Source organism: Rutidosis leptorrhynchoides, chromosome 10 (genome assembly GCF_046630445.1).
Source record: "Rutidosis leptorrhynchoides isolate AG116_Rl617_1_P2 chromosome 10, CSIRO_AGI_Rlap_v1, whole genome shotgun sequence".
NCBI classification, from domain to species: Eukaryota; Viridiplantae; Streptophyta; class Magnoliopsida; order Asterales; family Asteraceae; genus Rutidosis; species Rutidosis leptorrhynchoides.
The window spans coordinates 293,430,895-293,575,073 of NC_092342.1; positions in this window are offsets into that span (position 1 = coordinate 293,430,895).

A 144,179-nucleotide genomic window follows, 5' to 3' on the forward strand; every position below is an offset into this window, starting at 1 on the left:
TGTATGTTGTATGATGTTATCATAAAATATGTATGCATGTGATGGTTATTTCTATAACAATCATAATTGTCATGTTATTACTCATAGTGTTAGTTGACTAATATCTTAATGGTTAGTCTTTTCGTGTTTTGATCTATTCCTTTATGACACTAGTATTATTCTTGGTACTAACGGATGTGTTATTCTATTTTGAAGATCATGCCTCCAAGAGAGTCCACTGAAGCGTGTATGCAACGCCTGATCAATGAAGGAATTGCTGCTGCTATGGCAGCAAATGCTAATGTTAACGCCAATGTGAACAACAACGTGGGATGCTCCCACAAAACTTTTATGGCTGGTCGACCTCAAGAATTCAGTGGTACGGAAGGACCAATAGGGCTTACTCGTTGGTTCGAGAAAATCGAATCTATTTTCAGGGTCAGTCGGGTCCGTGAAGAGGACAAAGTTAGTTTCGCTAGTTGCACTCTCAAGGATAGTGCCTTGACATGGTGGAACAATCTGGTTAGTAGTTTGGGAAGCGATGTAGCTTATGGTTTGGCCTGGAATGATTTTAAGGAAAGATTGATCACCCGCTATAGACCTCGGGGTGAGCTTAAGAAGCTAGTGGTTGAGCTCAAGAATTTGAAAATGCATGGCATCGAGTTAGATGTCTATGAACGAAGGTTTTTCGAGTTAACTTTGCTGTGTCCTAGGGTTTATGCGGATGAGGACCGCAAAATTGAGGCTTACATTGATGGTTTGTCCGAGAAGATTGAACACGGGGTTGAGTCCAGTGAACCCCAGACTATTGAGGCAGCTATGTCTATGGCCCACAAACTTAATGACAAGGTGTTGAGAAGAAGCAAGACTACAGTTGTTGAAAGTAGTGAGGAGGTTGTCAAGAAGGCTGATAATGGGAAACGAAAGTGGGATAACAACCGCAATCAAAACCAAAATCAGCAGAAGAAACAGGATACCTCAGGTGCTAACAACAGAAATCAGCGTGTGTGTCCTCGTTGCTATAAAGTTCATGATGGTTACTGCACAGTTACTTGTAAGAGGTGCTCTAAGCAAGGGCACATTGCTAAAGATTGTACAGTGCTTTTGCCGGGGTCTGCTACTCCCGCGACTGGTGGTAATAATAATAATGTTGGTAATAGAGGTGGTAATGGTAACGGTAATGGGAAATCAAATAATGGAGGTAATCCAAGGGTTTGTTATGAGTGTGGGAAGCCGGGGCATTTCCGAGATGCTTGTCCCAACAAGAAGACTGCAGAGACTGCACGCGGCCGAGCGTTCAACATTAATGCTAAGGATGCGGAGGAAGATCCTAAGCTTGTTACTGGTACGTTCTCAGTCAACGATTTATCAGTTTATGTTCTATTTGATTCAGGGGCTGATTTAAGTTTCGTGTCGAGTAAATTAAGTCCGAGAATCAAAACGCCGTTAACTCTCTTAGACAATACTTATGTTGTTGAAGTAGCTAATGGTAAGGAACTTACTGCTAAGACTGTACATCGTAAGTGTAACATTAATCTGGGTGGTAGGGATTTCGAGATAGATTTGATACCGATTGAACTTGGTAGTTTTGATATTGTTATTGGTATGGATTGGTTGTCTGCAAACCGTGCTGAGATCGTGTGTTATGATAAGGCTATTCGAATTACTGATGTGATTGGAGAGCCACTGATGGTCTTTGGAGATAAGAAATGCACACAGTTAAACCTTATTAGCTGTATGAAAGTTCGTAAACATCTCCGCAAAGGCTGTCATGCTATCCTTGCTCATGTTGTTGATCCTTGTAAGGAAGTAAAGAACGTTGATGACGTTCATATTGTTAGGGATTTTCCCGAGGTGTTTCCCGATGACTTACCTGGCCTTCCGCCGCAACGCGCGGTAGAATTCCAAATTGATCTTGTTCCCGGCGCTGCTCCTGTAGCACGTGCTCCTTATCGTCTTGCGCCTTCTGAACTTCAAGAATTGTCAAGTCAACTCCGTGAGTTGTTAGACAAAGGTTTTATTCGTCCTAGTTCGTCCCCTTGGGGAGCTCCTGTTCTGTTTGTTAAGAAGAAGGATGGTTCTTTTCGTTTATGCATTGATTATCGTGAACTGAATAAGCTCACTGTTAAAAATCGTTATCCTCTTCCGAGAATTGATGATCTGTTCGATCAGCTTCAGGGTTCTTCTGTTTATTCAAAAATTGATCTTCGTTCTGGCTATCATCAGTTGCGTGTTAAAGAATCTGATGTTTCAAAAACTGCTTTTCGCACCCGTTACGGTCACTTTGAATTTCTTGTTATGCCGTTCGGATTGACAAATGCACCTGCTGTGTTCATGGACCTCATGAACCGTGTGTGTAGACCCTATCTGGACAAGTTCGTTATTGTTTTCATCGACGACATCCTTATCTATTCTAAGAATGATGAAGAGCACGAAGAACACTTGAGGTTAGTGCTTGATTTGTTAAAGAAGGAAGAGTTGTACGCTAAGTTCTCTAAGTGTGCTTTTTGGTTAAGAGAAGTTCAGTTCCTTGGTCACATTGTTAGCAAACAAGGAATACAAGTTGATCCTGCTAAAATTGAGGCGATTGAAAAGTGGGAAACCCCGAAAACTCCTACTCAAGTTCGTCAGTTCTTAGGATTGGCAGGGTACTATCGAAGGTTCATCCAGGATTTCTCTCGTATAGCGAAACCTCTGACTGCTTTAACGCATAAAGGGAAAAAGTATGAGTGGAAGGATGAACAGGAGAATGCTTTTCAGATTTTGAAGAAGAAACTGACTACCGCTCCGATATTGTCTCTACCGGAGGGTAATGATGATTTTGTTGTTTATTGTGACGCTTCGCGTCAAGGCTTTGGTTGTGTTTTGATGCAGCGAAAGAAAGTTATTGCGTACGCATCACGTCAGTTGAAGATTCACGAACAGAACTATACAACTCATGATTTAGAGTTGGGGGCCGTTGTTTTTGCACTTAAGATTTGGAGACATTATTTGTATGGGGTCAAGAGTACTGTGTACACAGATCACAAAAGTCTTCAACATATCCTCGATCAGAAACAGTTGAATATGAGACATCGAAGATGGATTGAGACGTTGAATGATTACGATTGTGACCTTTTGTATCACCCGGGTAAGGCCAATGTTGTGGCTGATGCATTGAGTCGTAAAGAAAGGACTGAACCTCGCAGGGTTAGGGCCTTGAATATGACAGTTAGATCAAACCTCGCAAGGCAGATTCTTGAGGCACAACAAGAAGCCTTAAAGGAAGAGAATTTTGTGAAAGAGAACGTAAGAGGTATGGCTAAGAAATTTGAGATTCGAGCAGATGGTACTAGGTACTTTGTAGGACGTCTTTGGGTTCCGAAGTTTGGTGAACTGCGACAACTTGTTTTGGATGAGGCTCATAAGTCTAGGTACTCTATTCATCCTGGTTCAGGAAAGATGTATCATGATCTTAAGGAGCGGTATTGGTGGCCAAATTTGAAAGGTGATGTGGCTACGTATGTGGCTAAGTGTTTGACCTGTTCTAAGGTCAAAGCTGAACATCAAAAACCGTCCGGATTGTTGGTACAACCAGAAATTCCCGAGTGGAAGTGGGAAGGTATCACTATGGATTTTATCACTAAGCTACCAAGAGTTTCGGGTGGTTATGATGCGATTTGGGTGATTGTAGATCGACTCACTAAGTCGGCTCACTTTTTGCCGATTAGGGAAACCGATTCCATGGAGAAACTCACCCGTTTGTATTTGAAAGAGATTGTTTCGAGGCATGGTGTTCCCGTTTCTATAATTTCCGACAGAGATGGTCGATTTGTATCTAGATTTTGGCAATCGTTGCAAGAAGCCTTGGGCACTAGATTGGATATGAGCACCGCTTATCATCCTCAAACGGATGGTCAAAGTGAGAGGACCATTCAGACATTAGAATATATGTTGCGAGCTTGTGTGATTGATTTTGGGAATGGGTGGGATAAGTATTTGCCGTTAGCTGAGTTTTCTTATAACAACAGTTATCACGCAAGTATTAAAGCCGCACCGTTTGAAGCTTTGTACGGTAGGAAATGTAGATCTCCTATTTGTTGGAATGAGGTTGGGGATGCTCAACTTACAGGTCCAGAGATTATCCACGAGACTACTGAGAAGATTGTTCAAATTAAAGAAAGGTTGAGAACTGCTAGAAGTCGGCAAAAGAGTTATGCCGACAAAGGAAGGAAAGATGTTGAATTTCAAGTTGGTGATCGTGTTATGTTAAAAGTTTCGCCTTGGAAGGGTGTTATTCGTTTTGGTAAAAGAGGGAAGTTAAGTCCTCATTTTGTGGGACCGTTCGAGATCATTGAAAGAGTTGGACCGGTGGCTTATCGTTTGAAGTTGCCACAAGAACTCAGTGCTGTTCACGATGTTTTCCATATTTCGAACTTAAAGAAGTGTTTGGCTGAATTTGATCAGACTATTCCTTTGGAGGAACTTCAAGTTGACAAGCAATTGCATTTTATTGAGGAGCCAGTTGAGATCATGGACCGAGAGGTTAAGACTCTTAAACAGAGCAGAATTCCTATTGTTCGGGTCCGATGGAACGCTAGACGCGGTCCCGAGTTCACTTGGGAGCGTGAAGACCAAATGAAGCAGAAGTATCCGCATTTGTTCTCAGATGCCGAGTCAACCCCTGCGCCTGCTTAAATTTCGGGACGAAATTTCCGTAACGGGGAGGTACTGTCACGACCCTACTTTTTCCGTTATCTTTTTCCGTTAATTATTTAACGACCGTTAACTGTTAGTGTGCCACGTCATTTCTATGACCTATATTATTATTTTTGTAATAATATATATATAATAATTATTATGTGTTATGTGAACATATGTATTCATATTTTAATTTATACGTTTCTACGTCTCGCGGATTTCCATCCGGCAAATCTTTTCGGTTTTTAAACCAACGGTCGAGCTTTCGGGATTTTTAAATCCTAAATATTTTAAATATGATATTTTAAGGTCATATTATTATTAGGTGTATTTATATTTATTTTTCGTCGCGCGTTCGTTATCTTTCCGAATTTTTAATCGCGTAAGTGTGTTTTCGCGTTTCGGGATTCGTTCGGGCTTTCGGGCCACAAGGACTTGAGCTTTTAGCAAGACGGGCTAGTGGGGCCCACTCCCCACCTCCCATTCGGCCGAAACCAAGGGAGGGAGTATACTCCCTTGATTTTTCCTTTTCCCATTTTATTTTTACAATTCCAAATTTATCAAAAACCTAATCCTCTAAAATTTTATCTTTTTCTCTCCTTCTCCCTCTCCCTTTGCCGTCGCCATCACCAACCCTAGCATCATCATCATCAAAAATTATTGCTTGATTTAAGAATTGAAGATCATAATCGCGTTCCTTGTTTCGTTCTCTACACGATTCTACTCTTTGATTCTCGATTAGGGTATAAACCCTAACCCTAGAACTTTTTGTATTTATTTATATTTCTGTATTTTGAGTTTATATTATTAGTATGATGTATATTAGTTGTTGTAATGTTGTTTGGATGCGTAGAATTACTCGTTTGTACATGTTTTCGGTTTGTAAATTTTGGACAGCAGTTTGATTCGTATATTCTGACTTTGTAACTGATATGAATGTTAAAATAAAGTACATAAATGAGTTCCTCTCATCAAGACATTAATTTTAGACTCCGGATTCATGTCGTTTCGATTCCCGGAGCCCTAGATATGCTTAATTTGGTTTTTGTTAAAGATTGAAAGGTGTTCTTGGCATGAACAAGGTTGGGTCCGACTTTGTGACCATCCTTGGTGTCTTTAGGGTGTGTCATTTGGTTAGGACTGATGGTGAGACGAATTTTTATGTTCAGGTCACCTAAATCCGAGCCACGGTTCACCCGTTGTGCCCGAATTACCGTTTTGAGTAAATTGATTTTCCAAATGTTGTCATGGCTGATATCCACGACCTAGGGACTGTTCTTGGAGTGTTCTTGAGTTCATAATTGTGTCGGGTGGTTTGAGTAGGTGAAGTTACATATGTGGCTTGCCCGAAACCGACACCCGGGGCTCAAGATACGACCCGACGAACTTTTAAACTTAAAACTTATGGTTAATGATTAAACTTATGTTAAAATTTATGGACTTCATTATTAATTAATTACTTATGATAAAGGAAGTAATTATTATTAATTAAAACTTATGATATAAATATTTATTTTATCATTTAATTATTAATTATAATTTAATTAACATCTTAATTAGACTTATGATTAATAATACTTTTATTATTAAAGGAAAATACTTATGATAAGTATTAAATTTGTTTTTGAGAAATTATTAAGAGACTTATAATAAATATTAAATAATTATTTAATTATTATAAGACTTAATTATTATTTAATTATGATTTAATTATTAAATACTTATGATTTAATAATTTTAATTAGAAACTTATGATATGATTAATAATTCATTATTAATTAATAATACTCATGATATGATTTAAAATTCATTATAAATTAATAATATTTATATTATGATTGATATTTAATTAATTAATTAAATACTTATGTTATACTAATTATAACATTTCAACTTATATTAACTTTAATAATTTATTTTATTTAATTAAACTTATGTTAAGACATTATTATACACTTTTGACTTTAAATAACATTATAACCTATGTTATTATTATAACTTACACTTTTAAAATTAACGTTGACTATGTTTGACCAAGGTTGACTTTTGAGTTGACTTTCGGTTGACTTTGACTTTCAGTTGACTTCTGTTGACTTTCTAAATAAGGAAACTTTCCTAACTTCAAAACTTTCTAAAAATAGAACTTTCTAAATTTGGAAACTTTCCAAAAATAGAAACTTTCCAAAAACAGAAACTTTCCAAATATAGAAACTTTCCAAAAATAGAAACTTTCCTAAAATAGAAAACTTTCCAAAAATGGAAACCTGCTAAAAATAGAAACTTTCTAAAAATAGAAAGTGTGTGTCCTTATGCTGTTCCAATCAAACCGATGCTTGCTGAGTAATGTTCTATGCCTACTTGCAACATGTACAATAGCTATCATACTAAGACTTGGCCTAAGTTAGTTATTTATTTCGACCTGCTTTATTTATAGGTCGGCGTTGTGATCTTTCTTGATCACTTTACTTTACTTGCTGTTCGCTTGTTTGTGAGATTTCTTCAGTTGCTATTTAAGGTGAGTTATAGTCCCGTTTTTATATACTTTTCAAGGTATACTTTTTGGGATGTGATTACATGCAGATTTTTATTTACGTTTAGACACAAGTAACAGTTAAATTTAATTATTCATTGTGAGTTGGACAAAAATATTCCCTAGTCTGGTAACTGTAATCATTGGTTTCTACCGGTGAACGCGAATCCTACGGATAGATCTATCGGGTTTGACAACCCCATTTCGAGCTAGTCGCGCTAGCAATTTATAATCGGAATGTTTAATACTTCGTAATTTGTTGTAGATACACTGTCCAAGTGTATATTTTTATTGTGTTTGGCAAGGGTAAATAAAGGGTTAAGTGGTTACCAGGTGGCTCATTGATAATGGAATAATGTTTAATGTTTTCTAACATTTTTAAATCTTGTGGTCTAAAGTTTACTTATTTATTTAAACCTATAATTCACTCAACCTTTGTGTTGACAGTTTACTTGCATGTTTTCACAGGTACTTGAGTTATTTGATGCTTCCGCTGTCGTTAGAAGAGTCTGCATGCATTTGGGCAGATTTTATGAAACTATTTATGAAACTTAAGTTTGCATTCTATTTTGGATAATTTAAATTGTGGGTTTGTTGGCAATGTTTTGTGTCAACTTTTGGTTCATTACTATGGTTGGTTGATTTTAAACTACTTAGTTGGGTTTGTTTCCTTTTTGGGCAACATTTTGAAATAAAAGAATGCAACTTTGTTTATTTAATTCATTTAAGTCCGATCAAGCTATGGGACCAACTGACGGATCCGTTAAGTGTTTTGACGGGGTCGTCACAATACACGTCTCAGGCTAGATCACAACTCAAAGTATATATATTTTTGGAATCAACCTCAACCCTGTATAGCTAACTCAAACATTACTGCATATATAGTGTCTATGGTTGTTCCAAATAATATATATACATGGGTCGATATGATATGTCAAAACATTTGCATACGTGTCTATGGTATCCCAAGATTACATAGTATATTAGAATACATGTATAATACAATATAAGTTAGCTAGGATATGATTAATATAGATTTGTTACCAATTTTCACGTAGCTACAACAAGCAAAAATATCCAATCTTGTTTTACCCATAACTTCTTCGTTTTAAATCCGTTTTGAGTGATTCAAGTTGCTATGGTTTCATATTGAACTTAAGTTTATGAATCTAAACATAAAAATTATAAGTTTATAGTCAGAAATACATATTGCAAGTCATTTTTGTAAAGGTAGTCATTTCAGTCGAAAGAACGACGTCTAGATGACCATTTTGGAAAACATACTTCCACTTTGAGTTTAACCATGATTTTTGGATATTGTTTCATGTTCATAAGAAAAATCATTTTTCCAGAAGAACGAATTTTAAATCAAAGTTTATCATAATTTTTAATTAACTAACCCAAAACAGCCCGCGGTGTTACTACGACGGCGTATATCCGGTTTTACGGTGTTTTTCGTGTTTTCAGGTTTTAAATCATTAAGTTAGCATATCATATAGATATAGAACATGTGTTTAGTTGATTTTTAAAGTCAAGTTAGAAGGATTAACTTTTGTTTGCGAACAAGTTTAGAATTAACTAAACTATGTTCTAGTGATTACAAGTTTAAACCTTCGAATAAGGTAGTTTTATATTTATGAATCGAATGATGTTATGAACATCATTACTACCTCAGATTTTGTGGATAAACCTACTGGAAATGATAAAAATAGATCTAGCTTCAAAGGATCCTTGGATGGCTTGAAAGTTCTTGAAGTAGAATCATGACACGAAAACAAGTTCAAGTAAGATTTCCACTCGAAGTAAGATTGTTAAAGTTATAGAAATTGAATCAAAGTTTGAATATGAGTATTACCTTGTATTAGAAAGGTATCTTACTGTAAATAAGAAAGATTTCTTGAGGTTGGATGATCACTCAAAGTAGATTTGCAAGATTGGAAGTAAGCTAGTAAACTTGGAAGTGTTGTTGGTGTGTTCTTGAGTAGTTGTTTTATAACTTGGTTTATGTATGGATTTATGAACTAGATTGAGCTAGATTTTGTTGAAGATGATGAAGAACACTTAGAACAATAGAAGAACACTTGAGAGAGAGTAGTTTGATGCATGAAAATTGAAAATGAAAGTGTGTTTGTGGTTCCTCATTCACGTGAATGTAGGAGTCAATATAGGCTCCATTAGTTTGTTGTTTTGTTAGATATTTCTTGTTAGATGTTAAATGATGGTTCCCACATGTGATAGGTGACTCACAAGGGCTGCTAAGAGCTGATCATTGGAGTGTATATACCAATAGTAAATACATTTAGAAGCTGGGTATTGTACGAGTATGAATACGGGTGCATAAGAGTAGAATTGTTGATGAAAATGAACGAGGATGTAATTGTAAGCATTTTTGTTAAGTAGAAGTATTTTGATAAGTGTTTTGAAGTCTTTCAAAAGTGTAAGAATACATATTAAAATACTACATGTATATACATTTTAACTGAGTCGTTAAGTCATCGTTAGTCGTTACATGTAAGTGTTGTTTTGAAATCTTTAGGTTAACGATCTTGTTAAATGTTGTTAACCCATTGTTTATTATATCTAAAGAGATGTTAAATTATTACATTATCTTGATATTATGATATATTAGTATATCTTAGTATGATATATATATAGTTAAATATTGTTACAACGATAATCGTTACATATATGTCTCGTTTCGAAATCATTAAGTTAGTAGTCTTGTTTTTACATATGTAGTTCATTATTAATACACTTAATGACATGTTTAATTATCATTTATCATGATTAAACATAGTGTAACAATCTTAATATGATTCAAATGTATTTAGTAAGATGATGTTATAACGATAATCGTTATATATATCGTTTTCGAGTTTCTTAATTCAATAGTCTCATTTTTATGTATATAACTCATTGTTAAATACCTAATGAGATACATACTTATCATAATATCATGTTAACTATATATATAACCATATATATGTCATCATATAGTTTTTATAAGTTTTAACGTTCGTGAATCACCGGTCAACTTGGGCGGTCAATTGTCTATATAAAACCTATTTCAATTAATGAAGTCTTAACAAGTTTGATTGCTTAACATGTTGGAAACACTTAATCATGTAAATATCAAATTCATTTAATATATATAAACAAGGAAAAGTTCGGGTCACTACACTAATCAAACTTTATTTGGTCAAAATTGGTAAAAGAGAAAACTGCGGTCGCACTGCGGTTGACCGTGGTGGCGACCGTGCAACTTGTTTTCATAAAACTGCGTTGCAATTCAGTTTGAGGTTCTGCGGCTGGCTGTGTGGCCGACCGTACCTTGACCGTGTATTTAGCTGAACTTTTAATTTCATTCTTGAAGCTATGTTTGACTTGGTCGTTTGCAAGATAAAGTTTGGATTAGTGACCTTGCGTGTTTTATGTTAAGATGTCAGTCATCACTTATGCATATGTATGTGTCATCATCAAAACATATTCTTTGGTTAATCATCATACTTAAGTTTGTCGTTTAGTTCATTAACCAACATTCAACCAACAGAGTCTATTGTATTTATCTTTTAGTAAATAATTATCAAGCCAAGACACATTTTAAAATACCGTTTGAGACCCATCCACGATGCGTTTTTTAAAAGAATGAACAAGAGGTGTTTCCAAATTATTAAGATTTTTACCCACATTTAAAATAGATGACCAGGTTGACGAAAGACGGTTGGCGGACGGTATGTAGGCTACATTTAAACCACCGCCATCTCCGTAAATAATTTTTATTATTTTGACCCACAAGGAGTTATGATATTGTTTAAATCGCCACCACCACTTAGCCGGTAACGCTTGGTTTTTAATTGAAAGTGACCCGACGTCAAGCCCACCATTTTCCCAAGGTAACATACAAGCATCCCAATTGACCAACGAAATTTTTGTGACATCACTCGTCCCACCCAAAAAAATGACGTCTCAAACTTTCAAGTTTAGTAATGACACAAGAAGGGGCCTTATAAAGTGAAAAAAAATTAAGAGGTAGACAAGATAATACCGATTTGATGAGAGTGAGCCGTCCACCATATGATAGGGATTTAGCTTTCCAATTCGCGCGCCTTTTCTCGAACTTTCCAAATACCGACTCCCAATCTTTTAATTTCTTCTTGGAGAAACTGATAGGGAGGCCAAGGTAAGTAATAGGTAAGGTTCCCGACACACATGGAGCCATTCGGTCATGGCACACATTTCCGGGTTGGATACTCCTAGCCCATATACACAACCTTTATGAAAGTTTATTTTTAATCATGATGTTGCTTCAAAGCACTTGAGTATTTTCATTAGATTACGCGCGTTCCTCCTATTCCAATCCCAAAAAACTGGGTGACATCCGCATATTGCAAGTGAGTTAGATGGATGTTGTTTCGGCCAATTTCAAGTCCAGATTAAATGATTTAGGCCCTCGGCCGCCATGATGAAAAGGTAAGGAGATACAAGATCTCCTTGCCACACACCCCTTTGAATGTTGAATTCTTTCGTAGGCGAGCCGTTAATCAAAATTGAAATGGATGCCGAGGAAAGACAAGATTTAATCCATTTGATCCACCGAGAACCGAAACCCATTAACCCCATGATTTCAAACAAAAAATCCCAATTAATACTATCGAACGCCTTCTCGAAATCTACCTTTTAATAAAACCTTTACGTTTGGTAGCTTTAATATCATGTAATGCTTCATTAGCAATTTATATGCCGTCTAGGATGTAACAATCTTTTTCATATGAACTTTGTTCACACCCGATAATCGATGAGATAACCTTTTGAAGCCTTTTGGTTTGCACTTTTGATAAAAAAATTTAAAAACTCCCGATTAAACTAATTGGTCGGTAGTCACCAAAACATTGAGGATCATTCTTTTTAGAGATTAAAGTTATAAAAGACGAGTTTCACCCATTAGATATTTCTCCCGTTTCTCAAAAACGATTAAAAAAGCAAGAATGTCCTCTTTCATTATATCCCAAAATTTTGCAAAAAATTTCATATTAAAACTATTCGGACCCGGCGCCTTTTCGCCCCCACAATCGATAATGCCATAATAGATTTCTGTCAGCGTGAATGGTGGTTTGTTTCATCAGGCGTGAGGCTCTTTTCAAGCGGGCCACAGATTTTAAACCTCCTCGGGTAATTCTCTCGGAACCTCTCTTGAAAGTGTTTGACGACTTCCAACTTGATTGTATCCGAATCTTCAACCCACAATCCGTTTAAGTTAATTCTGCGTATGTTGTTTTTATTATTCCGCCTCTTTATGCACGAGTGGAAGTACTTGCCGTTTTCATCTTTATACGTTGCCCACTTAATTCTTGACTTTTGTTTTAAGATTGATGCTTTCTGTTTATCTTTCTCGAGCCAATTTTTCCTAGTTTCAAGCTAAAGCGAAATTTCGGTCTTAGTAAGATCCCGAGAACCTAGGATGTTCTCCCATTTTGCTACTTCTTTTTGTAAGTTGTCAATAAGACAATTTAAGTACTAAAGGACCCTGGATCTAGCGTTATTGGAAAGCCACTCTCATATTATATTGAAGTCATGAATTCGAATCCTGTTTAGGACATTATTCGTCTAAAATCATATAGAAAATGATTTTCAAAAAACGATAATAACATTACCACTATACCACATATTAAACATAATTGTGAGCGTATTTATCTGAAAAATAAATTTTGAAAAAGAGTATGAACGGAATTAGTTTATTACTGCTCCGTATGCAACTATCAAAGTCAACGATATATTTATGTTGTCGAGAATTCAAACTGATGTTGGGGCGGTCAACATTTGATAGAATCAAGCTGCAATTAGTATATGGGCATAGCATATTTCTTTTAACCTTAACAATCTATTATTCTTTTACATCATTTGTAACGATGATATGCGTTTCTTGTTCTCGTTTCTTATTTTTTACAATTTTATAAAAATTAGGACATGTTTTTTATTGAGTGGAATAATGGTGGTGTTGGTTTTTATGTTAGTTAGGAGTATTATGATGATGTTTTAAAATATAATTGGATTAAGTATTAAAAGAAAATAAAAGTAATAATTTTAAATTAATAAAAAAACAAGAAACACACGTTTCTTCTTCCGCTGGAATCAAACGCATACATAAGAAACGCATTACAACTTGAACTGGCGTTTCTTGTCTTCAACGTAGGCAATTGTTGGCATTTCTTTACTCCGTTACAAATGGTCTTATAGAAAAGGAATTATATGATCCTATTTTTTATAATAATAACTATTTGCAATTAATAAATATCGATGTCAAAATTATACTTCGTATAAGGAAAGTCGATATAAAAAAAACTTATACTTTGTAATTATGTAAACAAAATTTATAAATTTAATTATGATATCTTTAAACGTAACTTTAAAGACTACCTAACATTGTCCTTATATATAATTGTACCAAGCCAACAACAAAACTACAAATTAGATATATGTTTTAGAAAGTTTATATAGAAGTGGCGGAATAAGCTCACAATACCCTCGAAAAAATAAATTGTGCATGGTTCCTACAGAGTATCCGTTAAGGATCGCGAGGTGTAGCTAATAATGTGCATTGCTAGGGGGAAGTTTGTGAATGATCAATAGCATCATTTGTCATACGAAAAGGCGGACTAAATATTAGCTCTTTGTCGGTTAAAAACCGAGCGTCAAATAGTACAGCAGTTGTATCGTTTTGAAGGTGGATATTTAAAACATAAAATAACTTGTTATGGGTTTGGATTATAAAGAGTATTTATGGAACAGAAGGTGGTTTGAAGGTGAACTCTCATGTAAACTCTAAATAAATGAAAATAACTTGGACTAACATAAATAAATCGGGTAACAATTTAATCGTTTATGGTACTAGATATACTAACTTTTATAAATTTAATTGTTGATGGAAAATCCACTTTGTTTTGGGTGGATTCATGGTTGGGTTTTTCAAAATTAATGGTTAAGTATAACATATTATTTAGGCTAGAGGTAGATAAAAAAGCTTCAATTCATGATCGGGTTTGTTGGACAAATAATAGTTTCTATTCTATTAGTGTTGGTTCCGTAAAATCTCAGGTATATTGTTTGGGAACCTCATAAATCATACTAACGATTATTGAGTTTCGTGTTGAGTAACAGGAACAAAGATTAGTGGGCTTGGACTGGTGACCCTAAAGGTCTGTTCTCGGTTAAAAGAGTGACACATGTAATCGATCTGCAAATTTATCTGTTGAAGCTGGTAAAATTGCGACAGTACTTAACAAATTAGTCCCACTTATGGTCGGGCTGTTTGTATGGTGTGCTAGAAAAAAAAAAAAAAACCATCTCGGTTCGTGTAAAATTAGTCAAGTGTGGTGTGGACTTGGGTTCGATTAGATTCCCTATATGTGATGACGGTTTAAAAATTGTTGATCGTGCTTTAATATCCTGCAAGTCGGCTATTGATATATGGAATCATATTTTCAAGTGGTGGCATCTCGGTTCCCCATCGAATCTAAGTTTGGCCGAATTGTTTTTAGGTAAAGGCTACAACTTTTCCACTCCAGTTGGTAAAAACCTTTTGGAGAGCAGTCGGAAGGATAACATGGTATTTAATTAGAAAAAACCCAGAACACGAGTACTTTTTGTAAAAATAAGCTAACGAATGCAATGCTCGTCAACGAAATTCAAATAAAAAGTTTTGAGTGGATATCTAATAGATCGATAAAACACCCCTTGAATGGCATCTTTGCCTCACAAACCCTCCTTCGATTGATGCTCAATTAGCAAACAGAATGGGAGTGCACTGATGGGTCAATATGGATTTATATCCTCTCAAAATGTTAGTGCTCCCATGACTACTCATTCATTTGCAACAGAATATGGTTGATCTATTATATTATATTATATTATACCTTATATTTAAAAGGTATAGCACAAGTGAATAGTAACTTCAAAAGTATCACAAATCACCCCGCTCTTTTACTTACTTACATTTTAATAGTAACCTCAAAAGTTTCACAAACCACCCCCACTCTTTTACTTACCTTATATCTAAAAGGCACAGCACAAGTGAATAGTAACTTCAAAAGTATCACAAACCACCCCCACTCTTTTACTTACCTTATATCTAAAATGAATAGCACAAGTGAATAGTAACTTCAAAAGTATCACAAATCACCCCACTCTTTTACTTACTTACATTTTAATAGTAACCTCAAAAGTTTCACAAACCACCCCCACTCTTTTACTTACTTACATTTTAGCCCCAAAAAAAAAAAAATAGTTACCTTTACGGTTTTTTATAAACTTATCACAAACTTTTAACATTTTGTACTTTAACCATTAAACTTCTCATTCATTATAAATCGACTACATACTTTATATACTACCTAATAGACAAAAACGATTAATTGTCACCAGGGCATGGGTGCTTTCGTTCTTTCACTTTTTTCCCCCATTTTCCACCTTTTTTTTAAAAAAAAGCCCCCATAGTTTGTTCAAATATTAAAATCGACCCCCCAAACAGGGGGTAAAGTGTCAAATACTCATTTTCATAAAAAATTTAAAAAAACTACACCCAAATATTCAACGGGCCATATCTTCTCGCACGAACCGAGTAAAATTTTTCTGGCACCATCGTTAAACTCGAAACAATTTTAGGAGCACACTGTCACTAACTATACGCAAATCAGACGCTTTTTAGAAAACACTAAATATTTGAGGTACTTTTCATACACGTCGATTTTGCGTTAAATTTTTAAAAGTCGACAATTCCATAGTGAAACGCGGAGATGTACATATATTGTTAATTTAAAATAACATTTAAATCTTTCACGGATTATACCTTTTAGTTCGACTCGAGTTGCGCTTCAACGACATCATCGTTAGCCACGGAATAATTTTACAAACTAAACGCAATATAATACATTGAAAACCGAACACCGGCGCGAAGCGAGGGTTCACTAATTATTTTTAAGCTTCTAACTTTTCAGTCTTCTTTTACATGATATACTATATTGTCATATATATTGTTGCTAAAGATTCTTGTTCTCTCAATTATGTTCTATGGCTTAGGACTAAATCGGTCGGTTCCGGGCTACTTTGTCTCTGTAAATTTCAACGTTGTGGCCTCGTCCTTCCCTGTTTGTTTTTCAAGTTTTGCCCTTAAATTTGTGCGCCTGGTTGTTAGTTTAAGTTATCTTTATTTGTAATAAATTTTCTGTCCGTACAGCATTTGGTTTTACTTCACGATGTTTTAGCTTTCTTTATCGCTCAGTTTCGATTAGCTTTTTGTATAGGATACATTGCAGGTGTGTTTTGGTGTAATATGGGCATAATTTCGGCCCATTATGATGCACGAATTTTACAGTAATAACATTTTATGGCTTTTCAAAAAATAAAAAATAAAAAAAACTTTAACTAATTTAACAAGAACATATCTTTCGTTCAATTTGATTACCTTCATTTTATCTATATATAATATACAAATTATATAGCTTCATGTAAACGTATAATCATTATATACTGTATTGTTATATTATTTATCTAACAAAGTACTTGAATTTTTCATTTAAAAAATTGATTATACGTTTTGGATAATTATAATTAAATAATCAGGTGTAGAAAAACGATTAGTTTTTTAAAAGTTCGGTAAATCGTATTATTCAATAAATTAACAAGTAATTAGTAGCAAAATTGATTATCACAATTTGCTACACTAAGTGATAGACTTGTTTTATTTTTTGAGCATTATAAATATCAAATAATTGATTTTTAAATTTTAACAAATTAAATACTATTATTAAAAAAAAAATTGACAAAAACAGAACTAAAAAATATTAAGATTTTTTCACAAAAAAGTGAAAAATCAATAGGAGCAAACATCTCAAGCTGAACTTACAATTACACGTCCACCTGATCATAAATAAAAAACCTACGACTACTTTGACCATTACAGTATTAATTAATTAATTAATTAATTAATTAATTAATTAATAATAACAATATAATTAATACTAATAATAATAACAACAATTTTTTTGAAAAGCAGCACGTAATAATCTCCCGCAGTTGTATAACCCGCCCTCAACTGAAGTCCTGAAGAAAACCCGGACCAATCCAACGACATGGACCGGTAAAACCCCCATCTCGCTGCCCCGCAACGCAATGTGCCCAAAGCAACCTTGGGTGAATTTCAAGGTCAAAGAATAACTTTGTGTGCAATGTTGTAGTCTCCTAGAGTCGAATTATGATCTCTAACAGCAAGTGTCAGACCACTACCACTTGAACTATAATATAAAGTTATAATATAACAATAAATTAACAATTAATGATAATAACAATTTAATAATAATAAATAGCGGTGAAGAGTAGCATTACATTTTTTTATAACATAACGCATGCTATGTAACAAAATCTTCTCATACAATAATGAAAAAGACAAACGGAAATACAGCTATACAAGTAAAGCGCAGGAATAGTAAACAAATTGTGTTCAAGAATAAAAGCTAATTAAAATTCAGTCTTACCAACCGAGAAAGAGATAAAAACGGACACCTTAACCACGAAATAGATGATAATGTGGCATTAAATAGATGATGCTTAGGAACAAGTGTTTTGGATGTATGATCGAGATTTCTGCTCCCAAGGACTAGAAATTTATTATGTGCACGTTTGTGCCTTCCTCTTTTCTTGCGTGCACCCATATTTTATCCCAAAATCACAGATAAGTCGTATTAATTTACTCTATTAGATTTTTTTTATTTTTTTTTAAACAACGAGAAAACATATAAAATGAGATAGTGAACTGTTTTTAAATTCTCTTTGTTTTGATAACTTATATACAAGGGAAATATGTTAGATTTGATGTCTTCAACATATAATCAAGGGACGGTGACACTTGGATTTCGTCATTTAATAGTTTTGATGATATGAGTGAAATAACGATGGCGATGGCAAGTGATAAACATTGAGCTGAGGCTAAATTGATGGTGTTAACATTCCCTCTTAGTGAGGGTGCTTTTAATGCAATGCATATTTTACGATTGTTGTTTGTGTTGTGTTGTTATAGTTAGGTTTGTGTGCTTTGTAGCGATTAATGTTTGTAACTTAGTGGGATATACAGCTTTATAACAATAAGCTCCATTTTATTTATTAATTTCTTGCTTTTTGCTAAAAGAATTAAACTAATTTCTTAAGATCACGGATTTTTTTTTTATTTTTTTTAATTTTTTTTTATGGTTGAAATGGTGCAATTATTTTATCTCCCTGGTTTCGCCATTAGATGGTGCAAAATGTGTGCTTGTGGGTTGCTTTGTCGTTGGGACTCCAACAGTGTGGCCCCCTCGTACACTGCTTACATTTTGAGTTAAGTCTGCACGTCTCATGGTTGCTGGTGTGATATAATTTGTGCCCTTTCCTCGCCCATCTGATCCGTTTCTTTGTGTTCTCCACAGGGTTCTGATTTGGTTGCATTACGTCACCTGTATATTTTTATGATTTCACTAGATAGTGTATAGGTCTTTTTGTGTTCTCTCGTTTTTGTGATGAGCCCTATGATTTTTTCCTTACATTGTATATACTCGATTCGTAATTAATAATAAAACTCCTTTTCTGCTGTTAATAAAATGTAAGCTCTCGCGTTGCGGTGGGTTTGTTAGTTATTTTTAGTTTGCGTTTAGATAGATGTTTTGTGAAAGTTTTAATAATTGGGTTTATCAATGATATGTTTGCATCATAAATGTTTTATGATGTTATAATTAGTTTACCTAATAAATGTTTCTTGCAGTGATACCAAATATGAGAAGTTGTTGAGTTCTGCGGGTGTTTTTCAGTTGCTAGTCAAGAGTTGCTGATATTTTTCTTATATAAATATAGCATAATGTTTATAAGTAAATAAAGTGTATAAAAGTATAAAGTTTATAAAGAAATACAAATATAACTTAAAGTATATAAAGTATAATATTAATAATGAAGTTTATAAAGTTTACAAAATTACAAGGTACATAAGTGAAAGTAACTCATAATAATAAAAATAGTTTGGATCAAGTTGCGGCGGTTACATTTGAATATACGTTGATTGATACTCGTATGTAGTATCAAACGATATTTATGTACAAAATGTCTAAGTATGCTTACTAATTATTACGTACGTAAATAATGTTGTACATTTGAAAAGTTTAAAAACACAATATATAAAGAAAATACGAAATTTATGAAAGTAATGTTTTTTTTATCTTTATCTTCTTTAGTTCTATCAAAACCAACTACTTACATCACGATGCATTAGAGTGTTTGCTTTAAACTCTCCCCAAGAGAAATAAAACATTTTAACGTCTTTTATGAAACTAATTTTTAGCGAGAATTGAGAAAAAATGCGAACAAAAAGGAAAAAAAAGAAGGCAAGAGAACTCGAATCTAGGTCTTTTCCCTTATAAACTCATGAACTTACCACTTGCTCTAGCCATCCATTTGATAAATTATATATATATATATATATATATATATATATATATATATATATATATATATATATATATATATATATATATATATATATATATATATATATATATATATATATATATATATATATATATATATAATTTATCCAAAATGTTTCCCTTAAAAAACCCGTTTTCGAATATAATTAGTTGCGTTTTGTTTGTAAATTTATATCGAGTTGAACGGTGATAACGGAGAAACCTAACTCACGACAAAAAAAAAAGTATGTCAAAAAATTGGGTGGCTTTTATTTAGTTATTAATATAATCAATTGAAAAGTTACATTTTAATCTCTCAAGTTACAACTTTTACCTTAAAAAGTTATAACATTTACCCCTAAAGACTTACTGCTTTTAACACAATACTATTGCACATTTGACACAAGCGGGCTAAAACGCACCCTTCAATACTCAAAAAGACCATAACTGTGGTAACAATTAGTAGATATTGTCTAAATAGTTTAGGTTTGATTTCGGTTTAGGTTAGGTGAGGCTCGGTATAGATAGTTCGTTGGTAGCCGCTTTTTAGGTTCGAGCCTCGCGAGGTTCCTATTTTGTACTTCTCGTTGATTTCGTTTTCTTTTCGAAAACATTTTTATTTTATAAAAGTTCTCGTTTTTTCGCTAAAAAGATAAATAATAATAATAATAATAATAATAATAATAATATAATAATAATAATAATAATATAATAATAATAATAATAATAATAATAATAATAATAATAATAATAATAATAATAATAATAATAATAATAAGTCGCTATTAAAATTTGAAAGTTTTGTGGTTGATTTATATTAAGTTAAAAGTTTTGTGTTCATTGGTAAAAAGCGAAGAGTTTCGTGTTTATTTGTAATAAGCAAAAAGTTTTGTGTTATTTTTTGAAAAGTAAAAGTTTATGTTTTAGTAGGTCTGTTCGTTTATAAAAGGCCAATAGTTTTGTGCTCTTTAGTAAAAAATAGAAAGTGTGTGTTGGTTTGTAAAAACCAAACTGTTTTGTGGTCTTTTGTAAAAATCAAAATGTTGTGTGGTTTTTTGTAATGGATATAAAGTTTACTATTCATAAAACTTTATAGAAAGAGTAATAATAAAGTAATAGATAAATAAATTTATCTTTCAATGCTTCTCTATGATCGTGTGGTGTGAAGATGCACATTTTGTTGTTTTCTATTGTATGTTGATGCTTGTTAATGTTTGTCGCAACGTAATTAGGGTCTCTTTAATGAGTCTTTAAAATAGATCGTTTAATCTAATGTCATATGTGTTTGAATCTGTATCAGTTTATAACTCAATTACATCATTGGATCTATATAAGGTACAATTTGGTTCATCGGCGAAAAAATAGTTAGATTTACTCTTAGAGTGGATAAATTAATCAGCAAAAATATATCGGCGACTCTATCGCCCAATCCCCAGTCGAGTAGCGCCTTTTGTCACCCTCTGCTTCTCGAGCATCCTTCATTAACGCTGCGATCGATTACATTTTTTTTTACCCCATCTTTAATATATTTTTTTAGAAAATTAGAATCTTTTAAACCCAATGGCCATGAAACCTTGTTTTTCAATATGCTTTTTAACCTTAAAATTTAAACTATAAGTATTATCTAAAAATTCATATAATTCACAAAAAAGCAAATTCTTTCAATCAACTTTTTATATAGTTCTTCCATTTTTATATACTGTATTAAATAGAAGATGACAAATTATTTCATTGACGAATATGTGACGGACACAATGAAAAATAATTATCGCATATCGCAATAACATTCTAATAAGAATAGGGATGAGTAAAAATCCCGAAATACCGAAACCGTACCGGTTCCGGTACCGAAATACCGTACTGATGGTATTCAGTATCGGTTCTTGATTTGAGTCGATTTCGGTATCAGTACCATTCAGTACGGTACCATTCGGTATCGGTACCGGTAAGGTATCGGTACCATTCGATATCTGTACACATGTCAATCACTTCATACAACTTTCACACTACCTTTCTATTTCTCAAAATGTCATGAAACTCTTGTCAAAAGATATATTCTTGAATATAATTCAAATTAGTTGTGTGACAAAATTAGTTGTGTGAATTGAAAAACAAAAGTTGTGAAAATCGAAAAAAATGTAAATTAAAAAAAAACAGGTATAATATCGAAAATACCGGTACCGATATCGGTACCGAACCGGTACCGGTACCGATTTCGGTATCCGGTTCTCGATTTTTCTTATTTTTGATATCGGAATTTTCGATATCGGTACAATACGGTATAGTACTCATACCGATCTCATCCCTACCGAAGAAACTGAAAGTTCTAACATTAAAAATATGATACTTGACACGAGGGGTGTGACGTCATTTTGAGAACAACAAAAGATTTATGTGACATAGAAACATATAATTATCTTCGACATTACCTTGTAAATTGTATTTTAGGAATCGTGATTAGTTTGATTTTAAAGCTTTCTTTAATTTTATTTTTTAATCATTTAAATCTTTAAAATAATACTAAAATCTAAGGTGTTATTTGTTTTCAGTTTACAGGTTTTATTATGTCTTATGTCTGCGCGCTCGCAGACATTTTTATTTTTTCTTAAAACATAAAATAAAATAATATTTTCAACAGTCTGCAAATTCGCAGACTTTGAAATATGCTTCTAAGTGCTGCAGACATAATTAAGTTATTTTGCAAACATAAAAGCAAACACACTTTAGTATTTAGCATACATACCATTAGGTCACGTTTTCGTTACAGACATGGTCCATAGATCTTCATACAAACATATCATAAGAAAACAAACAACACCTAAATAACTAAGTCGACTCTTCTCCCTATGTAATTCATTTGAAGCTGATTGTCACATCACTCTCTAATCTAACTATGGAATGTATACTCCAAGTATGAACTTGTTCATTGATTTTTTTTAACAGCAAACAAACTTTATTATATATTGAATAATAATAAGACATTTACAAGCGCCATGTTCTATCAAAACAAGAAAATTACAACTATGAAAACGATTAGACAAGATCTAACTGCTAAAAAAACGAAAGATATAAACCCACCGGTATCGTAGGTGTAGACGTACTTGGATCTTAGATCAAACGTTATACCTAGATTAGAGGCGGAAAAAACTAAACTAAGATGAATCGAATACGTATGTCACTTTGGGATCAATCTAACCAACAATATGTTGATATAATCGACGCCTTAATGATTGTATTCGGTTGGGGTATGGTCTAGGACGATAGTAACAGCGAAAACTGACGGCAAGAGGGTGTAGGGTGTGTAACCTAACAATGTAACCCGACTTCCCTATTTATATACCATTACAGTGACCATCGGCCGGTGGTCTCTAACCTATGGCCGGTGGTGTTCGTCCCTCGACCGATGGTCTCTACCATCGGTCGATGGTCTGAGCTGCCAACCAAACAGCTCGAACCATTTTATGTCAATACATTAATCAAACCAAACACAATGTATTAATGACATAGTCCTTACACGAGAAATATCAAAGACAAAACGAATAGAACATATTACAATCATAGAACTTGGGATTATGCACCAACAAACTCCCCATAAGACCTAGTTCTATATCAAAAATCTTCAGTCGTCAACCAATTCATTCGTACGGATCGATCACCATGTTGTTCAAGTAGCACAGCTTAGCTACTTTCACATACTGTTCAGCCTGCACCTTGTTCTCGCGTCGATAAAGCATAGGATTATAATATAACGTGAAAATATCAGCCTCGGTACAGTTTCGCAGCCAAATCGGATCCAATACACGAATGCATTCAATATCATTCTCATTCACCTTATCGAGCACAATCACAGCTTCTTCTGAACGATCATCAAAAAACCACCATCTGAATCTCTGACTCCAATTTTGCGACAATTTCCTCAACGGTACCTTCTTCATAGTCTTTGCCCGCTTGTACTTTACGATTCTTCGAGATTCACCAGTTCGAGGATTAACTTTGTAACTAATCCTAGGAAACTGTGACCTAAAACCTTCCCAATTCTTTGAATTAAACGCAATTATAATCTTCTTCACTAGTAACGAAGATCGATCGTTCATTCCACAATACAACATCTTTAACCTGGCAATCTACATTAGCTCAAAGTATGGTAGTGACTTGAATTCGTGTCCATGTTTAAAATAATCAACACAAAACTCTCGTTTAACCGCAAACATGTTGAATACTTCAAAGTAAGCCCAGGCAAGAATCCTTCCTTTCGTACTCTTTCTTAAATTTATCATTTTCAAATACTTTGGCTCAAGCTTCGGTTTCTCACAATACTTCTAAACCTCAAGATATCTCTCCAATCAGCTTCCAACTTCTCAACTGATTTATCATTATATTTAACAAGCAAGAAACCTTCAGGTAAAACTTCAGATCTTTCTTTTTCTTTACACATTCTATTCAAAATCTCATCATTAGTCTTAAACAATTCTTCAAAACCCGGAAGATCTTCATTTTGATCATTTTGATACGTTGGAAAATCTTCATGTGTCACATCCTCAACTAAACCATCAACATCTCTATCACTTATATCCTCAGTAATCTCTGGACCAAAAGATTCATCCTCAGATGGAGAATCGTCAGACTGTGCGTCAGCTGCTTTAGCTTCCTCTTGCTCTAGACGTACCAGTTCGTCCAGCTCTTCTCTAGAGAGGTTGCAAGGGATCTCTCCCTCTTCTAGTTCATCATAAACAACAGAATGCTTGAGCTCATCCCGTTTAGAAAAGAAATCACTAAAACTATAATCAATTTTAAGAGAAATTACTGACAGTGCAGTAGCATGTGAAGAACCAGGAGCTTCCATCATTCTGTTATCCGGCTCATCCTCTATAATCTCAATTAAATCAAACTTTTCTTCCTAGGCAGTCACTTTTGCAATAGCTGACGCCGCCAATTCTCTAGCTTGTGCAGCCTATCTCTTAGCATCAGTCAGTAGCAATGACTGATCACCTACTTTCTTCTGCAACAGATCAACTTGCATAGTCAACCGGGTAACATCCTCAGACTTAACAAGATTCTCCTCTTTCAGCTTTTCAAATAGCTCATCCATTTCCTTTTTCATTCTCAAATTATCTGCCATAGCTTGAACATACAGATCGTTCAAATTACGGAGAGTCGAGGAACCAACACCTCCTTCTGTCCCAGCATGAAGAGGAGCATCAGGAGTAGGAGTAGAAACAGTCTCCTGAGATACTTGCCGAGTCACGGGCGGTGACTGATGAGTTGATTGCGTTTGTTGTTGTGGTTGTTGTTGTTGTCCTTGAACTTGTGAAGGTGGAGTTACCGAAGTAGCACCAGCAGCCGATCCACCGGTATTTTTATAAACGAACCTAAACCTCTTTTTCAATTTAAGCTTTGTTGAAACCTGAGAACTCTCATCTTCAACCATTCTCCTTTTTGAGCCCCTAGACACATCATCAATAACATCAATACCAACATCAGGACGAACATCTCTCGTCTCATCAACTAACGCACCCGTACCAGATCCACCAGCAGTTTGAGTATTTATCAGTTGATCCACTTCCTCATCGCTATTAGCCACCTCAAAATCAGGCTCTATATCAGAAACACTATTCTCATTTCTCCATTTCTTCCCAGGAGGACAATGATAGTTTTCTCTCGCAAGATGACACACCAGCTTGCCATCATTAGCACTCCTCTTTTGATTCAATCTATTGAAAGTAAGATCTGTCATATGCTTTAGTTCAATGAGATCCTTCTTTAATCTAGGCAAATCAACAGTTTGGCGGTTAATCCTAATTTGCAAGAATCTCGGATAAATCAGAAACGACTTGCTGTTCACATTCTCCACCAACAAATCAAAGATAGCACCTGAGAAATTGAAGTCAGCCTTCAATACCAGTGCGGCAAACATCCCTTGATATATCTCACTCAACTCATCAAATCCTCCTTGTAATGGACTCAAACACCTTAGCACAACAAGCGACAAATATCTATACGGTGGAGTGAATCAATTCTTTTAATCGTAGCTCTCATAATATCACCAGTATATTTGCACCTTAACACACATCCAGTAATCTTTGTCTTTGACAACTTCTTCGGCATGTTCTCATCATCCTCAAACAAGAATGTCTTTCGAATCGTATCTTCATAAATTTTTATCTCCTGACCATAAACAGTACTTACAATAACCTTCCTGTCATCTACAGTCTCAATCCTTGCATGTTCCCAGAACTCTCTCTGATGTGAGTAATATGCTGTACACGGCATAGAGATAGCTGCAAACACTCTTGAACGTTTTAGAAACTCGATCACTGTAACAACCCAAACCAACCCTCGACCAAACCACGCGAAAATACAAAATAAAAAAAAAAAAATTCCTGTGCAGCATACCCGCGCGGCGCGCCAGATAGGGGCGCGGCGCGCCAGATAGGGGCGCGGCGCGCCAAAGTGGACTGTCCGGAAAGTCTCTAAATGCGAAAAAGATTGACTAGTTCCCGACACTTTTAGACGAAACGCTTTTTACCATACATCTAAATATGTAAAACTAACTTGTTTTAAATATAAAATCAAAGTTTTACAGGCGGGGCCCACATCGGCCATTTTACGAGTTTAAACCACCAAAAAGTTTAAGTTCCAAACTACACAATGAGCATGGCGTTTGGGATTAAACTACCCAACTATCAGTCAAACTCCAAGAGCTACTAAAGCTAAAAGCGTCCCCTAGCATCAAGCGGGATCTCTAGTCCAAAACGATGCCCTTACCCTTGTCCAAAACCGAACCTATAAAATGGTAAACAACGAGAGGGTAAGCAAAGCTTAGTGAATGCAATAATTATACGAATACATATATAATTATACCTACTTGCCTACACTTACACAACCGCAAACGTGCTAGCAACCAACATTAGCTTATCGTCGCAATAACAAGCTATAATTCACCAATACCCCCAAGCTAGCATAACATTCGCATATAAATATAACTCGAATAATATAATATGCTTACAACACAAATAACCATGGTTAACCAATAGTACAAGGGAACGGCGCTCGCGAAAACTCCATCGGTGTTCATAACATCCGTTAGGGCACTTAACACCTCGCACCACTAACCCCTAGGGTGGCACCTTAACACCTCGGCACATCACCCCGAGTGGCATCTTAACACCTCGATGCAACACTCATTATTTTTACGGAGTGGTGTCTTAACACCTCGACACTACACTCCTAGGTGGCATCTTAACACCTCGATGCTACACCCGAGTGGCATCTTAACACCTCGATGCTACACTCTTCACGTGAAACATGGTGTCTTAGCACCTCGACACTACCCGTTTCACGCTACAACAAATAGATACATTATATACATACGCATATAATTATTCCACTCACCTCAAAGTCTTGTGAAAAGATACCCGAGCTTGCAAAACCTCAAAGTAACGTACCTATCACATTATACATATTATCAAACGCAAACTCAAGTCGGTCAACCAATTCTTTCACCATTCCTAAGTCATTTTGACCCAAAGTGCAATCCCGACCCATTTTGCACCATTAACCCTAATAATGGATCAACTTCACCAAAGACCATAACTCTAGTCAAATATGGTCTTATTACATTTTTAAATCACCAATTTAACTCATTTTCACACATGCAAGACCACTTAGGTCATTAAAGACCCATTTGGCCCATTTCAAGGTCAACACACCCATTTGGGTCATCCATGCCCAATTAACACCCATTTACATATCATTGAAGTGTTCTAGTACTTTATCTAACTAATTAGGTTCATAATCATAAATTAACACTTTGAAAACCCTAATTAGTTACCTTTGAGTCTACATGACCCAAATTCACCCAAAACCCCCAAATTACTAGCAAGTGGGTTTTGTGTGCATCACTAACCCAAACCCTAACCCTTAATGCAATTAAAGTAAGAATGTAGGTTTTAGAACTTACCAACACAATCACTACGTAGCTAGCGACTAGATGAACGACTTTAGAACTCGCACTAAGACCCGATTCAACCTCCTTTACCCTTTAATGAAGCTTTCTCACTCAAGAAATGCACTCTCTCACTAGAATTGAATTGGAGAGGATAAGGTGGTTGTGAATGGAGTTAATGAGCTCCCAAAACTGATCTAAGGCATTAATTTCGGACCCCAAGGTAATTTTACCAAAATGCCCTCAAAATATCTAATTAAAAAGAAAAGGGGAATCTGTCGCAGACAGATGGCGCGGCGCGCCACCTAGCCGCGCGGCGCGCGACCTCCCAGTTCAGCATCTTTTGCCTTTTTAATTAAGTGCAACAAAAACCCCAAACTTGAGTAACTCATATACACATATGTACACTACGAATATACGGGTCTTACAACTCTCCCCCACTTATTCGGATTGCGTCCTCGCAATCCAAGCCGCGTGACACGAGGGAAGATAAACTAACACGAACTCTTCGGGCTCCCAAGTGAACTCGGAACCTTTACTTCGTCGCCATTGAACCTTGAAAGTTCTCACCTCTTTATTTCTCAACATTTTCACCTTCTCGTCAAGGATAGCAATCGGTTCCTCGACATATTCTAACTTGTTGTTTAGCTCGATCTCGTCTAAAGGCATCCATGAGGAATCATCCGCATGACACTTACGGAGGTGGGAAACATGAAATGTATTATGGATCCCCGCAAGCTCTTCGGGTAATTCCAATCGATATGCAACTTCACCAACACGAGCTAAAACCTTGAATGGCCCAATAAACCGAGGAGCTAACTTTCCCCATTTTCGAAATCGAATAATACCCTTCCATGGCGAAACCTTAAGCATCACCATATCGCCTTCTTGGAACTCAATCAATCGCCTACGTCTATCGGCATACGACTTTTGCCTATCTTGAGCCTTCTTCAAATGTTCCCGAATCAAATCGATCTTGCTATTGGTCTCTAAAACCAAATCGGTACTCCCGATCTCTTTTGACCCACTTCTCCCCAACAAACGGGAGTTCGACACCTACGCCCATAAAGCATTTCGTAAGGTGGCATCCCGATACTAGTATGATAACTATTATTGTACGAGAATTCCACCAAAGGAAAATGCTCATCCCAACTACCACCGAAGTCAATGATGCACGCTCATAGCATATCTTCCAAAGTTTGATTCGTACGTTCGGTTTGACCGTCCGTTTGAGGATGATACGCCGTGCTCAACTTCAATTGCGTACCCATATCTTCATGAAACTTTTCCCAAAACCGAGATGTAAAACGGGTATCTCGATCTGAAATAATAGATATAGGAACCCCATGTCGCGAGACCACTTCCTTGATAAACAACTTAGCCAAGGTCTCCGACGATATCGCTTCTTTAATGGGAAGAAACAAAGCGCTTTTTTTCAATCGGTCAACTATAACCCAAATCGAATCGAATTGGGTTCTCGCCGTTTTAGGTAACTTTGTAATGAAATCCATGGTAATGTGCTCCCATTTCCATTTCGGGATTTCTAATGGTTGCAACTTACCATACGACTTTTGGTGTTCGGCTTTTACTTGTAAACACGTGACACATTGCTCAACATACTTCACAACATCACGTTTCATGCCCGGCCACCAATAATCTCTCTTCAAGTCAAGGTACATTTTCGTCGCGCCAGGATGAATGGAGTATTTTGACTTATGTGCTTCATCAAGTAGCACTCGTCGGTAATCACCCATCTTAGGCACCCACACCCTTCCTTGAAAGGACAACAACCCATGCGGACCCATAGTAATAAACTCCAATTGGCCCACGATTCGCTCCGTATGCTTTTGTGAACATAAGCCTCTATTTGAATCTCACCAAGCTTTTCAAGAAAATCGTTGGTAATAATCAAACGTAACGACCCCACTTTTATCGCCGGATGTTGACTCTTTCGACTCAACGCATCCGCGACCACGTTCGCCTTACCCGGATGATAAAGTATTTCACAATCGTAGTCTTTCACCACATCCATCCACCTACATTGGCGATAATTCAAATCTCGTTGATTAAAGAGATGTTTCAAACTCTTATGATCCGAATAAATCGTACACTTGACACCATACAAGTAATGGCGCCAAATTTTCAACGCATGCACTACCGCCGCCAACTCAAGATCATGAGTCAGATACCTTGTTTCATGTTCCTTTAATTGTCGAGAGGCATAAGCGATAACCTTACCTCTTTGCATTAGAACACACCCGAGACCATTTAAGGAAGCATCACAATAAACCACCATGTCTTCAACACCTTCCGGTAACACTAACACCGAAGCTTGACACAACTTCTCTTTTAACAATTGAAAAGCAATCTCTTGCTCGTTCTCCCAATTAAACCTAGCATTCTTTCTCGTCAACTTCGTCAATGGAGAAGCAATCTTAGAAAAGTCTTGGATAAACCGACGATAATAACCGGCCAATCCGAGAAAACTTCGGATTTCCGTAGGCGTAGTCGGTCGTCCCCAACTCTTCACCGTCTCGATCTTCCCCGGATCTACTTGAATACCATTTTCATTCACAATATGACCAAGGAATTGAACTTCCCTTAGCCATAATTCACATTTGGAGAGCTTTGCATACAACTTCTCCTTTCGTAGCGTCTTCAATACTTCACACAAATGACGTTCATGCTCGTTCATACTTTTCGAGTAGACTAGTATGTCGTCAATGAACACTATTACCGACTTGTCCAACATAGGTTGGCACACTCAGTTCATAAGATCCATGAATGCCGCCGGTGCATTCGTAAGACCAAAGGGCATAACTACAAACTCATAATGCCCGTAACGCGTTCGAAAAGCCGTTTTCTCTATGTCTTCCTCACGGACCCGCATTTGGTGATAGCCGGATCGTAGGTCGATCTTAGAGAAATACGTTGCACCTTGAAGTTGATCAAATAAATCGTCAATCCTAGGTAATGGATAACGATTCTTGATCGTCACTTTATTCAACTCACGGTAATCAATGCACATATGCATACTACCATCTTTCTTCTTCACAAATAACACCGGAGCGCCCCATGGCGAAGCACTCGGTCGAATGAAACCCTTCTCGAGCAACTCTTGGGTTTGATTTAACAACTCTTGCATTTCCGTTGGTGCTAAACGATAAGGAGTTTTAGCAATGGGAGTAGCTCCCGGAACCAACTCAATACGAAACTCAACTTGTCTTTCCGCCGGAACACCCGGTAATTCGTCCGGAAAAATGTCTTCGAATTCACTAACAACCGGAATTTCACGAATAGGTGGTGGCTCATTGCGAGTATCAACAACATGAGCAAGGAAAGCCATGCCACCGGTAACAACAAAACGACGTGCCCGTGCAAAAGTGCATATCGGCACCGGTCTCCTTCGCTTATCACCATGAATAATTAACTCTCCCCCACTTAGGGTCTTCACACGAATAAACTTATCATGGCATGCAATATCGGCTCTATAATGATCGAGCCAATCCATACCAATGACAATATCAAAGTCGCCCAAGGTCATTGGAATAAGATCAATTTTAAAGGTTTCGGCACCAAAAACAACATCACAATTTTCACACACATCAACCACTAGCACCGTCTTGCCGTCCGCTATTTAGACTTCTATCGGACGACTTAACTTAGCTAACGGTCTATTAAGTTTAGGCACAAATTTAGGAGACACAAACGACAAATTTGCACCGCTATCGAAAAGAATCCTTTCCGGATTAGAATTAACCATGTAAGTACCTGAGACAACTTCGTGCGATTGTTTGGCCTCATCATTGGTCATCAAATAGTTGCGACCCCTAGCCGTACCCGCCGCCTTCTCTAACCGCTTCACATTATCATTTCGCAAATCGGGACACTCCGGCTTCTTATGCCCCTCTTTGCCGCAATTAAAACAAGTGATTTTGTTTTCAGAACGTGGTTTCGGACACTCACGAGCCATATGACCCGGTTGCCCACAATTGTAGCACGTATAAGAAAACCCGCCGGTAGTGCCCTTCTTTGCACTATTGACACTTTCGGCCCCCCTCTTGCTCTTGCTCTTCTTGCTTGAGGCGTTAGAGTAACTAAAACCTTCAAATTTTCTTTTGGAAAACATGAAATCACTCTTTCTTGGAACCTCCGGCTCAAAACCCCGAGCCAACTCAAACAATTCATCAAAAGAGTTAGCCATACCCCGACTTATCTTCCCCTTGTACTCATCATTCAGAGTACGGTAGAAATCCTTCATGAGCTTATGATCATCACCAACATATTCTGGGCAAAAATGAGTCTTTGCCAAGAATGTAGACTTAAGAGTAACTAAGTCCATTGAGCCTTGTTGCAAATGGTGCAACTCGTCCCGGATTCTATCGAGATCGGAAGAAGTTCGGTATTCCTTGAAAAACTCCTTCTTAAACTCTTCCCACGTCAAGCCCATACATTGTTCCTCACCATACAAGTTGATTTTATCATCCCACCATAACTTAGCCTCTTCTCGTAGCATGCTAGAGCCATACCTCGCCTTCTTCTCGGGAGGACATTCTGAGGTACGGAAAGCTCCCTCGATGTCGGAGATCCAACATGTACTTTTTAAAGGATCTCGTACCCCATTAAACATCGGGGGTTGAGCGTCCTTGAAATTCTTGTAGTGGAAGTCCCGCCTTCCTTCACCTCCTTCACCACGAGGATAAATGTTTCTAGCATCAAGGGCCTCTTCGATAGTGGCCTTCATTCATTCATTTATCAAATCGGTCACTTGCCCATCGACCGAATCTTGGAAGACTTTTCGGACGTCCGTAAGAAAATCCGCTTTTAACTTTTTAAAGACGGCCTCAACCTTGGCCGAAAACTCGGCGTCCTCACTTGTACTTCCGTTATCATGATCGGGTCCGTTTCTCGTCTTCATTCTATAAAACGAAATAGGTTAAGCGGCGAAACAAAAAGACATAACACGTATGTATTTACATATACACCACACTACCCCATCTTGCTCAACAATCGTCGTACATTGCTTGTTCGACACGATTTGCGCCCGTAACAATGGTAGCTAATCATTGTTACGCGAGCACGTCGCATTAACTTGCTAGTACAACGTCCATCTCGCTCGATGCTCGCTAAACATACATAACAAATAGTGCATGATTAGTTTACATAAACCTATGCACAAACCAATCCCGATCTGACCCAAAGTCCTACAAGTCCCGCATAGCGCACACACAAAAAGTCTAAGTCTAGGCGCCTATCTCAAGTCGCCTAAATCCCTTAGACTATGCTCTGATACCACTTGTAACAACCCAAACCAACCCTCGACCAAACCACGCGAAAATACAAAATAAAATAAAAAAATTTCCTGTGCAGCATACCCGCGCGGCGCGCCAGATAGGGGCGCGGCGCGCCAAAGTGGACTGTCCGGAAAGTCTCTAAATGCGAAAAAGATTGACTAGTTCCCGACACTTTTAGACGAAACGTTTTTTACCATACATCCAAATATGTAAAACTAACTTGTTTCAAATATAAAATCAAAGTTTTACAGGCGGGGCCCACATCGGCCGTTTTACGAGTTTAATACAATTTACGAGTTTCGACCACCAAAAAGTTTAAGTTCCAAACTACACAATGAGCATGGCGTTTGGGATTAAACTACCCAACTATCGGTCAAACTCCAAGAGCTACTAAAGCCAAAAGCGTCCCCTAGCATCAAGCGGGATCTCTAGTCCAAAACGATGCCCTTACCTTTGTCCAAAATCGAACCTATAAAATGGTAAACAACGAGAGGGTAAGCAAAGCTTAGTGAATGCAATAATTATACGAATACATATATAATTATACCTACTTGCCTACACTTACACAACCGCAAACGTGCTAGCAACCAACATTAGCTTATCGTCGCAATAACAAGCTATAATTCACCAATACCCCCAAGCTAGCATAACATCCGCATATAAATATAACTCGAATAATATAATATGCTTACAACACAAATAACCATGGTTAACCAATAGTACAAGGGAACGGCGCTCGCGAAAACTCCATCGGTGTTCATAACATCCGTTAGGGCACTTAACACCTCGCACCACTAACCCCTAGGGTGGCACCTTAACACCTCGGCACATCACCCCGAGTGGCATCTTAACACCTCGATGCAACACTCATTATTTTTACGGAGTGGTGTCTTAACACCTCGACACTACACTCCTAGGTTGCATCTTAACACCTCGATGTTACACCCGAGTGGCATCTTAACACCTCGATGCTACACTCTTCACGTGAAACATGGTGTCTTAGCACCTCGACACTACCCGTTTCACGCTACAACAAATAGATACATTATATACATACGCATATAATTATTCCACTCACCTCAAAGTCTTGTGAAAAGATACCCGAGCTTGCGAAACCTCAAAGTAACGTACCTATCACATTATACATATTATCAAACGCAAACTCAAGTCGGTCAACCAATTCTTTCACCATTCCTAAGTCATTTTGACCCAAAGTGCAATCCCAACCCATTTCGCACCATTAACCCTAATAATGGGTTAACTTCACCAAAGACCCTAACTCTAGTCAAATATGGTCTTATTACATTTTTAAATCACCAATTTAACTCATTTTCACACATGCAAGACCACTTAGGTCATTAAAGACCCATTTGACCCATTTCAAGGTCAACACACCCATTTGGGTCATCCATGCCCAATTAACACCCATTTACATATCATTGAAGTGTTCTAGTACTTTATCTAACTAATTAGGTTCATAATCATAAATTAACACTTTGAAAACCCTAATTAGTTACCTTTGAGTCTACATGACCCAAATTCACCCAAAACCCCCAAATTACTAGCAAGTGGGTTTTGTGTGCATCACTAACCCAAACCCTAACCCTTAATGCAATTAAAGTAAGAATCTAGGTTTTAGAACTTACCAACACAATCACTACGTAGCTAGCGACTAGATGAACGACTTTAGAACTCGCACTAAGACCCGATTCAACCTCCTTTACCCTTTAATGAAGCTTTCTCACTCAAGAAATGCACTCTCTCACTAGAATTGAATTGGAGAGGATAAGGTGGTTGTGAATGGAGTTAATGAGCTCCCAAAACTGATCTAAGGCATTAATTTCGGACCCCAAGGTGATTTTACCAAAATACCCTCAAAATATCTAATTAAAAAGAAAAGGGGAATCTGTCGCAGACAGATGGCGCGGCGCGCCACCTAGCCGCGCGGCGCGCGACCTCCCAGTTCAGCATCTTTTGCCTTTTTAATTAAGTGCAACAAAAACCCCAAACTTGAGTAACTCATATACACATATGTACACTACGAATATACGGGTCTTACAATCACGCCCTTGTATTTACCAGCATTAGGGCCTTTCTCATTTAAACACGCGGTGAGATTGGAACCACTGTTAGCTTTCAACCCTGGAAGATCAACTGATAATGGACCCCCTGATGACTCAGTATCGGATTCATGAGCAACATTTTCTGGATCCGCTTGAACACCTGACATTATGAAAATAACTGCAAACACAATTCAAATTAGAATAGAATATTCATAACTCATTAGAAAACACAGTGATCATCAGAGAATATATGACATTATTTAGACTAGAAGATCAAGATCACAATTACACGATTACATGTCTGAAGTAAGATTATTACAGACATATAGTAGTGTATCGATGCTAACAGGCTAACATCAACAAATTACATACCAGGCTAAAGATACATAAAAATAACACAAGCAAACACATAAACATAAACTTAAAATCACTTATCCCACAATGGGATTCTCTGGCACAAGCTTCTTGACGTATTGAACCACACTAAGTTTCTCAAACAAGTTATGCAATAAAGCTGCATAAGGAAAAGGTTCTTCCATCTCAAGATAATCTTTCATCACATGAATGAGAAAGTGACCCACATTCACTTGAATACCCTCTAGTAGGCAATACAAAAGCAGAGCTTCAGTACCAGACAACAGATTATCTTCTTCTCTCCTAAAGGTCACATTACTTTTGATTATTCTCAAGTGTATCTCATGTTGTTGTGACACATCGTCATCACTAATCTCAACCCTACCAGCATTAACTACTCTCCCTGGCTTGCATATCCTTGCAATAATGTCAGACAGTTTGAATTTGTTGGGAATGTTTCTTAGATCTTTGCTAGGATACAGAATTTTAACACCAGTGTAAGGAACATTCAACAGGTTTGAAAATTCCTCCATGGTCCATTTATACTGTTGGTCAAATAAGCCTGAGTGGACAAATTTATTCTTACTATCTTCTAAGACCACATTGGCATAAAATTCCCACAATAATTCAGGACAAAAGTAATCCCCGATGTCTAAGAATGCTTAAAACCCAATTTGTTCCCAAAGACTATAGGTCTGTCGAGTCGCAATGACCTTTTGTTCCACTAGAATGGGTCGTCCACTAGCTAGAATCCTCCTACGGTCGATATTAAACATCCATTGTCTAATAAAGGAACCACCTGACATTCTAATACAAACTACAAGCACAAGAATTAGATTGGCATAAACAGAAAATACCAGAGACCTAAAATTCAATCAAATTAAACATAAAACTACACCATCGGTTCAATTGAATGACCATCGGTCGATGGAGTGGACCATCGGTCCGATGGTGATGTTCTGCGAGGTGTATATGAAATAGCTTTATTTTTACTAGGAAATACTATTAAATACGATACAATTTTACACAAGATATTTATTTATTTATAGAATGGATATACCAAAACCTTGCTACAACATTTATAGGCAGTGTACCTAATTGTACAGTAGTGTAGTTTTTAGTAAGTCCGGTTCGTTCCACAGGGAATCTTTTAAACAAAGCTTAACGCTATATTAGTTTTAATTTATAAAAATACAAATATATATAAGTAATATTATTATTATAAAGGGGGTTTTTACCGTTTAATGACCGGTTTGTCGATTTTTAAAACTTTAGTCGCAGTTAAAACCTAATGTAAAATATTAAATAAATAAAAGACTTAATTTAAAGAGTAAAGTAAATAACGATAATGAAATTGCGAATCAATAAAAGTGCGATAAAATAAAATTACGATAATTAAAGAGTATGAAAATTAAAAGTGCAATTAAATACAATAACAATAAATAAAAGTGCAATAATTAGAAGTACAATTAAATATGAAAATAAAGGAATTATGCTTATTTAAACTTCCGTAATCATGATGTTTGACGTGTTGATTTTAGTTTATTCCCATGGGTTAATTGTCCTTTGTCCTGGATTATTTAATATGTCCGTCTGGTTTTTGTCCATAACAGTCCATCAGTCATAAATATAAAGTGCGAGTGTGCTTGTCAAATTATCCTTATACCCGAAGTCAAATATTCTAACTAATTGGGGACTTAAACTGTAACAAGGTCTTAATACTTTGTTTAATAATTACACACCAGGTTATCGACTGCGTGTAACCCAAGGTTTTAATACTTTGTTATGCCAAGTGTCCTTGTACATAATTTCACCCCTGTTTTAATAATTCTAGTGACTATTAATCCATTCCCGTGTCCGGTTAAATGAAAGATTATTCGTACATATAAATATCCCGCCCATCGTATCCGATCGAGTGTATATGGTTATTTATAGGTATGTTCAATTGTAAATCTTTATATTAAAATTAACAAACTATCATTTAGTTAAACAAATATAAAGCCCATTAATAGCCCATAGTCTAATTTCTACAAGTGTCGTACTTTTGTCAAAACCCCAATTATGGTACAAAGCCCAATTACCCAAATTTAAATATTTAGCCCAACATCATGATTACTTCGGTATTAAATAAGCATAATAATAACTTAGCTACGAGACATTAAATTAAAAAGGTTGAGCATAACTTACAATGATTAAAAATAGCGTAGCGTTACACGGACAGAATTTCAACTTACACCCTTACAACATTCGCTAACATACTGTGACGATCGCTCCAAATCCATATGGACGAATACGTCATTCATTGATTTCATTGCGAGGTATTTGACCTCTATATGATACATTTTGTAAACATTGCATTCTTTTGAAAAGGCATACCATAAATGAATATTTAAATCAAAGGTTTTCGACATTTGATGATTTCTACATATAGACAATCACCATAAATAATAGTTTACAACAGTATTTCCGTTGACAATGCAGTCAAAATAAGATACATGGTGATGATTTGGTGAATGCAACGTCTCCTTGAAAAATATGTCATGTAAGACTCCATGCACATAACTTGTTTAACATCTAAGCAAACAGCGGAAGACTTCTAGGAAACCTGAGAATAAACATGCTAACAAGTGTCAACACAAAGGTTGGTGAGTTCATAGTTTTAATGTTGCGCATAATCTGTGTATAAAGGTGAATCACAAGTTTTCAGTTGTTTCATCCATAAACGTTTATCAAAATATTCTACGAAATTGAGCACCCTGGTAACTAAACTTAACGTATATATATTTTATACCCTTTGTATAATCATCTTAATAATACACGCAAACCAACGTGTACGCATCTCAAATAGCATACGTCCATTAAAAGGCTAGTGCTCTAGCTCGGACGGGGATATCAAGCCCTATGGATCCATATACTACTACTCGCGCCCACCAGTTCTTATAACTGGCAGCTACTAGTTACCAAAGCTAAGGGATTTTCGGTTCAAACTCAGTGTAGAATTTAGTATGTACTTGTATCCATTGCGTTTAAAATAAAGTGCATGTATTCTCAGCCCAAAAATATATATTGCAAAAGCAATTAAAAAGGGAGCAATGAAACTCACACATATAAATATTGTATATCGGTTAATAAAGCATTTGCATGTATTCTCAGACCAAAAATATATATTGCAAAAGCAATTAAAAAGGGAGCAATGAAACTCACGCATATGGATATTGTATATCGGTTAATAAAATATTTGCATGTATTCTCAGCCCAAAACAATGTAGAGAGTAAAAGGGATCTTATGAAACTCACCTTAGCAGCATATAAAGTCGTTCACCAAAATGTGATCGAAACACGGATTACCAAATAACCGTAGATCTCAACATATCAATATTGAGATTCAATATTGTAGAAAAGTACGTAGACGTAATGGAGATGATAACACTAGGTTTGACTTGCAAATAATACCCATGAATATTACCCATAACCTCCTTGGTAATAACCCATAATTTCCTTAGCTTTATCCGGCTCATAAAACTATTTTGAAAGTGACATGCTCATGACCTCGTCGTAGTATTTTATGTATAATACTAATAATAATACAAATACTACTAATAATAATAAGATTAATAATAATATTAATCTTAATAATAATAATAATAATAATAATAATAATAATAATAATAATAATAATAATATAATTAATAAATATAATACGGAGTAATTTTTAATTTAAAACAGAGGCAGATATCTCGAGCTTTATAGGTGTGGCCTGTCCAGGACTGCCATGCGATCGCATGGCCTCCAAGACCATTTCCCATGCGATCGCATGGGATGGATTTCCAGCTCATGATCATTTAACTTCTAGTTTGTCGACATATTTTTTAATTATTAATATAATATATTTAATTTATATAATTAATTATATATTATATTAAATTCACATGCATAGTTGACTTGTAATTTTCGTTCCGATAAGTCGTACATCGTCTCTCGACTTATGTCCCGGTTCCGGTTTTACGAACGTCCTATCGTATACTGAGAAAACTTGTACTTTACGTTTCGTGAATCGTACCTTTGTCAAAATATAGTTTTAAATCATCCATAAACTATACCACTGTAGCAAAGTTACTGTAGCAATTCACTGTAGCAAATAGTGATTTTCAAAAACACTGTAGCATTTTGGGTACTGTAGCAATTTGAAAATGTTACTATCGTTTACTAAATAACTTGAAATTTTATATATGTATATATCTTTTTAATATACATAAATCAGTTTTTAAATACACATTGGAAGTTATTTATAAATAAATTTTAATAATAAATATTTCAACTTATCATATATATTTAAATAGATATTTAAACTAATAAGTTTAATGTATGGTATCAAATAATTAATACATTGTTACCTTTTCAAGTTATAGTATATATGTATCTATTTACATATAATTGTTCGCGAATCATCGAAAAAAAACCGAAGGGTATTTAAATATATAAAAGTAGTTCAAAAATTTTGAGATTCAGTTTTACAGACTTTGCTTATCGTGTCGGAAATGTTAATCATACAAAGATTAAGTTTAAATTTGGTCAGAAATTTCCGGGTCATCACACATACCCTTATTATTAAGATTAAAATTAAAATTAAAATATAAATATATATATATAAGTTTACCTATGAGTGAAGAGAAAAAGATGTGTAAAAATCGGTCGAATGCTCGGCCTTTTATAGGCCCACGTTTACTGTTTGACCTCCGCGAGTGCAGAGGTTTTTGCCTTTATAAGCTCCGCGAGTGCGGAGCAGTGGAATCCAGCTCACACAAGCTTGGCTCCTAGCTTGCCGACGGTTTTATAATATAATATAATATATATATTAATTTTAAGAATTAATTATATATTATATTATATTCATGTGCATAGTTGACTTGTAATTTTTAGTCCGTTGCGTCGAGCGTTGAGAGTTGACTCTGGTCCCGGTTCTGGATTTTCGAACGTCCTTTCGTATAATTTAATATCTTGTACTTTGCATTTTGCGTCTTGTACTCTTGTAATTTTGAGACGTTTCTTACCAATAATTGGAACCACTTTGATTGTATTTTGTACTTTTGAGCTTTTTGGTTGTTTGCGTCTTCAATTCGTCGAATCTGTCTTTTGTCTTCACCTTTTATTATTTAAACGAATATCACTTGTAAATAGAACAATTGCAACTAAAAGCTTGTCTTTCTTGAGGGATAATGCTATGAAATATATGTTCGTTTTTAGCATTATCAAATATTCCCACACTTGAGCGTTGCTTGTCCTCAAGCAATATAGTCTTGAAATATACTAGAATCACTTCTTTATTCTTCACACTTTGTACATCAGTGATTTCTATACGACGGTATGAACAATGGTAGTAACGATGTGGTTTACAGTCCCACATGACTATGAAAATTTAGATCCTTTAAGGAAATTGGATCTTTATGAAAACATTTGATCTTTTGAAAATTAAATCTAGCTTTTACCCTAGATAAGTTTTCCGGAACAACCCTTCACCGATGTTTGCAAAATATTTTTGTGGGTTTGGTGGGTTTCAGATTTAAAAGTTTTAGCTCAAAACTTGTGGTTTTATGTCACCCACTTGCTAACCTTGTATTGGGAAAGCAACACATCCAGTATACTTGCTCCAAATATTACCTTTCGGTAAACTACCGTCCAGTTGTAAAGGAAAGCGTTGAACAAGCAACTGTTAAGGCGATGTCCCCTGACATGCTTTTAATTATGGTCTATAACGTGTCGGACGCAATTACTATCCTTTGTAGGAGCAATAGTAAAGCTCACCCTTATAATTTTCCGGTCTGGCACAAGGTCCTGTCTTTGACCATGCTATGCAACCACCGTTCTTACGGTTGACACCCGATTTGGTTCAGGTGACCTAATGAATTCCAGGTGAATTCCTAGGATTTTACGTTCAATGGTAATGAACGCATTGAAAATGGGTTTTCAGAAAACAAATCGGTTTCTAATTTTGATCAAAATATTTTCTCGTTCAAGCTCAAGTTTAGATATCATCGAATTCCATGAGTTTGTAATTCTCAATCTTTAAGGTCAATCTCTAGGATTGAGTAATATCAGGCTTAAAAGCTGATTTTTGATCTTTTAAGGAGATTATCCTTTCTGGGGGTCTGATTCATTGGTCTTATCCAGCTAATTTGCACGGCGTCCTCCCCATTTTACAAGACAGATCCTCTCATGGTTAGGATAAGTCTGACCACTTAGCGACCCTATTTGATGCTGAGGTTCGTGCATTTCCTGCTGATTTTAGAGATGACTTTTCTATATTTTTCGTCAACCTACAGCTGGTCTGGACGACAACTTCATGACCTAAATCAAGAAGCGCGTTTCTTTTTTGGAAGACTTTACTTCCTTTTAACGATGGAATTGATTCATCGTGTATATCCATCTTTCTTTCAAATATATTACAGTAAATCGGGTAAAACTGATTAAAATCGTCTAAAACAAAAGTATCTTCAATTATTTGTTACAGAAATATGTGACATATGTTTAAGATAACTTGGTAAATTTTCCCACACTTGGCTTTTATTTTCTTTTATTTGCCTTTTTATTGTCCTCTATTCCATTTTAAATGAATTCTAACATTTTGGTTTTTTCTCAATTTATGTCCTTTCCGAGGTAACAATAATTTCGGTGTTAACACCTAGTTTTATCATTCATAAATATGTATAAACATGATTTTGAGTTCATTTAATTGAAAATTTTGAAAATTTTTACTAGAAGTGGGTAGTCAGTATATAAGACTAGGGCTGTTCTTTGTTATCAGAGAGCACCCAATATTAATACAACTACTACGTTACTAGTATTTTTAATGGTAACCAAGTGTTTAAGTTAAAAATTTTAAAAATCCGAAAGAATTTAACCCCTTCCCACACTTAAGATCTTGCAATGCCCTCATTTGCAAGAAATCAGTAACAATTTAAATTATTGAGGGTGATTAGCGTAGAAAAATGATTAAATTTTACCAAAGTTTCCAAACATATTGGCGTTTGTTTGCTGAATGATAAATGGTGCACATCATTTGTTCATTCCGTCTGTTGGTACATCACATTTGTTTTTCGTTTTGTCGTCAAAATTAATAGCTTTTGCTGAACTTAATGCCAGTCTTTGAAAATGCGCTGTTTTACCCTGTTTTGTACATGAGATAAACTACAAACACATATATACATATTTTTGAAGTTGGGTTTTTACACCACATTCAAAAATTATTAAAATCTAATAAAGTTAGAAAATTATAAAAGCTATTATAATAATAAAACAAGGAATAAGAAATAAGAAAATTAAGAATTAGTAACATTACAATAAAATAAACAAAAATAGAAAATTACGGATGAGGAGGATGGTTCCAGTATGGGTCCCAAGCGTATTCATAGATGCTGTAAAATGCTTGGGCCGGGTCATATGTAGGATATGGTGGTCGGCTCTCTATAGTCCAAGGAGCAAATTCAGGCATAACGGTAGGAATGTAGTCTCTACCTACGTGTGTACAATGACTTATGATTTGGCTTTGATGATACTGCCAATCTTGAAATGCTTTTTGTCTAGCCATTTCATACTCGTGTAGAGCCATAAAAATTTTCATTTCCGTCATTGGATTACCCCCTCCCGGTTGACCTTGCTGTTGATCTCTCTCAACCTGTGGATGCCTGCCATCATAACGTGCTGCCACGTTGTTTCATTTCTTTAAGACCTTAGCACCATGATAAACACGCAAATCTATTCTATCGCGGGGTTCTAGTTCTGCCATTAATAATCCCCCCGACTTCTATCCACACCAAGATATTCAGCAATTAAAGTAATAAATATACCACCTCCTATTATGCTACCACGCCTCATACCCCTAACCATAGTCAATAAATAATAACCCACACAAAAAGGTATACTTACAGCGCTATGTGGGTCTCGAATACACATGTAGTAAAACAAATCCTGTTCATTTACCTTTTCCTTATTCTTACCTCGTTGTGTAATCGAATTGGCTAAAAACCTATGGATTACTCTTAATTCAGCTCTATCAATATCAAGATAAGAGTATAATCCCCCCTGGAATCAGCGATGGCTAGTCATCCTACTCCATACGTCATTTGTATCAAAATTCTCATCCACCCTCCTACCATAAACTATTAACCTCTGGCAATCATAAGATGCTAGCTCCTCGGACGTATATATACCTAAAGCCCGAGCCATGTCTAGTAAGGACATATGGTGCATCTCCCCTCCTAATAAAAATCTAATAAAACTACGATCGGTTAAAGTATCTACCCGATCATTTATTTCAATAGTACACAATAACTCTATACACCATTCTCTATATACAGGTCTACGCATGTTGAATAAATGTACCCAATCACTAAAAGTAGAATTACCATACCTTTGAGTAAGTAATTCCCTGATTGGCTCGGCCAATTCCACTACCTCTAATGGTGCCCAATCTATAACTCTGGGTACCTTAACATTATTAGACACAAGGTTGTGCAGGTTCTTTTGATATTTTGGATAGTCTATCCAATATCTATCAAATCTCAAATTCGGATGTAAATCTGCCTCATGAATGTTTGAATATGAAACAATTGGGTGAGGCATATCTTTTCGGTATTGGTTATTAATTTCCTGTTGATTTGCATCTTCCGGAGGAGCATTGCGAGCCTGGGATGAAGATTCACCCCTTTCAGTCTGCAAAATATATCAAACACAATTTTTGTGCATCCAAATATGCATTAGTTTTAGCAAAATCATAAACCTAAACAATTACAATGACATGTTTAATCCATATTAAACTCTATATACATTTTCAAAATATTAACAATTCTACACTTTTACAAATATACATATATGAAAATTTATACAAAGTTCCTTCGCATTTATCTTTTAAAACATGTCAAAAACAATCATTATAACATTTAAATAAGTTCCTCATGGCATTCATATCAATTAAATCAAGTTTATGCAATTTTGGTTCAAAAAGTCCACTTTAATCTTCATAAATCATGTTTAGGATCAAAGTTTTGATTATTTAGCAACCTAAACATGTTACACTACTTAATTTAGCATAAACTAACAACAAAATTCGGCCATAACCTGTTTATATCAAAAAAGCCCTAATTTTGTTCAAGAACACAAACCCTAGATTATTCAAAAATTGAAGTTCAAAGCTTCTAATCATGTTAAATAGCATCAATCTAGGTTATACAAGCATAATACACAAGCAATTGAAGCATTATTACACTAGAAAGCATCAAAATCGAATTATGTATGAAATTGTTCAAGAACACTAAAATTCGGATTAAATGGTGTTTAGGTGTAGAAATTTATCGATTTCCTTGAGTAATTCCTTGATAATAGTCTCCTCATTGTGATTTTAGCAACAAATTTGACGATTTATGGTGAAAAATTGCGAATTTAGGCGTTTTTTTCGTGGGTTTTTAGGGTGAAAATATGTGTGTGTGTGTGTTTGGAACTGGTCTGTTCGACCAGATAACCCATTTGGGTTTTGTGACCTCCGCGAGTGCGGTGGTGGGCCCGTTTAAATCACCGCGAGTCGCGGTGTTTTTTTTTTTAATAATAACTTAGCTTTATAAAACATAAAATTAATTTAAAAATTAAAATTTTGTTTCTTTTTAGGATGAGGGCGTTTCGGATCGATGTCCTAGTCCGTCCCTCGACAAAATTTTAAAATTTGTCAATTCAAAGCGCGGTTTTAAAAGCAAAGATTTTTGGATTTTTTTTAATGTTTTTGGCATACTTTAATTCAATAAGATTAAAAATAATGATAATAAAAGTTCTCGTCCCTCCCTCGGGTAAAGCAATTTCGGTTCAACGACCTAGTCTTCAACTCACGACGAATTTTAAAAATCATATTTTTAACTTAGCAAAATAAAGTAAATTTTTGTTTTTAAATTTACATCAAACTTAAATTTAAAATGTATAAAATTAAAAATTCATATTAAAAATTCACACCAAACTTAAATTATATTTTTGTTTTAAAAATATTAATTTTTCAAATATTTACAATTTTAAATATATATTAATTTTAACAAGTTTACAATATTATTTTAATATTAATTTTAAAAACAAAGTAAAAATAAAATTAAAAATCTTTTTGGTCTTTTATCCCACTTTAATCAATCAAATATTATCAAAAATATACGCCCCTCTTTTCGGTAAAGTAATTTCGGTTCAACGACCTAGTTTAACTCATGACGAATTTTTGAAATATTTTTGGTTGATTGATTAAAGATATTTATACCTTAAGAATAAACGTTAAATTTCGCGGTGATGTAATAATTTTTTGTATGATATCAATAATTTCGGTCGCAAGACCTAATTTTATCGAATACCAATTTAATACTTTATAGCGAACAAATTAGCGTTTATTATCAAAAGGTTAAAAATAAAAATAAAAATAAAAACTGTACAAACTTACCTGTGAAAGAGATTTCTTAGTGATATGCTCTAGCCCACTCATAAGATAGTCGGACTAATTGATTTTCCATAGCTACATAGGCGTAACCTCGAGCATTTATCGATTTTTCTTCTAAACATATGAACGGTCCGTCTCTGCATAAAGTAACAAATTCGGTGTTTGAATAGGTTTGATTATTTGAACATTTACCTTCGTGTGACCATTTTCCGCATTTGTGACATCTTTCAAGGTGTCGTGCTCTTCTTTTCGCTGCGGATTTTGATTTTCCTTTACCAAATTGTAACTTATTATCTTCGCATCTGGATTCTTTTCTTACTCCGTCCAATTTACCTCTTATTAATGATATCAATTCACTTGGAAGTGTGTCATTATTACGTTTAGTGATCAAAGCGTGTAGCATTAGACAATGGTTTAATTCACAGGAAGTCTTCATTTCGAAAAACCTAAAAAAAAATAAAAATTCAGAATGGGGGGAGAAGACTAGTTCTTTAGGGTCTTCTAGGGAAAGACCATTCGGGTTCCATTTTCGAGAACTACACGAAAACAGAAAATCTAACTCTAACAGAAATACATATTATCCTTTAAAGACTTGATTCTCCCCACACTTAGTTAGCTGTGGTGTCGAAATTGTGATTAACTTCGTTGTCAACTTCCATCGGACTATCTATGTAATGTTTAACTCTGTGACCATTAAACTTAAATTCAATCCCATTTGAATTTATTAATTCTACTGTTCCGTACGGGAAAACTCTTTTGACTATGAATGGTCCAGACCATCTTGATTTCAATTTTCCAGGAAATAGCTTGAATCGTGAATTGAAAAGAAGAACTCTGTCTCCTTCTTTAAATTCTTTTGAACTTCTGATTCTTTTATCATGCCATTTCTTCGTTCTTTCTTTATAGATTAACGAATTTTCGTATGCTTCTTGTCTTAATTCTTCTAATTCGTTTAGTTGACTTAATCGTAGACGTCCAGCTTCATGTAAATCAAGATTACATGTCTTCAAAGCCCAGAATGCTTTGTGTTCAATTTCTACTGGAAGATGACATGCTTTTTCGTAAACGAGTTTAAAAGGTGTGGTTCCAATTGGAGTTTTGTAGGCTGTTCTAAAAGTCCAGAGTGCATCCTCCAATTTAATGGACCATTCCTTCGGATTTGATCCTACGGTTTTCTCTAGAATACGTTTTAAAGCTCGGTTGGTATTTTCAACTTGTCCACTTGTCTGTGGATGATAAGCAGTGGAGATTTTATGAGTTACTTCATATCTTTTAAGAACTTTCTCAAGTTGGTTATTACAGAAATGAGTTCCCCGATCACTTATTAAAGCTTTCGGTGTTCCAAACCTAGCAAAAATACGTTTTAAAAAGTTGACTACAACTCGTGCATCGTTAGTTGGGAGAGCTTGTGCTTCCGCCCATTTAGATACATAATCAATGGCTACGAGAATGTAGAGATTATTATGAGATTTTGGAAATGGACCCATAAAGTCAATACCCCAAATGTCAAATACTTCACATACTTGAATGACATTTTGTGGCATTTCATCACGTTGACTTACTTTTCCGGCCCTTTGACAAGCATCACAGGATTTGCAAAGAAGGTGTGCGTCTTTGTAAATTGTAGGACAATAGAATCCAGCATCATAAACTTTTCTTGCTGTTAGTTGAGGCCCATAATGCCCTCCTGTTGGTCCTGTGTGACAATGGTTTAAGATTTTACTAGCTTCATCTCCAAATACACATCGGCGTATTATTCCATCTGGACAACTTTTAAACAAATGTGGATCTTCCCAGAAATAGTGTTTTATATCACTAAAGAATTTCTTTCATTTTTGGTACGATAATCCTTTTTCAAGGAATCCACATACAAATAGTTTGCATAGTCTACAAACCATGGAATTTCATTATAATCTATCTTCAATAGATATTCATCAGGAAAGTTGTCTTGTATGGCCGATTCATTTAGAACTTCTAATTCTGAATTTTCAAGACGAGAAAGATGATCAGCGGCGAGATTTTCTGCTCCTCTTTTATCTCGGATTTCAATATCAAACTCTTGTAAGAGTAAGATCCAACGGATTAATCGTGGTTTGGCATCTTGTTTCGAAAATAGGTATCTAAGAGCAGAATGGTCGGTATAGACTACCGTTTTAGCTAGAACGAGATATGATCGAAATTTGTCAAAAGCAAAGACAATAGCAAGCAGTTCTTTTTCAGTAGTTGTTTAATTTGTTTGTGCTCCTTGTAACGTATTACTAGCATAATATATAGGTTAAAATCGTTTTTCAATCCTTTGTCCTAAAACGGCTCCCATTGCAAAATCACTTGCATCGCACATTAGTTCAAATGGTAGATTTCAATTTGGAGTTATCATAATCAGCGCATTAGTGAGTTTTTCTTTAAGAATATTAAAAGATTTGATACATTCATCTGAAAAGATGAATGGAGCATCCTTTTCTAGGAGTTTATTCATAGGAGTGGCAATTTTAGAAAAATCTTTTATGAAACGTCAGTAAAAACCGGCATGCCCTAGAAAACTCCTAACTCCTCTAACATTGGTGGGATGTAGAAGTTTAGCAATTACATCTACTTTAGCTCTATCCACTTCAATTCCTTCCTTTGAAATTTTATGTCCAAGAACGATGCCTTCTTTAACCATGAAATGGCATTTTTCCCAATTAAGAACTAGATTTGATTGTTCACATCTAATAAGCATTCGTTCAAGATTAACTAGACATGATTCAAATGTATCACCGAAGACTGAAAAGTCATCCATGAAAACTTCCATGCATTCTTCTTTCATGTCGTGAAAAATCGCCATCATGCACCTTTGAAAGGTTGCAGGGGCGTTGCAAAGTCCAAATGGCATGCGTTTGTAAGCAAAAGTACCATAAGGGCACGTGAACGTGGTTTTTTCTTGGTCCTCGGGTGCTATTGGAATTTGAAAATATCCGGAAAAACCATCAAGAAAACAATAGTAACTATTTCCTTCTAATCTTTCCAACATTTGATCAATGAAAGGTAAGGGAAAGTGATCTTTTCTGGTGGCGTCATTTAATTTTCTATAATCAATACATACACGCCATCCTGTTACAGTCCTAGTCGGAATAAGCTCATTTTTCTCATTTGTGATGACAGTCATGCCACCCTTCTTAGGCACGCATTGAACTGGGCTGACCCATGGACTATCAGAAATTGGATAAATTAAACCTGCATCTAGCAGTTTAATAATTTCTTTCTTAACAACATCTTGCATATTAGGATTTAGTCTTCGTTGACGTTGCACATACATTTTATGACCTTCTTCCATAAGGATTTTATGTGTGCAATACGAAGGACTTATTCCTTTAATATCATGAATCTTCAATGCAATAGCTGGTTTATGAGCTTTTAGCACAGAAATGAGTTGAGATTTTTCATTCTCAGTAAGAGAAGACGATATTATTACAGGTAATTCAGATTCACCATGTAAATAAGCGTATTCCAAATGGTTTGGAAGTGGCTTTAACTCTAATTTCGGTGGTTCTTCTATCGATGATTTATATCGATATCTGTCTTCTTCTTTTAGCATTTGAATTTCTTCTATTGTTGGTTTATATCCATTAGCCATAAGTGTAGCTAACATTTCAGTTTCATCAATTGGTTCAGTTCCTTCTCCTAAAGAACATTCTCCTGTTCCTTGTAATTCTGGAAATTCTTTTAACAATTCTGCATGTGAATCTATAGTTTGAATATAATAGCATGTATCATCTGCAGATTGCGGTTGTTGCATTGCTCTATCAACAGAAAAGGTAACACTCTCGTCCTCTATACTTAGGGTTAGTTTCTTACCAAACACGTCTATCATTGCTTTAGTCGTGTTTAAAAATGGTCTTCCTAATATGAGAGGAACTTGAGAATCTTCTTCCATGTCCAGAACAACAAAATCTACTGGAAATACTAAAGTACCAACTTTAACTAGCATGTTCTCCATTATCCCTCTAGGATATTTTACTGATCTATCGGCTAATTGTATGCTTATTCGTGTTGGTTTCAATTCTCCAAGGTCTAGTTTAGTGTATAGTGAATACGACATTAAATTTATACTAGCACCTAAGTCTGCCAATGCTTCTATTGAACTAAGACTACCCAGAAAACATGGAATTGTGAAACTTCCTGGATCAGATAGTTTTTCTGGTATCTTATTCAACAGCACTGCAGAACAATTAGCATTCATAGTAACAGCCGTGAGTTCTTCCATTTTCTTTCTATTCGAGATTAGATCTTTCAGAAATTGAGCATATCTAGGCATTCCTGAAATCACATCAATGAAAAGAAGATTTACATTTATCTGTTTAAACATATCCAAGAATTTGGATTGCTCGGCTTCAAGTTTCTCTTTTCACATTTTACTCGGGTAAGGAAGTGGTGATTGGTATGGTTTAACATAAAGTTTAGCCTTAACTGTGTTATCTTCATTAACCTTTTCAACTACCGGTTCTTTTTCCTTATCTTGTTCAGGTTGTGGTTTTTGTGGAGTAGGAATAGCTTCATCAGAAAGTACAGGTATTTCAGGTAGTTTAAGTGTAATACCACTTCTTGTGGTAATGGCTTTAGCTGTTTCATTCCGGGGGTTAGCATTTGTATCACTAGGTAAACTTCCCGGTTTTTTTTCACCTATTAACCTTGCTAGGTTACTTACTTCTTGTTCCAGATTTTGAATAGAAGCTAGTTGATTTCTAAATGCTTGAGCATTTTGTTCATTCGTTTGTTTTTTGAGATGTGAAAAACTGTGTTTGAGATTCTGATGTGTCGTAAAGTGGTATATGAATTGTTGTATGGAAAATACCGGTTTTAAAGATTACACACACTAACGGGCAGTGTACCCGATCGTGTAGTAGTATAGATAATGGTAAAATCCGTGTATCGTTCCAAGGACAGTTATATGTGCCAATTAAGATTGTATAAACTAAATTGTGATTAAGCTAAAATAAATGAAATCAAACAAGTACAAGATATTGGGTTGCCCTTTAACGATGGGCAAATCAATAAAGGAATAAGTTTAAAGACAATATTTTTGGTATTTTAGGTTTATGAAGATGAAAGATAGTTTTTATATCAAATTAAACAAATATGCTCGTCTAGACTTTTTTACCCTCGATTGTTGATTGTTGTTTTAGGATTAAGACCGGATTGATTGACTATGCACGAGAACTAATTAATCGGTTTACCAAGAGTAGTCTTGCGCAAACACTCAAACGGGATTACACGAAGCAAGTGATGTTCTTGTCATCTAAGACCTCCTATTTGTAATCAATTAATTCAACTAGTCTAAAGACTTGAATGATGATCATGCCAATGATGTGTTGATCATGATCCACTCCGATGTCAACTAATGGTTTAGCTTAGTTCATTCCCTTGGTCCAGTTAAATGCTCAATTCACCCAACCCAAGTAATCAATTAAGTGTAGTATTAGGATCCCTATAAACGTCACTAGATAAGGCAAATTTCTAACACCTATTAGCTATATGGAATTGAGTAGTGAAAATATGTATAACAGATTCTAGGGAATTGATCGTTTACCTAGACAACTACACATATCAAATAAGCTATCCGAAAGTATCTACAAGAGTCGTTCTTACATTCCTATATAGATTAATCGTTTGAACGCAACTTACCCCTTTTGGTAAAAGACGGGCAAACACTTATCACTAGGTGCAAATCAATATACTAAATCAACAAGATGGTGTTTCTTAGTTGAACAAGTATACTAACTAATTGAATCGAAAAGATTAAACTTAACAAGAATGGTTCTTGTATTCAAACATCAAACTATCATACATAAGAACAATCAATCAACCAAAGTAACTATCAACATCTCAGTTATTAATCTAGACAAGCATAAAAAGAACTAGCTAACAATCATATTTAAAGACAATAACAAACTGGAAATAAAGATAGAATTCATTGTGATAACAAGAATCGACCTTTGATATGAATCTTGGATGATGATCCTGATGATTCTTGAATCCGGATTGAAATGATGGATTAGGTGATCCTGGATTACTCCAAGGATCACCTTGAATCGTAACCTCTGCCTCTAAAAATGACTGTGTAATGGTGTCTGAAGAATGAAGCTGGAAAGGGGCTTAAAAAGGAAGAATATAGCTGGAAAAACCAGCGTGCACGGCGCGCACAAAAGTAGGTGCGCGGGGCGCACTAGCCACCTACCACCTTTTACTTTACAGCTCGATTACATGTCTCAGATCTACTTTACAGACGAAAAAGGGGATCGTGCGCGGAGGATGTGCGCAGTGCGCACTGTAGTGCGCGGAGTGCACACTTTAATTTTGCGCGGTGCGCATTTATGTTTTGTTTAAGCAACTTTCTGATCAAAATTGATCGTGCGCGGTGGCGTGCGCGGTGCGTGCGCGGAGTGCACACCCAGGGTGCACGTTTTTGTTTCTTCGTTTCTTGTTCTGGTTTTGATCTTTGAGTTGTTTCATTCATTATCTTCAACATTTCTTCAAGTATACAATGATTCTATGATTAATTACAATACAATGAAATATACAAGGAAATAATACAAATAAAAATGTAAAACAATGAAAATGACTTGATATTGCGACTAATGATATGTCTATTTTGAGCAATATCAGATTCAACTAGCTTCGTCATCATATCTTCTAAATTTGGCTTTTTATCATCGGTTTGTGGTGGTTTGTTTTGAAAATTAGGTCTTTGCTGGTTGTAAGTATTGTTGGATACTTGTTGATTGTTAGGACCTTGTTGGTTGTTGTTTGGAACATTGCGATTATAATTCTGGTTTTGATTGTAAATCGGTCTTGGCGGTTGATAATTATTCTGATAATTATTTCCAGGCCTTTGGTTTAGATATGAAACATTCTCTCTTTGTTCCATTGTTAGTTCAATACTGAGACAATCTTTTGTCAAATGTGGTCCTCCACACTGCTCACAACTAATTCGTATTGAGTGTATATCCTTAGTCATCTTTTTCATTCGTCTCTCGACAACATCTATCTTTGCAGAAATGGAATCTAAGTCATGGCTAGAATCGGCTCTAGCTGCTTTAGATGATCTAACGATATCTTTTTCTTGGTGCCACTCATGTGAGTGGGAAGCAGTGTTATCAATAATCTTATAAGCGTCAGTTTCGGTTTTCTTCATAATGGAACCACCAGCTGCTATGTCTATGTCTTTCCTTATAGTGATGTCGCATCCTTGGTAGAATATTTGTACTATTTGACAGGTGTCTAAACCATGTTGCAGACATCCTCTCAATAACTTACCAAATCTTGTCCATGCCTCATATAGAGTTTCATTTGGTTTCTGTGTGAATGTAACAATTTCTCCTTGAAGTCTTATGGCTTTAGATGCAGGAAAGAATTGTTTAAGAAATTTTTCAACTAAAACGTCCCATGTATCAATCGCCCCTTCAGGTAACGATTCTAACCAATCTTTGGCTTCTCCCTTTAAAGTCCAGGGAAATAACATGAGATATATCTGTTCATCCTCCACTTCTCTTATTTTAAATAGAGTACAGATCCTATTAAAGGTACGAAGATGTTCATTTGGATCTTCCTTCGGCGCACCACTAAATTGGCATTGATTAGTTACCATGTGTAGAATTTGTCCTTTGATTTCATAATCTGGTGCATTAATGTCAGGATGAGTAATTGCGTGACCTTGGTGAAATGTCCCGTTCTTATTGATTAAAAACGTTCCATATTAATTGATTTCGTTGCGAGGTTTTGACCTCTATATGAGACGTTTTTCAAAGACTGCATTCATTTTAAAACAAACCATAACCTTTATTTCATCAATAAAGGTTTAAAAAGCTTTACGTAGATGATAATCTAAAATATCCTATTTACGCACGACCATTACATAATGGTTTACAATACAAATATGTTACAACAAAATAAGTTTCTTGAATGCAGTTTTTACACAATATCATACAAGCATGGACTCCAAATCTTGTCCTTATTTAAGTATGCGATAGCGGAAGCTCTTAATAATCACCTAAGAATAAACATGCTTAAAACGTCAACAAAAATGTTGGTGAGTTATAGGTTTAACCTATATATATCAAATCATAATAATAGACCACAAGATTTCATATTTCAATACACATCCCATACATAGAGATAAAAATCATTCATATGGTGAACACCTGGTAACCGACATTAACAAGATGCATATTTAAGAATATCCCCATCATTCCGGGACACCCTTCGGATATGATATAAATTTCGAAGTACTAAAGCATCCGGTACTTTGGATGGGGTTTGTTAGGCCCAATAGATCTATCTTTAGGATTCGCGTCAATTAGGGTGTCTGTTCCCTAATTCTTAGATTACCAGACTTAATAAAAAGGGGCATATTCGATTTCGATAATTCAACCATAGAATGTAGTTTCACGTACTTGTGTCTATTTTGTAAATCATTTATAAAACCTGCATGTATTCTCATCCCAAAAATATTAGATTTTAAAAGTGGGACTATAACTCACTTTCACAGATTTTTACTTCGTCGGGAAGTAAGACTTGGCCACTGGTTGATTCACGAACCTATAACAATATATACATATATATCAAAGTATGTTCAAAATATATTTACAACACTTTTAATATATTTTGATGTTTTAAGTTTATTAAGTCAGCTGTCCTCGTTAGTAACCTACAACTAGTTGTCCACAGTTAGATGTACAGAAATAAATCGATAAATATTATCTTGAATCAATCCACGACCCAGTGTATACGTATCTCAGTATTGATCATAACTCAAACTATATATATTTTGGAATCAACCTCAACCCTGTATAGCTAACTCCAACATTCACATATAGAGTGTCTATGGTTGTTCCGAAATATATATAGATGTGTCGACATGATAGGTCAAAACATTGTATACGTGTCTATGGTATCTCAAGATTACATAATATACAATACAAGTTGATTAAGTTATGGTTGGAATAGATTTGTTACCAATTTTCACGTAGCTAAAATGAGAAAAATTATCCAATCTTGTTTTACCCATAACTTCTTCATTTTAAATCCGTTTTGAGTGAATCAAATTGCTATGGTTTCATATTGAACTCTATTTTATGTATCTAAACATAAAAAGTATAGGTTTATAGTCGGAAAAATAAGTTACAAGTTGTTTTTGTAAAGGTAGTCATTTCAGTCGAAAGAACGACGTCTAGATGACCATTTTAGAAAACATACTTCCACTTTGAGTTTAACCATAATTTTTGGATATAGTTTTATGTTCATAATAAAAATCATTTTCTCAGAATAACAACTTTTAAATCAAAGTTTATCATAGTTTTTAATTAACTAACCCAAAACAGCCCGCGGTGTTACTACGACGGCGTAAATCCGGTTTTACGGTGTTTTTCGTGTTTCCAGGTTTTAAATCATTAAGTTAGCATATCATATAGATATATACCATGTGTTTAGTTGATTTTAAAAGTCAAGTTAGAAGGATTAACTTTTGTTTGCGAACAAGTTTAGAATTAACTAAACTATGTTCTAGTGATTACAAGTTTAAACCTTCGAATAAGATAGCTTTATATGTATGAATCGAATGATGTTATGAACATCATTACTACCTTAAGTTCCTTGGATAAACCTACTGGAAAAGAGAAAAATGGATCTAGCTTCAACGGATCCTTGGATGGCTCGAAGTTCTTGAAGCAGAATCATGACACGAAAACAAGTTCAAGTAAGATCATCACTTGAAATAAGATTGTTATAGTTATAGAAATTGAACCAAAGTTTGAATATGATTATTACCTTGTATTAGAATGATAACCTACTGTAAGAAACAAAGATTTCTTGAGGTTTGATGATCACCTTACAAGATTGGAAGTGAGCTAGCAAACTTGAAAGTATTCTTGATTTTATGTAACTAGAACTTGTAGAATATATGAAGAACACTTAGAACTTGAAGATAGAACTTTAGAGAGATCAATTAGATGAAGAAAATTGAAGAATGAAAGTGTTTGTAGGTGTTTTTGGTCGTTGGTGTATGGATTAGATATAAAGGATATGTAATTTTGTTTTCATGTAAATAAGTCATGAATGATTACTCTTATTTTTGTAATTTTATGAGATATTTCATGCTAGTTGCCAAATGATGGTTCCCACATGTGTTAGGTGACTCACATGGGCTGCTAAGAGCTGATCATTGGAGTGTATATACCAATAGTACATACATCTAAAAGCTGTGTATTGTACGAGTACGAATACGGGTGCATACGAGTAGAATTGTTGATGAAACTGAACGAGGATGTAATTGTAAGAATTTTTGTTAAGTAGAAGTATTTTGATAAGTGTATTGAAGTCTTTAAAAAGTGTATAAATACATATTAAAACACTACATGTATATACATTTTAACTGAGTCGTTAAGTCATCGTTAGTCGTTACATGTAAGTGTTGTTTTGAAACCTTTAGGTTAACGATCTTGTTAAATGTTGTTAACCCAATGTTTATAATATAAAATGAGATTTTAAATTATTATATTATCATGATATTATCATGTATGAATATATCTTAATATGATATATATATATACATTAAATGTCTTTACAACGATAATCGTTACATATATGTCTCGTTTAAAAATCATTAAGTTAGTAGTCTTGTTTTTACATATGTAGTTCATTGTTAATATACTTAATGATATGTTTACTTATCATAGTATCATGTTAACTATATATATATATATATATCCATATATATGTCATCATATAGTTTTTACAAGTTTTAACGTTCGTGAATCACCGGTCAACTTGGGTGGTCAATTTTCTATATGAAACATATTTCAATTAATCAAGTCTTAACAAGTTTGATTGCTTAACATGTTGGAAACATTTAATCATGTAAATATCAATCTCAATTAATATATATAAACATGGAAAAGTTCGGGTCACTACAGTACCTACCCGTTAAATAAATTTCGTCCCGAAATTTTAAACTGTTGAAGGTGTTGACGAATCTTCTGGAAATAGATGCGGGTATTTCTTCTTTATCTGATCTTCACACTCCCAGGTGAACTCGGGTCCTCTACGAGCATTCCATCGAACCTTGACAATTGGTATCTTGTTTTGCTTAAGTCTTTTAACCTCACGATCCATTATTTCAACGGGTTCTTCGATGAATTGAAGTTTTTCGTTGATTTGGATTTCATCTAACGGAATAGTGAGATCTTCTTTAGCAAAACATTTCTTCAAATTCGAGACCTGGAAAGTGTTATGTACAGCCACGAGTTGTTGAGGTAACTCAAGTCGGTAAGCTACTGGTCCGACACGATCAATAATCTTGAATGGTCCAATATACCTTGGATTTAATTTCCCTCGTTTACCAAATCGAACAACGCCTTTCCAAGGTGCAACTTTAAGCATGACCATCTCTCCAATTTCAAATTCTATATCTTTTCTTTTAATGTCAGCGTAGCTCTTTTGTCGACTTTGGGCGGTTTTCAACCGTTGTTGAATTTGGATGATCTTCTCGGTAGTTTCTTGTATAATCTCCGGACCCGTAATCTGTCTATCCCCCACTTCACTCCAACAAATCGGAGACCTGCACTTTCTACCATAAAGTGCTTCAAACGGCGCCATCTCAATGCTTGAATGGTAGCTGTTGTTGTAGGAAAATTCTGCTAACGGTAGATGTCGATCCCAACTGTTTCCAAAATCAATAACACATGCTCGTAGCATGTCCTCAAGCGTTTGTATCGTCCTTTCGCTCTGCCCATCAGTTTGTGGATGATAGACAGTACTCATGTCTAGACGAGTTCCTAATGCTTGCTGTAATGTCTGCCAGAATCTTGAAATAAATCTGCCATCCCTATCAGAGATAATAGAGATTGGTATTCCATATCTGGAGACGACTTCCTTCAAATACATTCGTGCTAACTTCTCCATCTTGTCATCTTCTCTTATTGGCAGGAAGTGTGCTGATTTGGTGAGACGATCAACTATTACCCAAATAGTATCAAAACTACTTGCAGTCCTTGGCAATTTAGTGATGAAATCCATGGTAATGTTTTCCCATTTCCATTCCGGGATTTCGGGTTGTTGAAGTAGACCTGATGGTTTCTGATGCTCAGCTTTGACCTTAGAACACGTCAAACATTCTCCTACGTATTTAGCAACATCGGCTTTCATACCCGGCCACCAAAAATGTTTCTTGAGATCCTTGTACATCTTCCCTGTTCCAGGATGTATTGAGTATCTGGTTTTATGAGCTTCTCTAAGTACCATTTCTCTCATATCTCTAAATTTTGGTACCCAAATCCTTTCAGCCCTATACCGGGTTCCGTCTTCCCGAATATTAAGATGCTTCTCTGATCCTTTGGGTATTTCATCCTTTAAATTTCCCTCTTTTAAAACTCCTTGTTGTGCCTCCTTTATTTGAGTAGTAAGGTTATTATGAATCATTATATTCATAGATTTTACTCGAATGGGTTCTCTGTCCTTCCTGCTCAAGGCATTGGCTACCACATTTGCCTTCCCCGGGTGGTAACGAATCTCAAAGTCGTAATCATTCAACAATTCAATCCACCTACGCTGCCTCATATTCAGTTGTTTCTGATTAAATATGTGTTGAAGACTTTTGTGGTCAGTATATATAATACTTTTGACCCCATATAAGTAGTGCCTCCAAGTCTTTAATGCAAAAACAACCGCGCCTAATTCCAAATCATGCGTCGTATAATTTTGTTCGTGAATCTTCAATTGTCTAGACGCATAAGCAATCACCTTCGTTCGTTGCATTAATACACAACCGAGACCTTGCTTTGATGCGTCACAATAAATCACAAAATCATCATTCCCTTCAGGCAATGACAATATAGGTACCGTAGTTAGCTTTTTCTTCAATAACTGAAACGCTTTCTCTTGTTCATCATTCCATTCAAATTTCTTCCCTTTATGCGTTAATGCAGTCAAGGGTTTTGCTATTCTGGAAAAGTCTTGGATGAACCTTCTGTAGTAACCAGCTAGTCCTAAAAACTGGCGTATGTGTTTCGGAGTTTTTGGGGTTTCCCACTTTTCAACAGTTTCTATCTTTGCCGGATCCACCTTAATACCTTCTTTGTTCACTATGTGACCGAGGAATTGAACTTCTTCCAACCAAAATGCACACTTTGAAAAATTAGCGTACAATTCTTCCTTCATCAATACTTCTAACACCTTTCTCAAATGTTCACCGTGTTCTTGGTCATTCTTTGAGTAAATAAGTATGTCATCAATGAAAACAATGACAAACTTGTCAAGGTATGGTCCACACACTCGGTTCATAAGGTCCATGAACACAGCTGGTGCATTAGTTAAACCAAACGGCATGACCATAAACTCATAATGACCGTAACGTGTTCTGAAAGCAGTCTTTGGAATATCATCTTCTTTCACCCGCATTCGATGATACCCGGAACGTAAGTCAATCTTTGAATAAACAGACGAGCCTTGTAGTTGATCAAATAAGTCATCGATTCTCGGTAGTGGGTAGCGGTTCTTGATGGTAAGTTTGTTCAACTCTCGGTAGTCGATACACAACCTGAATGTACCATCTTTCTTCTTGACAAACAAAACAGGAGCTCCCCACGGTGATGTGCTTGGTCGAATGAAACCATGCTCTAAAAGTTCTTGTAATTGGCTTTGCAGTTCTTTCATCTCGCTGGGTGAGAGTCTGTAAGGAGCACGAGCTATTGGTGTAGCTCCTGGTACAAGATCTATTTGAAATTCAACGGATCGATGTAGGGGTAATCCCGGTAATTCTTTCGGAAATACATCGGGAAATTCTTTTGCAATGGGAACATCATTGATGCTCTTTTCTTCAGTTTGTACTTTCTCGACGTGTGCTAGAACAGCATAGCAACCTTTTCTTATTAGTTTTTGTGCCTTCAAATTACTAATAAGATGTAGCTTCGTGTTGCCCTTTTCTCCGTACACCATTAAGGGTTTTCCTTTTTCTCGTATAATGCGAATTGCATTTTTGTAACAAACGATCTCTGCTTTCACTTCTTTCAACCAGTCCATACCGATTATCACATCAAAACTCCCTAACTCTACTGGTATCAAATCAATCTTAAATGTTTCGCTAACCAGTTTAATTTCTCGATTCCGACATATATTATCTGCTGAAATTAATTTACCATTTGCTAATTCAAGTAAAAATTTACTATCCAAAGGTGTCAATGGACAACTTAATTTAGCACAAAAATCTCTACTCATATAGCTTCTATCCGCACCCGAATCAAATAAAACGTAAGCAGATTTATTGTCAATAAGAAACGTACCCGTAACAAGCTCCGGGTCTTCCTGTGCCTCTACCGCATTAATATTAAAAACTCTTCCGCGACCTTGTCCATTCGTGTTCTCCTGGTTCGGGCAATTTCTAATAATGTGGCCTGGTTTTCCACATTTATAACAAACTACATTGGCATAACTTGCTCCGACACTACTTGCTCCGCCATTACTCGTTCCGACACCATTTGTTCCTTTTGTTCTATTAACCCCTGGTCCGTAGACCTCACACTTCGCCGCGCTATGACCATTTCTTTTACACTTGTTGCAAAATTTGGTGCAGAACCCCGAGTGATACTTTTCACACCTTTGGCATAGCTGCTTCTGATTGTTGTTGTTGTTGTGGTTATTATTGTTGTTGGGATGATTGTTGTAGTTGCTGTTGTTGTTGTTGTTGTTGTTGTTGGGCCGTTTGTTGTAGTTGCGATTGATGTTGCGATTGTTGGGATAATTGTTGCGATTATTGTTGTAATTGCTGTTGTTGTTGTATTGGTGATTCTTATCACCGTTTTCCTCCCACTTTCTTTTGACTTGCTTCACATTGGCCTCTTCAGCAGTCTGTTCTTTAATTCTTTCTTTAATCTGGTTCACTAGTTTGTGAGCCATTCTACATGCCTGTTGTATGGAGGCGGGCTCGTGTGAACTTATATCTTCTTGGATTCTTTCCGATAATCCTTTCACAAACGCGTCGATCTTCTCTTCCTCATTTTCGAATGCTCCCGGACACAATAGGCACAATTCTGTGAATCGTCTTTCGTACGTGGTAATATCAAATCCTTGGGTTCGTAACCCTCTAAGTTCTGTCTTGAGCTTATTGGCCTCGGTTCTAGGACGGTACTTCTCGTTCATCAAGTGCTTGAATGCTGACCACGGTAGTGCGTACGCATCGTCTTGTCCCACTTGCTCTAGATAGGTATTCCACCATGTTAACGCAGAACCTGTGAAGGTATGCGTAGCGTACTTCACTTTGTCCTCTTCAGCACACTTACTTATGGCAAACACCGATTCGACCTTCTCGGTCCACCGTTTCAATCCGATCGGTCCTTCGGTTCCATCAAATTCCAAAGGTTTGCAGGCAGTGAATTCTTTGTAGGTGCATCCTACACGATTTCCTGTACTGCTAGATCCAAGGTTATTGTTGGTATGTAGTGCAGCCTGTACTGCGGCTATGTTTGTAGCTAGAAAGGTACGGAATTCCTCTTCATTCATATTCACGGTGTGTCGAGTAGTCGGTGCCATTTCCTTCAAAATAGTCAAATGGAACAAGTTAATCATACAGAATATTAAGAGTAGTTAATAGTATTTCGTAGCATAATATGAACTCATTTATAAAAGCTTTTTCTTCATATTAGCGTTTTATAAGTTTAAATTCGGGTAGTACCTACCCGTTAAGTTCATACTTAGTAGCTAATATACAATTCAACTACTACAATTCTATATGAAAAACTGATTATAATAATATTTCGCGTTCAAACTTTTATACAATATTTTACAAACTTACAATACCGCTTATTTTACATAAAGCATGAAATATAGCACACAATAACTTTGATACAAGATAGTTGTGAAGATAATTCTAGCTAGTACACAAGTCGTTCAGCAAAGGCAATAAAGACACGTAATTCATACGTCCAGAAACAAGTCATGCATTCTGGTTTTACTAGGACTACTTCCCATCCTTGGTCTTGTGGAACATAACCGTTATGGCCGTTGATAAGACAGCGTGTTGTAACGTCGTCAAAGGGACGAGGGTTACGTAATGTCCAACAGTCCCGTAATAATCTAAAAACCTCATTTCTTACCCCAATTACCGACTCCGTCACTTGTGGGAACGTTTTGTTTAATAGCTGTAGCCCGATGTTCTTTTTCTCACTTTGGTGAGAAGCGAACATTACTAACCCGTAAGCATAGCATGCTTCTTTATGTTGCATGTTAGCCGCTTTTTCTAAATCATGAAGTCCTATATTCGGATACATTGAGTCAAAATAATTTCTTAACCCGTTGCGTAAAATAGCATTTGGGTTCCCCGCAATATATGCGTCAAAGTAAACACATCGTAACTTATGGGTTTCCCAATGTGATATCCCCCATCTTTCAAACGAAAGTCTCTTATAAACCAAGACATTCTTGGAACGTTCTTCGAATCTCTTACAAACTGATCTCGCCTTAAATAGTTGTGCCGAGGAATTCTGACCGACTCTAGACAAGATTTCATCAATCATGTCTCCGGGTAGGTCTCTTAAAATATTGGGTTGTCTATCCATTTTGTGTTTTTAAACTATAAAATAGACAAGAGTTAGATTCATAAAAAAATACTTATTAATACAAGCAATTTTTACATATATCATAAAGCATAAGCACACTATATTACATATATTACACCACACAAATACAACTATCTTATTCCGACTCGCTCGTTTCTTCTTCTTCGATTTTGGTTCATTTTGCCAAGTTTCTAGGGATATATGATGTTCCCCTAATACTAGCTGTCGTTTTCCACATTGGTCTAGAAAAACCTGGTGGTTTAGAGGTTCCCGGGTCATTGTTACAACTTAAGGACTTCGGGGGTTGACGATACATATAAAGTTCATCGGGGTTGGAATTAGATTTCTCTATTTTTATGCCCTTTCCCTTATTATTTTCTTTTGCCTTTTTAAATTCAGTTGGGGTAATTTCTATAACATCATCGGAATTCTCGTCGGAATCCGATTCATCGGAGAATTGGTAATCCTCCCAATATTTTGCTTCCTTGGCGGAAACACCATTGACCATAATTAACCTTGGTCGGTTGGTTGAGGATTTTCTTTTACTTAACCGTTTTATTATTTCCCCCACCGGTTCTATTTCTTCATCCGGTTCCGATTCTTCTTCCGGTTCCGATTCTTCTTCCGGTTCCGACTCTTCTTCTGGTCCCTCTTCGGGAACTTGTGAATCAGTCCACGAATCATTCCAATTTACATTTGACTCTTCATTATTATTAGGTGAGTCAATGGAACTTATTTTAGAGGTAGACATCTATCACATAATATCAAACGCGTTAATAGATTAATATATCACATAATATTCACATATTAAAAATATATAGTTTCCAACAAAATTTGTTAAGCAATCATTTTTCAAGTAAACACGGTCGAAGTCCAGACTCACTAATGCATCCTAACAAACTTGATAAGACACACTAATGCAAAATTCTGGTTCTCTAAGACCAACGCTCTGATACCAACTGAAATGTCCCGTTCTTATTGATTAAAAACGTTCCATATTAATTGATTTCGTTGCGAGGTTTTGACCTCTATATGAGACGTTTTTCAAAGACTGCATTCATTTTAAAACAAACCATAACCTTTATTTCATCAATAAAGGTTTAAAAAGCTTTACGTAGATGATAATCTAAAATATCCTATTTACGCACGACCATTACATAATGGTTTACAATACAAATATGTTACAACAAAATAAGTTTCTTGAATGCAGTTTTTACACAATATCATACAAGCATGGACTCCAAATCTTGTCCTTATTTAAGTATGCGATAGCGGAAGCTCTTAATAATCACCTGAGAATAAACATGCTTAAAACGTCAACAAAAATGTTGGTGAGTTATAGGTTTAACCTATATATATCAAATCATAATAATAGACCACAAGATTTCATATTTCAATACACATCTCATACATAGAGATAAAAATCATTCATATGGTGAACACCTGGTAACCGACATTAACAAGATGCATATTTAAGAATATCCCCATCATTCCGGGACACCCTTCGGATATGATATAAATTTCGAAGTACTAAAGCATCCGGTACTTTGGATGGGGTTTGTTAGGCCCAATAGATCTATCTTTAGGATTCGCGTCAATTAGGGTGTCTGTTCCCTAATTCTTAGATTACCAGACTTAATAAAAAGGGGCATATTCGATTTTGATAATTCAACCATAGAATGTAGTTTCACGTACTTGTGTCTATTTTGTAAATCATTTATAAAACCTGCATGTATTCTCATCCCAAAAATATTAGATTTTAAAAGTGGGACTATAACTCACTTTCACAGATTTTTACTTCGTCGGGAAGTAAGACTTTGCCACTGGTTGATTCACGAACCTATAACAATATATACATATATATCAAAGTATGTTCAAAATATATTTACAACACTTTTAATATATTTTGATGTTTTAAGTTTATTAAGTCAGCTGTCCTCGTTAGTAACCTACAACTAGTTGTCCACAGTTAGATGTACATAAATAAATCGATAAATATTATCTTGAATCAATCCACGACCCAGTGTATACATATCTCAGTATTGATCACAACTCAAACTATATATATTTTGGAATCAACCTCAACCCTGTATAGCTAACTCCAACATTCACATATAGAGTGTCTATGGTTGTTCCGAAATATATATAGATGTGTCGACATGATAGGTCGAAACATTGTATACGTGTCTATGGTATCTCAAGATTACATAATATACAATACAAGTTGATTAAGTTATGGTTGGAATAGATTTGTTACCAATTTTCACGTAGCTAAAATGAGAAAAATTATCCAATCTTGTTTTACCCATAACTTCTTCATTTTAAATCCGTTTTGAGTGAATCAAATTGCTATGGTTTCATATTGAACTCTATTTTATGTATCTAAACAGAAAAAGTATAGGTTTATAGTCGGAAAAATAAGTTACAAGTTGTTTTTGTAAAGGTAGTCATTTCAGTCGAAAGAACGACTTCTAGATGACCATTTTAGAAAACATACTTCCACTTTGAGTTTAACCATAATTTTTGGATATAGTTTTATGTTCATAATAAAAATAATTTTCTCAGAATAACAAATTTTTAAATCAAAGTTTATCATAGTTTTTAATTAACTAACCCAAAACAGCCCGCGGTGTTACTACAACGGCGTAAATCCGGTTTTACGGTGTTTTTCGTGTTTCCAGGTTTTAAATCATTAAGTTAGAATATCATATAGATATATAACATGTGTTTAGTTGATTTTAAAATTCAAGTTAGAAGGATTAACTTTTGTTTGCGAACAAGTTTAGAATTAACTAAACTATGTTCTAGTGATTACAAGTTTAAACCTTCGAATAAGATAGCTTTATATGTATGAATCGAATGATGTTATGAACATCATTACTACCTTAAGTTCCTTGGATAAACCTACTGGAAAAGAGAAAAATGGATCTAGCTTCAACGGATCCTTGGATGGCTCGAAGTTCTTGAAGCAGAATCATGACACGAAAACAAGTTCAAGTAAGATCATCACTTGAAATAAGATTGTTATAGTTATAGAAATTGAACCAAAGTTTGAATATGATTATTACCTTGTATTAGAATGATAACCTACTGTAAGAAACAAAGATTTCTTGAGGGTGGATGATCACCTTACAAGATTGGAAGTGAGCTAGTAAACTTGAAAGTATTCTTGATTTTATGTAACTAGAACTTGTAGAATATATGAAGAACACTTAGAACTTGAAGATAGAACTTGAGAGAGATCAATTAGATGAAGAAAATTGAAGAATGAAAGTTTTTGTAGGTGTTTTTAGTCGTTGGTGTATGGATTAGATATAAAGGATATGTAATTTTTTTTTCATGTAAATAAGTCATGAATGATTACTCTTATTTTTGTAATTTTATGAGATATTTCATGCTAGTTGCCAAATGATGGTTCCCACATGTGTTAGGTGACTCACATGGGCTGCTAAGAGCTGATCATTGGAGTGTATATACCAATAGTACATACATCTAAAAGCTGTGTATTGTACGAGTACGAATACGGGTGCATACGAGTAGAATTGTTGATGAAACTGAACGAGGATGTAATTGTAAGCATTTTTGTTAAGTAGAAGTATTTTGATAAGTGTATTGAAGTCTTTCAAAAGTGTATAAATACATATTAAAACACTACATGTATATACATTTTAACTGAGTCGTTAAGTCATCGTTAGTCGTTACATGTAAGTGTTGTTTTGAAACCTTTAGGTTAACGATCTTGTTAAATGTTGTTAACCCAATGTTTATAATATAAAATGAGATTTTAAATTATTATATTATCATGATATTATCATGTATGAATATCTCTTAATATGATATATATACATTAAATGTCTTTACAACGATAATCGTTACATATATGTCTCGTTTAAAAATCATTAAGTTAGTAGTCTTGTTTTTACATATGTAGTTCATTGTTAATATACTTAATGATATGTTTACTTATCATAGTATCATGTTAACTATATATATATATATCCATATATATGTCATCATATAGTTTTTACAAGTTTTAACGTTCGTGAATCACCGGTCAACTTGGGTGGTCAATTGTCTATATGAAACATATTTCAATTAATCAAGTCTTAACAAGTTTGATTGCTTAACATGTTGGAAACATTTAATCATGTAAATATCAATCTCAATTAATATATATAAACATGGAAAAGTTCGGGTCACTACACTTGGCCAGTGCGTTTAGCTCTCATTCGGTCTTCCATACTTAGAGGTTCCAGATTTTCCATGATTGAATTTGTTGAATCTGAATCACTAGAGGATTCTGATTTAATGGTTCGTTCCTCAACAATCTCTGTTTGAATGATTGGTGGTTCCGGAGGAAAAATTAATGGTTCAGGATCTATGAATTGTCCTTGAATATTCTCCGGATTCTCAATTGTGAGGTCGGGTTCAAAAAATGGATTATCGAAAATTTGAATTGGAGTACTTGGTCGACTGGATGACGATTCTAAAGAAAAATCAACGGCGACAATATTTGCTAGATGTCTTGATCGAGTTACAGGTGGTGAAAGTACAAAAGGTGGTGAACGTTTTGCTCGGTGCATTCACCGAATATCTTATTAGTTTTTAAAAAGAAAGAAAAATTATATAAGTTATCCAATTAATAGACTTTTCTGATTTTGCCTACGTTTCGAATAGCCAAAAGATGCAGCAGAGGGGCAGGATTCGTTTGGTCTCAATATAATTGAGTACTGTTTGGCTCCAATAACCTGGTCCACGTACAAATCCAACTATTACTACGAACCAGAAAATTTTGATGTCTATCAATTTAACCACTTAAAATAAATTTTCGTAATTTAAAGAAATTTAGAGAAGAAGTAGAAAATTCTATGTCCTAAAAACTAGAATGGCGAGAAATAAGAAAGAAAAAGAGCGCGCCGGTATTAAAATTGGAGAAATAAGAAAGAAAAAGAGTGACTTATAAAACTTTAAAACACTCGACTAACCCAACCTTATTATTATCACTAACTTAAAATTAAAATTGCAAATTGAGATTACTAATTGGAGTGATAATTGATACATAGGTAAAAGGCGTCGAAAAATAAAAATAAGAAAGTAGCGCGTTGAAACTTAAAAAGGAACTAAAAACTAAGAATTTGCGTCTAAAAATATTAAAGCTTAATAGAAAAACTATATCCCAAATGGCAATATCTTAAAAAGGAACTAAAAATTAAAAACGGCGTCGCAAAATTCTAAAGCACCTAAATCTTAGTCTAAAGAAAAAGTACTTAAGGGATTTTACGGCAAAGTCTAAAAATCTAGAAATAAAAAAAATATGGCAAAAACTATGATTTAAAACTAAATACGAGCAAAAAATACAAAAATTACGCCAAAACAATTAAAAAGGGACAAAATATAAAAATATACTAAAAGTTGTAAAAAGTACAATTTTTATAAAAATATTATTTTCATATTATTTATTTAATAAAACTTTTAATTTTATAAATTAATTAAACTAATTATAACTAAATAATACAAATTAAATAAATAACTAAATTAACTAATTAAATAATCTAAACCTAATTAGGGTTTAAATTAAATTATAATAATAATAATTACCTCGTAATGATTACAGAATTAGGGTTGTTTGTGTGGCCTGTCAGAAGACCTCCGCGAGTGCGGATAGTCCCAGTTCAAATGCTCCGCGAGTCGCAGAGGGTCAAATTTAAGCTGAGAAAGGGTTCATTTTATATATATATATATATATATATATATATATATATATATATATATATATATATATATATATATATATATATATATATATATATATATATATATATTTTTTATTTTCTGTTTTATCAAATATATATATAATATAAATATAACTAAATATTTTTATAAAACAATAAAATACTTATTTTTAAACTTAAAAGTAAAAATACTTTTTTTTAAACTTTATATATTTTTTAACAAACTCTTTTTGTATTTTTATATTTTTATATTTTAAAAACTTATATTTTTATACGAAGGACTTAATAAAAACTTTTACAAAATTATATTATTATTATTATTTTTTTTATATCATTAGCGTTGCGCTTTCGGCGTTAAAGTTCCCCGGCAGCGGCGCCAAAAATACTTGATGTTCTGCGAGGTGTATATGAAATAGCTTTATTTTTACTAGGAAATACTATTAAATATGATACAATTTTACACAAGATATTTATTTGTTTATAGAATGGATATACCAAAACATTGCTACAACACTTATAGGCAGTGTACCTAATCGTACAGTAGTGTAGTTTTTAGTAAGTTCGGTTCGTTCCACAGGGAATCTTTTAAACAAAGCTTAACGCTATATTAGTTTTAATTTATAAAAATACAAATATATATAAGTAATATTATTATTATTATAAAGGGGGGTTTTTACCTATAAATGACCGGTTTGTCGATTTTTAAAACTTTATTCGCAGTTAAAACTTAATGTAAAATATTAAATAAATAAAAGACTTAATTTAAAGCATAAAGTAAATAACGATAATGAAATTGCGAATCAATAAAAGTGCGATAAAATAAAATTACGATAATTAAAGAGTACGAAAATTAAAAGTGCAATTAAATACAATAACAATAAATAAAAGTGCAATAATTAGAAGTGCAATTAAATATGAAAATAAAGGAATTATGCTTATTTAAACTTCTGTAATCATGATGTTTGACGTGTTGATTTTAGTTTATTCCCATGGGTTAATTGTCCTTTGTCCTGGATTATTTAATATGTCCGTCTGGTTTTTGTCCATAACAGTCCATCAGTCATAAATATAAAGTGCGAGTGTCCTCGTCAAATTATCTTCATACCAAAAGTCAAATATTCTAACTAATTGGGGACTTAAACTGTAACAAGGTCTTAATACTTTGTTTAATAATTACACACCAGGTTATCGACTGCGTGTAACCCAAGGTTTTAATACTTTGTTATCAATTATGCCAAGTGTCCTTGTACATAATTTCACCCCTGTTTTAATAATTCTAGTGACTATTAATCCATTCCCGTGTCCGGTTAAATGAACGATTATTCGTACATATAAATATCCCGCCCATCGTGTCCAATCTAGTGTATATGGTTATTTATAGGTATGTCCAATTGTAAATCTTTATATTAAAATTAACAAACTATCATTTAGTTAAACAAATATAAAGCCCATTAATAGCCCATAGTCTAATTTCCACAAGTGTCGTTCTTTTGTCCAAACCCCAATTATGGTACAAAGCCCATTTACCCAAATTTAAATATTTAGCCCAACATCATGATTACTTCGGTATTAAATAAGCATAATAATAACTTAGCTACGAGACATTAAATTAAAAAGGTTGAACATAACTTACAATGATTAAAAATAGCGTAACGTTACACGGACAGAATTTCGACTTACACCCTTACAACATTCGCTAACATACCCTTATTATTAAGATTAAAATTAAAATTAAAATTAAAATTAAAATATAAATATATATATATATATATATATATATATATATATATATATATATATATATATATATATATATATATATATATAAGTTTACCTATGAGTGAAGAGAAAAAGATGTGTAAAAATCGGCCGAATGCTCGGCCTTTTATAGGCCCACGTTTACTGTTTGACCTCCGCGAGTGCGGAGGTTTTTGCCTTTATAAGCTCCGCGAGTGCGGAGTAGTGGAATCCAGCTCACACAAGCTTGGCTCCTAGCTTGCCGACGGTTTTATAATATAATATAATATATATATTAATTTTAAGAATTAATTATATATTATATTATATTCATGTGCATAGTTGACTTGTAATTTTTAGTCCGTTGCGTCGAGCGTTGAGAGTTGACTCTGGTCCCGGTTCCGGATTTTCGAACGTCCTTTCGTATAATTTAATATCTTGTACTTTGCGTTTTGCGTCTTGTATTCTTGTAATTTTGAGACGTTTCTTATCAATAATTGGAACCACTTTGATTGTATTTTGTACTTTTGAGCTTTTTGGTTGTTTGCATCTTCAATTCGTCGAGTCTGTCTTTTGTCTTCACCTTTTATTATTTAAACGAATATCACTTGTAAATAGAACAATTGCAACTAAAAGCTTGTCTTTCTTGAGGGATAATGCTATGAAATATATGTTCGTTTTTAGCATTATCAGATGGTATAGACCTACGGCAGTCGGTCTAACCACATCACAAAAATTTACCAACTGATCAAACTTAGGGTCCTACGGCCGAGGGTGAAGACCTACGGCCGAGAGTAAGACACCATCGGTCGAGGGTCAGAGACCTTCGGCCGAGGGTAGTTCTTCAGATCTGTCCCCAATTAATATACCCTTCATCATCAAATCTAAGTTATTTTGATTGAAAACCAGTGGATAGGTAACAGAACACGCCGATTAACATATACCAATCAATTAATCAACACAGAACAACATAAACATTAACGAATTAGACATTTAGGGTTTTAACTTTTTATACCTAAAATCAATGATAACCATTAAACGAAAACAAGTTAGATTACCTGGTATACGACGCTGAAATCACAAAGAAAAGATGCACTAAATACACGGTCAAAAACTCCTATCGTATGTCTTCGAAAATCGAATGCAAAAATTTCACCACAAGCACAAAGTGACTGACCCGATTGAGACTGGGTCTTTTTATACGCTTTCAGTGACCATCGACCGATGGTCTAGTCCTTCGGCCCGTTGGTCTAGACAATCGGTCAGTGGTCAAAGACCTTCGGCCGAGGGTATAGACTGTCAGTCGGCAGTCTTAGTTTTGAAAATTTTAAAACTTAAGACTTTTCTCACTCAGTCTTTATATCCCTTTTCACATCCACTCCCCCTTGGACTGATCTCTATAGTATAACATTGAGAACGCTTTGTTTCTTTGAATTCCAAACAACAGATTTCCAAATTTAAAGAAAAACACAGTGTTCCTTACACAGTGAAACTTTCCGAGAACTGAGTTGTTAAGCTTAAAATACAAAACATAGATGCACATGCAACTAACTTATGAATGCAAATAAGAATGCACATGCAAACACCTAAAGCAAACTACTGTGCAAGATTCAGCCTGTCTTGATCAGCAATATTATAACAGACATATTCAGTAACTTATAACCTTTTAAGTCCGCAATAATTCAACTTCTAACATCAGTTTCATTAAACAATAGCATAAACAGATATATGATGTTATCAGCATAAGAGCAAGTGATATTGCTTATCATGAAGCACACTAAGAAGAGTAAAACACATATTTTTGTGAGTTGACATAACAAATTGATTCAATCTTTTGATTCAGGGATCAGAACTGAACTATGTTGACATGTTATTCCACAATTCATTCCTTAACTTATTTAGAAAAGCATCTACAGAACAACATTCAAATATATCAATAAACATTTACCAACTTTCACCCTAGACTTCGATGATCACGTTATATTAATTACTTTAACATTTTTCAATGCCAGATTTTGATCACAAAGTCAGTCCTCATTTGAGATCACACGATGTTTCAGGTAGAACAATTGAGCACAACATGTGATGTCCTCTTATCACATCTATTTACTTTCAATTTGATTGAACAGAACCATCTCACGATGTTTCTAGCAACCCTGTCAGCCATGAGCTTCTACTTTAAATTTACACTTTTCGTTTCAGATAACATTGTGTGCCTCAAATTTATTGCATACTTTATCAAGACGCATACCGACCACTATAAACCCCATACTTAAATGAAAATCGTATGATGTATGATGTTTGATGGATGGAAGTGATATATATTTGAGTGATGGAACGCTAAGACACCTTCCAGAAGATATTCCCTGCTATCCAGGCCAATAGGTACAATCCCATACCACAGACAAAAGATGTAAAGTCCACCAAATTAGTGATGTGAACTGAATGATTTAAGTTCTCTATATCTGAAGATCTGATGAATTTCTCCCCCTCGGATGTAGATAACTAAATCGTCTAAATAATTCTCCGATTGGAATATCTGTTGTCTCAGAATTAGATAACGTAAGAATCTTCGAAGCTTCGTTCAATTCTTGATCCATGATTCTCTTGTAGTAATGTGATGCATCATGTTATTTACAACTTGGAATAAACAAACATAAACACAAACATAACAAATTTTTTTTTTTTGGATTTTCTGATGTTGCCTTTTTCGCCATGCTATTCAACAATACATAAATAAAATAACCAAAATAAATAAGTACAACTATACATGATGATGCACCACTGTCTCTGACTTTTATTGTAATTGCACGGAAAACCAAACTTCTGATATTGAAATCTATAACCCGATGACGTTGCATTGTACAAATCATTCTGTGTCTGTGATACAAGACTTCACTTCTCAACCCTTCAAGAGAAAACACCTCCCTTTGGGTACCCGACATGTGTGTTGTTGATCTTTGGTCCAAGTAATAAAGGTAAATAGAAACAAGTATGCATCTTAGACAAAGTATGCTCACCTTGGGGACTCACAAAATTATCCTTTGCTACCAAGTATAAATCATAGTAGGGGAGACCTCAACCGTCTGTTGAGTTTCTGAACAATCATTTCTCAGTACATATTCAGTGATAAGTAGGTGACTACCCTCAACCGCTGTAAACCTTTCCATGATTTCCTCATCATGATATTTACGCGTTGTTAGTGTGATCATCTCTATCTAGAATTATATCAATAAAGTCTACTAACACATTATCAATTATTCTGCATTACTTGTTTTCCACAACTTACATGTCAGTTTCAGTATTACAATCACTTCCCCACAAATAGAATAAGCAACTCATTATCAGGATTTTCACTTTTTGTTTGATTTTTCATTTTTCCAATTTTTATTTGCTTTTCTGGTTTTTCAAATTTTTATGTCTTTTTGAATTTCTCTGTACAAAAGCATAAAACTATCTAAAAACATAAGCAAACATGCAGAAATATCATAAAATACTAACTTATCATGCAAACGAAAAGAAAACATGCAAATGAACTACAAGCTACCATGCAAAACTACACATACTATACAAGCAGTGTCAAGCCATTCACAACTCAGTCTCTTGGTTAGGTTCCTCTATGTTAGGAACCTCAGTTTCAGGAACCACGTCTTTAAGCAATTTAATACCTATCTCTTTTAACAAGTAATCAAAGCGTGGTTTATCAAAAGCTTTAGTAAAAAGATCAGCCCTTTGGGTTGTAGTGTCTATCTGCACTACATCTATCAACTTTTTCTCATAGCAATCTCTAATGAAATGGTATTTAATCCCTATATGTTTCGTTTTAGAATGATTTACGGGATTTTTAGTGACTGCTATGGCAGCAGTATTATCAACATAAATAGGAGTGTTAGAAATATGCAAACCGTAGTCACGTAGTTGCTGTTAAATCCAGATAACCTGTGATGTACAGCTGGCTGCAACAATATATTCTGCTTCACAGGTGGACTGAGCCACTGATGTCTGCTTCTTACACTGCCAGGTGACTAGTTTGCTACCAAGGAACTGACAACCTCCTAATGTTGACTTGAAATCCTTCTTGCACCCTCCATAGTCATAATCACTATAAGCTGTGAGATCAAACCCATCCTAACACGGATACCATAACCCTAAACTCCGTGTATCTTTCAAATACCTCAGAATCTTCTTAACCACGAGCATATGATGAACATTAGGATTCGCCTGATAACGAGCTAACAGACAAACCGCAAACATAATATCTGGTCGAGAAGCTGTAAGATACATTAGAGAACCTATGATCGCCCTGTATAACGTAGGGTCCACTGGAGCACCCTCACAATCAGGTGAGAGCCCATGATTCACTGACAATGGTGTCTTAGCTGGTCTTTTGCTTCCATTTGAAACCTCTTCAGAATATCAGCAACATATTTGGTTTGATGCAAGAAGATGTCTTTATGCGTCTGAGCTACCTGCAGACCTAAGAAAAACTTTATAGTTCCCATGGAACTCATTTTGAACTTCTGCTGCATGACTTTCTCAAACTCATCAACCATTCCTTGATCTGTTGACCCGAAGATAATATCATCAATGTAAACCTGCACTAACATAAGATGTTGTCCCTTCTTCTTGATGAAAAGTGTCTGATCAATGACACCTCTTCTAAAACCGTTTTCAAGCATGTAATTGGACAACGTGGCATACCATGCTCTAGGAGCTTGGTGAAGACCATAAAGTGCCTTTTCAAGTCGATAAACCTTTTCTGGGAAATGCGGGTCTTCAAAACCGGGTGGTTGTTCAACAAATACTCTTTCATTGATCTCTCCGTACAAAACGGTGCTTTTCATATCCATCTGAAAAACTTTAAATCCCATGAAAGATGCAAAAGCCAAGAAAATTCTAATTGCTTCACGTCGTGCAACCGGAGCAAAAACCTCATCATAGTCAATTTTAAGGATTTGTTGATATCCCTTTACCACCAACCTAGCTTTGTTTCTGATCACGATACCCTGTTCATCTTTCTTATTCTTCAACACCCATCGAAGACCATAAGGTACACAACCATGGGGTGGATTGACTAGTTTCCAAACTTTCAAGTGTTTAAACTGTAACAGCTCTTCCTGCATAGCACTAACCCACTCATCATATTTCAATGCTTCAAAAGCATCTTTTGGTTCAATTTGACACACATAGCATGAATGAGCATGCACAAATACTCTCCCTGTCTTGTTTAACGAAGAATAAAAAGCTGTTACCACATTCGCACTTTCAGATTCAACATTTTCTGCTGTCGATTGACTCTCAGTTACTTCAGGAACATCCGGTGTAGTAGGAACTTCAGATGTCGATGCTTCATTAATCGTGGCATGAGGAATCCCAATATGAGGTATGCCTCTTGTATCAACATAGTAGTCATCTAAACATTTTGGATGCATGATCACACGATTTGATCTACGTACTCCTCTGGCTTCAGTTGGTTGTTTAGACTCTGTTACAGTTGGAGGTTGACTATAAAGAGGATTCAAGTGCTCTCCCGTCAACCTTGCTCGATTAACACCCTCATCTTCCTCTGAATCACTATCTTCATCTGTCTCATACACCATCTCCACATTAGGATCAGCATTAGAATTGTCACTCTGTGTACTTTGCCGCGGACTCTGAATCGTGCTCTGAAGAGAACTTTGAGTCCGGACTTGAGTCTGGCTAGGAATAGAGACAACATTCTCTATAGAATTCTGAGAATCATACAGCATCTGAGTTAGGATCTCATCGTCTGTAGCCTCCGGTGGAAGATTGAAAGAATCAAATAATTTATCGTATTCAAACTGCCATGCGAACCCTTTACTAACACGAGGCGGAGCATTGCGCTGAATATCAACTTCATAACGTTCTTCCACACACTTTGAATCAGTGTTATACACTCTTTTATTTGGATTCCCATATCCCAAAAAGATACCAGAGACAACCTTTGAATTAAATTTTCCTCCAGCATCTCGTACCAGAATTGTACAAGGTGCACCAAATGGTTCAAAATGTTTAATGTTAGGCTTTCTCTTGTGCAACAATTCATAACATGTCTTACCGTGTCTCTTCACCACTAGAACTCTATTTATCACATAACACGCTGTGCTCACGGCTTCTCCCCAAAAAATAATAGGTAAGCATGCATCAGCTAGCATAGTTCTTGCAGTTTCAATTTACGTCCTATTCTTTCTTTCAGCAACCCCATTTGACTGAGGTGTATAAGCAGGACTGAACTGTTGTTGTATCCCCTTTTCATTACAAAACAACAGCATGTTGTTATTCTTGAACTCCGTACCATTGTCGGTATGAATCTTTCTAACTTTCAACTTGTATAAACTTTCAAAACTTTAATGTGCTCGAAAGTATCTGATTTATGCTTCAGCATCACAACCCAAGAGAAACGTGAATACTCATCTGTAACCACCAAGCAATATAATTCTCCTGTGATAGTCTTGTAGTTAACTGGACCGAAGAGATCCATATGCAACAACTCCAAAGTAATATTAACAGAATGATGCTTATTGGATGCATGAGATTTTCTTGTCTGTTTCCCTTTCTTACACGGAAGACATCCTTCAGGAATATGAAAGCTCTTAAGATTAACACCATCAACTAGTCCATTATGAACTAGATTATTCATCTTCCTTAGACTCAAATGACCCATACGCTTGTGCCAGATAATCGACTCCTGTTTAGTAGCCTTAGAAACGAAGGCCTGATGGCCTGTAGCTACTTTAATATGAGCCTTACGCATATCAAGGATATAGAGATCCTTGCACCTAGGAGCAGTCATCAAAATCATGTCTTCTGGAATTACAAATTCTTTTCTCAAGATATAACACAATTTATCATCAAAAGCAACTGTATACATTTTGTCAGCAACCTGTGAAACTGAAAGCAAATTGTTCGACATTTGCTCCACAAAATTAACTTTATCAAAGCTGACATTCTCATTAGCAATCACCCCTTGTGCAGTAATAAAACCTCCTTCACTACCTGCAAAAGAAACTGGTCCTCCATCCACTGTTTTCACATTAGAAAGTAAGGACAAGTTCCCTGTCATGTGCCTGGACGCCCCACTATCAACAATCCATGTACTGCAACGAGGATTGTAGGCGACCTGCACACAAAAATAAGGAGATTAGTTAGAAAGGGCCACCCATGCCCGAATGGCAGTGGGTTTCCCATCAACGCCAACCACTGGCAATTTCACCCATTGTCCCTTAGATCCAGAAGGACCTTCAGAATTTTGGACACCTTTCACTTCTGATTTATGTTTCCAAAAACATTTTTTGATAAAGGTTTCCTGTAATAGTCATTTGTTTGAAAAACTTTTGTTTCAGTGGATTTGACAGAAGTAGGTTTAAACACAGGTGAAGATGATCTTCTATCAAAAGTAAGTTTGGGACTAAGATCAATCTTCTTGTGTGGAGTCTGTTGAATGGGTTTGCAATTCATAGCCCTATGTCCCAACATCCCACAATTGAAACAGTTAACATCATCAAAACCATTAGCATTAAACACTTGACGCCTAGCAGTTGAGTTCTGTCTCCTCGGGGTTTATTCTGTTGCCTAGCAGGAGTAGGTAACGTGACTTGTTGTTTAACAGGCTGTCTACGATTAGGCGGAATATATTTCGTCACCCTTCCTAAATTTGAACCCTCACCTTTTGGGGGAAGTTCAGTTTTGGGATCAACAGTCTGAGAATTCACAGTACTACTATCCTTAACAAACTTAACAGGGGTGTGCTGAGTGTTTTTCTTCCTAGATTGTTTAGGATTACTAACACTCCTCTTTTCAGTATTTTGACTTTCACTCCTATTTGCTTCATTATTTGGATTCTTCAAAATTGTAACTGGTTTAGTCACAACTACAAAGGGTTTCCTGTCCTTTTCGGTGTCAACATCAGTGTCGGAGTCCGTCTCATAAACAACATCTAATGGCTTTTTACCCTCACCAGACTCACTTTTCTCTCTACAGAATTTTTCTCAAGCTTATCATACTTTGGTTCTACAACCGGATCCCTATTCTTCTCAATAGGTTTATTGACAAACTCTTCTACAAGCGGTGGAGCAACCTGATTGTAGCCTACTGCCTATCCCTTGGTTTTTGGGATGTTTCAAGGTTTGTGTCACGTATGACATTCTCTGCCAATTATCAATCCTAGCCTTTTCTGACTCATATTTTAATTTGTATGAATCTTTTCCAGCCTTAAGTGCTTCTATCTGGCTCAAATACAGGTGTATCACTTTCTCATCCTCTACAATAGTTGATTTTAAATGACCTACCTGATTCTCTAAGGACTTAATAACATCAACATACTCTTTCTACTTATTAAGGTAGAAAAGAGAATCATCATAGTTCTTCCTATGTGTCTGAACTTCTAGACTCAAGTTCTTAATTTCAAGTCTAAGTTTCGGGCAAGTTTCACAAGTAGCAGGTATCTCGTTAAGCTTAGAGACCACACATTCAAGTCTAGCTATTTCCTGTTCAAGATCAGTGCACTTTAAACATAAAGAATCTGAATCATTACATACCTTGTCATTGCAGGATGTGTTAGCCATGAACGCGTAATCTTTTCTGCCATCCTGCGAATCTGTATCTGATTCTGATTCTGACTCTGAACTCATAATGTCTGAATAATCAGCATCATAACCTTCTTTGCCTTCAACTTTAGCAGAATTATCCGTACTTGTCACCGTGACTACCTTCTCATCAGTACCTTCAACATCACCCTGGATCAAATGTGCAAGTTATTTTCTAAACCAGGTTCCTGTATGACAACTCATTCCTGAGGATTCATCGTCATCTGAAGAGTCAGTTATGAATTCAAGATCAGACAAATCCTTGGCTTTGTGGAACTTATCATACAACCTGTCACTAATTCTCTTTCTAAGACACATCTTCATTACCGCTTTAACCCTTTTCATACGTGCATCACATTTACAGACATAGCATGTGCACACAGGATCATCTTCACTTATACAACCAGCATTTCTTCTGATAACCCTTTCTTCAATTTCAGCTTCACTCTTACCAACAAAAACCACATTAGCTTTTTCAGCATCAACTGAGATCGACCAATCACACACTTCATCAGCATATGTAGTAGTCAATGAAATGTCCCGTTCATATTGATTATAAACGTTCCAATTGATTTCATTGCTAGGTTTTGACCTCTATATGAGACATTTTTCAAAGACTGCATTCGTTTTTAAAACAAACCATAACCTTTATTTTATCGACAAGGTTAAAAGGACACCACCTAGATTATCAGAAATGATAATCTAAAAATATCACACTTAGACACTACCAATACATATTGGTTTACAATATTAATATGTTACAACAAAGTAAATCTCGAATGCAGTTTTAAACAATATTATACAAGCATGCTGACACCAAATCTTATACATATATTAGCATGCAACAGCGATAGCTCTTAATAATTACCTGAGAATAAACATGCTTTAAACGTCAACAAAAATGTTGGTGAGTTATAGGTTTAACCTATATATCAAATTGTAATAATAGACCACAAGATTTCATCTTTCAATAACATGCAATCTGCATAAAAATCATTCGTATGGTTGAACACCTGGTAACCGACATTAACAAATGCATCTAGAATATCCCCATATATAAATATCGAAGTACTAAAGCAGTTCAAATTCTCTGACTGGGGCTTGTCAATGGCCTATAGATCTATCTTTAGGATTCGCGTCAATTGGTGGCAATTATAATAAACACCAATTCTTAGGTTACCAAGTTCAACAAGGGCGATATTCGGTATAACGATTCAACATAGAATGTAGTTTCAATACTTGTGTCTATTTTGTAAATCATTTTCAAAACTGCATGTATTCTCATCCCAAAATATTAGATTTTAAAAGTGGGACTATAACTCACTTTCACATATTTTTACTTCGTCGGGAAGTAAGACTTGGCCACTGGTAGATTCACGAACCTATAACAAATATGTACATATATATCAAAGTATGTTCAAAATATATTTACAACATTTTTAATACATTTTAATGTTTTAAGTTTATTAAGTCAGCTGTCCTCGTTAGTAACCTACAACTAGTTGTCCACAGTTAGATGTACAGAAAATAAAGCAATATATATTATCTCGAATCAATCCACGACCTCGTGTATACAAGCCTCAGGCTAGATCACAACTCAAAGTATATATAATATTTTGGAATCAACCTCAACCCTGTATAGCTAACTCCAACATTACTGCATATAGAGTGTCTATGGTTGTTTCGAAATATATACATAGATGGGTCGATATGATATGTCAAAACATTGTATTCGTGTCTATGGTATCCCAAGATTACATAATATATTAGAATACATGTATAATAGAATATGAGTTAACTAGAATATGATTAATATAGATTTGTTACCAATTATCACGTAGCTACAATCAAGAAAATTAACCAATCTTGTTTTACCCATAACTTCTTCGTTTTAAATCCGTTTTGAGTGATTCAAGTTGCTATGGTTTCATATTGAACTTAAGTTTATGAATCTAAATAGAAAAAGTATAAGTTTTTAGTCAGAAATACAGGTTACAAGTCGTTTTTGTAAAGGTAGTCATTTCAGTCGAAAGAACGACGTCTAGATGACCATTTTGGAAAACATACTTCCACTTTGAGTTTAACCATGATTTTTGGATATAGTTTCATGTTCATAAGAAAAATCATTTTCCCAGAAGAACAACTTTTAAATCAAAGTTTATCATAGTTTTTAATTAACTAACCCAAAACAGCCCGCGGTGTTACTACGACGGCGTAAATCATGTTTTACGGTGTTTTTCGTGTTTTCAGGTTTTAAATCATTAAGTTAGCATATCATATAGATATAGAACATGTGTCTAGTTGATTTTAAAAGTCAAGTTAGAAGGATTAACTTTTGTTTGCGAACAAGTTTAGAATTAACTAAACTATGTTCTAGTGATTACAAGTTTAAACCTTCGAATAAGGTAGTTTTATATATATGAATCGAATGATGTTATGAACATCATTACTACCTCAGGTTTTGTGCATAAACCTACTGGAAATTAGAAAAATAGATCTAGCTTCAAAGGATCCTTGGATAGCACTAAAGTTCTTAAAGTAAAATCATGACACGAAAAACAAGTTTAAGTAAGATTTCCACTCGAAATAATATTGTTAAAGTTATAGAAATTGAATCAAAGTTTGAATATGAGTATTACCTTATATTAGAAAGATATCTTACTATAAATAAGAAAGATTTCTTGAGGTTGGATGATCACTCAAAGTGGATTTGCAAGATTAGAAGTAAGCTAGCAAACTTGGAAGTGTTGTTGGTGTGTTCTTGAGTAGTTGTTTTGTATCTTGGTTTATGTATGGATTTATGAATTAGATTGAGCTAGATTTTGTTGAAGATGATGAAGAACACTCAGAACAAAGAAAGAACACTTGAGAGAGAGTAATTTGATTCAAGAAAATTGCAAAGTGAATGTGTTTGTGTACACCAAAGTTCACATGAATATTGGCTTGTCATATAGGCTCCATTAGTTTGTTATTTTGTGAGATATTTCATACTAGATGTTAAATGATGGTTCCCACATGGTTAGGTGACTCACATGGGCTGCTAAGAGCTGATCATTGGAGTGTATATTGTGACGACCCAGAAATTTCCGATCAAATTTAAACTTATTCTTTATATGTTTCCAACACGGTAAGCAAAGTTTGTAATGTTGAGTCTCGAAAACTTTGGAACAGTTTACACGAATGCATTTGCCCTTTTGACCATTCCCGACGATTCACGAACAATTATTTATAAATAAATATGTGTATATATATATATATATATATATATATATATACATACATACATGAATATAAATAATGGTATATATATATATATAAATTTGAGATAATAAAATACAATTTAATCATTTGAATTAAAGATGTAAAATAAAATACCAGATAAAAAGATAATATATATATATATATATATATATATATATATATATATATATATATATATATATATATATATATATATATATATATATATATTTATATATACGACTTCTATATATAACTATTAGGTATATTGTAATGTATATAAAATGTATAAATATTCAATATATGATACTATATAATATATATTATATCATTCTTAAATATTACATAATTCGATAATATTAAATTTAATTATAAATAAAAAAATATAGTTGATATATTAATTATCATTTTAATACTACTAACCGATGTGATATATTAATTTATTATATAAGTACTATTACTAAAATGGTTATTATACTTACTTTCTGTATTATTATTAGTATTTATATTAACAATAATATTAGTCGATATTACATAGAATATATAGACATGAATTGGGTACGCCAAATTTGTTATATTAATATTATTATAACTATCAATATTAATATTATTAACATCATTACTATTATCACTGAGATTATTAGAAATTATTATAAGTGTTGTTATACAACTTATTATTAACATGAATATTATTATTATTATTATTATTATTAATACTACTAACATTATTATAAATATCATTATTCTTGTGATTTATATTATTATTATCATTATCCCTATTATTATTAGTATAATATTTTAGCTTTATAAATATTATTATTACTATTATAAATATCATTATTAATTATTAACATTTTCATTATTAATAATAATTATTATTATTATTATTATTTATTAATATTAATGGAATTATTATTATTAATATTTATTTATTTAAGCACGAATTAAAGGGTGAATCACTTGCAATCCTTTTCAACTGTATTAGATTTGTACTTCTATCTCTAATCTGTTATCGATCTTAATCGAATTCAATACGTACCAATCAGATAGAGTCAAAAAAAGATAGTAATCAGAATCAAATTTTATTTATTTTATTTTATATTTATTTTTACTTTGTCTGATGGAGAATTTGGGAACCACATATACAGTCGATCCATTCAGATTACAAGGGGACATCTCAATTCTCTTCCATTATCAATTATCAATTATATTACCAATTAAAATCGAATTAACTTATCAAAAAAAAAAAATAATGAAAAAACAAAGCAAGTAACTCTGTTCTTAAACCTTTTTAGCCAAAATTCGAAATTGAATCAATTTACAAAAACTAGAATTGCAGTCGTGTTAGGAATCGTGTACTCAAACTATCTGCATATTTTCAAGACTTATTTCGCGAAATCGAGTTCTAATTTCAAGGTCAAAGATTTTGAAATAAAAAGTCAAATAATGTTCATCGATGAAATTAGAGTTATCTGTTGAATTTCAAGTCCAATTAATGATTTGGTAAGTTTTTATGATCGATATAAAACCTATTTCGTATTATAATCTTTATCCAAAACGCTCTCTAATTCAAAGTCAATTTTTTGTGTGGAAGTCGTCGAACAGCAGACCAGGCTTTTTTTTTTTTAAATCTTCTTATTTATTACTTTTCAGTTAATTAAATCAAATTGTTACATATAAATTCTGGTTCGTTGTTGATTCCTAAAACAAGTAAGGATATTAGGGTTATGATTGGTTCGAGCTTCCAGTGATTGATTCATGAAGAAGATGAGTTACACTCATGGGTTAAATAAATTAGAATAGAGAATAAATTAGAAAAAAAATGGTATAGCGTGGATGGTTTGAGGTGTTACGGTTTAGCGAGACGTCTTGGGTTCGATCCCGCCTTGGTGCATTTTTTTATATTAAAATGGCTCTTTTAAAGGTAGTCTTTATTATTATTATTTTTTAAACTATTATTATTATTATTATTATTATTATTATTATTATTATTATTATTATTATTATTATTATTATTCTTATTATTATTATTATTATTATTATTATTATTATTATTATTATTATTATTATTATTATTATTATTATTATTATTGTTATTGCTATTATTTATTGTTATTATTATTATAGTTATTACTCCTAAAATCTAGATGTATGATTAATATTACGATTGATATTATTAAGTAGTATAGTTATAATTATCATAGTTATAAGTATTAAAGTTATTATTATTATTATTACTACTAGTATTATAATTATTATTAGTATTATAATCATCATTATATGTACCATAGTTATTATTATTATCGTTATAAGTATTGTTATTTAGGGTATCATGAGTATTATTATGTAGTTACTAAAATCATTATCATAATTAGCAATAACAATAAAATTAATAATTTTTACATTCACTATCATTAATATTATTACTAAAAGAACTAATAGAACTATTAACATTATTATCTTAGTATTAATATTAAGTAATATAAACATTTTTATCACTATTAATATTATTTTTAGTATTATTATAACTACTATTATCAATATACAAATGATATATTTAATACATATAACATAACGAAAATTTCTATTTTTATCTAATAAAATGAATATAAGAAACATATATATTTATATATATTATTAAATATATATAAATTTGACTTGTTGTTTAACAGGCTGTCTACGATTAGGCGGAATATATTTCGTCACCCTTCCTAAATTTGAACCCTCACCTTTTGGGGGAAGTTCAGTTTTGGGATCAACAGTCTGAGAATTCACAGTACTACTATCCTTAACAAACTTAACAGGGGTGTGCTGAGTGTTTTTCTTCCTAGATTGTTTAGGATTACTAACACTCCTCTTTTCAGTATTTTGACTTTCACTCCTATTTGCTTCATTATTTGGATTCTTCAAAATTGTAACTGGTTTAGTCACAACTACAAAGGGTTTCCTGTCCTTTTCGGTGTCAACATCAGTGTCGGAGTCCGTCTCATAAACAACATCTAATGGCTTTTTACCCTCACCAGACTCACTTTTCTCTCTACAGAATTTTTCTCAAGCTTATCATACTTTGGTTCTACAACCGGATCCCTATTCTTCTCAATAGGTTTATTGACAAACTCTTCTACAAGCGGTGGAGCAACCTGATTGTAGCCTACTGCCTATCCCTTGGTTTTTGGGATGTTTCAAGGTTTGTGTCACGTATGACATTCTCTGCCAATTATCAATCCTAGCCTTTTCTGACTCATATTTTAATTTGTATGAATCTTTTCCAGCCTTAAGTGCTTCTATCTGGCTCAAATACAGGTGTATCACTTTCTCATCCTCTACAATAGTTGATTTTAAATGACCTACCTGATTCTCTAAGGACTTAATAACATCAACATACTCTTTCTACTTATTAAGGTAGAAAAGAGAATCATCATAGTTCTTCCTATGTGTCTGAACTTCTAGACTCAAGTTCTTAATTTCAAGTCTAAGTTTCGGGCAAGTTTCACAAGTAGCAGGTATCTCGTTAAGCTTAGAGACCACACATTCAAGTCTAGCTATTTCCTGTTCAAGATCAGTGCACTTTAAACATAAAGAATCTGAATCATTACATACCTTGTCATTGCAGGATGTGTTAGCCATGAACGCGTAATCTTTTCTGCCATCCTGCGAATCTGTATCTGATTCTGATTCTGACTCTGAACTCATAATGTCTGAATAATCAGCATCATAACCTTCTTTGCCTTCAACTTTAGCAGAATTATCCGTACTTGTCACCGTGACTACCTTCTCATCAGTACCTTCAACATCACCCTGGATCAAATGTGCAAGTTATTTTCTAAACCAGGTTCCTGTATGACAACTCATTCCTGAGGATTCATCGTCATCTGAAGAGTCAGTTATGAATTCAAGATCAGACAAATCCTTGGCTTTGTGGAACTTATCATACAACCTGTCACTAATTCTCTTTCTAAGACACATCTTCATTACCGCTTTAACCCTTTTCATACGTGCATCACATTTACAGACATAGCATGTGCACACAGGATCATCTTCACTTATACAACCAGCATTTCTTCTGATAACCCTTTCTTCAATTTCAGCTTCACTCTTACCAACAAAAACCACATTAGCTTTTTCAGCATCAACTGAGATCGACCAATCACACACTTCATCAGCATATGTAGTAGTCAATGAAATGTCCCGTTCATATTGATTATAAACGTTCCAATTGATTTCATTGCTAGGTTTTGACCTCTATATGAGACATTTTTCAAAGACTGCATTCGTTTTTAAAACAAACCATAACCTTTATTTTATCGACAAGGTTAAAAGGACACCACCTAGATTATCAGAAATGATAATCTAAAAATATCACACTTAGACACTACCAATACATATTGGTTTACAATATTAATATGTTACAACAAAGTAAATCTCGAATGCAGTTTTAAACAATATTATACAAGCATGCTGACACCAAATCTTATACATATATTAGCATGCAACAGCGATAGCTCTTAATAATTACCTGAGAATAAACATGCTTTAAACGTCAACAAAAATGTTGGTGAGTTATAGGTTTAACCTATATATCAAATTGTAATAATAGACCACAAGATTTCATCTTTCAATAACATGCAATCTGCATAAAAATCATTCGTATGGTTGAACACCTGGTAACCGACATTAACAAATGCATCTAGAATATCCCCATATATAAATATCGAAGTACTAAAGCAGTTCAAATTCTCTGACTGGGGCTTGTCAATGGCCTATAGATCTATCTTTAGGATTCGCGTCAATTGGTGGCAATTATAATAAACACCAATTCTTAGGTTACCAAGTTCAACAAGGGCGATATTCGGTATAACGATTCAACATAGAATGTAGTTTCAATACTTGTGTCTATTTTGTAAATCATTTTCAAAACTGCATGTATTCTCATCCCAAAATATTAGATTTTAAAAGTGGGACTATAACTCACTTTCACATATTTTTACTTCGTCGGGAAGTAAGACTTGGCCACTGGTAGATTCACGAACCTATAACAAATATGTACATATATATCAAAGTATGTTCAAAATATATTTACAACATTTTTAATACATTTTAATGTTTTAAGTTTATTAAGTCAGCTGTCCTCGTTAGTAACCTACAACTAGTTGTCCACAGTTAGATGTACAGAAAATAAAGCAATATATATTATCTCGAATCAATCCACGACCTCGTGTATACAAGCCTCAGGCTAGATCACAACTCAAAGTATATATAATATTTTGGAATCAACCTCAACCCTGTATAGCTAACTCCAACATTACTGCATATAGAGTGTCTATGGTTGTTTCGAAATATATACATAGATGGGTCGATATGATATGTCAAAACATTGTATTCGTGTCTATGGTATCCCAAGATTACATAATATATTAGAATACATGTATAATAGAATATGAGTTAACTAGAATATGATTAATATAGATTTGTTACCAATTATCACGTAGCTACAATCAAGAAAATTAACCAATCTTGTTTTACCCATAACTTCTTCGTTTTAAATCCGTTTTGAGTGATTCAAGTTGCTATGGTTTCATATTGAACTTAAGTTTATGAATCTAAATAGAAAAAGTATAAGTTTTTAGTCAGAAATACAGGTTACAAGTCGTTTTTGTAAAGGTAGTCATTTCAGTCGAAAGAACGACGTCTAGATGACCATTTTGGAAAACATACTTCCACTTTGAGTTTAACCATGATTTTTGGATATAGTTTCATGTTCATAAGAAAAATCATTTTCCCAGAAGAACAACTTTTAAATCAAAGTTTATCATAGTTTTTAATTAACTAACCCAAAACAGCCCGCGGTGTTACTACGACGGCGTAAATCATGTTTTACGGTGTTTTTCGTGTTTTCAGGTTTTAAATCATTAAGTTAGCATATCATATAGATATAGAACATGTGTCTAGTTGATTTTAAAAGTCAAGTTAGAAGGATTAACTTTTGTTTGCGAACAAGTTTAGAATTAACTAAACTATGTTCTAGTGATTACAAGTTTAAACCTTCGAATAAGGTAGTTTTATATATATGAATCGAATGATGTTATGAACATCATTACTACCTCAGGTTTTGTGCATAAACCTACTGGAAATTAGAAAAATAGATCTAGCTTCAAAGGATCCTTGGATAGCACTAAAGTTCTTAAAGTAAAATCATGACACGAAAAACAAGTTTAAGTAAGATTTCCACTCGAAATAATATTGTTAAAGTTATAGAAATTGAATCAAAGTTTGAATATGAGTATTACCTTATATTAGAAAGATATCTTACTATAAATAAGAAAGATTTCTTGAGGTTGGATGATCACTCAAAGTGGATTTGCAAGATTAGAAGTAAGCTAGCAAACTTGGAAGTGTTGTTGGTGTGTTCTTGAGTAGTTGTTTTGTATCTTGGTTTATGTATGGATTTATGAATTAGATTGAGCTAGATTTTGTTGAAGATGATGAAGAACACTCAGAACAAAGAAAGAACACTTGAGAGAGAGTAATTTGATTCAAGAAAATTGCAAAGTGAATGTGTTTGTGTACACCAAAGTTCACATGAATATTGGCTTGTCATATAGGCTCCATTAGTTTGTTATTTTGTGAGATATTTCATACTAGATGTTAAATGATGGTTCCCACATGGTTAGGTGACTCACATGGGCTGCTAAGAGCTGATCATTGGAGTGTATATTGTGACGACCCAGAAATTTCCGATCAAATTTAAACTTATTCTTTATATGTTTCCAACACGGTAAGCAAAGTTTGTAATGTTGAGTCTCGAAAACTTTGGAACAGTTTACACGAATGCATTTGCCCTTTTGACCATTCCCGACGATTCACGAACAATTATTTATAAATAAATATGTGTGTATATATATATATATATATATATATATATACATACATACATGAATATAAATAATGGTATATATATATATATAAATTTGAGATAATAAAATACAATTTAATCATTTGAATTAAAGATGTAAAATAAAATACCAGATAAAAAGATAATATATATATATATATATATATATATATATATATATATATATATATATATATTTATATATACGACTTCTATATATAACTATTAGGTATATTGTAATGTATATAAAATGTATAAATATTCAATATATGATACTATATAATATATATTATATCATTCTTAAATATTACATAATTCGATAATATTAAATTTAATTATAAATAAAAAAATATAGTTGATATATTAATTATCATTTTAATACTACTAACCGATGTGATATATTAATTTATTATATAAGTACTATTACTAAAATGGTTATTATACTTACTTTCTGTATTATTATTAGTATTTATATTAACAATAATATTAGTCGATATTACATAGAATATATAGACATGAATTGGGTACGCCAAATTTGTTATATTAATATTATTATAACTATCAATATTAATATTATTAACATCATTACTATTATCACTGAGATTATTAGAAATTATTATAAGTGTTGTTATACAACTTATTATTAACATGAATATTATTATTATTATTATTATTAATACTACTAACATTATTATAAATATCATTATTCTTGTGATTTATATTATTATTATCATTATCCCTATTATTATTAGTATAATATTTTAGCTTTATAAATATTATTATTACTATTATAAATATCATTATTAATTATTAACATTTTCATTATTAATAATAATTATTATTATTATTATTATTTATTAATATTAATGGAATTATTATTATTAATATTTATTTATTTAAGCACGAATTAAAGGGTGAATCACTTGCAATCCTTTTCAACTGTATTAGATTTGTACTTCTATCTCTAATCTGTTATCGATCTTAATCGAATTCAATACGTACCAATCAGATAGAGTCAAAAAAAGATAGTAATCAGAATCAAATTTTATTTATTTTATTTTATATTTATTTTTACTTTGTCTGATGGAGAATTTGGGAACCACATATACAGTCGATCCATTCAGATTACAAGGGGACATCTCAATTCTCTTCCATTATCAATTATCAATTATATTACCAATTAAAATCGAATTAACTTATCAAAAAAAAAAATAATGAAAAAACAAAGCAAGTAACTCTGTTCTTAAACCTTTTTAGCCAAAATTCGAAATTGAATCAATTTACAAAAACTAGAATTGCAGTCGTGTTAGGAATCGTGTACTCAAACTATCTGCATATTTTCAAGACTTATTTCGCGAAATCGAGTTCTAATTTCAAGGTCAAAGATTTTGAAATAAAAAGTCAAATAATGTTCATCGATGAAATTAGAGTTATCTGTTGAATTTCAAGTCCAATTAATGATTTGGTAAGTTTTTATGATCGATATAAAACCTATTTCGTATTATAATCTTTATCCAAAACGCTCTCTAATTCAAAGTCAATTTTTTGTGTGGAAGTCGTCGAACAGCAGACCAGGCTTTTTTTTTTTTAAATCTTCTTATTTATTACTTTTCAGTTAATTAAATCAAATTGTTACATATAAATTCTGGTTCGTTGTTGATTCCTAAAACAAGTAAGGATATTAGGGTTATGATTGGTTCGAGCTTCCAGTGATTGATTCATGAAGAAGATGAGTTACACTCATGGGTTAAATAAATTAGAATAGAGAATAAATTAGAAAAAAAATGGTATAGCGTGGATGGTTTGAGGTGTTACGGTTTAGCGAGACGTCTTGGGTTCGATCCCGCCTTGGTGCATTTTTTTATATTAAAATGGCTCTTTTAAAGGTAGTCTTTATTATTATTATTTTTTAAACTATTATTATTATTATTATTATTATTATTATTATTATTATTATTATTATTATTATTCTTATTATTATTATTATTATTATTATTATTATTATTATTATTATTATTATTATTATTATTATTATTGTTATTGCTATTATTTATTGTTATTATTATTATAGTTATTACTCCTAAAATCTAGATGTATGATTAATATTACGATTGATATTATTAAGTAGTATAGTTATAATTATCATAGTTATAAGTATTAAAGTTATTATTATTATTATTACTACTAGTATTATAATTATTATTAGTATTATAATCATCATTATATGTACCATAGTTATTATTATTATCGTTATAAGTATTGTTATTTAGGGTATCATGAGTATTATTATGTAGTTACTAAAATCATTATCATAATTAGCAATAACAATAAAATTAATAATTTTTACATTCACTATCATTAATATTATTACTAAAAGAACTAATAGAACTATTAACATTATTATCTTAGTATTAATATTAAGTAATATAAACATTTTTATCACTATTAATATTATTTTTAGTATTATTATAACTACTATTATCAATATACAAATGATATATTTAATACATATAACATAACGAAAATTTCTATTTTTATCTAATAAAATGAATATAAGAAACATATATATTTATATATATTATTAATATAAAAAGGATATAACTAGTAAATTTATATAAAATTGTTCGATTACAACTATGTATATTAATAAATATACAAATGATATAGGTTCGTGAATCTGAGGTCAACCCTGCATTGTTCAATATATTCATATGTATTTTTACTACAAAATACATTAGGTGAGTTTCATTTACCTTTTTACCCTTTATATTTTTGGGCTGAGAATACATGCGCAATTTTTATAAATGTTTTACGAAATAGACACAAGTAATTGAAACTACATTATATGGGTGAATGATCGAAGCCGAATATGCCCCTTTTGCTTGGTAACCTAAGAATTAGTAAACCGATCTACTAATTGACGCGAATCCTAAAGATAGATCTATTAGGCCTAACGAACCCCATCCAAAGTACCGGATGCTTTAGCACTTCGATGTTATTTTTATCATGTCCGAAGGATTTCCCGGAATGATAGGGGATATTCTTATATGCATCTTGTTAATGTCGGTTACCAGGTGTTCACCATATGAATGATTTTTGTCTCTATGCATGGGACGTATATTTATGAGAACTGGAAATGAAATTCTTGTGGTCTATTAAAATGATGAAAATGAATGATTATGATAAACTAATGAACTCACCAACCTTTTGGTTGACACTTTAAAGCATGTTTATTCTCAGGTATGAAAGAAATCTTCCGCTGTGCTTTTGCTCATTAGAGATATTACTTGGAGTCACTCATGGCATATTTTAAAAGACGTTGCATTCGAGTCGTCGAGTTCATCAAGATTATTATTAAGTCATTTATAGTTGGACATATTATAAAATGGTATGCATGTCGTCAACTTTCGATGTAATGAAAGTTTGTCTTTTAAAAACGAATGCAATGATTGTAAAATGTATCATATAGATGTCAAATACCTCGCGTTGAAATCAACTATTGTGAATCGTTTGTAATCGATATGGACTTCGTCCAGATGGATTAGGACGGGTCTCTACATTTGGTATCAGAGCGATGGTCTTAGCGAACCAGGTCTGCATTAGTGTGTCTAACTGATAAGTCGTTAGGATGCATTAGTGAGTCTGGACTTCGACCGTGTCTGCATGTCAAAAGTTTTGCTTATCTTTTGTAGTCGGAACTCATCTGCTTATCATTCTTAGTCTAGACATATCATACTGCAATGATTGCATGAATAATGTATAGACAAAATTCATATCTTAGCGTATCTGCTAATTCATATCTTAGCGTATCTGATAATTCATATATTAGCGTATCTGCTACTGTAGACTTTGTCTGAAGCTTCTGTAGATTCCTCCATAACTTATGGGATTTTAGTATTATATATGCATATGTAAATTATGTATTGCAGGGTACTAATCTACATCCTATAATCTATTTCTTATCGAAAATTCTTCATCTGATCGTACGAGATGAATCCCTCAACCAGTTCGAATTCCTCGGATTTCGACAGCTATTCCGATATGGAGTTTCACCTAAGCTCCGAAAGTAGTGTCATCAGAATGAATCAACCAATCAGCCATCCCCAATTCATCTGATGGGTTCGTAGTCTACTTAATCATTGGAGACAAGAAGATGCGATCTCTTTCATCCACCATATTGTCCTCTGGGCAAAGAACCTGAAGCATTCACCGGCGAACCAATCCGAAACACCATTTTCACTCTCATTTCCCAAATATCTCGCCACGATTATGTTCTATTTAAAATTCTAAACCTTATTCATCCATTTGTTCCAACTGACAATCATCCGGTGTAATAGAAGAAGTCAACGAGCTTCGCACCCGAGTTGTAGACTTGGAAAATATGGTACAAAACGTACCAGCTTCAGCAACATCACCGGCACCAACAATACCCTCAGTAACAGCACCCGTACCATCAACAATCCATGCCTCAACATCTCATTCTGTACCTCGAGTATAATCATCGTTCTACGTATCGTTCTACATCAATTATCTTCGTTCTTCATGACGATTATGTAATCCCTAATGTTTTAGAGATTATGTATTCTAGTTTTGATGGTAAATCAAATGAGATTAATATCATATTAACTCATTAAATCCATGATTACATCTGAAGAAAATATATATGTAAATATATTTTCATAAAGATTGTAATTAAAAATTCTTTCGTACAAACTGTTAATGGTGAAAATATTTTAACGGGTAGGTAATACCCGAGGAATATTTAGATTTCACATTAATAAGTTACATTGTACACTCTTCGAATCTGATTCAATAGTCATTTACTATCCTACTTACATCCACAAGATATACGAATTCGTTCACCACAAAATAACCATTTTCATTCAATTTTATATTTGAATTTTGACTTACCAGAATTCAACAAGTGGCATAATGAAGAAAACATTGGACAAAATAAAATTTGTTAGAAGCAAACAAATTAACTATGAAAATTTTTGTTAAGAATCCACACTAACTGTTCCTAGCTAACTGGTTACATTTTATTTATCGCAATTTAATTATCGCAATTTAATTATCGTAATTTTATTTATCGTCATTTAATTTTTGTTATTTACTTTACGCACTTTATTTATTGTCATTTAATTTCTGTTATTTATTTTACGCACATTAAATATCGGGACACGTATACAAGGTTTTGACATATCATATCGACGCATCTATATATATTATTTGTAATAACCATAGACACTCTATATGCAGTAATGCTGGAGTTAGCTATACAGGGTTGAGGTTGATTCTTAAATAATATATATACTTTGAGTTGTGATCGAGTCTGAGACATGTACACGGGTCACGATACGTATTAATTAATTCGAATATTATATATTAAACTATATATGAATTGTTGGACTGTTAACTGTGGACTATCGACTGTGGACTAATAATATTGGACAATTAAAATAAATTAAAATATTGATTATAACATATAAAACTAAACATTTCTTCAAGTTTGCCACTTGATTTCATCTTAAACCTCATTTGTATCTTGACGATTACAATCTGCGTTCAAACCTTTCATGCTTCTTGAAAACACCTCAATCGAGAGGATGAACCAACCGCATTTTATCTATGGAAGAAGAGATTGATGCATATAGTTATACACCTGAAAACATTCGGAACTTGAGTAAACGTTTAACACGTATCTGTGCTAGCTCCTTTGGCGTTGTTATTACCGAAAATAACTTTGCAATTCCTTTTCAAAATAGCCAGTTTTGTCACAGCTTCAGCAAGTCAACTTCGACTTTTCATCCGGATTGGTCTTATTATAACCTTGATATATAAGTTTACCTTTCGTCATCGTTACCGGGGAATCATTTATATTCCACCACATTAGCAGTAAACTTACCAGCAACTTCATTGGTCTTTGACTTTTCGAAAAATTATTATATTCATTGAAACTCTATCATATACTAATCCGCATCATGTAACAAGAACTGTCATACCAATTACCGGGAATCAGCAATCAGTATTCGAAAACTCACAATATATCTACATCAACAGTTATATCTATAACATTTATCTCTTAGAATTATGATCTTTCATTCTGAAATTCTGAAAAGCACTCAGTCTACAAATAAATAATCTGAATGTTGAAAAAGCTGAATGAAGCAGCAAAAACTGTAGACAACCGTAAACGACATTAACCGTCGAAAGTTTGATGATAAAGAATAGTATGTTGGAAAAGCTCAGAAAAATTGGAACTAGAAAACAGATTGAGCTAACCATGAAGGAGACCAAGGCCAAATACAAGGACCATATCATATATTCAAAGAATCCAGGTAATTCTGGATCCGATGAAACCTTCAACGAATATCTTGCTCCGTACTCATGTTAAAATCTTGCGGGAAATCTTTCTTCATCAACCATCAAACTTAGAAATTCCAAAATATCATCATAAATATCTTCGATATTTCTGAAGATATTTTCATAAATATTCTCGTCCAAAATTATTTATCTCTTCGTGCTATCTGTATTACATCATAAAGGAAACTGTTTAGTTTCTATATTCTGAAAACCTTCGAGTTTAAATTAATATGTTCTTGAAGTAGTGTGGAAAATTGATGCATGAGTTAGTATAATATAATGACACTTGATCAATGTGATTATATTACAGTAAGTCATGCTGAGTTTCTAATGGAACGTGATGATTCACAGAATCATAACATCATCATGTACTATTCTACACGACTCTTACATTCTACCTAATCTCCAAACATATCAAGAACATATTTCCTTGATAGTTCTATTCTCAGTGATTCTGGTAATTTGACAAATCAAATCGTGCTATTACGTTCTTTTTTGTTTAGAACATGAAGTTCATTCGAAAACTCTATACTCACGAATTTTGGATCGTTACTCGCTTTACTAGAGGTCGAGAAGAGAATGAAAAGGCAAAGAGCTCCAAAATATAAGAGAAAACATAAAGCCCAATAACAACACGGAGATTACAAATCGTGGATATTAATACGAATATTAATATAAAGACACAGTAGAATTAAGAATAGTATCACCCCAAGGTAATAGTATGAGTAAACAGATTTTCTGGTGGAAGATTGAAAAGAAGGATGACAGAAATGATAATAAGGAAAATATCAAGGATTAGAACTGGATTAAGCATTTTCATAATCTTTTGGATGTATGAATTAAGAAAGAGAGTATAGGAATGGTGAGAATAATGGGACGGAAGAGTATAATTTATAATGAAAATATCAGACAGAGTAATCGAGGTAGATCACCGTATTTAATTATAGAGATCTTAATTTCCTTACTCGTCGAAGAACCAAATCTTTTAGATTTCGAAGATTTTCTTAAATCCCTTGAATTCCGGAATTCAACCAAGACAACGTCAAAAGTTAAGACGCACCTTATTCTCTAAAATCAACCGTGACTACATCACTGGTTAAGACAAACTTGTATTGACTCATTTCACTCTTTTGTGATAACTTCACTCGTACGCTTCACATAATCGAATCGTTTTATCTATATTATTCAATGATGATAAAACTCTAATTATCAACTCATATTGTCATGAAAACATTTTTATTGTTAGCCATGACCACCTCACTCAAGTTTCGGGACGAAATTTCTTTAACGGGTAGGTACTGTGACGACCCGAAATTTCCGATCAAATTTAAACTTATTCTTTATATGTTTCCAACACGGTAAGCAAAGTTTGTAATGTTGAGTCTCGAAAACTTTGGAACAATTTACACGAATGCATTTGCCCTTTTGACCATTCCCGACGATTCACGAACAATTATTTATAAATAAATATGTGTATATATATATATATATATATACATACATGAATATAAATAATGGTATATATATAGAAATTTGAGATAATAAAATACAATTTAATCATTTGAATTAAAGATGTAAAATAAAATACCAGATAAAAAGATAATATATATATATATATATATATATATATATATATATATATATATATATATATATATATATATATATATATATATATATATATATATATATATATATATGACTTCTATATATAACTATTATGTATATTGTATTGTATATAAAATGTATAAATATTCAATATATGATACTATATAATATATATTATATCATTCTTAAATATTACATAATCCAATAATATTAAATTTAATTATAAATTAAAAAAAATATAGTTGATATATTAATTATCATTTTAATACTACTAACCGATGTGATACATTAATTTATTATATAAGTACTATTACTAAAATGGCTATTATACTTACTTTCTGTATTATTAGTATTAATATTAACAATAATATTAGTCGATATTACATAGAATATATAGACATGAATTGGGTACGCCAAATTTGTTATATTAATATTATTATAACTATCAATATTAATATTATTAACATCATTACTATTATCACTGAGATTATTAGAAATTATTATAAGTGTTGTTATACAACTTATTATTAACATGAATATTATTATTATTATTATTAATACTACTAACATTATTATAAATATCATTATTCTTGTGATTTATATTATTATTATTATCATTATCCCTATTATTATTAGTATAATATTTTAGCTTTATAAATATTATTATTACTATTATAAATATCATTATTAATTATTAACATTTTCATTATTAATAATAATAATAATTATTATTATTATTATTATTTATTATTAATATTAATGGAATTATTATTATTAATATTTATTTATTTAAGCACGAATTAAAGGGTGAATCACTTGCAATCCTTTTCAACTGTATTAGATTTGTACTTCTGTCTCTAATCTATTATCAATCTTAATCGAATTCAATACGTACCAATCAGATAGATTCAAAAAAAGTTAGTAATCAGAATCAAATTTTATTTGTTTTATTTTTGTTTTTATTTTTACTTTGTCTGATGGAGAATTTGGGAACCACATATACAATCGATCCATTCAGATTACAAGGGGACATCTCAATTCTCTTCCATTATCAATTATCAATTATATTACCAATTAAAATCGAATTAACTTATTCAAAAAAAAAAAGAATGAAGAAACAAAGCAAGTAACTCTGTTCTTAAACCTTTTTAGCCAAAATTCGAAATTGAATCAATTTACAAAAACTGGAATTGCAGTCGTGTTAGGAATCGTGTACTAAAACTATCTACATATTTTCAAGACTTAATTCGCGAAATCGAGTTCTAATTTCAAGGTCAAAGATTTTGAAATAAAAAGTCAAATAATGTTCATCGATGAAATTAGAGTTATCTGTTGAATTTCAAGTCCAATTAATGATTTGGTAAGTTTTTATGATCGATATAAAACCTATTTCGTATTATAATCTTTGTCCAAAACGCTCTCTAATTCAAAGTCAATTTTTTTTTAGAAGTCGTCGAACAGCAGACCAGGCTTTTTTTTTTTTAAATCTTCTTATTTATTACTTTTCTGTCAATTAAATCAAATTGTTACATATAAATTCTGGTTCGTTGTTGATTCCTAAAACATGTAAGGATATTAGGGTTATGATTGGTTCGAGCTTCCAGTGATTGATTCATGAAGAAGATGAGTTACACTCATGGGTTAAATAAATTAGAATAGAGAATAAATCAGAAAAAATAAAAAAACGGTATAGCGTGGATAGTTTGAGGTGTTACGGTTTAGCGAGACATCTCGGGTTCGATCCCGGCTTGGTGCATTTTTTTATATTAAAATGGCTCTTTTAAAGGTAGTCTTTATTATTATTTTTCTAAACTATTATTATTATTATTATTATTATTATTATTATTATTATTATTATTATTATTATTATTATTATTATTATTATTATTATTATTATTATTATTATTATTATTGCTATTATTTATTGTTATTATTATTATAGTTATTACTCCTAAAATCTAGATGTATGATTAATATTACGATTGATATTCTTAAGTAGTATAGTTATAATTATCATAGTTATAAGTATTAAAGTTATTATTATTATTATTACTACTAGTATTATAATTATTATTAGTATTATAATCATCATTATATGTACCATAGTTATTATTATTATCGTTATAAGTATTGTTATTTAGGGTATCATGAGTATTATTATGTAGTTACTAAAATCGTTATCATAATTAGCAATAACAATAAAATTAATAATTTTTACATTCACTATCATTAATATTATTACTAATAGAACTAATAGAACTATTAACATTATTATCTTAGTGTTAATATTAAGTAATATAAACATTTTTATCACTATTAATATTATTTTTAGTATTATTATAACTACTATTATTAATATACAAATGATATATTTAATACATATAACATAACGAAAATTTCTATTTTTATCTAATAAAATGAATATAAGAAACATATATATTTATATATATTATTAATATAAAAAGGATATAACTAGTAAATTTATATAAAATTGTTCGATTACGACTATGTATATTAATAAATATACAAATGATATAGGTTCGTGAATCTGAGGTCAACCCTGCATTGTTCAATATAGTCATATGTATTTTTACTACAAAATACATTTGGTGAGTTTCATTTGCCTTTTAACCCTTTATAATTTTGGGCTGAGAATACATTCGCAATTTTTATAAATGTTTTACGAAATAGACACAAGTAATTGAAACTACATTATATGGGTGAATGATCGAAGCCGAATATGCCCCTTTTGCTTGGTAACCTAAGAATTAGTAAACCGATCTACTAGTTGACGCGAATCCTAAAGATAGATCTATTGGGCCTAACGAACCCCATCCAAAGTACTGGATGCTTTAGTACTTCGATGTTGTTTTTATCATGTCCGAAGGATTTCCCGGAATGATAGGGGATATTCTTATATGCATCTTGTTAATGTCAGTTACCAGGTGTTCACCATATGAATGATTTTTGTCTCTATACATGGGACGTATATTTATGAGAACTGGAAATGAAATTCTTGTGGTCTATTAAAATGATGAAAATGAATGATTATGATAAACTAATGAACTCACCAACCTTTTGCTTGACACTTTAAAGCATGTTTATTCTCAGGTATGAAAGAAATCTTCCGCTGAGCATTTGCTCAATAGATATATTACTTGGAGTCACTCATAACATATTTCAAAAGACGTTGCATTCGAGTCGTCGAGTTCATCAAGATTATTATTAAGTCATTTATAGTTGGACATATTATAAAATGGTATGCATGCCGTCAACTTTCGATGTAATGAAAGTTTGTCTTTTAAAAACGAATGCAATGTTTGTAAAATGTATCATATAGATGTCAAATACCTCGCGATGAAATCAACTATTGTGAATCGTTTGTAATTGATATGGACTTCGTCCAGATGGATTAGGACGGGTCTCTACATATATACCAATAGTAAATAAATTTAGAAGCTAGGTATTGTACGAGTACGAATACGGGTGCATACGAGTAGATTTGTTGATGAAAATGAATGAGGATGTAATTGTAAGCATTTTTGTTAAGTAGAAGTACTTTGATAAGTGTCTTGAAGTCTTTCAAAAGTGTATGAATACATATTAAAACACTACATGTAAATACATTTTAACTGAGTCGTTAAGTCATCGTTAGTCGTTACATGTAAATGTTGTTTTGAAACCTTTAGATTAACGATCTTGTTAAATGTTGTTAACCCATTGTTTATTATATCTAAAGAGATATTAAATTATTACATTATCATGATATTATGATATATAATATATCTTAGTATGATATATATACAGTTAAATGTCGTTACAACGATAATCGTTACATATATGTCTCGTTTCGAAATCATTAAGTTAGTAGTCTTATTTTTACATATGTAGCTCATTGTTAATACACTTAATGATATAATTACTTATCATTTAACATAATTAACCAAGTGTATCAATATCTTAAAATGATTCATATGTACTTAGTAAGACGTTGTTATAACGATAATCGTTATATATATCGTTTTCGAGTTTCTTAATTCAATAGTCTCATTTTTATGTATATAACTCATTGTTAAAATACCTAATGAGATACTTACTTATCATAATATCATGTTAACTATATATAACCATATATATGTCATCATATAGTTTTTACAAGTTTTAACGTTCGTGAATCACCGGTCAACTTGGGTGGTCAATTGTCTATATGAAACCTATTTCAATTAATCAAGTCTTAATAAGTTTGATTGCTTAACATGTTGGAAACACATAATCATGTAAATATCAATTTAATTTAATATATGTAAACATGGAAAGTTCGGGTCACTACAGTACCTACCCGTTAAATAAATTCCGTCCCAAAATTTTAAGCAGTTGGAGGTGTTGACGTATCTTCTGGAAATAAGTGCGGGTATTTCTTCTTCATCTGATCTTCTCGTTCCCAGGTGAACTCGGGTCCTCTACGGGCATTCCGTCGAATCTTAACAATTGGTATTTTGTTTTGCTTAAGTCTTTTAACCTCACGATCCATTATTTCGACGGGTTCTTCGATGAATTAAAGTTTTTCGTTGATTTTAATTTCGTCCAACAGAATAGTGAGATCTTCTTTATCAAAACATTTCTTCAAATTCGAGACGTGGAAAGTGTTATGTACAGCCGCGAGTTATTGACGTAACTCAAGTTGGTAAGCTACTGGTCCGACACGATCAATAATCTTGAATGGTCAAATATACCTTGGATTTAATTTCCCTTGTTTACCAAATCGAACAATGCCTTTCCAAGGTGCAACTTTAAGCATGACCATCTCTCCAATGAAAGGTGTCGATCCCAACTGTTTCCGAAATCAATAACACATGCTCGTAGCATGTCTTCAAGCGTTTGTATTATCCTTTCACTCTGCCCATCAGTTTGTGGATGATAGGCAGTACTCATGTCTAGACGAGTTCCTAATGCTTGCTGTAATGTCTGCCAGAATCTTGAAATAAATCTGTCATCCCTATCAGAGATAATAGAGATTGGTATTCCATGTCTGGAGACGACTTCCTTCAAATACAATCGTGTTAACTTCTCCATCTTGTCATCTTCTCTTATTGGCAGGAAATGTGCTGATTTGGTGAGACGATCAACTATTACCCAAATAGTATCAAAACCACTGGCAGTCCTTGGCAATTTAGTGATGAAATCCATGGTAATGTTTTCCCATTTCCATTTCGGGTTGTTGAAGTAGACCTGATGGTTTCTGATGCTCCGCTTTGACCTTAGAACACGTCAAACATTCTCCTACGTATTTAGCAACATCGACTTTCATACCCGACCACCAAAAATGTTTCTTGAGATCCTTGTACATCTTCCCCGTTCCAGGATGTATTGAGTATCTGGTTTTATGAAAGTTTGTCCATAGAGACTCGAAAGGTAGAGCAGCAAACACTCTCCATTCATCTTTGAGAACCTTACCCTTAGTGACACGGTAAGTGGTGTTCCTTCTGTGGCTAACTGAAGAGCAAGCCAAAGGGTATACGAGGTCTCCCTGGACAGTGGCTGAGTAAGTTGAGCGTAGCAGTTACACTCCAAGTTATACTGTTCACTCTCAGCAGGATTGAACTGAGCTATCTCTTTAGGTTCACCGTCTGCCCCATTTGGCCATGCAAACTCAGTCTCAATAAACTCCCATAGTCTAGAATCTATACCATTCAAATATATCATAAAACGTGCCTTCCAGTCTAAAAAGTCCTTTAGGTTGTCAAGCTTGGGAACCTTATTGAAAGTTCCAGACTCATTCTCATTTAGTAACAGTTTTTGTAGTCCTGGAGCAATTACTAAGGCGTTGTATTCGTTTGTTACTTGTTCGTTAGTATCAGACATTTTAAATGATTAAGATTAATTGATTGCAATTTTAAGATTCTGTCTCAAAAGAGTATCGGCCGAAGGTAAGACAATCGGTCGGAGGTCGTTGACAATCGGTCGGAGGTTTTGGACAGACGGTCGGAGGTCTTGGACTAACGGCCGATGGTGTAAACTTTGTAACTCAATCTTAGAATTATGACCTTCGGTCAATGGAAGTTACTATCGGCCGATGGTAGGGGACGATCGGTCGATGGACACGAGACTAACGGTCGATGGTAAAGACAAATGATTATATGATACTACAAACTGTCCTCCGGTTCTATATGAGACGATCGGTCGATTGAGTCTGACGAACAGTCGAAGGTCGAGACAAACGGTCGATGGTCAAAGACGATCGGCCGAGGGTAGTTCTTACGTATACTGGGCAGGAAAAACTAGGGTTTTCACTAAAAACTTCAATTTTGATCGATTTTAACGTTCTAAATCCAAAACAAACCGGTAGAAGCCTAGGAAGCACACCCAGAAACACAAATAAACACAAAAACAGGAGATTAACACGTAAAAATATCAACTTTTAATCAAGAACCCGTTTTGACCAAAAACCCTAAAATTAAAAACACTGAATTCGACTAAAAAACGTTTAGATCAGCAAACCATGGCTCTGATACCACTTTGTAGACGTACTTGGATCTTAGATCAAACGTTATACCTAGATTAGCGGCGAAAACCACTAAACTAAGATGAATCGAATACGTAGGTCACTTTGGGATCAATCTAACCAACAATATGTTGATATAATCGACGCCTTAATGATTGTATTCGGTTGAGGTATGGTCTAGGACGATAGTAACAGTGAAAACCGATGGCAAGAGGGTGTAGGGTGTGTAACCTAACAATGTAACCCGACTTCCCTATTTATATACCATTACAGTGACCATCGGCCGGTGGTCTCTGACCTACGGCCGGTGGTGTTCGTCCCTCGAGACGGTCGATGGTCTGAGCTGCCAACCAAACAGATCGAACCATTTTATGTCAATACATTAATCAAACCAAACACAATGTATTAATGACATAGTCCTTACACGACTGAAATATCAAAGACAAAACGAATAGAACATATTACAATCATAGAACTTGGGATTATGCACCAACAGTAGGAAAACGCCTTGGTCCGTTCATTATCATTAAGGATGAGATTTTACTTGAGAAGACAATCTGAGATGGAAACGAAGTACAGTGTTGGCAATTCAACGACAAAGCACCCAGAAGCATCTCAATTTCTCCCCTCCTAAACGACTACTCCAAAACTTGTTCATTGATTAAGATCTTTGTTCAGTTATTCTACAAAAGTTTTGTGATCAAGTTGTTTTAGACCTTTTGTTTTCGTCTTGCATTCTTAGCAACTTGCCAACTTGTTTGTTAAATTTTTGTTGTTGGTTTATTTTGTTCAACATGCTTTTTGAAAGTTGGATGGATTATTTAACGGTCACTTTCCAGTTTTTACAGAAATTATAGAGATTCATATGCATAAACCATTAGTCATAAACTACATTTTTAACAATAAATGAAAATAAATAGCAACATCAAAAATGGATAATGTATAAAATAAATGTTTGTATCATGTGAGTCTCTATATGCTGATTAATCTTGTACATGCTTTTTTTTAACGGCAAACAACAATTTTTTTTCAATACAAAACGATCCTTAGGAAGGTGCTAAAGGATATTACAACCATGTAGACAACCATAAGTTTCAATTAGAAACTAAATGGCCTCTACTTTTAATTCAACGATAAGATAAAGATCTAATTACATCAAACAAACAATGTTTATTACAAAAAGGATCATTAAAAACTAAGCCGTTCTGAAAGTACTAAATGACCCATAGTGTCATGACAACGATCCCAATCCTTCTTTATCTTGCCAATCTGAAAACCTTCTATCCAACTTAAGAACGAATCACACGAACCAAAGGAAGGCATGTTGCAATTCAACCAAGTACGAATCTTGATCCAAATTTCCGTAGCTATTTCTTTATCTTGCCAATCTTGTACATACTTCATCTTAAAAATATGAATACGTGTTTGCTTTTAATAAAAAGATGCTAAAAAAACTTAAAAGGTAGTGACTATTGATACATAAATTTTAACAAATCTACCATAATCATGCAATTATGAATATTGTGTATTGTACATGCATATTATGTACAAGTACGATTAAGACAAAATTACACGAATAGTTCTTGTGATTTGTCAAAAATTTGGCGAATAGTCCAATTCTTTTTCTTGTTTGGATAGTCCATTAATTTGCATTTCTATCATGGATAGTCCAATCGTTAACTACACGTTAAATTTATTCCATTAGATAAGATTATTTTTGTCATTTTACGTTTTTTCTTTCCTCTTTTTTTATTAATACTTGCTTGTTCGATTACACCATATGTTCTTCAAAAAATAACACCCCACCCCTTAAATGTTGATGCTATTATTATTCTTGAATTAAGATAAGATAACTTGATAGGTCATATTAAATTTTATGAAAATTAATAGTGTTTGAATTTGATTATACTGTTTGACATTGTAATAGTCAAATAATCAGTCTCTAAGTGTTTGGTAAATATGAATATTTTTTAAAATATCAAGTAAAACACAATAATCTAATAATCACATGTTAGTGCAGTAAAATGTGACATGCTTTTTCATTTTCACGTTTTGAGTGTCTCAAATTACAATTTATTGATTTTTTTTATAACTTATCAAACAATAAAAAATATTTATTTACGATCTGAAACATGATAATCAAATAATCAAGCTCCAAACGAAAATACATACACCCATTAAATTTTTGTATTTAATCACTCTCATAATAATCACAACTTAGACCTCTTTAAATGAATCTCAGCCCATAATTCTCAACAAACATTAACCCCGTATCTATTCACTCTGTAGGATCGATTTTAGGTCGCCAACGTGTCATGTATATAAGCTCATGAGTTCCTTAGTACTCTAAAACCAATTGGTGATAGAGGGAGGTTCCCTTAAGCTTATATAGACACATAAAGTCCTTTTAGTTTCCTATGTGAGACACACAAACCAATTAGCTTCAACAATCACCTCCTTAGTCAATTTGTTAATGCACTTATACTTATCATTCAAGGTGGCTTTTTTATCCCCGTATCCCGTTCAACACCATCTCGACTCATCCCGGACCCCGGTCATTCCCGGCCACGTCTACATTTATCTCGGTTTGAACACTCACTGCCACAATGATTACATTCGTGCCACCCCGCTCGGATACCATTTGCATGATCGATATTAGGTCTATCAACATGTCCTGTATATAAGCTCATGAGTTCCTTAGTACTCTAAAACTAATTGGTGATAGAGGTATGTTCCCTTAAGCTTATATACATTATGTTCTTTCAGTTTTCTGTCGACACACAAACCGATTAGCTCCAACAATCACCCCTTAATCGGTTTGTTCATGCATTTATATCATATCTGTAACAACCCTGCTTTTTTCGTCACTTCCGTTAACTTTCTGTTAGTTAATTTAACAGCGATTACTTGACATTTATGTGTTTATGCGTAATAAATACATACTTGATCCTTGGAGGATTACGATAATTAATATAGGTTAATATTAATTTAAAAATATATTTCGGATAAAGAAATACGATAAAAACGATACGGCTTTGATAACTGCTTTTTGAGCAACGAAACGCTCGGGTTTATTTTAATAATTATTTTAATAATTATTAACTTTTTAAAAATATTTAATTTATTGGGTTTTTAATAAATTAAACGTTTGGTTGCGTTTTAACGATCGGTTTAGCGTTCCGGCCTTCGGTACGTTTAAACGGCACTTGAAACGGACCACGATAACACGCTTTTAAAAAACGAGAGCCCGGGAATACCCCACTTGGGCCATTCGACCGAACCACCCTCACATCCCCTTTTAATTTCTTTTTTGGGGTCTTTTTGTTAATTACTGGTGTTTAGGGCTTAATATGGATGTGTATGTAAATAAAACACTGCTTTATTTTATCCCTAAACCTAATTAGTATCAAAATCACGCAGCTCTTTCCCTCTCCTACTCTCTTTCACGTCGACACCCATCACCACCAATCCACCATCAATTTTTGCTTTTTAGCTTAAGTGTTCAACATCAAACTTGTAATTCCCTTCGTGCTCTACGCTTTGATATAACTCTTTTCACGATCAAAGGTATAAATAGCTAACCTTAATTTTTAAAATCAGATTTTTATTGATGTTTCATGGTTTAGGTTGTCTATTGCTCAAGTCTTGATGTATGATTAATGTTAGATATGTTAATTTGTCCGTTTTGATTGTTTGACACGAAAACCGAAATCTATTATTGTGTGTACAAAAATTTGAATTTTTCAATTGCATGATACTATGTGATATATAGAATTCTCATGAAAAACTATTGATTTTAGGCTTTGGATTCGCTTGATTTCGTTTCCGGATGATCAAGTTATGTCCATTTGAAATTAACGTTGTGTTTTTGTTGCTTGATCAGAATTCTGGTATTGATACACCACGAATTGGTTTGTGAATTTATTACCATTGGATAGATAATTCAAAAATACTCAGTTTACACTAGGATATCATGCCATTTGCTTGAGTATAACTTGTGATATGCTTGATTTAGTGAAAATGTGGATTTTTCCAGCACTTGCATGTAAACAGACTTGTATACTAAAATGTGTTAACTTCTGGGTTTAAAGATTTGTATATATGAAATTTACACAAAAATAAATTCACTTTTCATGTAGATATCATGGTCTAATTATATCTAGATCTTCGGATAATTGCATGCGAAAGTGACTAGCTAAACTAGGATCGAATCTGCAACTTGCTTATGTTTTGTACTCCGTGGTTTGTGTTTGATAAATTAGCATGAATGCTTCTGGAATATGAATCTTGACATGATATGTGATATATGTTTAGTTAATTTCAATCTCTGAAACCTTATGCATTGGGCACACCAGAGCCATAGTTTGTGTAATTTCTGAATTGAGTTGAAAACTGATCATCCAACTTGCATGAATAAACTGTACCAATTGGCTAAACCAAATTTTCTCATCTTTTGATATGTGTTATTTTGACTTGTCTTTGAACCATGGCCACTGACCTTGCTTGATTTTCATGTCCCTAGCTCCGGTTATAGCCAATACGAGATCAGTGCGCGGTCAGAAACTGATCTGGCAAACCATAAATGTATCCCTTCTTATTCCTGACTTTTAGACATCGTATGAGACCCTGGCAGGACTTTTTGGAATCTATTTGGAGTGTAATTATGATCTGGATTTTTCCATGTTACCATGAATTTTGTGCTATGAGATATTATGCGAAGTTTGCTACATGTACATGAACTTTATGCATGACGATAAACTGTGATTGTGTAATTGACCATTTATGATCTAAAACGTGTTGTATGACTTAGGTTTGACATGAACCTACTGATGTTGACCTTATTTGACTACTTTGACCAAGTTTAACTTTTGGTTTGACTTTGTTGACTTGCATGAACTAGTTGACTATATGTTGACTTTTACTTTGAAACGCGTCGAGTCGAGCAATAAGACAACTTACTCTATGAAACCACATTTGTTTAAGACATATATGTTGACCAATCTAAATACGTATACTTAGGTTGCATTACTCGGCTATAATCTGTGCAAGTCATTTGTTTTTCATCCGAACTGTTCTAAGGTGAGTCTACAGTCCCGCTTTTTACATGTTTTCAGGGATGAGAATACACGCTGTTATACTTATGTTTTTTCAAATGCTTTTGTGTTGACACGAGTACTTATTATACATATTGAGTTTGTACACAAAGCCCCTAGCTTGAATACTTTTATTACCATCGGGTAAGCACAATTTAGATGGACGGATCCGTTAGGTTGACAACCTCACCCTACTTTATAACTGTGGTCCATTTACTTTGAACATTAGATACACTAGATCAAGTGTATAAAATTTTTATGGGGTAAAGGGATTGTAGTGGATTCTATACTCTGGTCATTGCTAGTATTCAGGTGCTCATGGATTATGTATACGTTTCGCAACTTGGAGTTGTACTTTTGAAATCTCGTGGTCAATGAACTTGAACTATTTTCTGAATAATGTTTTCAGATACTAGACAACATTAATTAAAACCGTGGTTTACGGACTAATGAGATAAAACTTGACATGATATTATCTACAAATATTTGAAACTTGACATGGTAGTGTCAACAAACTTTTGAAACGGGACACGAAGTTGTCAACAAACTTTTAACATTGAACCTTGGTGGTCTTTCACTAATAAACATTTTCGGAATATTATTTCTTAAACATACTGTATTGTTTACCTAAAACCTGTAGATTCACTCAACATAATTGTTGATCCGTTTTGCGTGTTTTATTCTCAGGTATTAATTGCTTCCGCTGTAAAAATATTGTTGTTACGTAGAAGTCAAGCCAAGCACTGGGACCAGAGTTAACATTCTGTTAAAGGGATTTTTGACGGGGTGTTATATATGGTATCAGAGCTTTGACTATAGGGAACTAGGATACATTAGTGTGTCTAATCGTAGGGCGCATTAGTGAAGTCTAGTCTATAGCCGTGAGTCTTGGATGACTTTTATACACCATACTTGAACTGTTGCCTCACAATACTACATGTAGGGCTACACATTACGTCACGTACATATACACCTTATACCCATATGATATGGACTTGAACTAAACGCTATACTACGAATCGCATACGTACACGCGACGCGAGATTTAACTGAATTAAGTTGACTACGAAATCTTGAACTTATGGAGTGATGTCGAATGGAAATGTGAGATAGCGTAATGTAATGACCGGGATTACATTACGGTAACTCATATAGAAGTTCCGACATCGCAAAATAAGGAATTGGGGCCGAGTCAAGTAGGTTACTTGGATAAACAACGTTTAGAAAACAAACCTTGTAATCTCAAATGTGGGAAGAAACTTACACTGCGCAAGTTAATTGTTAATATAACTTGTAAGTAACTTGTAATCATGACACAACTCGTCACTGCTCGACACTGTCTGCCACCACCGATCACTACTTATCACTACAAAGACACTACTTGAACACATTTGTCAACTCATACCACTACTCAGTACTGTTTATCGCTGCTAACCACTACTCAACGCCGCCTCTCACTACTAGTCACGACTGATCTCTACTTCTCACTACTTGTTATCGCTAGGTACTACTTAATGCTACCCCTTACTACTTGCTACTACTAAATACTACTCATTACTACTTACCACTACTAAGTACTACTCGTCACTACTAGCACCTCCACGCTTTACTACTCGCTACTGTGCATCACGCTTTAGAAGAGGAATTCCAGGTAACAGCCCACACAATACATAGTAGATATTGTCTACTTGACTTCCAACTTACTTATCATTCAACCACCCACAGTTTCACGATTTTGCTTCCCAACACAAGTCTACCGATTGATTACTATTATGCATTATTGGATGCATTAATATACATGTGTATATATTTAGGATGCGAGCATGCTATCTAATAACTTATGCGTCACTACTATCATCACTGCTTATCACAACCTATCGCTACTTATCACTACCACCACCACTCACTATTACTAGTAAGTACTACTTGTTACTGTATCCCTTCCCATTCTGTTCTAACGTACTTTCCTTAAACGGCAATCATTTTCATTATACCCACAAGCATTACCGACCAACTTTGAACACATCAACGCGAACTACACTCCATCTGTTTCCCGCGAGACACATACATCTGGAAGTTTGTACCAACCCTTTTCCATTAAATATCAGATTTTGTTCGAGTTGCCATTACACCTTGTTCATTTTCGTTTCCATGAAGTTAGTCACGAAATTGTTCTCACTCATCAATCGTAATTTATGCTGTCAACACCGATGCTGATAGAAGCTTTAGCACTAGCGAGTTTAGTCACAACGTTTATAATCCCGTGCCTTCCTTAGACAACATGTACTCTATAGAACTATTAAACTGGGGTGTTTTAACCTCGTGGTTGAAACAAACTGGTTATCTGACGATACAACTGAGGTAGCTACAACCAGAAGGCTATTCGAATTCCTTTTACCGATGATAATGGTGTACAGAGAGGAGATCAGTACACCGTAATGTTACACTAATTACTCGAAGGTCCAGAAGTACATGGGATGGGAATGTCTCGCAATTCTGGCACATGTGAGTAAAGATGAATCGACATTTAAGAGACCCGAATATGTCTCGACTATTAGAGATTGTCCTGGGATTACACGTCCACCCCACCATGAAATTGAATTTTGGATTTATTTGGTGCCAGCAGCTGTACCCGTTACACGTACAATATACGGACTTGCACCTTTAAAACTACAAGAGCTTCCAATGGTAAAGAACATCAGGGTTGTAATGCCCTAATTTGTGACAGGTACTAGAAGGTGGGTCGCATAGCCATGAATTTCTGAGTTGGAGCTTCAGTCTTATTTGTTAAAAAGAAAGATGGGTTGATGAGATTGTGTATCGACTACAGAGAATTGAACAAGTTGACAATCAAGAATCGGTATCCGCTACCCAGGATTTATGACTTATTTGATCAACTACAGGGATCTAGTTATTATTCGAAGATTGATTTGAGATCCGGGTATCACCAATTGAGAGTCAAAGAAGCTGATGGCCCGAAGACGGCGTTTAGAACACGCTATGGACATTATGAATTTACAGTGATGTCGTTTGGTTTGACGAACGCACCGGCAGTGTTCATGGACCTCATGAACCGTGTGTGTAATCCATACCTATATAAATTCGTCATTGTGTTTATTGATGATATATCGGTGTACTCCAAGAAGAAGGAAGAGCACGAACAGAATCTACGTTCGATATTGACTATGCTTAGAAAAGAGCAGTTGTATGCAAAGTTCTCTAAGTCTGACTTTTGGTTACCAGAGGTACAATTTCTTGGCCATGTTGTAGGGGCTAATGGAATACAGGTCGATCCAGCAAAGATTGAGTCGGTTAAGAATTGAGAAACTCCAAAGATGCCAACTCAGATCCGGCAATTTTTGGGTCTAGCTGGTTACTACAGGAGATTCATTGAAGGATTCTCTAAGATTGACCGACCACTAACCGTGTTGACTCTTAAAGGCAAGAAGTATGAGTGGTCAGAACCGTAAGAAATTGCATTTCAGTTGTTGAAGGAGAAGTTAACAACTGCACCGATATTATCTCTACCCGAGGGAAGTGAAGATTTTGTTGTTTGTTGTGATGCCTCATGTCAAGGAATGGGTTGCGTGCTTATGCAACTAAACGAGGTTATTGCTTATGGATCACGACAGTTAAAGATTCACGAGCAGAACTACACTACGCACGACCTTGAATTAGGAGCTGTTGTCTTTGCGCTCAAAATGTGGACTATATGTATGGAACCAAGTTTACTATCTTCACCGACCATAAGAGTTTACATCACATATTTGATCAGAAACAGCTTAACATGAGACAACGACGTTGGATGGAACTACTTAACGATTATAACTGCGAATTCAATACCATCCGGGCAAAGCGAACGTTGTAGCGGATGCTTTGAGCCGAAAGGAGAGAGAAAAACCTCTTAGGGTTAAAGCTCTTAACATAGTTGTCCGTACAAATCTCACATCACAGATCCGCGAAGCACAACGAGAGGCCCTGAAGCAAGAAAATGTCGATGTTAAAAAAAATCAGAGGAATGGATAAGAAATTTGACATTAAAGAGGACGGAACACTGTACTTTGCTAATCAAATCTGGGTACCAAAGTTTGGTGGATTGAGAGAACTAGTGTTGGAGGAAGCACACAAGTCGAGGTACTCAATTCATCCGGGGTCGGATAAAATGTACCAAGATTTGAAGGCGTTTTATTGGTGGCCAAATTTGAAAGCTGACATTGCTACCTATGTCGGAAAGTGCTTGACTTGCGCTAAAGTCAAAGCTGAACATCAGAAGCCATCAGGGTTATTAACTCAACCAGAGATTCCCAGTGGAAGTGGGAAGGTATTACCATGGACTTCATCACGAAACTACCGAGAACGGTGGGAGGTTATGATACTATTTGGGTTATCGTGGATCGTCTCACTAAGTTTGCACACTTCTTACCGATAAGAGAGACTGATAAAATGAAGAATTTGGCTCAAGTCTACATTAAGGAACTCATCTCTAGGCATGAAGTGCCTATATCTATTATATTCGATCGCGACAGCAGATTCACTCCCAGGTTTTGGCAGTCATTACAGAAAGCAATGGGGACTCGTTTAGATATGAGTAAAACATATCACCCCCAGACATACGGACAAAGCAAATGGACTATTCAAACTCTAGAGGACATGTTGTGATTATGTGTCATTGATTTCGGAAACGTATGGGATAAGTACTTACCACTAGCTGAGTTCTCATACAATAACAGCTACTATACGAGCATTAAAGCTGCATCTTTTGAAGCGTTGTACGGAAGGAAGTGTAGAACTCCCGTGTGTTGGAGTGAATTGGGGGATAGTCAGTTGACAGGTCCTGAGATTATTCAGGAGATAACTGAGAAAGTCCTACAGATTCAGGAATGATTGCGAACTACTCAGAGTCATCAAAAGAGTTATGCTGATGTTAGACGGAAAGATTTGGAATTTCAAGTTGGCGATAAAGTCATGCTTAAAGTATCACCTTGGAAGGGTGTTATACGGTTCGGGAAACGAGGTAAATTGAGTCCAAGATATGTTGGACCATTCGAGATAACTGAAAGATTTGGACCAGTGGCTTACAGATTGAAACTGCAACAAGCACTCAGTGGTATACATGACACTTTTCACGTATCTAACCTGAAGAAGCGCTTGGCCGACGAGAATTTGATCATTCCTTTAGAGGAACTGCGTATCGACGAAAAACTTCATTTCATTGAAGAACCTGTCGAAGTCTTGGGCTGTGAGGTCAAACGGTTAAAGCAAAGCTGAATTCCTATCGTTAAGGTTCGGTGGAACTGATGTGGTAGCGGAGTGGTATAAAATACTATTAATTTTAGCAGGAAAATACTATTAAATACGATACAATTTTACACAAGATATTTATTTATTTATAGAATGGATATACTTAAACCTTGCTACAACACTTATAGGCAGTGTACCTAATCGTACAGTAGTGTAGTTTTTAGTAAGTCCGGTTCGTTCCACAGGGAATCTTTTTTAAACAAAGCTCAACGCTATATTGGTTTACTTTTATAAAAATACAAATATATATATATATATAAGTAATATTATTATTATAAAGGAGGGTTTTTACCGTTTAATGACCGGTTTGTCGATTTTAAAACTTTTAGTCGCAGTTAAAACCTAAATGTAAAATGTTAAAAATAAATACAAGGTTTAAATTAAAGCGTAAAGTAAATAACGATAATGAAATTGCGAATAATAAAAGTGCGATAAAATAAACTTGCGATAATTAAAAAGTACGTTAATTAAAATTGCAATTAAATACAATAACAATAAAAATGCGATAATTAGAAGTGCAATTAAATATAAAATAAAGGAAATTAAATATGAAATAAAAGAATTATGCTTATTTAAACTTCCGTAATCATGATGTTTAACGTGTTGATTTTAGTTTTATGCCCATGGGTTAATTGTCCTTTGTCCTGGATTATTTAATATGTCCGTCTGGTTTTTGTCCATAACAGTCCATCAGTCATAAATATAAAGTGCGAGTGTCCTCGTCAAATTATTATTATACCTGAAGTTAAATATTTCAACTAATTGGGGACTTAAACTGTAACAAGATTTTAATACTTTGTTTAATAATTACACCAGGATGTCGACTGAGTGTAACCCAAGGTTTTAATATTTTGTTATCAATTATACCAAGTGTCCTTTTACATAATTTCACCCCTGTTTTAATTATTCTAGTGGCTATTAATCCATTCCCGTGTCCGGTTAAATGAACGATTATTCGTACATATAAATACCCCGCCCATCGTGTCCGATCGAGTGTATATGGTAATTTATAGGGACGCCCAATTGTAAATCTTTATATTAACATTAACAAACTATCATTTAGTTAAACAAATATAAAGCCCATTAATAGCCCATAGTCTAATTTCCACAAGTGTAGTTCTTTTGTCCAAACCCCAATTATGGTACAAAGCCCAATTACCCAATTTTAGTAATTAGCCCAACATCATGATTACTTCGTTTTAAATAAGCATAATAATAACTTAGCTACGAGACATTAAATTAAAAAGGTTGAACATAACTTACAATGATTAAAAATAGCGTAGCATTACACGGACAGAATTTCGACTTACACCCTTACAACATTCGCTAACATACCCTTATTATTAGGATTAAAATTAAAATTAAAATTAAAATATAAATTATATATATATATATTTTACGTATATAGATAGAGAGAATGATAAATGATGGATTAAAAATGCTCAGAATTCGGTTGCTTTTATAGGGACTTTCATATTTTGGGGCTCCGCGACTCGCGGCATTTTTGGCCTTCAAACTCCGCGAGTCGCGGAGTTTACTTTTATAGCTCACCCATGTTTGGAGTCTTTCTTGCCGACGATTTATTTTATATATATAATATATATATATAATTAATATAATTAATTATATATTATATTATATTTATATACATAGTTAACTTGTAATTTTTAGTCCGTTGCGTCGAGCGTTGAGAGTTGACTCTGGTCCTGGTTCCGGATTTTCGAACGTCCTTGCGTACAATTTAATATCTTGTACTTTGCGTTTTGAATCTTGTACTCTTGTAATTTCGAGACGTTTCTTATCAATAATTGGAACCTCTTTGATTGTCTTTTGTACTTTTGAGCTTTTTGGTCGTTTGCGTCTTCAATTCGTCGAATCTGTCTTTTGTCTTCACCTTTTAATATTTAAACGAATATCACTTGTAAATAGAACAATTGCAACTAAAAGCTTGTTTTTCTTGGGGAATAATGCTATGAAATATATGTTCGTTTTTAGCATTATCAAATATTCCCACACTTGAGCGTTGCTTGTCCTCAACCAATATCGTCTTGAAATACTAGAATCACTTCTTTATTCTTCACACTTTGTACATCAGTGATTTCTATACGGTGGTATAAACAATGGTAGTAACGATATGGTTTACAGTCCCACATGACTATAAAAATTTAGATCCATTAAGGAAATTGGATCTTTATGAAAACATTTGATCTTTTGAAAATTAAATCTAGTTTTTACCCTAGATAAGTTTTCCGGAATAACCCTTTACCGGTGTTTGCAAAATATTTTTGTGGGTTTGGTGGGTTTTAGATTTGAAAATTTTAGCTCAAAACTTATGGTTTTGTGTCACCCACTTGCTAACCTTGTATTTGGAAAGCAACACGTCCAGTTTACTTGTCCTGTATATTACCTTTCGGTAAACTACCGTCCGGTTGTAAAGGAAAGCGTTGAACAAGCAACTGTTAAGGCAATGTCCCCTGACATGCTTTTAATTATGGTCTATAATGTGTCGGACGCAATTTACTATCCTTGGTAGGAGCAATAGTAAAGCTCACCCTTATAATTTTTCGGTATGGCACAAGGTCCTGTCTTTGACCACTATGCAACCACCGTTCTTACGGTTGACACCCGATTTAGTTCAGGTGACCTAATGAATTCCAGGTGAATTCCTAGGATTTCACGTTCAATGGTAATGAACGCATTGAAAATAGGGTTTTCAAAAAACAAATCGGTTTGTAATTTTGATCAAAATATTTTCTCGTTCAAGCTCGAGTTTAGATATCATTGAATTCCATGATTTTGTAATTCTCAATCTTTAAGGTCAATCTCTAGGATTGAGTAATATCAGTCTTAAAAGCTGATTTTTGATCTTTTAAGGAGATTATCCTTTCTGGGGATCTGATTCATTAGTCTTATCAAGCTAATTTGCATGGTGCCCCCCCATTGTACAAGATAAATCCTTCTCATGGTTAGGATAAATCTGACCACTTGGCGACCCTGTTTAATGCTGAGGTCCGTGGATTTCCTGCTGATTTTAGTGATGACTTTTCTGGATTTTTCGTCAACCTACAGCTGGTCTGGACGACAACTTCATGACCTAAATCAAGAAGCGCGTGTCTTTTTCGGAAGACTTTACTTCCTTTTAATGATGGAATTGATTCATCGTGTAGATTCATCTTTCTTTTCTTTCATCGGGTAAAACAGTTTAGTTTAGTCCAAAGCAAAAGCATTTTCAGTTATTTGTTACAGATATATGTGACATATGTTTAAGATAACTTGGTAAATTTTCCCACACTTGGCTTTTATTTTCCTTTTTATCGTCCTCTATTCCATTTTAAATGAATTTTAACATTTTGGTTTGTTTCTCAATTTATGTCCTTTCCGAGGTAACAATAATTTTGGTGTTAAAACCTAGTTTTATCGTTCATAAATATGTATAAACATGATTTTGAGTTCATTTAATTGAAAATTTTGAAAAATTTTACTAGAATTGGGTAGTCAGTATATAAGACTAGGGCTGTTCTTTATTATCAGATAGCACTAGATTCTAATACAACTACTGCTTTACTAGTATTTTTAATGGTAACCAAGTGTATAAAGTAAAAAATTTTAAAATTCGAAAAAATTTAACCCCTTCCCACACTTAAGATCTTGCAATGCCCTCATTTGCAAGAAATCAGTAATAATTTAAATTATTGAGGGTGATTTGTGTGAAAATGATTAGATTTTTACCAAAGTTTCCAAATATATTGGCGTTTGTTTGCTGAATGATAAATGGTGCCCATCATTTGTTCATTCCGTCTTGTTGTTATTTCACATATATTTTGCATCTTGTCGTCAAAATTAGTTGCTTTTGCTGAACTAGATGCCAGTCTTTGAAAATGCGTTGTTTTACCCTGTTGTGTACATAAGATAAACTGCAAACATATATACATATTTTGAAGTATGGTATATTACCCCACATTCAAAAATTATTAAAATCTAAGAATAAAAGTTAGACAATTATAAAAACTATTACAATATTAACAAAAGTATCAAACGTATCAATCATTACAAATTACAAAATATAAAAAAAATATAATAAGTAAACTAGGGATGATATTGATACCAATAGGGGTTCCAGGCATAACCATAGGTGCTATAGAATGCTTCGGCAGGGTTATACGTAGGATATGGTGGCTGCATCTCTATAGACCAGGGAGGGAAGATGGGTTTCGGTGTAGGAATATAGTTTCTACCTATATGTTGGCAATGAGCTATGATTTGGTTCTAATGAACTTGCCAATCTTCAAATGCTCTCTGTCTAGCATTTTCGTACTCCTGAGAAGCTATAAACCTTTGCATTTCTTGCATCTCATTCCCCCCTCCTACATTACCTTGCTGTTGGTTTCTCTCAACCTGTGGATGTCTACCATGGTATGGTACTGCGGCATTATTTCGCCTCTTCAAAACTTTCGCACCATGGTACACATTTAAACCTATAGTATCGCGGGGTTCTGGTTCTTCCACTAATAATCCCCCCCGACTTATATCCACACCGAGATATTCAGCAATCAAAGTAATAAAAATACCACCTCCTATTATGCTATGCGGTCTCATCCCCCGAACCATAGCTGATAAATAATAACCCATACAATACGGTATACTTACAGCGCTTTGTGGGTCTCGAATACACATATGGTAAAACAAATCCTGTTCATTTACTTTTTCCTTGTTCTTACCCCTTTGTGTAATCGAATTAGCTAAAAACCTATGAATCACTCTTAATTCGGCTCTATCTATATCCAAATAAGAGTAATTTCCCCCTTTGAAACGGTGATGGCTTGTCATTTGACTCCACACACCGTGTGTATCAAAATTTTCATCTATCTTTCTACCGTTTAGTATCAACCCTCTGCAATCGGCAGATGCTAACTCCTCAGGCGTATATATACGTAAAGCCTGAGCCATGTCAAGTAAAGACATGTGGCGCATCGAACCGCCTAACAAAAATCTAATAAAAGAACGATCGGTTAAACTAGCTACCCGATCATTCAACTCTATACTACATAACAATTCTTCACACCATACTTTATATACAGGTCTACGCATGGTGAATAAACGTACCCAGTCATTAAAAGTAGAATTACCATACCTCTGTACAAGTAATTCCCTAATTGGTCCGGCCAATTCTACAGCTTCTAAGGGTCCCCATTCTATGACCCTCGGTACCTCAACAACCTTAGAATGAAGAGTATGCAAACCCCTTTGATATTTTGGATAATCTATCCAAAGTCTGTCAAATCTCAGGTTCGGGTGCAACTCTTCTAAGTGCATATCAGAAAAGGTCATGACTGGATGCGGTATATCCTGCTTGTAGTAGTTATCCACCTCCTGTTGTTCCGCATTCTCAGCAGGAGCATTGCGAGCTTGGGATGAAGATTCACCCCTTTCAGTCGGCAAAACACATCAAACACAATTTTTGTGCATCCAAATATGCATTAATGTCAGCAAAATCATCAATCAAAATAATTACAATGACATGATTAATTTATATCAAACTTAAGCTCATTTTCACATTTTCATCAAATCTACACTTTTTCAAATAAGCATATACGAAAATGTTCGCCAAGTTCATAAGCATTCAACTCAAATAACATGTCAAAATAATCATTACTAGCAATTAAACAAGTTTCAAATGGCATTATCTTTCAAAAATCAAGTTCATGAATTTTAGACTTGAAAAAGTCCACTTTAATTCTCAAAATCATGTTTAGGCTCAAAGTTTGGATCATTTAACTACCTAGACATGTTACACTACTTAATTTAGCAACAATTCATGACAAAAATCGGCCATAACCTGTTTATATCAAAAAGCCCCAAATTTGCTCAAGAACACAAACCCTAGATTATTCAAAATTTGAAGTTTAAGGCTTCTAATCATGTTAAACAGCATCAATCTAGGTTATACAAGCATAATACATAAACAATTTAAGCCTAATTACACTAAAAAGCATCAAAATCAAATTGGGGAAAAAAATTGCTCAAGAACACTAATTTCGGATTAAATGGTGTTTAGGTGTAGAAATTTACCGTTTTTCTTGAGTAATTCCTAGATAGCATCCTTCTCAACATGATTTTAGTAAAAGATTTGGTGATTAACGGTTAAAAATTGTGATTTTGGGGGTTTTTTCTCGGGTTTTTTCGTGGGTTTTCGCAGCTGTTCTTCGCAGTATGTTTTTGTGGGGAGTGAACTGATCAGTTTTTTACGTTTTATTTTTTTTTCTGGGTTTTGGTCCCTCCGCGACTCGCGGTGAATTACTCTTCAAACTCCGCGAGTCGCGGAGTTTGCTATATATATATATATTTTTTTTATAATCTTTAACTCATAAAACAATTAAGTAATTAATTTTAAAATTTTGTTTCCCTTGTTATTTAGGACGAGGTCGTTTCGGATCGATGTCCTAGTCCGTCCTTCGACAAAATTTTAAAATTTGTCTTTTTGTAGCGATTGTTTTAAAAGCTAAGATTTTTGGGTTTTTTAATGTTTTTGGCATACTTTAATTCAATAAGATTAAAAATAATGATAATAAAAGTTCTCGTCCCTCCCTCGGGTAAAGCAATTTCGGTTCAAAGACCTAGTCTTCAACTTACGACGAATTTTAAAAATCATATTTTTAACTTAATGAGATAAAGTAAATTTTTGTTTTTAAATTCACACAACTTAAATATAAAATTCAAAATTAATATTAAAAATTCACACCAAACCTAAAATTTAAAATGCATAAAATTAAAAATTCATAAAATAAAAAAAATTCACACCAATCTTAATTTTAGAAATTCATATTAGAAATTCACACCAAACTTATATTAATTTTTCAAATATTTACAATTTTAAATATATTGTTTTTACAAAGTTTACAATATTAATTTAAGATTTAAATATTAATTTTAAAAACATGGTAAAAATAAAATTAAAAATCTTTTTGGCTTTTTATCCCACTTTAATCAATCAAATATTATCAAAAATATGCGCCCCTCTTTTCGGTAAAGTAATTTCGGTTCCAAGACCTAATTTAACTCATGACGAATTTTTGAAATATTTTGGGTTGATTGTTTAAAGATATTTATACCTTAAGAATAAACGTTAAATTTCGCAGTGATGTAATAAATTTTTGAATGATATCAATAATTTCGGTCGCCAAACCTAATTTTATTCAATACCAATTTAATACTTTATAGCGAACAAATTAGCGTTTATTATCAAAAGGTTAAAAATAAAAATAAAAAATAAAATAAAAACTGTACAAACATACCTGTGAAATAGATTTCTTAGTTATATGATCTATCCCATTCATAAGATAGTCAGTTTAATTGGTTTTCCATAGCAACATAGGCGTAACCTCGAGCATTCAGTGTCTTTTCTTCTAAACATATGAACGGTCCGTCTCTGCATAAAGTAACAAATTCGGTGTTTGAATAGGTTTGATTATTTGAACATTTACCTCCATGTGACCATTTTCCGCATTTGTGACATTTTTCTAGGTGTCGTGCTCTTCTTTTCGCTGCGGATTTTGATTTTCCTTTACCAAATTGTAACTTATTATCTTCGCATCTGGATTCTTTTCTAACTCCGTCCATTCTTTCTCTAATTACTGATACTAGTTCACTCGGTAGTATGTCATTATTACGTTTAGTGATCAAAGCGTGTAGCATTAGACCATGGTTTAGTTCACAGGCAGTCTTCATTTTGTAAAAACCTAAAAAAATAAAAAATTCAGAATGGGGGGAGAAGACTAGTTCTTTAGGGTCTGCTAGGGAAAGACCATTCGGGTTCCATTTTCGAGAACTACACGAAAACAGACAATCTAACTCTAACAGAAATACATATTATCCTTTAAAGACTTGATTCTCCCCACACTTAGTTAGCTGTGGTGTCGAAATTATGATTAACTTCGTTGTCGACTTCCATCGGACCATGTATGTAATGTTTAACTCTGTGACCATTAACTTTAAATTCAATCCCATTTGAATTTATCAATTCTATCGTTCCGTATGGGAAAACTCTTTTGACTATGAATGGTCCAGACCATCTTGATTTTAATTTTCCAGGAAATAGCTTGAATCGTGAATTGAAAAGAAGAACTCTGTCTCCTTCTTTAAATTCTTTTGAACTTCTGATTCTTTTATCATGCCATTTCTTTATTCTTTCTTTATAAATTAACGAATTTTCGTATGCTTCATGTCTTAATTCTTCTAATTCGTTTAGTTGACTTAATCGTAGACGTCCAGCTTCATGTAAATCAAGATTACATGTTTTCAAAGCCCAAAATGCTTTGTGTTCAATTTCTACTGGAAGATGACATACTTTTCCATAAACAAGTCTAAAAGGTGTGGTTCCAATTGGTGTTTTGTAGGCTGTTCTAAAAGCCTAGAGTGCATCCTCCAATTTAATGGACCATTCCTTTGGATTTGATCCTACGGTTTTCTCTAGAATACGTTTTAAAGCTCGGTTGGTATTTTCAACTTGTCCACTTGTTTGTGGATGATATGCGGTGGAGATTTTATGAGTTACTCCATATCTTTTAAGAACTTTCTCAAGTTGATTATTACAGAAATGAGTACCCCGATCACTTATTAAAGCTTTCGGTGTTCCAAACCTTGCAAAAAGACGTTTTAAAAAGTTGACTACAACTCGTGCATCGTTAGTTGGGAGAGCTTGTGCTTCCACCCATTTAGATACATAATCAATGGCTACGAGTATATATAGATTATTATGAGATTTTGGAAATGGACCCATAAAGTCTATACCCCAAATGTCAAATACTTCACATACTTGGATGACATTTTGTGGCATTTCATCACGTTGACTTATTTTTCCGGCCCTTTGACAAGCATCACAGGATTTGCAAAGAAGGTGTGCGTCTTTGTAAATTGTAGGCCAATAGAATCCAGTATCATAAACTTTTCTTGCTGTTAGTTGAGGCCCATAATGCCCTCCTGTTGGTCCTGTGTGACAATGGTTTAAAATTTTACTAGCTTCATCTCCGAATACACATCGGCGTATTATTCCATCGGGACAACTTTTAAACAGATGTGGATCTTCCCAAAAATAGTGTTTTATATCACTGAAGAATTTCTTTCGTCTTTGGTACGATAATCCTTTTTCAAGGAATCCACAAACTAAGTAGTTTGCATAGTCTGCAAACCATGGAATTTCATTATAATCTATCTTCAATAGATATTCATCAGGAAAGTTGTCTTGTATGGCCGATTCATTTAGAACTTCTAACTCAGGATTTTCAAGACGAGAAAGATGATCAGCGGCGAGATTTTCTGCTCCTCTTTTATCTCGGATTTCAATATCAAACTCTTGTAAGAGTAAGATCCAACGGATTAATCTTGGTTTAGCATCTTGTTTTGAAAATAGGTATCTAAGAGCAGAATGGTCGGTATAGACCACCGTTTTTGCCAGAACGAGATATGATCAAAATTTGTCAAAAGCAAAGACAATAGCAAGGAGTTCTTTTTCAGTAGTTGTATAGTTCATTTGTGCTCCTTGTAACGTCTTACTAGCATAATATATAGGTTGAAATCGTTTTTCAATCCTTTGTCCTAAAACGGCTCCCATTGCAAAATCACTTGCATCGCACATTAGTTCAAATGGTAGATTCCAATTTGGTATTATCATGATCGGCGCATTAGTGAGTTTTTCTTTAAGAATATTAAAAGATTTGATACACTCATCTGAAAAGATGAATGGAGCATCCTTTTCTAGGAGTTTATTCATAGGAGTGGCAATTTTTGAAAAATCTTTTATGAAACGTCGGTAAAAACCAGCATGCCCTAGAAAACTCCTAACTCCTCTAACATTGGTGGGATGTGGAAGTTTAGCAATTACATTTACTTTAGCTCTATCCACTTCAATTCCTTCTTTTGAAATTTTATGACCAAGAACAATGCCTTCTTTAACCATGAAATGGCATTTCTCCCAATTAAGAACTAGATTTGATTGTTCGCATCTAATTAGCATTCCTTCCAGATTAACTAGACATGATTTAAATGTATCACCGAAGACTGAAAAGTCATCCATGAATACTTCCATGCATTCTTCTATCATGTCATGAAAAATCGCCATCATACACCTTTGAAAGGTTGCAGGGGCGTTACAAAGTCCAAATGGCATGCGTTTGTAAGCAAAAGTACCATAAGGGCACGTGAATGTGGTTTTCTCTTGATTTTCAGGTGCTATTGGAATTTGAAAATATCCGGAAAATCCATCTAGAAAACAATAGTAACTATTTCCGGCTAATCTTTCCAACATTTGATCTATGAAAGGTAAGGGAAAGTGATCTTTTCTGGTGGCGTCATTTAATTTTCTATAATCAATACACACACACCATCCTGTTACAGTCCTAGTAGGAATAAGCTCATTTTTCTCATTTGTAATGACAGTCATGCCACCCTTCTTAGGCACGCATTAAACTGGGCTTACCCATGGACTATCAGAGATTGGATAAATTAAACCTGCATCTAGCAGTTTAATAATCTCTTTCTTAACTACATCTTGCATATTAGGATTTAGTCTTCGTTGGCGTTGCACATACGTTTTATGACCTTCTTCCATAAGGATTTTATGTGTGCAATACGAAGGACTTATTCCTTTAATATCATGAATCTTCCATGCAATGGCTGGTTTATGGGCTTTCAACACAGAAATGAGTTGTGATTTCTCATTTTTAGTAAGAGAAGACGATATTATTACAGGTAATTCAGATTCACCATGTAAATAAGCGTATTCCAAATGGTTTGGAAGTGGCTTTAACTCCAATTTCGGAGGTTCTTCTATCGATGATTTATATCGATATCTGTCTTCTTCTTTTAGCATTTGAATTTCTTCTGTTGTTGGTTCATATCCATTAGCTATAAGTGTAGCTAACATTTCAGCTTCATCAATTGGTTCATTACCTTCTCCTAAAGAACATTCTCCTGTTCCTTGTAATTCTGGAAATTCTTCTAATAATTCTGCATGTGCATCTATAGTTTGAATATAATAACATGTATCATCTGCAGATTGTGGTTGTTGCATTGCTCTATCAACTGAAAAGGTAACACTCTCATCCTCTATACTTAGGGTCAATTTCTTACCGAACACATCTATCATTGCTTTAGCCGTGTTTAAGAATGGTCTTCCTAATATGAGAGGAACTTGAGAATCTTCTTCCATGTCCAGAACAACAAAATCTACTGGAAATACTAAAGTACCAACTTTAACTAGCATGTTCTCCATTATCCCTCTAGGATATTTTATTGATCTATCGGCTAGTTGTATGCTTATTCTGGTTGGTTTCAATTCTCCAAGGTCTAGTTTAGCGTATAGTGAATACGGCATTAAATTTATACTAGCACCTAAGTCTGCTAATGCTTCTATTGAACTAAGACTACCCAGAAAACATGGAATTGTGAAACTTCCTGGATCAGATAGTTTTTCTGGTATCTTATTCAACAGCACTGCTGAACAATTAGCATTCATAGTAACAGCCGAGAGTTCTTCCATTTTCTTTCTATTTGAGATTAGATCTTTCAAGAATTTAGCATATCTAGGCATTCCTGAAATCACATCAATGAAAGGAAGATTTACATTTGTCTGTTTAAACATATCCAAGAATTTGGATTGCTCGGCTTCAAGTTTCTCTTTCTTCATTTTACTCGGGTAAGGAAGTGGTGGTTGGTATAGTTTAACATAAGGTTTAGCCTTAACTGTGTTATCTTCATTAACCTTCTCAACTACCGGTTCTTTTTCCTTATCTTGATCAGGTTGTGGTTCTTGTGGAGTAGTAATAGCTTCATCAGAAGTTACAGGTATTTCAGGTGGTTTAAGTGTTGTACCACTTCTTGTGGTAATGGCTTTAGCTGTTTCATTCCGGGGGTTAGCATTTGTATCACTAGGTAGACTTCCCGATTTTCTTTCACCTATTAACCTTGCTAGGTTACTTACTTCTTGTTCCAGATTTTGAATAGAAGCTTGTTGATTTCTAAATGCTTGAGCATTTTGTTCATTGGTTTGTTTTTGAGATGTGAAAAACTGCGTTTGAGTTTCAACTAGCTTCGTCATCATATCTTCTAAATTCGGCTTTTTATCATCGGTTTGTTGTGGTGGTTTGTTTTGAAAATTAGGTCTTTGCTGATTGTAAGTATTATTGGATACTTGTTGATTGCTAGGACCTTGTTGGTTGTTGTATGGAATATTTCTATTATAATTCTGGTTTTGATTGTAAATCGGTCTTGGCGGTTGATAATTATTCTGATAATTATTTCCAGGCCTTTGGTTTATGTATGAAATATTCTCTCTTTGTTCCATTGTTAATTCAATACTGAGACAATCTTTTGTCAAATGTGGTCCTCCACACTGCTCACAACTAATTCGTATTGAGTGAATATCTTTAGTCATCTTTTCCATTCGTCTTTCCACAGCATCTATCTTTACAGAAATGGAATCTAAGTCATGGCTAGAATCGGCTCTAGCTGCTTTAGATGACCTAACGATATCTTTTTCTTGGTGCCACTCATGTGAGTGGGAAGCAGTGTTATCAATAATTTTGTAAGCATCAGTTTCGGTTTTCTTCATAATAGAACCACCAGCTGCTATATCTATGTCTTTCCTTGTAGTGATGTCGCATCCTTGGTAGAATATTTGTACTATTTGACAGGTGTCTAAACCATGTTGCGGACATCCTCTTAATAACTTTCCATATCTAGTCCACGCCTCATATAGAGTTTCATTCGGTTTCTGTGTGAACGTAACAATTTCTGCTTGAAGTCTTACGGCTTTAGATGCAGGAAAGAATTGTTTAAGAAATTTTTCAACTAAAACGTCCCATGTATCAATCGCCCCTTCAGGTAACGATTCCAACCAATCTTTGGCTTCTCCCTTTAAAGTCCAGGGAAATAACATGAGATATATCTGTTCATCCTCCACTTCTCGGATTTTAAATAGTGTGCAGATCCTATTAAAGGTACGTAGATGTTCATTTGGATCTTCCTTCGGTGCACCACTAAATTGGCATTGATTAGTCATCATGTGTAGAATTTGTCCTTTGATTTCATAATCTGGCGCATTAATGTCTGGATGAGTAATTGCGTGACCTTGGCCAGTGCGTTTAGCTCTCATTCGGTGTTCCATACTTAAAGGTTCCAGATTCTCCATAATTGAGTTTGTTGAATCGGAATCACTAGAGGATTCTGATTTAATGGTTCGTTCCTTAACAATCTCTGTTTGAATGATTGGTGGTTCCGGAGGAAAGTTTAATGGTTCAGGATCTACGAACCGTTCCTGAATATTCTCCGGATTCTCAATTGTGAGGTCGGGTTCAAAAAATGGATTATCGGAAATTTGAACTGAAGTACTTGGTTGACTGGATGACGATTCTAAAGAAAAATCAACGGCGGTTATATTTGCTAAATGTCTTGATCTAGTTACAGGTGGTGAACGTACAAAAGGTGGTGAACGTCTTGCTCAGTGCATTCACTGAATATCCTATTAGTTTTTAAAAGGAAAGAAAAATTATAATAAGATATCCAATTAATAGACTTTTCTGATTTTGCCCACGTTTCGAATAGCCAAAAGATGCAGCAGAGGGGCAGGATTCGTTTGGTCTCAATATAATTGAGGACTGTTTGGCTCCAATAACCCGGTCCACGTACAAATCTAACTATTACTACGAACCAGAAAATTTTGATGTCTATTAATTTAACCACTTAAAATAAATTTTCGTAATTTTAAGAAATTTAGATAAGAAGTAGAATAAAAATCTATGTCCTAAAACTAGAATAGCGAGAAATAAGAAAGAAAAAGAGTTCGTCGAAAAAGGTCGAAAAAGAAAAATGGTTGAAAAATAAAAGGTGACGGAAAAATAAAAGAAACTTATAAAACTTAAAACACTTGACTAACCTAACCTTATTACTACAACTAACTTAAAATTATAATCGCAAATTGAAATTACTAATTGGAATGATAATTGATACATAGGTAAAAGTCGTCTAAAAATATTAAAGCTTACAGGAAAAACTAAATCCCAAATGGAAATAACTTAAAAAGAAACTAAAACTTAAAAAGGCGTCGCAAAATTCTAAAGCACCTAAATCTTAGTCTAAAGAAAAAGCACTTAAGGAATTCTACGGCAAAGCCTAAAAATCTAGGAGTAAAAATTACTATGGCAAAAACTAAGTTTAAAACTAAATATGAGCTAAATATACAAATATTACGCTAAAACAATTAAAAAGGGATAAAATATAAAAATATACAAAAAATTGTAAAAAGTACAATTTTTATAAAAATATTATTTTTATATTAATTATTTATTAAAACTATTAATTTTACAATTTAATAAAACTAATTAATACTAAATACATAAATTAAATAAAAAGTAAAAGTTAAAATAAAACTAATTATAATATTAATAATAATTAGGGTTAAATAATAATAATAATAATTAATTACCCCGTAATTAATTCAGTTTAGGGTTTCTGTCAGCGTGTCAGGATTACTCCGCGAGTTGCGGTATTTAATGCATCAAACCCCGCGAGTCGCGGGGTTCCAGTTTTCAACTGACAGGTTATTTAAATTCAACGCGTTTTTCTTTATTTATTTTTTTTTATTTTCTGTTTTTAATTTTTTCTGTTTATATAAAAAAAATATGTGTATAATAAAAACTTATATTTAAAACTTAAATTAAAATAGAATTACTTTATAATTTTATAAATAAAAATCTTAAAACTAGATTTATATATATATTTTTTATATGTTTTTAAATAAAATAAATACTTAAATAAAACTTATATAAAAATAAAGAAACTTTATAAAACTTAAATATTTAACAAAATCTTAAAAATACATAATTTTTTTTTTTATATTAGCGTTGCTCTTCCGGCTTTTAAGAGACTCCCCGGCAGCGGCGCCAAAAATAACTTGATGTGGTAGCGGAATGGTATAAAATACTATTAATTTTAGCAGGAAAATACTATTAAATACGATACAATTTTACACAAGATATTTATTTATTTATAGAATGGATATACTTAAACATTGCTACAACACTTATAGGCAGTGTACCTAATCGTACAGTAGTGTAGTTTTTAGTAAGTCCGGTTCGTTCCACAGGGAATCTTTTTTAAACAAATCTCAACGCTATATTGGTTTACTTTTATAAAAATACAAATATATATATATAAGTAATATTATTATTATAAAGGGGGGTTTTTACCGTTTAATGACCGGTTTGTCGATTTTAAAACTTTTAGTCGCAGTTAAAACCTAAATGTAAAATGTTAAAAATAAATACAAGGTTTAAATTAAAGCGTAAAGTAAATAACGATAATGAAATTGCGAATAATAAAAGTGCGATAAAATAAACTTGCGATAATTAAAAAGTACGATAATTAAAATTTCAATTAAAGACAATAACAATAAAAATGCGATAATTAGAAGTGCAATTAAATATAAAATAAAGGAAATTAAATATGAAATAAAAGAATTATGCTTATTTAAACTTCCGTAATCATGATGTTTAACGTGTTGATTTTAGTTTTATGCCCATGGGTTAATTGTCCTTTGTCCTGGATTATTTAATATGTCCGTCTGGTTTTTGTCCATAACAGTCCATCAGTCCTAAATATAAAGTGCGAGTGTCCTCGTCAAATTATTCTTATACCTGAAGTTAAATATTCCAACTAATTGGGGACTTAAACTGTAACAAGATTTTAATACTTTGTTTAATAATTACACCAGGATGTCGACTGAGTGTAACCCAAGGTTTTAATATTTTGTTATCAATTATACCAAGTGTCCTTTTACATAATTTCACCCCTGTTTTAATTATTCTAGTGGCTATTAATCCATTCCCGTGTCCGGTTAAATGAACGATTATTCGTACATATAAATACCCCGCCCATCGTGTCCGATCGAGTGTATATGGTAATTTATAGGGACGCTCAATTGTAAATCTTTATATTAACATTAACAAACAATCATTTAGTTAAACAAATATAAAGCCCATTAATAGCCCATAGTCTAATTTCCACAAGTGTCGTTCTTTTTTCCAAACCCCAATTATGGTACAAAGCCCAATTACCCAATTTTAGTAATTAGCCCAACATCATGATTACTTCGTTTTAAATAAGCATAATAATAACTTAGCTACGAGACATTAAATTAAAAAGGTTGAACATAACTTACAATGATTAAAAATAGCGTAGCATTACACGGACAGAATTTCGACTTACACCCTTATAACATTCGCTAACATACCCTTATTATTAGGATTAAAATTAAAATTAAAATATAAATTATATATATATATTTTACGTATATAGATAGAGAGAATGATATATGATGGATTAAAAATGCTCAGAATTCGGTTGCTTTTATAGGGACTTTCATATTTTGGGGCTCCGCGACTCGCGGCATTTTTGGCCTTCAAACTCCGCGAGTCGCGGAGTTTACTTTTACAGCTCACCCATGTTTGGAGTCTTTCTTGCCGACGATTTATTTTATATATATAATATATATATAATTAATATAATTAATTATATATTATATTATATTTATATACATAGTTAACTTGTAATTTTTAGTCCGTTGCGTCGAGCGTTGAGAGTTGACTCTGGTCCCGGTTCCGGATTTTCGAACGTCCTTGCGTACAATTTAATATCTTGTACTTTGCGTTTTGAATCTTGTACTCTTGTAATTTCGAGACGTTTCTTATCAATAATTGGAACCTCTTTGATTGTCTTTTGTACTTTTGAGCTTTTTGGTTGTTTGCGTCTTCAATTCGTCGAATCTGTCTTTTGTCTTCACCTTTTAATATTTAAACGAATATCACTTGTAAATAGAACAATTGCAACTAAAAGCTTGTTTTTCTTGGGGAATAATGCTATGAAATATATGTTCGTTTTTAGCATTATCAGGAACGCGAGAAGAGGACCAGAGTTTACGTGGGAGCGTGAAGATCAAATGAGACAAAAGTACCCGCAACTGTTTCCGGAGGAAACTACTTCAGCGGACATTCACTAAAATTTTGGGACGAAATTTTCATTAACAGGTGGGTAATGTAACAACCCTGCTTTTTCCGTCACTTCCGTTAACTTTCTGTTAGTTAATTTAACGGCGATTACTTGACGTTTATGTGTTTATGTGTAATAAATACATACTTTATCTTTGGAGGGTTACGATAATTAATATGGGTTAATATTAATTTGAAAATACATTTCGGATAAAGAAATACGATAAAAACGATACGATTTTGATAACTGCTTTTTGAGCAATGAAACGCTCGGGTTGATTTTAATAATTATTTTAATAATTATTAACTTTTTAAAAATATTTAATTTATTGGGTTTTAAATAAATTAAACGTTTGGTTGCGTTTTAACGATCAGTTTAGCGTTCCGGGCCTTCGGTACATTTAAACGGCACTTGAAACGGACCACGACAACACGCTTTTGAAAAACGAGAGCCCGGGAATACCCCACTTGGGCCATTCGGCCGAACCACCCTCACATCCCCTTTTAATTTCTTTTTGGGGGCCTTTTTGTTAATTACTAGTGTTTAGGGCTTAATATGGAATATGTATGTAAATAAAACACTGCTTTATTTTATCCCTAAACCTAATTAGTATCAAAATCACGCAGCTCTTTCCCTCTCCTACTCTCTTTCACGTCGACACCCATCACCACCATTCCACCATCAATTTTTGCTTTTTAGCTTAAGTGTTCAACATCAAACTTGTAATTCCCTTCGTGCTCTACGCGTTGATATAACTCTTTTCACGATCAAAGGTATAAATAGCTAACCCTAATTTTTAAAATTAGATTTTATTGATGTTTCATGGTTTAGGTTGTCTATTGCTCAAGTCTTGATGTATGATTAATGTTAGATGCGTTAATTTGTCCGTTTTGATTGTTTGACACGAAAACCGAAATCTATTATTGTGTGTACAGAAATTTGAATTTTTCAATTGCATTATATTATGTGATATTTAGAATCCTCATGAAAAACTATTGACCTTAGGCTTTGGATTCGCTTGATTTCGTTTCCGGATGATCAAGTTATGTCCATTTAAAATTAACGTTGTGTTTTTGTTGCTTGATCAGAATTCTGGTATTGATAGGCCACGAATTGGTTTTTGAATTTATTACCATTGGATACATAATTCAAAAATGCTCAGTTTACACTAGGATATCATGCCATTTGCTTGAGTATAACTTGTGATATGATTGATTTAGTGAAAATGTGGATTTTTCCAGCACTTGCATGAAAACAGACTTGTATACTAAAATATCTTAACTTCTGGGTTTAAATATTTGCATATATGAAATTTACACAAAATTACTTCACTTTTCATGTAGATATCATGGCCTAATTATATCTAGATCTTCGGATAATTGCATGCGAAAGTGACCAGCTAAACTAGGATCGAATCTGCAACTTGCTCTCAGTTTTGTACTCTGTGGTTTGTGTTTAATGAATTAGCATGAATTCTTTTGGAATATGAATCTTGACATGATATTTGATATATTTTTAGTTAATTTCAATCTCTGATACCTTATGCGTTGGGCACACTAGAGCCATAGTTTGTGTAATTTCTGAATTGAGCTGAAAACTAATCATCCAATTTGCATGAATAAACTGTACCAATTGGCTAAACCAAATTTGCTCATATTTTGATATGTGTTATTTTGACTTGTCCTTGAACCATGGCCACTGACCTAGCTTGATTTTCATGTCCCTAACTCCGGTTATAGCCAATACGAAATTAGTGCGCGGTCAGAAACTGATCTGAAAAACTATAAATGTACCCCTTCTGATTCCTGACTTTTAGACATCGTATGAGACCCTGGCCAGACTTTTTGGAATCAATTTTGAGTCTAATTATGATATGGAGTTTTCCATGTTACCATGAATTTTTTGCTATGAGATATTATGCGAAGTTTGCTACATGTACATGAACTTTATGCATGCCGATAAACTGTTATTGTGTAATTGACCATTTATGATCTAAAATGTGTTGTATGACTTAGGTTTGACATGTTGACCAACATTTGACATGAACCTACTGATGCTGACCTTAGTTGAATACTTTGACCAAGTTTGACTTTTGGTTTGACTTTGGTTGACTTTGTTGACTTGCATGAACTAGTTGACTATATGTTGACTTTTACTTTGAAACGCGTCGAGTCGAGCAATAAGACAAGTTACTCTATGAAACCACATTTATTTAAGACATATATGTTAACCAACCTAAATACATATACTTAGGTTGCATTACTCGGCTCTAATCCGTGCAAGTCATTTGTCTTTCATCCGAACTGTTCTAAGGTGAGTCTACAGTCCCGCTTTTTACATGTTTTCAGGGATGAGAATACACGCTGTTATACACACATTTTTGCAAATGCTTTTTTGTTGACACGAGTACTTATTATACATATTGAGTTTGTACACAAAGAAACTAGCTTGAATATTTTTATTACCATCGGGTAAGCACAATTTAGATGGACGTATCTGTTAGGTTGACAACCTCACCCTACTTTATAGCTATGGTGCATCTACTTTGAACATTAGATACACTCGATCAAGTGTATAATATTTTTATGGGGTAAAGGGAGTGTAGTGGATTCTATACTCTGGTCATTGCTAGCATTCAGGTGCTCGTGGATTATGTATACGTTTCGCAACTTGGAGTTGTACTTTTGAAATCTCGTGGTCAATGAACTTGAAATATTTTCTGAATAATGTTTTCAGATACTATACAACGTTATTTAAAACCGTGGTTTACGGACGAATGAGATAAAACTTGTGATGACCCGTCAAAATCCATTTGGACGAATACATCATTCATCGATTTCACAGTGAGGTACTGACATCTACATGATACGTTTTGTAAACATTGCATTCTTTTGAAAAGGCACACCATAAATGAATATCAAATTCCAAGGTTTTTGACGTTTGATGATTTCTACATAGAGACAATCACCGTAAATAATAGTTTACAATATTTCATCCGTTGATAATGCAGTCAAAATAAGATACATGGTGATGATTTTGTGAATGCAACATTTTCTCGAATAAAGCATGTATGACTCCATGCACAAAGCTTGTATAACATATAAGCAAACAGCGGAAGACTTCTAGGAACCTGAGAACAAACATGCTTAAAAGTGTCAACACAAAGGTTGGTGAGTTCATAGTTTTAATGTTGCGCATAATCTGTTTGTAAAGGTAGATCACAAGATTTCAGTTGTTTCATCCAGAAACGTTTATCAAAATATTCTACAAGATTGAGCACCCTGGTAACTAAGCTTTAACGTTATAATAAGTACCCCTGTTTTAACATACACACAACCAACATGTACAATACATGCAATCCAACGTGTACTAAACTCAAATAGTATACATCTGTTTTATAGTTCATGCTAGGGTTTCTATACCTGGAACAAACGGGGATGTCAAGCTCTATGGATTTATATATAACTACTCGCACCCACCAGTTCTTATAACCGGCAATTACTAGTTACCAAAGCTAAGGGATTTTCGGTTCAAACTCGGTGTAGAATTAAGTATGTACTTGTGTCCATTGCGTTTAAAATAAAGTGCATGTATTCTCAGCCCAAAAATATAGATTTGCAAAAGCAATTAAAAAGGGAGAGCAAATGAAACTCACCTTATCAGCACATAAATTTATTCACCGAAATGTGACTGAAAATCGGAATGCAAAGTAATCGTAGATCTCAACCTAGAGAACATATGTGAAATGTCCCGTTCATATCGATTATAAACGTTTCATATTAATTGGTTTTTTTGCAAGGTTTTGACCTCTATATGAGACGTTTTTCAAAGACTGCATTCGATTTTAAAAACAAACCATAACTTTTATTTTATCGATAAAGGTTTAAAAGCATAACGTAGATTATCAAGTAAAGATAATCTAAAATATAACGTTTTACACACGACTATTACATAATGGTTTACAATAATATTACACATCGATTTAAATCTCCGAATGCAGTTTTTAAACAATATTATACAAGCATGCAGACTCCAATTCCTGTCTTTATTTAGCATGCAATAGCGGAAGCTCTTAATAATCACCTGAGAATAAACATGCTTTAAACGTCAACAAAAATGTTGGTGAGTTATAGGTTTAACCTATATTTTTATCAAATCATAATAATAGACCACAAGATTTCATATTTCCATTTCTCATAAACATCATGCATGCATAAAGCAATCTGCATAAAAATCATTCATATGATGAACACATGGTAACCGACCTTAACAGGATGCATATAGAATATCCCCATCATTCCGGGACTCTCATCGGATATGATAAATCGAAGTACTAAAGCATCCGTAATTTGGTTGAGGCTTGTTGGGCCAAATAGATCTATCTTTAGGATTCGCATCAATTGGTGGCAATTATAATAAACACCAATTCTTAGGCTACCAAGCTAAAAAGGGGCATATTTGGTTCGATAATTCAACATAGAATGTAATTTCGATTACTTGTGTCTATTTTGTAAAACATTTAAAAAAACTGCATGTATTCTCATCCCAAAAATAATAGATTTTAAAAGTGGGACTATAACTCACTTTCACGTATTTTCACTTCGTCGGAAAATAAGACTTGGCCACGGGTCGATTCACGAACCTATAACAAATATATATATATATATATATATATATATATATATATATATATATATATATATATATATATATATACACACACATTAAAGTATGATCGAAATATATTCACAACATATTTTATTACGTTTTAACGATTTAAGTTGTGAAGTTAGCAGTCCAACGTTAGTAGTCCACAATTAGTAGTCCACAGTTAGTAAAACATAAATCAATATATTTTCTCGAATCAATCCACGACCCAGTGTATACAAGTCTCAGACTCGATCACAACTCAAAGTATATATATTATTTTAGAATCAACCTCAACCCTGTATAGCTAACTCGAGCATTACCGCATATAGAGTGTCTATGGTTATTCCAAATAATATATATAGATGACGTCGATATGATATGTCAAAACATTGTATACGTGTCTATGGTCTATCAAGATTACATAATATATGTTAGAATACATGTATAATACAATATAAGTTAGTTAAGTTATGGTTAGTATAGATTTGTTACAAATTTTCACTTAGCTAAAACAAGCAAAAATATCCAATTTTGTTTTACCCATAATTTCTTCGTTTTAAATCCGCTTTGAGTGAATCAAATTGATATGGTTTCATATCGAACCAAAGATTAATAATCTAAACAGAAAAATTATATGTTTATAGTCAAAAATATGGGTTACAAGTCATTTTTGTAAGAGGTAGTCATTTCAGTCGAAAGAACGACGTCTAGATGACCATTTTGAAAAACATACTTCCACTTTGAGTTTAACCATGATTTTTGGATATAGTTTTATGTTCATAAGAAATATCATTTTCACAAAAGAACAACTTTTAAATCAAAGTTTATCATAGTTTTTAATTATCCAACCCAAAACAGCCCTCGGTTTTACTACGACGGCGTATATCCGATTTTACGGTGTTCTTCGTGTTTCCAGGTTTTAAATCATTAAATTAGAATATCATATAGATATAGAACATGTGTTTAGTTGATTTTAAAAGTTAAGTTAGAAGGATTAACTTTGTTTGCGAACAAGTTTAGAATTAACTAAACTATGTTCTAGTGATTACAAGTTTAAATCTTCGAATAAGATAGTTATATATATATATGAATCGAACAAGGTTATGAACACCATTACTACCTCAAGTATAGTAGGTAAAGATACTGGAAATGATGAAAAAATAACTTGAGCTTCAAAGGATCTTTGATGGCTTGAAAGTTCTTGAAGTAGAATCATGACACAAAAATAAGTTCAAGTAAGATTACTACTTGAATTAAGATATTTATAGTTATAGAAATCGAATCAAAGTTTGAATATGAATATTACCTTGTATTAGAAATATAACCTACTGTAAATAACAAAGGTTTCTTGATCTTAGATGATTTCTTGGAATGGATTATAAAGCTTGGAAGTATACTATGAACAAGAAAGATATATATATATATATATATATATATATATATAATCTTTTTCTTTTTCCAATTGTTCATTCCTGGGGAGAGGAAGAAGCAGATAGAGCAAAGGCCTCATCTTTCTGTTCGTTCTTCCCGAAGTGAGCGAATTGCATGTAGAGATCCGTAGGGGCTTATAGTTTAATTGGTTGAAACGTACCGCTCATAACGGTGATATTGTAGGTTCGAGCCCTACTAAGCCTACCACCCCCTGCTCTTCTCTTTCAGCCCTTGCTGATGAAAGTCTTAGAATGAATGTTGGCCTAGTTAGAGGAATCAAAACTAGCTCGTTGCAAACTTGAAAGTATACTTGATTTTATGAAACTAGAACTTTTAGAATTTATGAAGAACAGTTAGAACTTGAAGATAGAACTTGAGAGAGATCAATTAGATGAAGAAAATTGAAGAATGAAGGTGTTTGTATGTGTTTTTGGCCGTGGTATATGGATTAGATATAAAGGATATGTATGTTTATTTTCTTGTAAATAATTCATGAATGATTTATAATATTTTTGTAATCTTGATAAATAATTCATACTAGATTACAAAGAATGGTTCCCACATGTTTGATGACTCATTAAGGCTGCTAAGGAGCTGATCATTGAGTGTATATACCAATAGTATATACAACTAGAAGCTGGGTATTGTACGAGTACAAGTACCGAACGAATACGAGTAGAATTCTTGATGAAAATGTATGAGAATGCAATTGTAACTAATTTTGTTAAGTACAAGTATTTTGATATGTGTCATAAAGTCTTTCAAAAGTGTATTAACACATCTTAATACACTACATGTATATGCATTTTAACTGAGTCGTTAAGTCATCGTTAGCCGTTACATGTACATGTTGTTTCGGAACCTTCAAGTTAACGATTTCGTTTATTGTAATAAATCCCATTGTTATTATATCTAATGAGATGTTAAATTGTTACATTATCATGATTACATGATGTACTAATATATCTTAATATGATATATACATATTAAGACGTTATTACAACGATAATCGTTACGTATAGATATCGTTTTGAATTTCTTAAGTTAGTAGTCTTGTTTTATGTATAAAGTTCATTGTTAATATATATAATGAGATAATTAATTATCATTTCATCATGTTAAACATATATATATGTTCATATATATAATATCATGTCATATACAAGTTATAACGTTCGTGAATCATCGGACAAACTGGGTGGTCAAACGTTAACACAAAATCCGTTTCAATTAATCAAGTATTAACAAGTTTGATTGCTTAACATGTTGGAAATATTTAATCATGTAAATATAGTTTTCATTTAATATATAATCATGAAAAAGTTCGGGTCACTACAGTACCTACCCGTTAAATAAATTTCGTCCCGAAATTTTAAACAGTTGAAGGTGTTGATGCATCTTCTGGAAATAGGTGCGGGTATTTCATCTTCATCTGATCTTCACATTCCCAGGTGAACTCGGGTCCTCTACGAGCATTCCATCGAACCTTAATGATTGGTATTTTATTTTGCTTAAGTCTTTTAACCTCACGGTCCATTATTTCGACGGGTTCTTCAATGAATTGAAGTTTTTCATTGATTTAGATTTCGTCTAAAAGAATAGTGAGATCTTATTTGGCTAAGCATTTCTTAAGATTCGAGACGTGAAAAGTATTATGTACGCCTGCAAGTTGTTGAGGTAATTCAAGTCGGTAGGCTACTGGTCCGACAAGATCTATAATCTTGAATGGTTCAATATACCTTGGATTCAGTTTCCCCTGTTTACCAAATCGAACAGTGCCTTTCCAAGGTGAAACCTTAAGCATGACCATCTCTTCAATTTCAAATTCTATATCTTTTATTTTAATGTCCGCAAAACTCTTTTGTCGACTTTGGGCGGCATTCATGTAAGACCCAAATATTTATTGTACGTCGTGTATTTAAGGTGTACATTAAGTGTGTGAATCGTGGAATAAGTTTAAAAACTGGCAGGCTGTTCTGACCTCTGTGCGCGCCGCGCAAGGTCAAGGGTGCGCGCCGCGCAAGGTCAAGGGTGCGCGCCGCGCACCTCACCCTTGGGACAGTTTTCTGCCTTTTTCTATTTTGAGTTAAATGAAGGGCAATTGTGTCTTTTCACTTGGGGTCAGATCTGTAGCCTTAACACCAGAATTGGATCTAGTTTTGGATCACTTTCACATCCACAAACACTCTCATCAATCTTAGAGAGAGAGAGAGAGTTCTAGAGAGAGATTTGGGGTTTTGGAGAAGAAGAAGCTTGAATCGATCAAAAGCTCGAGTTTTAAAGTTGTTCATCTCGTTCTTGGCTACGTTTTAGTAGTGTTGGTAAGCTTTAACTCCGGATTTAATTGTTAAGATTCTTATTCATGTTAGTGTTTGAGCTTATTAGGGTTTTGAACCCCATTTCTCATGAAATCGGGGGTTTTGTTGTATTGCTAGTGTAAGTGAACCCGATTATTGTGGGTTTAGGGTTTGATGACGAATTTGAAAGTATTCGTCATGGTTTGGGTGTTAATTCACTAGATTGTAAAGGTGTTAGTGTTTAGATGTTCATAAGAACATGTTTGTATGACAAATGGGTGTTAACCTTGATTTGGTGTCAAACTAAGTTATGAGGTCAAGATTTGATGAACCAAGTATATAAATATTTGATTCGAGTGTTAAATGGTGTTTTAGAAAGTTAATCACTAGCCGTTTGTGATTAAAGATGTTTTTGGGACTTATGTCAAAATGGGTTGACTTTGAATTGATCAAAATTGGTAATGACACTAGTTTTGGTCAAATGGATGGTAAACGCTTTTGTTAAGTGTTAATTAACATTTGAAATGATTACTATCTAAGTAGTAATTTAGTGTTAAGACCTAGGTTGGTTTAAATGGTGTTAAGTATAATTTTGGTTAAATTGTACTTGTTTGATGGGTCGGAATTACCACCCGTAGTGGTAATTGGTGAAGTCCACTTTAGATGTCTAAATGGGTGGTTTGTGGAGGTAGGTACAAACCCTTGGTTAAGGGTGTTGGAGTCGAATTCTCTTGTAGAGAATATTTGTTGATTGTTTGTATACCTATATGCGTATTATAGGTAAAAGCTTGCTCTGTTGCGTTTGGTGGAGATTTCACGCATGGTTTGTATTGCTCGACTTCGAGGTGAGTGGAATAATTATGCGTGTACGTATATAATGTATTTATTTGTGTAGCGTGGAATGTGGAATTGTCGCGGTGTTCAAGACACCACATTCTACGTAACGAGTGGAATTGTCGCGGTGTTTAAGACACCACTCATTGGTTTGATTGACATGTGGAATTGTCGCGGTGTTCAAGACACCACATTATCATGGGAGTGGAATTGTCGCGGTGTTCAAGACACCACTCATTAGTTTGATTGACATGTAGAATTGTCGCGTTGTTCAAGACACTACATTGTCATGGGAGTGGAATTGTCGCAGTGTTCAAGACACCACTCATTGGTTTGATTGACATGTGGAATTGTCACAGTGTTCAAGACACCACATTGTCATGGGGGTGAGTTAGTCACGGTGTTCAAGACATCACCCGGGGGATTAGTGATTACGCGGCGTATGTACACTAATGGATGTTATGAACTCCGACGGTCTTTCGCGAATACCGTTCCCTTGTACGATTAGTTAACCATGGTTGTGTGAATTTTTGTATTAGCATATTTAATTGTGAACTATATGCTATCGGTGTTGCTAGCTTATTATGAATTATAGATACTAGTTTTATGCATGATGTTTGCATGGTTGTCGAATTGCTAGCTTGTATGCGGTATTGTGTAAGTAATTGCAAGTAAGCAGGTTATATATGTATATGTATAACTATTGCATTCACTAAGCGTTAGCTTAGCCCTCTCGTTGTTTACCTTTTTCAGGTATTTTGTTATGAGGCTAGCTAGTTGTTAGACTAGTTGCGTAGGAGCGCTTGGGCTCGATGGGGTAGCTTTTGGATATGCGGACGCGGATTGGGGATTTGGTAGTCCCCGGGATTATGCTCTTGGTATCGGGTTGGGTTATAGAGTCCTAACTCGTCTAAATGTAAATTGGGTTTGAAACTTATATTTTGTACGAAAGTCGTAAAACGGTCGATGTGGGCCCGGTGTCGTAAAACTCGTTTTATTATTGGAACGCGTTAGTCTTGTTTATTATAATGTGTTGTGAAAAGCGTTTCGTCTAAAAGTGTCGGGAAGTGGGAGATCTTTAATTGAAAATTGGAAATTTCGGACAGAAGTTGTTCAAGCCTTGTGCGCGCCGCGCACCCTTCTGTCACATATAAAAAAAATTTGCTGCGTATTCGGTTGGATAACGGGTTGAGTCATTAAAAGTGGCATCAGAGCATAGTCTAAGGGAATTAGGTGACCTTGGAATAGGTGCCTAGTCTTAGACTTATTGACAGTTACGTATTATATGCGGGACTTGTTGGAATACGGGTCGGATTGATATTTGTTAGTGCCTTAGAGTAGGTGACTAACTAGGACTTCTGTTTGTCCAAAGTGTGATTATGTGGGGCCTTATTTCGTGTGTAAATTAGTGCCTTAGTTGGATAGTGCCTAATGTAAGTAGGCAAACTTGAACGTTGTTTTAGTGATAGTCACCTAGGTTGTAGGTTGACTTGTTGTTGCGGTGTACTTATGTACATTTTTATTATATTGTATATAGGTGTATATATACTGGTATCTATTTGGTGCGGTGTCCTAGGGATGAATCCATTGGAGAGATTTGAATGTTTGGCAGGCTTTGAGTGATCAAGTTCACGGTAAGGAATTTGGTCATTCGGGTACTAGGAGTTATCGCGTGTTATTTGGTGTGAATGTTGCGACAGTCCGAGTAAAGTACTTTGCGTGACCATGTGAAAATAGTAAGGTAGGCATTTGTAATAGTAACCGATCACCATTATTATGAAAGTGTATCTTGACATCAAGCATGACATGACGAGTACCGAACGGAGGAAACGTGGCATGGTTTGGGTAGATTCGGGATGAATTAGGAATCGTTTATTGGTTCCTAGGATATAGTTGTCACGGATGATGTGCTTGTAGACACATCGGGTTCATTGATAGTCGGGAAGTGTTATGGTGGTTTTGGTTAGTTAAGTGAGTGAGCAAACTCACGAGTTTGACGCGTACTTAGTCACCCTAGGTAGCGGGTGCACTGTTGAGATTGTCATTGGTTAAAGTTACTCATCTAACTAGGATAACCGATTAGTGCGTATGTGTGTGTGACAAGGACTTAAATCCCGTGATGGGAAATAGCAAGTCTAATGATTGTAGAATTGAGTTACACTCCGTAGAGTATGTGGTTAGAGGATCGCGTAAGGATTCTAGTTATGAGTCGTCTTAGAATTTGCGAATTGAGGAGTCTTCAAGTCATTAAACTCATGGGAGTGAGATCCGTATGACATTGATCGCGTAAGCGTGTTATGCATTATAGGGTAACATTCCTAACGGAATATCCCTTGTTGTATCGATTGTCATTATTTGGAAGGGTGTAAGACTTGGTGTTCCAAGCACCTCTTAGCGTTAGACAGAAGGTTTCGTTAAGCTATATCGTTTGGCCTTGTAAAAGTTGCGGGTAGTGTGTGATCGGTAGAAACTTTCGATAAGACAATAAACCGTGAGGTTTTTCGGGTAAGTATGACTTTGGGTCATTATTGGGGAGAGATGGGCAATGTCGGGTGTATGGGACCAAAAGAACGAGTTTCTAAATCTCGATAGGTTGCGGTGGGAGTTGCATGACACGGCGTCAGGTGCCTTCTTATACCTGCTAGTGTAATGTTCAACTCCGGTGATGGTGTGATCATTTTGTGCTTAGGATGCCCATGGGATACCCATGGAAGCATCGAGGGTTATAATAGTGATCGACGAGTGATAGTAATTCGACGGTTGCACAAGTTGAAGTTTAAGAGCATTGCGGTAAATACTTCTTATGAAGTGACGGGTGAGCGAATCTTGTTGCTCTTAAGTGATAGACGGGTAAAGATGGTCGGTGAGCCGGTGGCGAACTTAATGGACGGTTAAGCCGAAGGTTATGATGAAGTGTTGATATTGCGGTCGACGCAATTATTGTGTTGGGTTGGTCACTCTTCTCCATGAGAGTGAGCCATTGTTGATAAAGGTTCGTTGAGTGGAAGGTCAGGTGATCTCGACTGAGATGCACAACTGATTAAGCAGAGTGGCATATGCCGAGGCTTAGAGGCGTACATATGAATTTGGTGGAGTTCGCTTTGCGAACGACGAAGGGCTGTTAATTATTAATCGTGGTACGAAGGTGCGATGTTGTCGCGTGTACGACATCTCTAGTAATTGTGTATGACGGCTCTGAGAGCCTAAGGTGAATCTATAGTGATTTGGTGTCTATGACCAACGATGAGGATGGTCATGTGTGTCGTGGAATGACAATTCCGCGGGATGTTATCATCTTGACGGTGGGAATATGGAGCTGAATCCTAAGTGGGGGAGTTTTTACTGTCGTATGAGGAAGCCCCGGTGGTGTTAGATCTAGTGTAGTGTAAGACTTCTTATGTAAGGTGGTCATGTAGCACCAAAGTGAGGTACGAGATCAAGTGCAAAGATGAAGTTCACGGAGGTGAGATAATGAAGTTGTTGTTGCAGGTGCTCTCGAATGTAAAATCTGGGTTGCTATGAAACTTGGATCGTATTGTCGAATAGGTACAATTTCGATATTGTGGTGGATACTGTATTTTCCCTGTCGGGAAACGTGATCGTGAAAAATTGTCAAGTGGATTATTCCACTTAATGGACGATTGTGAGGCGAGAGTTTCGGTTCTGATTGTCTCACATAGAGACACGCAGGTGTTGTTTTGGTTGCGAGAATGTGTACCATAGTGATGTGACCCGTAGGTTACATTAAAATGTCGAGGCCATCCTTAACGGACGGTCTAGGTAGGAAGGTTCACCTGGATTTGGTGACTTTTTTGTGAGTCGTGTGACGAATTGCGGGAATTTTGTGATGATGATTCGCCGTTGACGGGATTTTATTATACGAATAGCCTTTATGCTAGTACTAGGAAGCCGTATTGTATGGTTCAGAGGAGAAACCCTATGACGATGCGTTGATGTTTCACCTAACTCGTAGTGTATTATTGTCGTCCTGGATTAATCCAGTGACGGATAGTCGTGTACGGATAGATCGGTGGGAAAGTGGTGCTTCTAAAGTGTTATTTTGGGGTTATCAAAATTTCTTCGTTGAAGAATGACCCGAGTATGGAGCCGGAGGAAGTTGGTTCTTGGTCTAGAGAACATTCAGGAATGATCAGTTGAGTAGTACGTTTATTAACCAATGGAGTACGGAGTTTTAAGGAAGCATAAATCCTTCTTAATTTGGATTAATGCAAGTCATGGTTCACGACGTAGTGGATTTTAGTAGATCGCGTTGGGTGGTGCGATTATTGATGTAGCTTGTTGCGAATTTTAGCCGAGAGGACTTGAAGTGATATGTCGTGTTTTTCGTATTTACCTAAGTAGAAATTCTGGACTTCGAGTGTATGAGATATCTCTTGTTGCGGTTGTACACGCTAGTGATTATTAGTGTGTGGTGAGATCTTAGAATTTACAGGGGATGTTATGGATGTCGGGCTTGATTGTGTTTCATAGGATCA